Source organism: Lygodium microphyllum, chromosome 5 (assembly GCF_053477565.2).
Source record: "Lygodium microphyllum isolate KBCC chromosome 5, Lygodium_microphyllum_v1.1.10, whole genome shotgun sequence".
In the NCBI taxonomy this organism is placed as follows: domain Eukaryota; kingdom Viridiplantae; phylum Streptophyta; class Polypodiopsida; order Schizaeales; family Lygodiaceae; genus Lygodium; species Lygodium microphyllum.
In genome coordinates, this window is record NC_141139.1 from 90,498,425 (window position 1) to 90,642,603 (window position 144,179).

General features: G+C 39.2%; 1 protein-coding gene across 11 annotated transcripts; it reads right to left on the reverse strand.

Annotated features, from left to right (window-relative positions):
• Positions 1 to 23,154: 23,154 nt before the first annotated feature.
• LOC148036128 (FAD/NAD(P)-binding oxidoreductase) lies at positions 23,155 to 90,969 on the reverse strand. 11 transcript variants are annotated; one of them, XR_015690910.1, is made up of 9 exons: positions 90,272 to 90,969; positions 53,171 to 53,270; positions 52,976 to 53,071; positions 52,792 to 52,872; positions 52,604 to 52,711; positions 39,436 to 39,513; positions 39,100 to 39,212; positions 24,261 to 24,315; positions 23,155 to 23,695 (listed from the first exon to the last, which is right to left on the reverse strand). XR_015690910.1 is itself a non-coding variant. In XM_087678122.1 (6 exons), the coding sequence occupies exons 1-5, from the start codon at positions 90,868 to 90,870 to the stop codon at positions 52,649 to 52,651; spliced, it is 939 nt and encodes a 312-aa protein (XP_087534248.1). In that variant the 5' UTR covers positions 90,871 to 90,969; the 3' UTR covers positions 23,155 to 23,695; positions 52,604 to 52,648. The 11 variants fall into 11 exon arrangements, 1 of the variants encoding a protein (XP_087534248.1); XR_015690912.1 differs by lacking the exon at positions 24,261 to 24,315 and adding an exon at positions 24,316 to 24,433; XR_015690907.1 differs by having other exon boundaries at positions 24,261 to 24,433.
• Between the last annotated feature and the right edge of the window lie 53,210 nt (positions 90,970 to 144,179).

Genomic DNA, 144,179 nt, shown 5'->3' on the forward strand with positions numbered 1-144,179 from the left:
GTAAGTACTAACGCACATTGCTTAATCATGATTGCTGCTAATACTTACACAATCTGAATGTTTTCATCAGGAAATTAAAACAACTAAGTACCTTGCTTCAAGTTGTAAGGCTATGTGTACAATTATAAACACATAGACCATCATACACTAGAATTGTATTGCATATCTTGAAGTGATTTTTCCTTAAGTACATTGGTCAATGAAATTAGAGGGATGAGTGTCATTGTACTCTCCTCGGAATCATCAGCAACAAGCATTGAAATCATAGACCGTCCTTGTCCAACACAAGGGTCATCCACTAAGCCATACCACAAGGACGAGCCCGAAGTCTAGCCTAGGTTCAGATCATTGAAGCCTAAAAAGACCATTAAACCTCGAAAGAAGATTACTCATAAGAAAGGACCACCAAAGTCATATTTTGAAATATTACATATGTATGATTTTCAACCTTTCTCCTCATTACAACTTTGATATTAAGTGTTTGATTTGCTTCCGCATTTAGTGGCAAGCTTGTAAGGGACTAGACACTGCCCTTGTTCTAGCAAGTGGTAAGACCTTCCCAATCGCCACAACATATGCTGATGTCCATCCTCAAATTCAAAAATTTGATGGCAAAGATTTCCACCCATGGTAGGTACTTATCAAGTACAAGATGATGAAGAGAGGGTATTGGCCTCTCATTCAAGGCACTAGAGCTGTAAACTCTACAAATCTGGTTGATATAGAGGATGACCAATGTGCCCATGCAATCATCATGTTACACTTAGATGAGTCATTGATTCATCATGTTGATCAACTAAATACTGCTAAAGAAAAATGGGATGAGCTTGAAAAGCTCTATGGAGCCACTGGTAAAAATACTCAAATCTTACTTAAAATTGAATTCTTTAGCTTGGAATATAGATCAAGAGAAGACTTAGGAAAATTCATCTCTCACATGAAGGGACTTATGGCACAGCTTGCCTCAGTACAAGCTCCAATGCATGAAGAAGATGCTATTGCTATTCTTCTAAAAGCTGTAAAAAAGGTGTTTCCTACCCTTGTAACAACTCTTACTAACATTCCAGATCCTACATTGGCAAGTACCATCCAATCCCATTTGGATGAAGAAAAGAGGAACCACAAAGAAGGCAACACCAGTCAGGCATCTTCAACTTCCCGTGACCAAGTATTGGTACATATAGTTCTCACTAGATATTCTTTTTGTAAGAAAAATGGACATCTTGTAAACAACTGTTGGAAGAAGTATCCCGAGAAAATGAAATGTAACAAATGCAAGAAGACATGGCATATCACTAGTAAATGCCCCAACACTCCTGATGCACCCAAAGAACTGGTGGCCAATTATGCCTCCAATCCATCTGAAGATCGATTTTTTTGAGTCTTTAAACCATCTACCTAAAAACACTCTTGTAGCTTGATTTATAATGGCATCCCGGTTGTTTAAGGGGGGGGGGGGGGGGGGACATCTTACATGCCTTGTAAGCTAATGCCACCCTGGCATTGAGGGGGGGTGTTAGAAGATAGGCATAAGAACCCACTGTAAGCAAGGGTGTATGAGGGCAGATGGATGTGAATAGCCTTAGGGGCAGGGAAAACCCTAACCCTAGCTTGGAAGAGGCTATATAAACAGCCTATGGGTCATTATCATGTGTGGGAGAGTGTACCCAAGTTGTACTTGTAAGCAACTTAGTAAATAAGATATTGTTCTTGTACTTTGAGCTCTCTTCTCCCTCTTGTGCACACATTCCAATGCTGCAACTCTGCTTCTTCACAAAGGATGTGCTTGAAAAGAAGAATGCAAATATGCTACTAGAACACCAACCTCATGATTGTGCAATATATTTACAAGAAGAAGCTCAACATCCTTTTGGCCCCATTTATAAGCTATCCCAAGAGAAATTAGCAAAGCTCAAGAAATATATTGACGAGAACCTTGCCAAGGGATTCATACGTCATTCAAAATCTCCAGGGGGCACTTGAATTTTATTCATCAAGAAAAAAAATGGAGCCCTCTATATGTGTGTGGATTAAGAATTGCTACCCTCTTCCCTTGATTCTAAAACTCCTTGAAATGACTTGGGAAAGCCAAAGTCTTCACCAAGATAGATCTTCGTGTGGTGCTTACAACCTTATCGAGCTAAAGGAAGGTGATGGCTAGAAGATGGCTTTTTGCACAAGATATGGGCATTTTGAATATGTTGTCATGCCATTGGCCTCGCAAATACTCCAACAGTTTTCCAACATATGATGAATAATATCTTTTGTGAATACTTGGATAAATTTATTGTGATCTATTTGGATGATACCTTGATTATTTCCAAGAACCAAGAGAAGCATGAGCATCAAGTCAAAATAGTCTTTAAAAAATTGCGGGATGTAGCCTTGTATGCAAAGCTAGAAAAGTGTTCTTTCCATCAAATTAAAGTTGAGTTTTTAGGATATGTCATTTATGAGAAGGAAATTTCTATGGACCCTAAGAATGTACAAACTATTCTAGAATGGGAGATTTCTTCATTTATGCAAGATGTTTAATGTGTCACAGACATGTTGCCATGATCAAGTGTACAAATTATACCATGTGAATGCACCCTTAATAGGACATTCTCAAGTCAACCATGTGAACCCAGCCTCGTCATGTCATCATAGAACCTTCTAGAAGATATGGCATGTCATTGCTTACATAATCAATGATGTCACCATGGAACATTCTAGAAAATCTTTAGCCATCCTCCAACATCTATAAAAGGAGGGCCTCACCATAGAGCTCCTCAGTCTTGCCAATGCTAGTCTTGGGAGCTCAAGGAGTCGAGATCTCCAAGTAAGTAACTTCGAGTTCCAGTTCTAGTTCTTGTCTAGTCATGGTGTCTAGTCTTGTCTTGTCTTCCATTATACTCATGTTGTCTTGTCACCTTGTAATATCATAGTACGGGATCTTGTCTAGTATTATATTGTATCTTGTTCATCCCCATTGAGGGAGATCTTGTAATTCTGATAACTTGTATCCCTATCTAAGGTCCTAGGTGGTGGGATATTTCATACTCTATCGAGTCTTGTTGTCTATACCTATACGGTCCTGGATTGTGGGATTTTTCGTATCTTGTTATCATTGTACCTTGTGCCCCTACATGGGATTATCTTGTAATCAAAATTCTTGTAACAAATCTTGTATCTAGTCTAGTCTCTTGAGCACAGTTTAGCACTCCCATAACGGTTTGGCAAGACTACTTTCTAGCCCTACTGAGCACCATGAGGTGACCCTTTTGAAAGAATCGTGGCCTCCCTTCAAAATCCAACAACAAATTCAAGACTTGAATGAATAACAAGTGCAACTTCAAATATAATACCCAATGCATCTAGGCTCTGTGCTTCAAGAGATGTAAGACTAGATTTGAGACTTACAAAACAATAAATGAAGTGATTAGACGATTTTGTGTGTTTATCAACCTTTAACAAGTGAACCCAAGATCAGCATGTGCCAAAGAAGTTCAATGGTGGCCATTCAAAGTTCAGGGGATTTCTCCAACAAGTAAAGCTCTATATCTGCATGCAACCGAATAGGTATCTAGATGATGCTTTCAAGGTGGGATTTATCGGGACTTTTCTTTGTGGTCAAGCTTTATCATGGTTTGCCCCAATCTTGGAAAAGAATATGCAAATGCTTCATAACTATGAGACATTTATTTGCAAGCTCACTTCCACATTTGGAGATGTAGACACTAGTCGAGTAGCAAAAACAAAACTTTAGAAGCTATGATAAGGTATCTGCCCTACCTCTGCTTGTGCATCTGAATTCAGGCCATTAATCTACGATCTCAATTGGCATGAGGAGTATTTTATCAGCCAATTCAGATGGGGTCTTTGAGATGACATCAAGGACGTCATGCTCACTATGCCTGAAACAAAAATACTCAACAATTATATAATGCAAGCCATCCAATGTGATTATAGATTTTTTGAGAGGAAGTTAGAAAAGTGAGAAGAATTAAGGCCTCCCCAATGGAACCCAACCCCAATCAGAGACCCAACCAGAGAAGAAACCAAGCCCGAACTGATGCAAATAGATAATACCAAATTCCAGTCCCTTGACCCCACAAGAAAAGCAAAGATGAAGCGATAATCATATATGCCTATATTATGATAACCATGGACACATCACCTTAAATTACCCAAATAAGAGGTGTTGAGAGTGAAAAAAGACTGAATCTTTGATTGATTTTTGTTGTTTTTGAGGTTTGAAAGGTTAATTTTTGATGGATTTAGAGTGATGTATGGTTGTTAATGGAAGTGTTTGAGAGTGTTTTGGATAATATTGATTATGTTTTGGAAGCTCATGTTGATTTTTAGTAGAAATATAAAGCTCTGTGATGTTTTGATAGGTTCTGTTGAGGTCCTGATTGGTTATGATAACTTCTGTTTTATTTTGATTTTCTTCTGTATGAAGCATGTTTTATTTTGATTTTCTTCTGTATGAAGCATGGATTGATGATTGATGAAGGTTGAGATCTTTTGGAAGTTTATTGAATAGTTTTTGATAGTTTGGAATGGTTTTAGTATAAGCTATGAGGATTTGTTGTTCTCTGATGACCTTTTGTAACCCTTTGTAAATCCCCTGTAAACCTTCTATCTCTATTCTGTTTATGTTCTGTTTTGTTCTGTAGATCTTCTGTAAGTGTTCTGTAGAATGTATGTGTGACTTTGGAAAAATTTTCTAACTTTTGGAAAGAATGAATCTAAGTTCAAATGAGCTAAAAAAAATGGAAGAAGCAACTGCTGAAGACTGAAGAGAAGACTAGAGTGACAGAGACAAAAGCGAGATATGAAGGGTTACTGTAGTGGCTCTGGTGCCTCTTCGACACAAACATACCTCTTGGGAGGTGCATCCACGACCTAAGAAGGATTATTTAGAGTCATTATTGAGTATCTAGTGAGGAGATGATGTATTATTGAGAGAGAGAGAGAGAGAGAGAGAGAGAGAGAGAGAGAGAGAGAGAGAGAGAGAGAGAGAGAGAGAGAGAGAGAGAGAGAGAGAGAGTCAATTCTATCAAAACAATGTATCTTTCTATCGGAGATTGAGAGAGAAAAATACGAAGACATTGAAGATGAATACTATGTGATTGGTTCCCATTCAAAAATGGTGTATTCTTTTATGTTCCTTGTTTTGTTGATGGATTTTATGAAGATGTTGAAGATTATGGTTGATTCTATCAAATTCGTGGGAGATATCTACTATGATGCTGCGTGAAGAATTGCTGTTTTCTTTGTTTTGGTCATTAAAAGAATGAAATAAAAGCTTGTTGATGTTACAAGATAGATTTTCTTGCAGTAGAATCCCCTTTTCCTTGGCGTTCCCCTTGGGGCTCCAACATGGCAAGAATCCCAAGAGTTGCTACAACCATCCTCGAGTATGAAAATGTTGATGTCCGGTTGTAAATGAGACTATACAACTGGACATTGATATAGGAAAGGGTCTCTTAATCCCAGCCACACCCATGGAAACTTTTCTTGTCATGGTCCATATGATCTTGTCGAGAGAAGACCCTTTCTCTCAAAGCCATGGTCGACTCTAAGGCCTACGCATGTTTCATTGCTGATGGCTTTGTGAATAGATACCAAATTCTAGTACTCCAAAAGACTAATCCTGCAATAGCTGAAGTCGTGGATGAAATACCTCTAGCATCTAGAGATATTACCAAGGAAATCAGTGGAAACTCTTGGCGATCACAAATCTCTTGTATGCTTTAATATCATATTAGTCTCCTCCCACAAATCCAATTTATGTAGTTGCTCCTTCATAATGCAAGCCTTATCCCCCTTCTTTTTACAAAAAATTGCAAATGGATTTGTTGTTGGGTGTTCTTCCACTTTCCCCTCTAATTGTCAGAGTAGCATGAGGGGATAAGTTGTGGGCAATGGATAAGGGAGAATAGGGATACCTTTAGTAGTATATTTACCCTCTTATCTCATGAGAAGACTTTGTACCAGCCCTTGCCAGCCTAAAAGCTACAAATGGAGGAAGTAAGATGTTGCTTACTAGTCATTAAACAAAATGTCAACAATGGTGTAACGAAAGCGAATGTGCCTAAAGCATAGAAAAAAGAAGCATAAGTTTTCAAAAAGGAAATCAAGGTGATGCAAGACCACATAAAGACATAGGCATCCTCTTCAAAACCACTAAATTCCATGGTGCAACTTATTAAGGCACATGGGCTCCTTAAAATTGCATCACATGCCTAAGCTGGAGTCCTTTCGATAGGTTGGCATGAAGAAACTTGAGAAGATCTTACATATACTACATGCCAAGAGGACATGCGAAGACTCATAATCTCAACACCAAGATAAATAATGTCTTTAAGAAGTATCACTTTATGTATGTCCCAAAGCCACAGGAGATCCATAAAGGGGAACATCAAGCCACCCTCATTTCTAGTGGACTCAATAATAAGATAATTCATTAAAGACAGTGTAATAAACTCAATCATTAGATGAAGAAGAAGCCAAAAGAGATTGCCAAGGTGAAGGTGGTCCAACGAAATACAAGTGGGCAATATGTTGTCCAAGAAAATTTCTCATCTAGGGTTTTCAAGGATCCCCTAAAAAGAGGGCGTGTTTTGATAGGTTTGATAATTTTGATTGTCATGTATTTACACTCAGTTCTATGATTTTGGCCCCTTGAAGTGGATTGTATGTCATTCATTCGTGTGTGTGTGTGTGTGTGTGTGTGTGTGTGTGTGTGTGTGTGTGTGTGTGTGTGTGTGTGTGTGTGTGTGTGTGTGTGTGTGTGTGTGTGTGTGTGTGTGTGTGTGTGTGTGTGTGTGTGTGTGTGTGTGTGTGTGTGTGTGTGTGTGTGTGTGTGTGTGTGTGTGTGTGTGTGTGTGTGTGTGTGTGTGTGTGTGGTTCTGTGCTTTTAGCACCTTGAAGTGGATTCTCTCTCTCTCTATTATGGACTCTCTCAGGGGCTTGTAGAGACAGATGGATGTATTGCAAGCATTTTGTATGCATAGAGTATTGACAATGAACCTTTGGGAGACCAAGATGATACTTTGGGGTCACCTTTATAGGACCTACATTTTCATTGCAAGATGCGATAACTAAAATGACTTTGGGAGTGCTAAAGTTATTATTATTGGATTAGATTTCTGCTAGTTTGATATTTATATAGCTGTTGCTTGGCTCTACAAGACACTCAGTTTGTAGTCCATTGGTCTATTTTGAGCTTGTATAGCTGGTTTGCTATTTTTGGTGTTCAAACATACTCTTACCTTTATGGCTTCTTGATCAAGTTTAAAAAATGCATTGTTCAATATCAAAAAGCTTGATGATGTGAAATTTACATATTTTAAAAGCAAATCTACAATGTATTAGTCCAAGAAAGTAGATAAAGCCCATCAAATGCCGTTTAAGCTTAAGGGCATGGATATGGACCTTTAGGAGGGATTGGATGAGCTAGCATGCTCCATTATTATGTTGATACTCTCAAAGTTCATGTATTTTAATGTGAAAAATACGAAAGGTGCATATGATATATGAAAGTAGCTTGGTGACTTGTTTGAAAAAGAAAGCATAGACTTAGAGGTTTATTGGCTTTAAAAAATCATTGATCTCCACATGGAGGATGAGGATTCGATGACTAATCACCTCAATGAGTTTGACACCATTTTTAGCTAATAAACATCTCAAAAGATTGTCTTTCATGATTTATTAAAGGTCATATTCCTGTTACTCGCCTTGCTTGAGAGTTGGGATACTTTCAGGATAGCAATTAGTAACTCCACACATGCAAGTGGTCTTACAAGTTCTAGTATTGAGAGAAGTTTGCTCCATTGAGAAGGTAAATAGACAAACTAATGCAAGGTCAAAAAGCTCTACTACACTAATGAGAGAAAGGTTAAATGCCAAGGGAAACTCTCATGAGAAAGGCAAGTTAAGAAACAAGTCACATAACAAAAAGGATGTGGCATGTTTTTTTGTAAAAGGAAGGGATGTATAAAAAAGGAATGCTACAAGTGGAAAAATAAGAAAAATGGTAAAAGAGCAATTGAGAACGATGGCAAAAAGGAAGAGAAAAAAAAGGCAAAGATAGAAGAGATAAATATATGTCGTAGTGATGATGGTGATGTTTTTTATGTATCTTATTTGGATGATGCACTCTTGATTTCCAAGGATAATGGCATGTCTCAAAACAAACTTTTGGATTCTAGTGTATCATTTCATGTCACTTCGCATAGAGAGCGCTTTACTGCCTATGATGTTGGAAAGAGAGGATGTCTCTCTTGGGAATAATTATGCATGTAGCATTGTTGGCATTGGGGATATACAATCACTACCAAATGGTTTTTCGTTTGTCTTGCACGATGTATGACATGTTTTAGACTCAAGTAAATGTTTGAGCAGTATAGGACAACTTGATTGCGATTATATATTGATCTTATGTGTGGAAGATTTGCAAGGGATCTCATGTTGTGGACAAAGGGCCAAAGTCTGGTGCATTATATCCTTGCATGTTTTTAATGTTAAAAACCACATTGTATTGTCACTGAATAGCTGTCTATTTCTTTATGGCATTGTTGTTTAGGGCATTCATCAGTCTCATTAGAATGAAAGATTTGTGCTATTTGAATTGTCTTCATTGTCTAAAATTTTTTAATCTTTGTTTTTGTGAGCATTGTCTCTTCGGAAAGAAAACTAAAATGTTGCATAGACAAGTAGTGGGAATACAATATCAAGATGTGTTTATTTGGTTCATACTGATTTTGTGTGGGCCAATGCCCATGGTTTCACTAGGTAGAGCATCATACTTTGTCAATTTTATAGATGATGCCACAAGGAAGATTTGGGCTCATCCTCTTTGCAAGAAGAGTAATGTATTGAATACATTTCATAAGTTCTTGGCATTTACAGAGAATTAATCAAGCAAGAAGCTTAAGTGCTTGAGGGTTGATAATGATGGAATACACATTGCATGCCTTTATGAACTTTTATGCAAGTTGTGGTACCAAGAGAGAGTTGACGACTCCTAAAATCTAGCTCAAAATGGTGCGACTGAGAAGACAAACAAGACCATTCAAGAAAGGGTCTATAGTATGCTCTCTAATGTTGGTCTCACCACTAATGGATTTTAGGTTGAAGCTATAAAGACATTAGTGCATTTGATCAATATGTCTCCTCTTGCAAGCCATTGGATAGGAAAATATCAAAGGAGATATATATTGTCAAGAGACCTAGTTATGATCACTTTCATGTTTTTAGATGTGAATCATTTAGGAATTTACCTAAGGATAAGAGGAGTAAACATGAGCATAAGTCCGAGAAATGCGTTTTTCTTGGCTATGGAGAGCTTGATGAAATGGGCTATCACTTGTGGAGTCATGAATCTAGAAGGGTAATATATAGCCATGATGTCATCTTTAATGATGAGAACAAGATGCATAAACAATCTATCACAATGGTTGAGATTCACAGACTTGTATTTTAGGAGGATGGGTAGCTAGTGCATAAGCAGATTGCACCACTTGTTCCATATACTACGGAGCTTGGATAACATGTTAATGCTAAGATAGGAGTACAAGAACATGGGTGACAACCTCATGTCTTATAGGATAGACACGTGGGATAACCAGAGGCTCTTCTTGAGCTAGTGTTATGCAGGTCTACAAGGGTCTTTAAACTGCCAAGTAGATAAACTCTATCTTTAGACTATGTCATAGTCATAGATTGTGGTGAGCCTTCTTAATATGATGATGCTATGACTAGGGATGATAGTCATAAATGGCATAGGCCTACGAAGTCAAAGATGTTTCTCTGGAAAATAATTCTACATGGGAGTTGGTTTCTTTGCCTATGGGAAAACATGCACTCCATCTATGTCGATCTACAAGTTGAAGGTATCTCCATCTAATGCATTGCTTAAGTCCAATGCAAGATTGGTGGCCAAAGGATTTAAGTGGGAGAAGGGGATTAACTTTAATCAAATTTTCTCAGTAGAAGTCAAGATGTCCGCGCTTCACACAGTTCTTGCTTTGGTTGCTAAAGAGGATACGGAGTTGGTTCATATGGATGTAAAGACTACTTTCTTGCATGGGGACTTGCTTGAGGATATGTACATGTAGCAGTTTGAGGGATTTGTTGTGGAAGGCAAGGAGCAGTTAGTGTGTAACTTGTATAAGACTTTATATGGTTTGAAATAGGCTCTCATGGCATGGTATCATAAGTTTGATGCCTTTATTCATTTGCCTCAAGCATACACTAAGAGTGAGATCAATTATTACCTATATACTAGAAAGGCTAGGGGTGGTAGCCTTATGATCTTGATTCTTTATGTGGATGACATGCTGGAAGTTAATCTCATTGATGACTCTATCGAATCCCTGTGAGCACTATGTAGTGAGCAAAGTGCTCGAAAGGTGAACTCTTTAGGAGATTTATAGGGTTATCACCCATATGGATCTTGATAAGCTAATGTCCTCAAGCACTTCCTTGATGAATTGACACCTTCACCTCAATGTTCTTTGTCTCTACATGAAATGTGAGATTTTTTACCAACAAAATATCTTAACTTTCTTATTATAACCATAAATGGCCTTTAAGTGGGAGGTTGCTAGTGTAAAGGCCAATGGTCTCCTATGGCCAGTCGAGCACCAATTGTATACATACACACTATACAATCATATATAGTGAAGATAACAAAAAATAAGGGTACCATTCATTTTGTACCCACAAATTTCTAATGTATTCCTTGTTCTCAATCCTGTTGCACTCCATAACTTCTACCTTATATCCACCATTACTTCCCTCTCACAAAAGACCCTTTGAGTGTTCTAAGTATGGGTTCAATGCCTATAATTATATAATAATTTTGTTACTTCTTAGTTTTAGGATTCGTGAAACCCTGGTACTCTTGAAAAGGAGATGGAATAAAGCTTCTTACTTATGCAATCTACTATTGAGCATGTATCAATGAGAGAGGGAGTGTTAAGAGAGCACTAAGGTCACCTTCACTTATTATCTTCTACCTCTTCTTCTATTTTCCAAGCTCACTTTGAAGCTACACGTTGCATAAAAGAAAATTGAATATGATGTCAAATCAAGGATCAAGGCAACAAAGTGAGAAAGACCAAGCTTAGATGGTTTTGTAATGGAGGTACTAAGATCTCAAAGTAAGTGTTTGGGCTTGTGATGGATTGTATGCATCAATTGGTCTATTTTTCTTTTCTCTATTGATTCCATGCATCAATGGATTGAATATAAAATTGTAGAGAAGATGAAGGATTGCTTGAAAAGGAGGCTAAACATCATATTCATAGCTCTATTGGGGTGTTTTAAGAGAGATATTTGATGAAATGGAGCATTGAAATAAAAAAGCATAGATCTAACTAACAATATATGTGGAAAAAGCTTTAAAAAAGGGCAAAAGAAGAAAACCAAGAAGGTTGCCATCTAAAGTTTTGAAAAAACTTTATAAAGTGTTTTTTTTGTGGTTAACATAGCACATGCTCGAGACATTGTAATGACCATTTTTGAAAAGGGCTATTCTTTATTTTTATCTCTTGTTATCACTTTGTGAATTGTAGGCATTGTTATTATCAGTAGTGCTACAACTTAATCTTTGAAAACAATAGGGCATTGAGAATTTGTCAAGACATTCTTCAATAGCTATCCATGGTGATATGGTGGAAATGGATGGTCACTACTATCATGCACACATGCACACACGCACGCACATGCACATGCACACGCACGCACGCACACATGCACACACACACACACACACAAGAATCAACATGTGTAAACCCAAATCAATAGTGTGGTGAACCTCCGGGTCCAATACTGAAAAAAAAAGAGCGAGATTACTATCCTTCGTAACTCAATTGCTCACTTTTGTTGTGAAATGACCAATAGTTCTTGTTGTTTCCCTTCTATCAACCCTCATGCAATAACTGTTCAATGCACTAATTTGGATAGGAAGGCTACTATGCCATTGTGTCTTTATTGCAGACAACTATATATGTGGATCTTCCAGTTTTCATGGATTCACTTGATAGACTAACATAGAGATTTTGGTGTGACTGTTCCTGCACCAAAGCGTCCTGTCTATGGCATTACCAGTGCAATGGTTGTGACATTGCTATCTACTGCTCAAGTTGATATTATTGTGAAGAGATATTGAGCAAGGTAGACTTCTTAAGGACCTACAATATCACATTGTTGATTTAGATCACCATATTGGGTTGTAATGGTTGTTGTGACATTGCCACTTCTCAATCTGCTCCTATCCTAAAGGAATTTTCAAACAGTGTTGACTTCCCAAGGACCTGCATTGTTACACTCTTGATTTGGATCAATATTTTGGCTATGCCATCTCCTAAAGGATTTGTATGATGCCTTGGATCATATCAAGGCTACATTAGACCAAAAACAAGCAACAAACTTGGATGCACAGTAGTGTTTGGACATGGAAGGAATCATGTATGCTTATGCAATTATTGTAAAGTTTAAGGATCAGATAGTGATGGATGTATACACTTGTTCGACTACAGGTGGAACAATTTTGTCATGCAAGGGCATATGCATCATAACAAAAACCAATTGAATCTAAGAAGCTTATACAATGGATTCACTGGGCAAAATTGAAACTTATTTGGAGCCATAATATTTAGGGTTTGCAAAGCTTCACTTAATGTATTAGATAATATTGGAGCTTGTGGGGCTTTGTCGATAGTTCAAACCTACTTGGACATTCATGAACACCAACTTGTATCATGGAAAATTGAGCATTTAAATTTTCTATCCTTAGTTGAGTCTCTCAAGAATGTTGAAGAAATACCACAAAGGGGCCAAGCTTTTGAGCTAATCTATGCCATTGTGCCAATACAAGAGCATTCTAGCTCCCTTACCTTAAGTGGTTAATTTGCTTATTTATTGCTATTAGTTAGTTAATGTGTGTGCAACATTTATATTGTATCACACTTAAATGATTACCAGCACTAGTTTCACCCACCTCTTATTGGAAGTTGTGGAAGTCTTAAAAGTACGACAAACATGGTATGGTAGTCCTTTTACCTCCTCAATAAAATTGTTGCGACCTTTACTTGCTAGACTCTTGAAAGTCGCTGCCCTTAGTGGTAAAGGAAGTGTGAAGAGACCTTCAATTGCAAGAGATATGATTGGGTCTTGTTTCCCTCATCCATGCAAATGATGTGTCCAAAACATTTTTGCAATCCAAATAAATTGTTGTCCTCTTTTGCTAAGTACTAACAATAAATCTCCAGGGGTACTCATGAGGATGTGCCTATAGGACCATATACTTTCTTTAGCTTGGTTTATTTTGGTTTTCATAACTTCTTTGTATTTGTTTCTATCTCATCCTTTTGTTATTTAATAGATAGAACTTTTTGTTGTTTGGCAGAAGGGGTTCTGTTTTTGGGTGTGTATGTGGCACGTGTGCATGCGCATACACGCACACACTTTACTCTTGAAAAATTTTGATAGAAATTTATCAACCATTTACTTATGCAACCTTGCCTTGATCTCATATCAACTAAGATTTTGTCAAGAGAGCAAAACAAAAACCATCAAACAAATGTGGAAAAACCATATCATACTTGTTTATGATTCAAACAATCCACAAAGAGAGAGAGAGAGAGAGAGAGAGAGAGAGAGAGAGAGAGAGAGAGAGAGAGAGAGAGAGAGAGAGAGAGAGAGAGAGAGAGAGAGAGAGAGAGAGAGAGAGAGAGAGAGAGAGAGAGAGAGAGAGAGAGAGAGAGAGAGAGAGCACTGATCATTTGGGTAATCCCATCGATGTGGATGTGGCCCTTCATGCATTTCTTGATTACATGTCTAAATGCATTCACAACAAATTTATGTATTGGAAATGCCAAGGCTAGCCCCTCTACATGTGCAACTAAAAGTTGCACAAATAATGATGATAAGCCTAGTCTCCTATTTCTTGCCTTTGCTTCCTTGGACATGGCACTCGCAAGAATTGGTGCAACCCATTGGTTTTCTGTTATGGAAAAAGCAGAGAGAGTATCTAGGTGTGGCATGGGTCTCTTAGCAATATGTTACCATGCCAAAGCATTTAAGTGGCGCTACCTTTAATGTCAAGATACATATTGTATCTTCGCAAATGATGTTACAATTCTTATGCGAGCAACATCATCCTTGGACAAACATTAGTATGGATTTTATTGAGGATATTAGTGTATGAGATAATCACACTAAAATCTAGGCATCTAGATGTAAGCATGTTTTGCATTCGACTCGAATAGTCAAAACCCCTTAGTCTCTTCATCTTTCACACTTGATTACTTCTTGGAAAGAGATTCTTCACTTCAATGTGTGGTGTTTCCTAGACTCTAGAAAGGAGGCTAACTTACTGCAAGTGACATATGGCATTACTCTACTTGAGAATTATATGAGATGCACTCATTCCAAGTCAATCTTAGGTTTATTTTTCCCTTTGTATTTGTCAATACTTTCAAGTTGCTTAAGGTTACATGCTAATTTGGTCAAACTTGCAAGAATAACTTCATTGACATTTCCCTTTGTGAACATTTCAACCATTATCCCTATGGTTGGACTAGGCTTTCATACAACCAAGTGAATTTCTTAAATGATCAAGGAACCAAATTTATCATAAAATGGTTGAGGATAAGATATACGTAACTACAAAAGAAAATAAATTCAAGATAGTATAGCGAACTTGTAGGATCTATTGCTTCTTTTATGGCAAAATTTCTTTATCACGAGGATATGAAATTTTATTGCTTTACTTAGCATTTGATTAAAAGTTAATAAAATGTGCAAATGTGACTTGCACATGTGAGGTGCAAGTCCACTATTTCCTAGTGTGGCACCTAGGATCCCGAGATATCACTTTTGCTACCAAAGGCAAAAGCAATACGTTATGCTTGATAGGTAGTAGGTGGTACATTGTGTCAGATTTGGGCCTACACCAATTTATTAGTCACTAATATGAGTGGTGACATTAGAGATTATGAACTAATTAATTGATTAATTCCAATATAAGGGTTGATAACTACTTAGGGACACTTGGGAGATAAACTGACCTAGCCAATTTAATTATTATCTAGTGAAATTAATGTTTTGAGCACTAGAATAATTATTAAATTAGTTTTTAAAATTATTATTTTAGAAGTTAATTTAATGAGTTGGATAATGCTAAAAAATGGGACTAGAAGTCTGATACTTGGCAAAACTTGCATGTGCAAGTAGAAAAAACGTTTTTGGGGGCTGCTGGAAGTCTATCCCAGCCATTGTGAGAGAGATGAGAGAAGAAGGCTATGGGAGGAGGAGAGGCTGCTAAACTATTCTACAACATTGGAGACTTGCTTACAAGCTAGTAATAGCAATTTAAAGGTATACAATTGCAAGTGACAGTAGTTGGGGACTGACCACATCCATTTTTAGCTCCCAAACAAAAGATGACTGCAAATTGGGCTCTCTTAATCATGGCAACAAAAAAGTGGAGGTGGTTTTTGCAAACAAAATAAAAAATCTCGCTCTTTAGAGCATTTTCTCTCAATCTTTAGCCATTTGTAAAATCCCTTATGCATTTTCCAGCAATTTGAGTCATCAGAGAAAGAGATTTCAATCAATATCTATTGTAAATCCTTAGTTACATAAGAAATTAGAGCTTTGAAAAAGTTGCCTCTGAATGCATGCTCAAAATTGAAGGCCTAAGATTTGAATTCTAGAAACAACCGAAATTGAAGAATTTCACGGAGATTTAAGAGGCCAGCCATTCAATTTCAATTTGGGGCTAAATTTGTCTTGCAAGAAGGAGGGTGAAGGCCAATTCCCTAATCAAATCAAGGGGAAAATTGGTTTGAAGGCTTTTTGGTCATTAAAATACATCAAGTAGGACTTGGATTAGTGGAGAAGATCATTGAGTCTCAATTGTAATCCATCCATTTGCAATAAAATATTTTAAAATATAAAAAGGAGCACCAGTTTTGGGTCAATAGGTTGTCCATTGTCCAAGATTTAAGAGGTAAAGTGTGCATTTTAATGTATGTGAATAAATTACTTGCTATAATTACTATTAAATCATGTTATTACCCTAATCGAGGTGAAAGGTTGGTTTCATGATTCCATTCCCAAGACTTCAACTCGAGTCGCCTAGGTGAAAGCCAGGTATCTAAATTGGACTAGATGACAATTGAAATATTATCTTTTAAGGGTTGATATCACAATGTAGATCAATCATTAGACATTGTGCTATTTATTGACTCGATCTAAATTTTCTAAGAAACACATGAGATGGATCAACTTCTTATCTATGTTTCACATTCAGATTGTGCACATAGATGGGAAAAAAATGTGGTGGGTTGATGCATTGTCACATAAGTCTCAAATTTCAACTATCACTATGGTAAATCACATTGAGTTGGATACCGTGCAAGATTCATATATTCTTGATTCAAACTTTGCGAATGTATACGATCAGCTTTGCAATGGCCAATGGCATGAGCACTTTGTGGTTAGATATGATTTTCCTATTATAAATGAACAACAATGTGTCACAAAGAAATTAAGGCATAAAGCGATCACTGAGAGTGAGCCATGCTCCTTCTTATGCAAGACATAAGAGGGATTAATACTATAGTTAGAGCAGTGGAGCATTTCTTTTATTGCTCTTCTTTGAGACAAGAAGTTGAGCAGTTTTTCGAGATATGCATTGTATGTCAAAAAGTGAAGTATGATATGCAAAAGATGTTGAGTTTTTGTAGCCTATTCTAGAGAGGCCTTTGCAGAGCATTGCTATGGATTTTATCTTTGAGATTCTTACGATACTTATAAGGAATGATGGGATATGGACCATTATTTGCAGATTCAATAAGCAAACCCATTTCATTCCAACGAGGAAGAATATAAAGGCTAATCATATGATACACTTATTTTTATATCATGTGTTTTAAGTACTATGGCATACCAAAGTCAATCATTAGTGATCAAATCCCTCAGATTACCATTTTGTTTTGGAAGGGATTGTTTGAAAATATGGGTATGATGCTAAAATTTTATTTGTCCTTCCATCTGCACACAGATAGTCAATTAGAAGGGGTAAATTATGTAGTGCTTGATCTCTTAAGATTCTATGTATTTGAGCATAAGCAATAGTGGGAGCAATATTTCTTTGATAGAGTTTGCATACAATAATACAATGCATGGTTCTAACGACAAAGCTCCATTTGAGGTTGTGGAAGGTGGTGAGAAAGTGCCCCCTATTTTACACACAAATGACTAATTTTTTTAAAACTAATTGATATATAGAAATCATGGATGCAACCTGCAAAGGTAAAGTATACTCTTCAGAGGTCTCAAGATAAGTAAAAAAATATGGATGATTGCTATAGACATGCTTTGTAGTTTGCATAGGGTGATTATGTATTGCTGCATTTTGAAAATGTAAGGCTAAAAAAGATGAAAGGTAGAGAGATGTATCCCAAGCTAAGTATGAAATATTATAAGCCCTTTTAGGTGTTGAAGAGGATCAATAATGTTGCTAGTATGCTAAAATTGTCTCCATACAAGCAAATGCACAATGTCTTTCACGTGAGCTTGTTCAGTCTTTTCATGGTGATGTGCCTAAGGATGTATTTGTTGAAATTTATGAAGAGTTTGAGTTGGATGAAGTTTTCATATCCAAGAAAATTTTGACACATAAAGAGGAAAAGATATGAGGTAAACTTTCTAAAAAGTATTTGGCGAAGTTTCAAAACTATTCATCAATGGATGCTAAGTGGATAGAAGAGGATGACATGGCAAACTATCTTCAATTGTTATAACTATCTTAGGCTTTTCAATTAGAGCTAACTTTGGATCGAGCTCAGTCAAGTTCAACAAAGCAAAAGTATAAAGCATTGCGTCTAACGATTGCGGGAAAGCTACTATTTCCACTCTAGTGATGGAAAATTCATGTATAGTGCATCTCAAGTACATTCAACGTGCATCTAGGATACTATGCTAATAGTATGTTTGCCATCAGGTCATCATTCAATATACTAGTCATTGTCCTTTGATATGCAAATTACCATATTTTTCACTACAACTCTGAAACTATACATTTACATCAATGTGCATCAGTCTATCATCATCAAATATTAATTATCGATTGCTAGTTTTCGCTAGATGATCATCAATTTTCAATGGTGGTAATGATCTAGTTTTGTGAACATGCGCATATTTTATGAATGCCATTGATAGTTTAACCACGATTCACTTAGTATATACTTTGCTATGGTTATTTTACCAAAAAATTTGAGATATGCTATGGAGAAATGCATTCTATGGGTTCTTGACTATATTTATAGATTCTTTATAAATCTATCATTATAATTTATACTAGTTAAAAATTGTTGTCAAGTATTTGACATTAGCATGATTAATTATGAATGGCAAATGTTGTTTTTGCTATGATGTCTTTTGAAAAGTTCCAATGCAGTATGCTTTGCTTTGGCACATTGGAATGCAATAAAGAACAATTGCAAGGATTTCAAGGGGATGATCTATTGTAACAATATGAAATTTTATTATTGTGCTTAGTATTTAATTAAAAGTTATTCAAATATGAAAATGTGACTTACACATGTGAGATGCAAGTCCATTATTACAGTGCCACTAACATCAATACTAACATTAAAAATCAAGAATTAATTAATTAATTAATATCAATCTAAGGATCAATAATTACTCACAAACACTTGGGAGATCTGTTAATGTAGCCAATTTAATTGTTGGCTAGTGATATTAATCTTTTAGCATCAAAATAATTATTAAATTAATATTTTAAAACTTAATTTATAAACTTTAATAATATTTAAAAATGAGATAAAAAATACTGTCACTTCACAAAATTTACCCATACAAGTGAAAAAACGTTTTTAAGACTGTTTATATTTCAACCATTGTGAGAGAGAAAACAATTATTAGGATAGTTAAAAAAAACCTAGTAAACTGTTTTACAATGAAAACGCCAAGAAGTTGACAACATTTGTTTAAAGGTCAATAAGTGACAATCCCAAAAAGGCCAAAATAAATAGACAGCAATTGAAGATTGGCGACAACAATTGAAGATTCGTGACATCCATTTTCAACTCCCAAACTTAAGGCAACTATAAGTTAAGCTCTCTACAACATTCTCATTCTCCTGCCATTTGTTAGTTTCCCTTACCACTTTCTAACAATGAATCAATGAAAAAGAATATTCTAGTTAATCTTTATTACAAATCCTAATTTACATTAATTTTTTTATTTTGAACAATCGCCTCCAAAAGCATGCTCAACATTAAAGACATAAGATAAAATCCACCAAGTAGAATTAAAGGATTTCAAGAAGATTCGAGAGACAAATCAACCAATTGTGGGACTATATTTATCTTGCAAAAAAAAAAGTAAAAGTCAAATTCCTTAATTAAACTAAGAGGCAAATTGATTTGAAAACTTATCAATCACTAATGACGAGAAGTAACACTTGGATAGGCAAAGCTTGATGTATCTCTAATATACTCCATTGATCTGTAATAAAAAATAAAAAATACTGAAAGCAATATCGATTTTGGAACCAACAACCTATGCATTATTCAAGATTTAAAAGGTAAAGTGTGCATTTCAATTTATGTGAATTAAATTTTCTTGTAAGTAATGTTGAATCAAGTTATTACTACCTTATTTGAAGTGAAAGGCTGATTTTATCCTTACCAAGTATTTATATGAAGGCTTTTAATTCAAGACCTCTCCATTAAGAATATGGTGCATAATTAACCTTCAATTGTAGACATCTTTTTATACTTCATACAATGAGACTCTTATTCATCTTTTTATTTCATGCCCCATTGCTAAACAAGTCTAGAGTTTCATTTTCCAAGTATAAACTTCAACATTATACATAAGAGTTATCATCTAATCTTGGATTTTAGACAAGTTAGTATTTATTGCCATTCCAATTAGAGCATTCTTTTCCTTTTCATTTTTTGCATTGGTGTGATCATTCGCACCTCTGGTACACACAATGCATGTTTTTCATTTAAACTCGTATATATGTAGCCATTTGCATTGTATTCAAGGATTGTTAATTACAGTAAATTACTTCCATGGTTGTGGTTAGTGTAATCCTTATCAAGGTGGTTACTCCATAGATGAATATCATCCACAATGGCATGGTTACGCTCACTTCACAATCCCCTTTGTATTCTGGTTGCCCTGTGCTTTTTGTAGAGAGAGAAAGTGTAAAAACACGGATCTAAAACATGGCTTGAGGCAGAAGCTATGGAGGTTGGAAAAGAAAGAGTGAGTTCATGAAGACACTAACATGATTGACTATTACATAAGTGAATTAGGTTCCAAGATGGAAGCTTGTACTCATAAACACAATCTTGTGTATAGATTGGCAATGACACAAAGGCTTTACTGAAAAACAAGTACTATAACATTACATTAAAAAAGAGAGCATTAGAAAAGAGAGTAAGTACAATGCTTTATAAGAAATTGGATAGTAACACTTCTCCTACTGTGCTTATGGGATTCTACTCCTAAGCCCTCATTGCTCCTTTCAAAGAGATTGAAGCAAATATAATTACAATCGTCTCAACAGTCCTCCTCAATCATAACCAAAAGTACAAAGCGTATAGAGACTAGTATGAAAGTAACACCTGCAAAGTGTGGGCACACCATAGAGATGAAAAAACACCAAAGACTGTTGCAGAAAAGACTAAGTGTGGATACCACAAACATGGTGAACATCCAGAGGTTGTGGCAAGAACCTCACACGATAGACCTTCTAGAACCTTTTTGGCGTTGCAAAACTTCTCGATGTGTTCGGTCCTTTTACTAAAATTACAAAAAGCTGATCTTTCTTATCTTTGTACATGTTGCCAACATATAATGCTTGTTCGATATCAACAAGCTCAAGGTTTAGTATATTAATTAGAGTTATTGACACGTTATTATATTCAAGAGACAAACTTTAAGCAGAACATCAACGCAAACATCTTCCATTTTAATATTGATTCCTACAAGCTGGATTAAAAGCCCTTAAATGTAATTTAAAACGTGTGACAAGTGATGTGCTGGACTTTATTTTAAGCTTTAAAAATTCAATCAAGAGACTATACTTTGATGACTTAAGCTATACACCAAAAAAAGTATAAAGTCTATTCTATGTATCCTATGAAATATCGAGATTATCTACATGATGGATATAATTGTTATCTAGCTCTAGTTTAATGATAACCTAAGCCTTATCATCATTCTTTTACCAAGTGATTGCAAGGTCCGCATTACGAAGTTTTTTCTCTTTAACACTAGTAATGACCCAAAGACCCTTCTTCATTAGGATAAGCTTGATGCGAGATCTGCCAAGTGTAAAATCCAATCTCTTTAAAGCAAACTGTCAAAGAGTCCTTGCCCATGTTGGAGTTGAAGGATCAACAACAAATAACTTCAAAATTCTCAAATTTCAACAACAAAAGACTTAATCTTAAGTGTATTGAAAAGTGCCAAAAGATACTAGATGAATTGTATTAAGAGATACTGATGCTTGTGGCTCAAAGCTTTAGACATTTAAAATGACCTTCAAAATCTCCTCTCCTTGATTCGATGCTGAACAAATTACTTGACAACTTATGATTCAGTGGATTTAAGTGACGAAAACTTTGTTTGAATATCAAAAGAGAAAATAATAAAAAGATGAAGCTTGAGTTCTTGGCTATGACAGTCACAATTAATATTTGCAAGGCAACCTGGTCTTTCGTAGATTGCAAGAATTATAGTGATCATTTCAAAAACTTTTCTTTATACAAATAAAGCTTACTTCATGGGCTATCAATGTCCTATTATAAAGATTAACATCACATTGCGTGGAGAGAGATCAACGCGTACAATCAACACGGACGCAATTCTACACAACATAATGAAAATTCAATAATGCTAAAACATATATTAAGAATCAATGCCTTGAGCAAAGAAACAAGTTGCCAACAAGTCTCCAAAAGAGATCATGAGCTGATATGGATTGGATATGGAGATATAAAAGCTCAAAGCAAGGTTAGTACTGCTTGGCTATGGTTGCCATAGAAGGTTGATGAAGATAAAGAAAATAAACTCACTGGTTGAACTTGAGCCGCGTAGAGTTGGATAGAGGCTAGAAGGGATGTTTACTGATCTGAACTGATGTATACCATACTCACCATGGCTCTAATATCATGTAAAAGCATAGATCTAGAGCATGGCTTGAGACGAAAGTTATAGAGGTTGAAAGAGAGTTCATGAAAACATTGACATGACTAATTGTTACACAAGTGAATTAGGTTTTAAGATGAAAGCTTAGACTCATAAACACAATCTTGTGTATAGACAAACAATGACACAGACTTAACTGAAGGACAAAAGCACTATGACATTGTATTAGAAAAGAGAGCAAATACAAAGCTTTATAGGAAACTGGATGGTAGCACTTCTACTGTGCTTATGGGATTCTAGTCATGAGCCCTCACTGCTCCTTCCAATTAGACTGAAGTAGGTGTGATTGAAAACATCTCAACAAGAAGAGCATGTGCAAACGAGCACCCTACCCTCCTATCTTGCCGAGCTTCATGGAGAATGAAGACAAAGACAACCAAACATATTGAACAAGCCATTTTATACTTGTTATAGATGCTCAAACCCCCCATTATATCCTACATAATGCTCCTACTAACCCTGATCACCTCCATGTTGAGATGTTGAAGACCACATTTTCACCAGCACAAGATGAGACATCAGAGAGTAATGGCAAAGCAATATGTTTGCTTTGAAAAAAAATGCTACATCAGTTAGAATTGTTAGAGCTGCTAATCCATGAGAATGAAATATATCCCACTTGCTTCCTCAGTCATAATATTGTAATCAGTCACTGTTAAGGAGAGACTCCAAGAGGAGAAAATGTTAATCAAGCTATACTGATCTGACCTGAAAGTTCTGGCTGTTGATTGAAAACAAACCAAATAGCCAAAACAGAACTGGAAAATGTAGCCCAAACATCGGGCTCCACGATTTTTCTGCAAGCTCATGTTCAAAGCACGATGGCAACTACTGAGTTCATTCTCTACTCACTGGCAAGTACTTGCCTGCATCGGTTAGTCAAGGATCTTTCCGTGAGATTTAAGATTCAATTTATCCAGCATTACATCACAAGCAATACAAGCATACAACATGGAGTGATTCCAGAGGAATAACAATCTAAATCAACTACATAATCTACATGTGTCAGACTAATGTGCCACATGCTCTGTCCAACAAAGCCCAGAACATGGGACCCTTCTCGAGTCTTCCATTACTCCATGGCAAAATGATTGAATGAAACAAAAATATGTTCAAACTTGAATGGGCCAAATAAAACAAAATTTTTTAAAACTTAATTTGAATCTAAAATCGTCAATAGACTTCAAGAACCTCTGAAAGCAGCACATAAGCCATCGCATATAATGCATCTTCAATTCTTGTCAACTTGGCATGCATAGTCCATGTTGCACTGGCTTCATGCCAACTAATTGAGAATTCTTTTAGATTTCTGCTTGCTGTTGAAATCTGCACCTAGACAAACATAAGCTCCAACCCAAATGAATCAAGAATTTGTGCTGCTCTTTCTCCTTGGAATGCAACTTCGGACATGAAGGATTGAAGACTGTATGACATCCTGAAAGAAAAAACAAGTGTCTCATCACAATGAATTAGAAAGAACAGAGGTCTTTCAATCACATTCTACATGCAAAATCTGAGAACAACCCTTTATTGAATAGAGCTGTTCAAACTAAGATGCAACCTTAATAAAGAAATCCAACCGAAAAGTTGAAATTAAACTGATGTTAAATCTAATGTGCAAGGTAGACATGTCCCCTCTCCGCACAAAGAGAAGGTGATAAGGTTCAAGCCTGTGTGACTTTGTGGTCTCATATCAGACCTTTTTTCACACATCTTAGATATGTGGTGGATGAGACAAGAAGACAAATAAGAACCTTCCACAGGTTCCTAATCATAACCATCTCACTGAAATAATAGACTGAGGTAGCCTAAAGTCCAAACAAAATTCAATCACAATAAAAAGACATAAAGAATCAACTGGGATATCTGAGCTGAACAGGACATGAAGAATTGAATCTCAAAAATGTGGCATGAAGATGACAAAAACTTAATTGAACAATCGTACAGACTTGAATTATAAGCTAGTATGGAATTGAATTGTTTAAACATGAAACACCTACCTCCTCCTCCACTAGATCTGTTTTTCTGAAGGAAGGGGCAAAAAACAGCATGTACCTGCACAGAAGGCAGCGCGAACACTAAGATAGGCAGACATCCTCTTCACATTTCTCACTAGTTTACGAACAATGGCACAACAGCATCTGACCATCTAGACTCTGCTCAAATGGTGAACCTGGAAAGCAAAAACATTTATGACGAGTAAAAATGCCTCACAGAACAGGCAGATCCCTGTCAAATTAACAGCCTTTGTGACAATAAATGTGCAATTCACAGCACACTCTGCTGACATAGGCCAATGATCAATATGATAACTGGTCACTTGATAGTGGAATATCTTGTTGCATGCCAAATATATCACTGAATGCAGATGCTGGGGATGATTACAATGTCACTGAACAACTCAACAATGCAAGCCTAATTGCTAGTCTCTATAGTTAACTTAAGAGTCGGAAAGTCTTTGAAATCGAACATTAATATGATTGCATTATGGTCATTCAGATATGTAATTCAGATATTTAGTCCTCACTGCATAAATTGTGATACTTTGAGCCGCCTTCAGTTGTCCATTGTGCTTCTGTATAAGCCCAAGGTTTCTCTTAGCTCAACGTGGAGGATCAATGTGGGACTGGTTGGGTGGGTGCTTCAACTGTCCTACGCAGATTATCCTGACCTTTTTCATTGGGCACCCCCTCTCATAGACCTCATGTAGATAGCTATAGAGTCCTTGGACCCTATAGCACTCTCAAATCATTCTCTAACATGCATTGGTGAACTTTTGGGACCCTTACTTTAGGAAGTACTAGGGTTATCGGGAGGGAATGATTTGTGCTTCAACTCGTTACTAGCAAATGAGCTACGAGAGAATAGGGTCAAACACAAAACACAAGAGCTTAGAGAACAAATGATGCTGTAAATCAATGCAGCACAGTCGTAAGCTCAAGGAGCAAAAGGCTGTCCCAACCGCTATTGTCTTTCGGAGTGGGCTGAGGGATGCCTTGGAGAGTCATCTTTTGAATGGATCCTGAATGCAGCAAACAACCATCTCTTGATATAAAAGATGAGGGATGATGCGCCAAGGATAAGGGTGTGCAGTACGGCTGCAACAGCAGTTCTTCAAGGACAGGAGCTTGAATGCTCCTTGAGCTACAAGAGAAAAGGCTCGAGAGCAAAACACAAGAGCTTAGAGAACAAATGATGCTGTGAATCAATGCAGCACAGTCGTAAGCTCAAGGAGCAGAAGGCTGCCCCAACCGCTATTGTCTTTGGGAGTGGGCTGAGGGATGCCTGGGAGATTCATCTTTTGAATGGATCTTGAATGCAGCAAACCACCACCTCTTGATATAAAAGTTGAGGGATGATGCTCCGAGGATGACGGCGTGCAGTAAGGCTGCAACAGCAGTTCTTCAGGGACAAGAGCTTGAATGCAACACCTGCAGCAACTTACCACACATGTATCAATCACAAGAAGAAGTAGGGCTCTTAATTGCTGCGGCAAGGCAGTTGTAGGAGATGGTAGCTTGCTGGTGAAATACAGCCAAAAAGAGTGCTGCTGTCAGAAGGTGTGAATCAAGGGAAGCCAAGAGACAGTGCTGATAAATTTGCTATACACACAAAGAACCTAATAGGACAAGAATGTAATGAAGTTGCTGAAACCAGCCTTCGTCAAGGGAAATGGTGGTGATGACCAAGCCTCGAATTCTGAGCTCTCAACCATTTCATAGCTTACCTCAAAAGATCTCAACCAAATTCAGTCCTACGAGGGTGAACTTGAAGAACATCCGCTGTAAACCCTAATCTTACAAATGAAATTAGGATTTGATAGCCACGTTAGGAACTGAATAGAGAGGAAGCTGTAGAGAGAGGAAATTCAGAGATTTGTCACGAAAAATTGGTCAAATTGAGTTGTTCTCCCTATTTCCCATTCCCAAATGGATTCATCAACAGCAATAGGAGCACTAGAGGCTGTACTCTTGAGAAGAAACTGAAGCGAAAGCAAATATCCCAAGGTCAAGCATATGCACCTTCACCAAAATGGTCTCCCATGGCTGGAAAACAGCCCTAAAAGCAAGCAACAGCACTCCAACCCCTCCACCCAATAGCTCTTGATTCCCAAAACAACATCTCCATTCTCTCCTTCAGCCCCAATTCAGCCTTCCCAAACTTTGAATAGCAAGCCTTGCCAAGTGGCAGCCTTCCGTATCCATTTTCCAACGATTTTCAACCTTATTAAATTAATTTTCAAAATATCAATTTAATAATTAATTTGTGCCCAAAAATTCAATCAAACCAACCACCAATTAAATTGGCTAGGCCAATTTGTCACCCAAGCATACTTGAGCATTTATTAGACCCTAAACTAGCATTAGTTCTAGAACATCACCATTGACATGAATGGCTAATAAAGTGACCTAGACCAAAATCTATCGCCAAGTACCACCTAGTAAATATCAAGTACAACTTGTTACAACTTATGCCTTTGGCACCCATTGACTTGTAAGGGCACTTAGTCTATCGATGTGAAATAACTAGTACACAACCTTGCACATCACACGTATACTTCACATCTACATATTTGATTAATAGTTAATCAAATGCTAAGCAAAGCATCAAAATTTCACATCCCCATGACAAACCTCCTCCTTGAAATCTTTGCAATCACCCTCAATTACACTATATTGTACCAAAAGAAAGATATATTCCAATAGAAGTTCCATAAAGCATCATAACAAAAATAACAATGGCCACTGTTGCTTAACCATGCTACTGCCAAATACTTTCTGAAATTTTCAAGCTAGCATAATCAAAATATAAGTGAAACCAACCTTCCTTCAATGGATGACTGGTAAATCCCTGATTACAACTTGATTACAGCAGCAAACAATAAATACAAAACTGAAAACACAAATTTACCTACTGATCTTGGACAATGCACACCCGATTGGCCCCAAAATTAGCGCCCCTTTCGGTATTTCTTTAGCTTTATTGAAGAAGAAGTTGATTTACAATGGGATTCTCCCAATCCCCTTCACAATCCAAACTCCCCTTGCTATCCAAAGTGACCAGTGAGTCTTCAATCTGATTTGCCCCTTGATTAGGCACTTAATTGGCCTTCACTCACTTCCTAAACAATGGAAATGTCCCAAATTCAATGGATGGCTAGTCCTCCACCTAAATTTAGCTTTAGCCCTGAAAAATCCAAATCTTGGAGCTTCCAATTTCTAGCACGCTTCCTGAGACTACTGCTAGGGTTTACAATAGAGAAATTTGCAATTTCTCAACCTCCAAGGGTCCAAATGCTGAGATCTTCCCAACAAGGCTGTGAAATGGCTAGAATATGAGAGAGAAAGCTGTAGAGAGAAAATTCACAGTTTTGTCACGAAGAATGACTGAAAATCAATCAAATGTAGCTGCTGCCCTGCCACAACAACATTAAATGTTATCGCCTACAGTTGAGACATCCAAATCAATTGTCACCTTATACCTGGATGCAATCGTTCAGATGTGGAGGGTTTGAATCTACAATTGCCTCCTCAAAACTCACTCGTGGTTGGCTACAATGACTAAAAATAGACTAGCCATGGCTACTCATAGCTCTTCCAATTTGCTATAGCAAGAATGATCTCGTTTTTTCTCTTCTTCAGTCTTTTACCAACCTATATGTGCAAGTTTGCCAAGTCGCAACCTTCCCAAATGGTTTTTCCAACATTATCCATCATTAAATATTAATTTTTAGTCCTTAAATACTGAAAATTATTCTAATAATTATTGCGGTGGCTTGAAAAGTAATTTGATTGGCTAATAATTAAACTGGCTAGGCAACTTTCATTCTCGAGTGTCTGTATCATCTTTGCCCATTAGATTGGCGTTAGGCACCATTAAACGTCACATCTCTAATGTCATTAAGTGACACTTATGGCCAAATGAATAACCTAGACTAACAACTAGCATCAGATACCACCAAATACATGTGCAGCATAACTTATAGCAACTTTTACCTTTGGCATCCTGTGATTTCCTCGGATCTTGTGCTCGTAAATTTTACTCTAACGTCCTTACACCTCACGTGTGCAACATTTACTTAACCATATGATTAAAATTTAATCCACATGTTAAGTGAGGTTTCAAAAATACATGTCCTCATGACAATAAGACTCTTAAAGAATCCAAAACCACTACCAAAAGTCGTGGTTTCTAATATCACCACTGACATTAATGACCAATAACGTGATCTAGGCCAAAATCTATCACGAAGAACTAGCAAGTACCTGTCAAGTACAACTTCTTATAGCTTTTGTCTTTAGTACCCACTGAGTTCTTAGGGTCCTTAGCCCATTAACATGAAATAACTAATACACGACCTTGCACATCACATGTTTATTTTCACATTTGATCAATAGCTAATTAAATACTAAGTAAAGCATCAAATTTTTATGTCCCTGTGATAAGCCTCCTCCTTGAAATCCTTGCAATCACCCTCAATTGCACTACATTCTACAAAAGAAAAGATAAACTACACTGAAACTTCTATAAGGCATCATAGTTAAAAAAAGATTGGTCATTGCTACTTAACTATGCTATTGTTAAACACTTCTTGAAATTTTTCGCCAACATAATTAATATATAAGACTCTAACAAAATCCAAAAGTATTACAAAAAATCCACGATAGGGTGCATTCATTACTAACGTATGTTAATTGTTCTAACGAAATAAGCATAGAAAACATGGCTAAACTATCAATGACATTCATAAAATACATTGTTGTCTATAAAATCAGCTTAATGCCACTGAAAACTAATGATGATCCGTTAAAACCAACAAATTGTAATGAATCTTTGATGATCATAAACAAATGAAAATATATATTTTCTAAGCCGCAGTGAAAACTATATTCATAAGCATATCAATTGTAGTAACTACTACACTGAATAGTGACCTTATGGCAAAAATACTGCCAGTATACAATATCTTGGATGCAAACTCTCGATATCTAAGGTCCACTATATAACTAAGATATCTATCACTAGAGGAGAGGTGCTACCTTCACCTTGCGCATCAAGCAAAACTCTAGACCCTTGCTTTGCTAAACCTAACTAAGCCCAATTCAAAGTGATCTCTAATTGAAAAGCATCAAGATAAACTGCAACAACTAAGATGGTTTGTCAAGCCATCCTCTTCCATCCATTTAGGATCCATTGGTGAACAATTCTAAATTCTTACCAAGTGTCTCCTAGAAACTACACCTCTAATCTTTCTCTCTTTATGTGCCAAAATATGTTCAATTACCAATATCTCATCCAACTCCTCAATCTCTAGCAAAATTTTTGCAAATACATCTACTAGTACATTACTATGAAAAAGCTTAAATAAGCTCACATGAAGCATATTATGTATTCGCTAGTGTGGAGGCAATTCCAGTCTATATGCAACATCTCTAATCTTCTATAACACGCATACTTGACATCAAGTACAATCTCTCTCTCTCTCTCTCTCTCTCTCTCTCTCTCTCTCTCTCTCTCTCTCTCTCTCTCTCTCTCTCTCTCTCTCTCTCATCTTTTTCAACCTTGCCTTTTTAAAACACAATGAGATATAATCATCCTCTGTGAACTACAAAGCACATTTGTAGCAATCAACTACCCTTTTTTGCTTTTCCTACTATCTCATCAATGTATAATTAACCTTTTCATATGTTGCATTCATGTTTTATATATAAGGATCAATCTAAAAGATCTTATCCTTCGTGTGCAAAATAGGAGATACTTTATTGCCACTCTACATAACTTCAAATGGAGTCTTACCAATGGAACTATGCACTATATTATTATACGCGAACTCTACCAAAGGCAAGTACTGCTTCCAATGTGTCTTATACTTGGATACATAACATCTCAAGAGATCTAGAACTTCATAATTTGCATTTTTGGACTAATTGTTTGTTTGCGGATGAAAAGACAAGAAAGTTTTCAATGTGATAGACATGTTTTTAAATAGTCCCTTCCAAAATAGATTGGTCATCCAAGCATCTCAATTACTAAATAAAAACATAGATTCATAAGATTGTGAATCTTGTGCATATTTTTAAGATATGGCCATGAACGTATTGCCTCATCCTTTGCAAGATCCATTTGTACACATCAGCCAACACGATATGGCTAAAAAGGTGAATTTTGTGCAAAAAGAACCCACTTTTCTCTGTTTCCTATACTCTACCTCGTTCTTTGGAAAGATAAGACAATCATGTTGTCAAAGAATATCACCACAAATGCTCTATGTGATCTAAAGATTTGATCCATCATCCCATTAAATATAAAAGGAGCTTTTGTAAGCCCATATGGCATGACAAGAAACTCAATACAATTCAAAAGACATCCTAAAAGTTATCTTAAGTACATTCTCTAACCTAATACAGATCAAAGGATATCCACTTTTTAAATCAATATAGTTGAATATAGCTGCCCCCTGCAATCTATCCAAAATGTAATCTATCCGTGGGATTGAAAACTAATCCCTTATCTTGATTTCATTCAAAGCACAATCATTAAGGTGCATATGCTATGAACCATTCTTTTTCTACATTAAAAGCATTGGGAAGCAAAAAAGGAGATGTGATGGGCTGAATCAACTTTTTTCTATCAGCTCACTAACTTGGCTCATTATCTCCTCCTATTAGGCTGCATTCACCTGTATGCAGGCTTATTTGAGGGCTACTACCAAGGATCAAATCTATACCATGGTTCTCCAAGTTTTCAAGTGATAGCTGCCCAAGAAGTAACTGAGAAAGCAATCAGCATATATTTTCAAAAATGTTATGCAATTGTTATCTAACTTACATGCATCCCCTTCACTTATAGTGTCATCTTTATCCTTAAAAAAGACCAAGTACACTGAAAGATGATTTTTCATTACTTTTGAAACAACAAAAGAAAGTACAAATAAAATTGATTCTCCTTTAAGCTTTACATCAAGAATATGAGTCTTGCCCCTGTGCTAAATGGTGATCACTTTGTCATGGGAGTCATTGACTACATGCACATGCACACAATGACACCCAAGCATACCAAGAAATATTGATCAAAACCCTCAAGTGGTGCAATGAAGAACTCTTTGCTATCCACATAGCTCTAAATGTGTAAAAGTAGCTTCCCAATGAGTAGTGTAACAAGATCTATATGGTCTTTGCACACAATTCCAATTCCTCCCATATATTCCATCTCATCTGCTTTCATGCCTAGACGGACTACCAAGTCAATGGAGATGCAATTGGCTCTTGCTCCATTGTCAAATAATTTCAACGCATTGCATGTTGGTCCCTAGTTTTCTTCCATGCTCTACAAAGCTCAATAGCATAATCATTGGGCTAATCACTAATTACGTCAAGCACAAATCCAACTAATGGTTTGGACCTCTTATCCTTTGGATCCTCTCTATTTTTGCTCCCTTTGAAATCTATTTGCATGTTTGTCCTTTTAGGCCTCGACAATTTGCCTTGGTGACTCTTCCCCATCACCCTGAAAGCCTTAAGACTTTCCATGCAGCAAAAGCATCACCAATAGAGTTGTGGCATGCTAGTCACATTGGTTTTTATGCAAAAATCCCAATTCTCTTTCAGCAGCCCATAATTATACTTTTTAATCTACTCAAAAAGAGTAACATCACGATAAGTAAGAAACAACAACATCTCCCAAAACTTCTTAATATATTGCCCTAAATTATTGGCACTTGCATTGCAATGCATCAAAATTATGCCATGTGATCATTACATCCACTTCATAATTACTCATCAAGTAGAAGCAAACATTTGCTTTAACTGAAACCATAATGACCATGCTTTTCCTTGCATCAGGATGATAGACCACCACTGCAATGTATTCCCTTTGAAAAAAGTGATTGCCTTCCAAAATTTTGAAGACTTTGGAAGTTTCCTCCTAAACAGGCAATGTCAAAATATTGAATGAGGGTCTACGCTTTTAGTCTATCTTGTACTCCACTAAAGACTTTAAATTTCACTTCTTTTCCATGTAATCCTTTGCTTCACCCAGCGGTACCAAATTGTCAAAGGCAAGTGGCTGCAAAAAGGGTGTGCTTGTTGTCCCAACATTTTGTCCAGCATTAAATGGCGCATTTACATAACCATCCATTGTCCCATGTGTCCCGAACATACCAAATTGCATAGATGCATTACCAAACATGGTATGTTGTGCTTCAAGCATCATGCCAACATTAATATACATGGGATTATGCATTTCACTTGCCATTTCTGAAAACATGTGGCCGTAGATTCCTTGCATTGGTGGCTATGTACTATGAGGATTCGGTCTATGCATTTCCTATGGCTGAAATATTTCCAGCCATTGATGAAAAAATCAAACCACAAGAGGTATCTTTGAAGGCCTACATTGGCATGAACACCTTGCTATCCATGCCCCATTGGACTAGCACTTCCAGATTGGATGCCACTGTAAACGCCCCGAACAACGTAGTATGCTTAACAATTATGATATTCGCTTGTTTTCGAGATTTAATATAAAAGAGAATGAACACTCAAAGCTGAAAATGAAAATTACTCAAAAAATTACAGCCATGAAAATGTAAAAGTAATGGAGACAAGATTAAGGGTTGAAGATGGGCAAACCCCCCCCCCCCCCCTCCCCGCCGGAAAGGAATGTATTTCTGCTCAACCCAAGTCCCTTAGGGAAGAGCTCAGTTACAATCAACCTGAGAATGAGCAGAAGTAATTCTCACTCTCACAAGATCATGCAAAGATGTACAAACACACATGCGTTATCTATTATGCAATGATAAGAACTGATTTCTTTACAGTATGAGAGAAGAAAGAGGGAAAATCAACCTTTCTCCATCGTTGATCAGTAGTACATGGATAGGGCTTGCTTCTTGTTGCTAACATAGAAGAAAGAGCTCGAGAAGGAGGTGCTGTGATGAATTTACAAGCTTGCTGTCTTGTAAAACAGCAGTGATAGAAGAGGGAATATGGAGAAATTTGATAATGGAGAAGTGGGGGATGATGATGGGGACGGATAGGGCCGGTTTCTAGCTATCTGTGGGTGTTGTACATGAGTTTACAGCAAAGAAAAATGATGCCGAATGAAGAAAAACGAGCTCTTATTTATAGGAGAGGGAAGAGCTAGTACAAAAGCGGAAAGTGTAGCATAAGACAAGTGTCCAGCCACATGTCATGAGATGTGACAAGTGGTGGGACACTTGGAAACTTGTGTGACAAGTGTCTTGACACTTGTCTCTTCTCTATGGCCTTGCTTTTTGGACTGAATACTGTCAAGAATAAAAACAACCAAATTTAGTAAGCACAGTCAGAGTACAAAATTTACTATTTTTAGAATGGCATCCCTATTTTTTAGGACTAGCATTTTAGGCTAATTCGAGGCTCCTAAAATTTAGGGTCCTCCTAAAATTTAGGGACTCTCCAATATGGATGTCATGTGAAAGCTTTTTCCGTGTACATCGCAAAAACGGTATCAGAATCTTCATGTGACTTTCCTATGCAAAGAAATGTGCATTTCAAGCTTTCAGCCCACACATGCACATTCTACAAGCATTTCATGATCATGCCAACTTGTTGATTGTAACTGTCTGTTGTGGCGGATCTAGCCCATACTTCAAGGCATCAATCCTTTCTGTGTGCGTGTCTTAGCCCTGATATGCGTGAGTTTTGGTCACAGGCGCCCAATCGGGCCATATAGGTGGAAGTGTGGCCTATCTTTTCTCTAACCCACCGCGTGGGTTCACCATAACCTGTGACCACTCATCAGTGGCCAGCTCCAATACACTTTTCTTGATATCTAATTAGTGCAAAGGAAACAAATTTAATAAATCATTATATAGACAAATTAATGAAAAAGGATATAAATTCTGTTTCTATAGAGTTGTGACAGATTGGCCTTACATTTGCGTTGATTGCTCCGTTGGAACCGACTATTTTTGTTATTAACAACATTGGGTGCATCATGAGACGGACTTGGCATTTCCTTCAATACATCTTGATGTTCCAAAGTTTTAGAGGATGACTTTCCTCTTTTTGCCCTTCCTATCCTTCTTTAATGAGCTCAATAACTAAGCAAATTCAGGGATTTTGCTAACTAAGCAAACATATCAATTGATGTCTTCAATCAGTCTTTGAATTTGTCACCATATTCTTCACTTTCTTGATGATCATCAGCATTAAGACACCTAAAAGGGCCCACATTTTGGTCAACACCCACATTTTCAGCTTGTTGCCCATGCTACGAGCCTTATCCAAGATCAGCCAATGCATTTCCCCCTTCATTTTTTGAATTTTCAAACTAAGAAGCATCATCACTACTCAATCCCTTCTCACTATATGAAGACATTTCTTGTGGTAATGCTCAACTATAACAATTTCAACACTGAAGCAATGGTTCTGACTTCCAATCAGGTGCCACGTATCCAACAATTCAAGGGAGTTGATGGTATCCCAACAATAAAACAGTGAAACCAACTTTCCTCAAGGGAAAGGATAGTAATGACCTCATTAGACCAGAATACAGCAAGTACTAAATTCACCTAAACTGAAATTAAAATGTTACCAAATAATTCTTAGACATTTGACACCCTATTGGTCCCAAAATTGTAACTTGATTAGACTAGTTACAGCAAGTACTAAATTCACCTAAACTGAAATTAAAATGTTACCAATTAATTTTTGGACATTGGACACCCTATTGGCCCCAAAATTGTCACACCTTATGGTGTTTATTTAGCTTATATTGCAATTTGTTGGTACACTCAGATTCCTTGAATCTTCTCCACTAATCAAAATGCTACTTCTTGCCATAAATGACCAACAAGCCTTCAATCTGATTTGCCAACAAGGGATTGGCCTTCAGCTTGCTCCTTGGATGATAAATTCAGCCCCAAATTCCATGTTGGCTGGCTGACCTCTTGGAGTTCCTTGAAATTCCAAATTTCAGCTGCTGAACTCTTAAGTCCTAGGCCCTAGATTTTGCGCACACTTCCCGAGGTGCTAGTCAAACCCTAATTTTTGCTGTAAAATTGGAGTTTACAGCAAAAATCCTTCAATTGCACCCTTCTAGGACTGAATTTGGTTGAGGTCTTTTAAGGCAAGCTATAAAATGGCTGTAAGGAAGCTGTAGAGAGAGAAAATTCAGAGACTATTGCAAGAAATTGGTTTGTTGTCCATATTTTCGAACCCCAAATGGATTCACAAACAACAATAGAAGCATCAGAGGCTGTAATCTTTAGGAGAAAGAGCATCAACAACAATCACCAGCTTCCCATGGTCAATAATATGCAATGGTCTTCACCAAAATGGACTCCAATGGCTAAGAAACAGCCCCAAAAGCGAGCAACAGCCTTGCAACACCTCTCCACACCAGCCCTTGATTCCAAAATTGAGATTTCCTTTTCTCTTTTGGCCTCAATTCGGCCTTTCCAAACTTTGAATAAGAGGCCAAGTGGCAACCTTTCTTATCCATTTTCTAGCAATTCTCAACCTTATTACATTAATTTTCAGAATATTAATTCTAAAAAGTATTTTAATAATTTATACCCAAAAGAATGATCAAACCAACCAACAATTAAATTGGCTAGGCCAATTTGTCACCCAAGCACATTTGAGCATTTATTAGCCCCTGAAATAGTATTAATTAATTAACAATGCCTAGTTCCTAATGTCCACTGACATTAAAGGCTAATTAAGTGATCTAGGCCAAAATTTGTCAACAAGTACAACCTAGCACCTCACAAGTACAACCTTTACTACCCACTTCTTAGGGTCCTTTGCCCGTCAATGTGAAATAAGTAACTTACACAACCTTGCACATTATATGTACACTTCACATTTGCACATTTAATTAGTAGCTAATCAAATACTAAGCAAAGCATCAAAACTTCACATCCCATTGACAACGAGGGAGAATGGACAAGGGAAATTGGACATATGTCAAGGCTCAAGAGTGTGTATACAATGGCACGAGCTATGGGCAACCAACAAAGTACAACAATCTCCCTCTCAATGGAAGCAATGTGGTGAGTATTATAATGACTCTGTAAGAAAGGCTGCCTATAAATAGGCAATAGAAATACACCAAAAATAGTAGGTTGGCCACAAAAGCAATCAGATGACATTAAATACGCATTACAGAAAACAAAAATGCACTTTGATAGTAAAGTTTGTCACCAAGGACATATAACTTGCTAAAACTCGCTCTCAAATCATGAGTGATCAATACAATAAAACATACAATGATTAATGACTCATCATAATACAATAACAATTAGATAGGACCACATATACCCAAGTAGAGGGTGATCAAGCCACCACCAAAGTTCCTTGGAAAAAATATTATGTCAATGTCAATCATACCCACCCTTGACCACAGAGAGTGGAAACAACTCAATCTTGATATTAATCACAAACAACTTCCAAAAATCATGCCATGACAAACGAATTCCTTGCCTTCAACCATACCGCCAAACTATCCCCTCATGTGAGAATAGACTAAGAGCAAGGGCCACTCTTTGTCAAACATGAGCAAACCAACTCCAAGATTTGAATCTATCAAACTTAGTTAACACTGTGGAAAGTCGCACTTGGGACCCACCATACATGTACATAGATGAGGTATGAATGCCTCACCACCGCCATCCTTTCATACTCCCTGTAGGCTCCATGGCACCCTAAGAGTCGTGAGGGATGACAATACCACTAGGGCTAGAAAGCTATCACAAGGACACGTATTTTTTATGCTTAGTTTTGATATGTAAAGTGAAAGTCAATAAACTGGCAGTACCAACCTAAGCAACCCAAGTTAATAGTGGGTGACATTTTGACAAAAATGTCAAATTATGCTCGATTGATAGTCATGGGTGCTTGGTGTCAATTTGGGTCCAGGCCATTAATTGGACCATTAAATACCCAGTGTAACTAGGCATTACTTAATTAATTAAGGCTAGTTCTAGGCCGCTTAATGTTTGAAACAATTTAAAGTTTCAAAGGATACAGCTAGCAGATTAAATGTGAATGGATATTGGCCAATTAACAAGTAAGGTCAAATGGATAATCAATTAATTTTCAATTTTTCAATTTTAAAAATTACTTTAATTAAAGCTGAACATCGTTTTTGAAAGATTGTCAATTGGCAAACTTGCCCATGCAAGCTGACAAAAAGTTGTTTGGGCTAGTTGAGTGTGGAGACAACCATTCAGAGGCTAAGGGAGGAAGGAGGAGCTCCCCGATTAGCTTTGAGAAAGAAGAGCATAGCTCACCAATTGCATTGATATATTGCCATCAAAGCGGCCATTCAAAAGACATTGTCTTCAATTGATTTCCTTTCTCATTCTTTAACATTCTCTTGCTAATTCTCAGTATATGCTAACCCTTGATGAAAGGTAGCAATAACTTTTGTTGCTAAAACCCTAATTTATAGTAACAATTAGGGTTTCTTAATACTAGTCCTAAGCCAATTAATGTTTGGAACAACTTAAAGCTTCAAAGGGGGTTAGCACATTAAATATGGATGGGCATCGGCCCATTAAAAAATAGGATGATATGAATAATCAATTGACTTTCAAAAATTTGATTTTGAGAGCTAGTTAATTAAAGCTAAAATAGTTTTTGAAAGGCTATTACTTGGCAAGCTTGCCCATGCAAGCTAAGAGAAAGCTATTTGGGCTGGTTGAGTGTGAAGGCAATCATTCAAAGGCTGAGGCAATAAGGAAGAGTTGTGAGATTAGCTTTGAGATAAGCAACAACTAACCGCGCAGCACAATAGAAATGGCCAAGCTTCCAAGAAAGCTATTTGGGTTGGTTGAGTATGGAGGCAATCATTCACAAGATGAGGAAGGAGTAGCTGCCAAATTAGCTCTAAGACACACAATAGCTGATTGCGTAGCAAAACAAAACACAGGCAACAAGTTTCATTTTCTGCCTCTATAAACAAGGTTGCATGCTGTCTGCAAACGGATCCATATAGTACAATCCGTCCAATCCGATTATACGTATATAATCCATCCAGTTTTCATCTCTTTTTTTTGAGTTGGTGTTTTTCTATTTTTAATGGGTCTTTAGCATTACCCTTTTCCTCTTTATCCTCACTAATCTCTATCTATACCTCATTTACCACCTCCTCTTCTTCTACCACTCACTTATAAGCTCCTCTACTCTTCTCTCTTGGATCTCCTCCATCCACTTCTCTCTTACCTCTACATCCTCTTCTTCCTCTTGTATAGCTCTATTTCTATTTCCTCTTCTTTCTCTTCCCCTACCTCGACCTATATCTCTATATTCTTTACTCTTATCACAATGCCTAAGCCCCTCCATGAAGCCTCCGTATTATACACATCTCACTTTGGGTCTTAGCCTTTTGTTTTTTTCTGTATCTACTACTTTTTGTACTTGCCACTTGGCACTTGTGACTTGCTATACCATAATCCACCATTGCAATTAGCTTTTTTTTTCCTGAATCCATCGTATATGTTTTTAATCTTACAAATAAAATTGAATATTGAAAATCATTTGTGACTAGAGTCTTAGATTTACATTTTGTCTCAACCTCTCATCAAATTTATGACACATTATTGGAATCTGAAGCAAAGACATTTGCGGTTTACAAATTATATTAGCATTGGAAGAATAATGCTTTGTGATACTCTATCTCATGGATAGCCACTCTCATGTTAAAGCAAGTAATATTTACTAGCCTAACCCTTAAATTTCTATGTATTTTTTAATGACCATACAAAATAATGGATTTTACCTGACACTTTTCTATGTACATTCAGTACCATACTAAGTCCATGGATTCAATGGATTTAACAGATCATACCTGACTACCTTATCCGTGAGAAGTGGCGATAGAAGAGGATAGCTCGCAAAATGCATTGGCAAGGTTTCTACCTCCCTTTATCAACACCATCAGAATTGCCATCAAAGCTATCACTGAAAAGATACACTCTTCAATTGATTTTCTCTCTAATTCTCTCTCTCTCCCTTCACAATTCTCAATATATTCCAACCCTTGGTGAAAGCAATAGTAATTTTGACGGTTGAAATCCTAATTTACAACAGTAATTAGGGTTTCTTAATGCTAATCATAGACCAATTAATATTTGGAACAACTTAAAGTTCCAAAGGGGTTAGCGCAATAAGTTTGGATGGGCACCAGTCAATTAATACAAGGTAGTCAAGTACAATCCATCCAGCTCGTGGATAAAAAAATGTCGAATAGAATCCGTTCGCGCTGTCATTAAAAAATATACAAAAGTTTAAGGGTTAGGCTAGTAAATATTAATTGTTTTAACATAAGAATAGCTATCCATGAGATAAGAGTATCACAAGGCATTATCCATCCAATACTAATACAGTTTACAAACCACAAATATCTTTGCATTAGTTTTCAATAATCAGTTATAAACATGATAAGACTCGAGAGTTTGAGACAAAATATAAAACCAAGACTCTAGTCATAAGTAATTTCCAAGATCCAATTTCATTTATAAGATTGAAAACATGTATAATAGATTAAAAAAAAGCTAGTTGCAATGATGAATCATGATTCATGGATCATGATATGGCAAATCACAAGTGTCAAGTGACAAGTACAAAAGCCATAGATACAAAAAGAAGCTGAAGGCGAAGGCTGAAGGTGAGATGTGTCTAATGTCAAGACTTCATGAAAAGACTTGGGCATTGTGATAGGAGGTAAAGAATAGTAAGATAAGGTAGCGGTAGGGGAAGGGGAAGGGAAAGAAGAGGAGGTAAAGGAAGGGAAAATAGAAACAAAGCTACACCTAGGGAATGAAACACAAGAGAAAGAGGAGGCTGTAAAGATAGAGAGAAGTGGATGGAGGAGATCTGAGACAAAAGAATAGATAAGCTTGTAAGAGAGAGATAGAAGAAGAGGTGGTGGTAAATGAGGCACAAGTAGAGATTAGTGACAATAAAGAAAAAAGTAGTAAAGACAAATTTCAGTTTTTTAAAAACACCAACTTAAAAAATAAAAGGACAGATCATACACGTCCGATCAAACTGGATGGATTGTACTATATGGATCTGTCCACAGACGCAATGTAAGTCTGAATTAATAGGCAAGTCAAATGGATAATTAATTAATTTTTAAAAAATAATTTTAAAAACTCGTTAATTAAAGCTGAAATGTGATTTTGAAAAGGTGTCACTTGGCAAACTTATCCATGCAAGCTAAGAGAAGGCTATTTGGATTGGCTAAGTGTAGAGGCAGCAATTCAAAGGCTAAGGAAGAAAGAAACAGCTGTCAAATTAGCTTTGAGACAAGTGATGGCTGATCGCACAGCATGACACGACAAGGGTAGCAAGTTTTCTTCTCCCCCTCTATGAGAAGTGGCAATGAAGAGAATGACTCGTCAATTGCATTGGTAGGGTTTCCCCCCCCCCCCCCCCCCTTTCAAAGCATCAACGCCATCTAAATTGCCATCAGAGCTACTGTTCAAAAGATACTCTCTTCAACTGATTTTCTCTCTCCTTCTCTTTCATTCCCTTTGCAATTCTCAATATATTCCAGCCCTTGATAAAAAGCTCTAATAATTTTTACTACTAAAACCCTAATTTAGGATAGCAATTAGGATTACTCAACTGCATCAAGATCCATGCCCAATAATTGAAGACCCTGTACTCAAAGTAGCAAGTGTGAATTGAGAATTTACAACTAATATAAGGGGTAAGCCCATTCCTATTTGTTTGGCTTGCATGCAAAGAGTCCAAGAATCGAATTGTGCCTACATCTGAAGATAGTTATTGGGGCTGATGGGGTGTTAGCTATCCAAGATTGGCCAGTAAAGAGCATATTTTTAGACTTGTGAATTTATTGTCTATTACAGTTCATGTTAGATCAAGCCATCCACCAACATTGTCATAGAAAAAGAATTTACAACTAATCCAAGGGGTGAGCCCATTCTCCATTTATTATGGCTTACATGCAAGTGTTTGAAGACCCAAGTGTGCTCGAATTGAAGCTCAATCAAGGAGCAAATTGCTTTAAAGGGGCATTGATCCTTTATAACCACCTTTGTAGATCATCCCATATCTCAATGTAGTTCAATCTTAAGCAATACAAGTTAAAGAAATATTGCAAGAGGCACCAATTTTGGAGTCAATTGGGTGCCAATTGTCCAAGATTATTATGATAAAGTTTGTATTTCAAATTTGTGAATTATTTGCTTGATGTAATTTTTGTTAAATCAAATTAATACCACCCTATCCAAGAAGGAACCTGGTTTCATGGTTCAAAGCTGTAGAGGTCAGTGTGGCCTTCGTCCATTAGCTAGAGTAAGAGCCTGAGTTGAAGGATGACGACTCATTGGAGGATTATTTATACTCCTCCTCCTCCTCTTGTGATGCCACTATTGCTTTCGGAGATGCCCCTTCTTACCACAATGGTAGCACTTGCTTTTCTCCTTCTTTTTCTTGTCACCCCTCTGTAAGCAACAAAAGTATCTATCTTGACACTAGACCGAGATAGTAACCTGCCATGTAAACGTAAAGCATCCTTATGCTCAAGCAACATCGACATCATGCGATCATACTTAACAAGTATCGCCATATCTAAGCTTGCAAGGCATTAGCCACACCATAAAATGTTGGAGATAGCTTGTAGAGAACAACCCCACATGATGAGCTTTGGAAAGGATGGACTATATGTTGCAAAGCTGATCTTGGATGTGTGTCACCTTGAGAAGAAATGATTGAATCGTATCGATCTCCTCAAACCAAATAGCCTCGAAGTAGTCATAAGGGGATCACAACTCACAAATGCAATGGATCCTTGTACATAAGCTAAAGCTTCCACCACACCTTTGGAGATGTTGTGCAAGAGGCAATTGCTGGAAGGACTTCCTTTGAGATGCAACAAAGAAGAGCAGAGTATGTTTTGGCATCTTGTTGTCCCAAGTAAAAAATTACTTCCTCATAGTTTTCTTCATCTAAATTATTTAGAATAGAAGAAGGCTTTCGAGGATGCAATGCCTATCATAAAACAATGTACCAAAGCGCTTTTGCACAAACCAAGCTTTCATAAAAACACTCTAGGTGAGAGGCATATTCCTTAAGCTTGTCATGAGTGTTGCATCATCAACAAGCCAGTTAAATCAAAGATGCAAAGAAGATAAAGTGAGGGGAATAAGAGAGAGAACCACTTCTGATGAATAGCCCAACACCAAGAGTTCAGCAATTCAACCAAAATAAATATAGTTTACATAGAAAGAGGAACATATGTGAAGAGAGTGTGGCGACAAAGGTAGGAGAGCCAACACATGTGCTCCTTCCTCTTAGTGTGTACAGAGCATGCTAAAAAATGCAAATAGGCTGAAAATGAATGCTAAAGATGGTGGAGCTTGCAACAAACAAAAGGAATCCACACTACAAACAACCAAATGTCAACAATACAGCAGAAAATGGTGGCTGATCAGCAAAAATACACATTGGAACATTGAAAACACAAGTAGCGCTCCAAAGACGCAGGTACAGCACTTTAGAAACAAGCAACCTTGATGCTGAAAACTGCCACCTAGCTGAGAAAATTGTCATCCATGCTTGCTTGAATCAAAAAAAAAAAAAAAAACACACACACACAAATTTGCAGCAGCCTGCACACAATCAGATGTGAAAACAATAGTCAAACACAACAACCAACACCAAAGCCAAGAGAACTGGGCTTTGATACCATGTTAGAAAGTGTAGAGCAACGAAAGCAAAGAGACTATGCTGATAGATCTGCTTGCTGTAAACACAAAGAACACAAAAGAACAGCAAGAACACGATGAACTCAAAAGAGAATGGACTCGGGAAATGGATTCCTTAGACCAAGGCTAAAGCGTGTGTATACTAGCACAGGCTGACAACAAACAAGAGAGTGCAGTAGTATTGTAATGACTATGGAGGAGAGACTTGCTATAAACAGACAATAGAAATACGCCAAAGATACCATGTAAGAGCAGTTGTTGACCAGCATTAATTACACCTGGCACAAAGGAAAATTGCACTCTAATGGTGAGCTCTTATCACCCAGAATATGTACTCTGATAAGAGCTGCAACATCAAATAATGAGTCATGACCAGCTGAAAATGTGTTGCCTAGCTAAAATCTGATGGCAATAGGTTGACTTAGCAAGTGATAACGTCATATTTGTTGATGAAGATGATGCAAGTGCAGCAACAAAGGTTCATGTTCAGTAGTAGCATCAAAGGGGATGGCAATCATGTGGTGAAGAGATGGCATTGTCAAATTGGAGTCAAACACAAGATGTTGAAGGCTTGGGGGAATAAGAATGTTAATACAATAACTCCCTTTAAAGAGCCTTTGTTTCTACCTTTCTTTTTTTGTTTGTTTGTTTGTTTTTTTCTTTTGGTGGGGGGATGTTGTTGTTGGGGGGGGGGGGGGGGGGGGGCGCCATAGATAAAACACAAAAGTACAAGTACAACTAAAATAAAACAAATCACAAAACACAAAACGCAAAAAGAGAGAGAAGTAGAATCTTATGTATGCATGTTGTGAATGAATGAGTAAAGTAGATGATACGGATGTGGATGGTCAAGGAGCAAAGATGCCCAACAAGGACTAACTCTCGCAAAGCAGGCTGAGGGAGAGTGGTCGAGAGTAACGTCCTCCGTATACAGATCCCGAGTGTAGCAATACCACCAAATCCAAGGTAGATGCAGTAGCAGCTAAGGACCAATCAGTAAAGAGAATGACCAAAAAGCTAATGATGACTATGGGGAGTCTAACAATGATCAGCTGAAGTAGTAAATGCAGATCAGGGAATGCTGTGATCAACAGATGGAGCAGATCCTAGCCAAAACTCACAAGCTGAGATGGTCGAAGAGGATCTGCAGCAGGTCCCCAGCAAAGCTGCGGTGAACACCCAACTACTGATCAGTCAAGATGGTTGGAAAACCTCCAAATAGGCAACAGAAGCAGTCGATGTTGGGCTGGCAGAAAAAACGCAGTAGATGGAGCCACATGGGATGTCATCAGCTGATGGAGGGCCACAGACAGGTGGCAGCCTCTGGAGCAAGTGGTGATGGCTAGCAGCAAGGCAGCACCTCTGGATGGTGTAGATGACGGTAGAACAATGATCGCAGCACTTGCGGACTGACACGCATAAATAGGGGTAAATGGGGATTAAGAGTAGTGTGCACACTAAGTCTCTTTTATAGAGCATGCTGGAACCAGACGAATGCCTACAGCATTGTCAAAAATGGCTGACATGCCCTTTTGGGGCTCTTTTAACGAGCAAAAAAATGCCAACAATAATCTTAATTAAGAAGGCACATTTTGACTGCTCATCAAGGCCCAAAACACATGTAGCACATGCAAAATAGTGACTGCAGAAGTTGGCATAGCTGCATGTAACAATACAGAAACATGTGAGCTTGCATGTACTCAACAAGCAGCCTAGATCTTTGCCATGATGGCCATCAAGCAAAAGGCCGTCGATAAGAGGACCACAATTAGCAGACTCTGTTTAGGATCAACAGGTTGGCTGGGATTGTATAGTCACTGGACACACCAAGGGCTCAGGGCAGGCACGAGAAAACTGGCTTGCCCATGAGCACCAAAGAGGTGTTGCTGCAAGCTCGAGAGCCCTCTGCAAACATGAATACTATGGTCAACAACCGCATTATGGACAAGTTGGGACAGCAAGCTCATCCAAATACAATATTTGGAACGTACTATCAGAAGCCAAGATTGTGTCACAAAGACAACTAAGACTTTTGATACAATGTTAGAATAACAGAGATTAAAATGCATGAACATGATTATCACCAGGCACACATCATTTGAAGAGAAACATTGGAATGGGGAAAATAATCCAACTAACAATTATGAATGAGGTACGTCTGCCACATACCTGCAGCCATACAGTAAGGTGACATGCACAGCATGGTCTGGGCATATCCTATCCTGAAGTGTGCACTGACAATCATATGGTGGCATACAAGCACTGTGCACTACAAGAGCAAGAGGTAGGTAAAAGCATTTTTCAAAACAATTCTTGGAGAATGGCAGGGAGCCCTGATTAGAATAGAAACTCTGCAAAGTTTGGTGGGCAAAGGCTGAGTACCATGGATAAAATTTGAGTACAATGCAAGAGAAGAGATTGAATTGCAAGAGGAGATAATGTTTAACTCTTGCAAGCAATATGTTCCATTCATCCAAAGTGCTCTTTCAATAGAGCTCTGCAGACTGCATAATATATAAGATTTAGATGTTTCATTCTTCTCCCAATATCCTCTCCTCACATCAAACAGATAATAGCTACTCAAACATTGCAGGTACAAATAGGCTAGTTCCTAAACATGTGAGTAAGTATTTCTAACTCTTTGAAACTGGCCTTTTGCTGCTGTTGCTGATGTTGGCATGAGGATCTCTTGCTGCCATTGCTCCAGATTTTCAAGATGGTAGTAACTGAACATGTGAGCTGCATCGTCGCTTTTGTATTGGGTAAAAAGAGCTGATATGTGAACACATGATGTGCTTCATGTTTTCCATCTTCAGTGACTTTGGAAGGATAAAATAGCTGCTGTGTGTAGTTCTCAGACCAAATGCAGTACTCGTGTATCATTTGCACTGATTATCTAATATAAGAAATAGAGAACTTTGAAATGATGGGGTAGAGAGAGTTTTAGTATGGCAGCTGTCATGAGGACATTTTTTGAAACCTCCCTTAACATGTGGATTAATTATTAATCACATGGTTAAGTAAATGTTGCACATGTGGGGTGTAACTAGGGTTAGAGTAAAATTTACGAGAATGGAACCCGAGGAAATCACGGGATGTCAAAGGCAAAAGTGCTATAAGTTATGCCGCTCAGGTATTTGTTGGTATTCGATGCCAGTTGTTGGCCTAGGTCATTCATTTATCCATAAGTGTCACTTGGTGACACTAGAGATGTGGCGTTTAATGGTACCTAACACCAATCTAATGGTACCTAACTCCAGAATGGAAGTTGCCTGGCCAATTGAATTATTAGCCAATCAAATTACTTTTCAGGGCACCGAAATAATTATTAGAATAATTTTCAATATTTAAAGACTAAAAATTAATATTTAATTATGGATAATGTTGGAAAAACCATTTGGGAAGGCTGCCGCTTGTCAAAAATGCCCATGCAAGACTGAACATCTTTAGCGGCTGGAGAGAGGCATTTTTAGTGTTTTCAGTCTACAAGAGAGGGGAAGGAGATGCTGCTGGTCTGATTTGCAGCCATTGGAGAACCTTTTGAGGTAGCTAGGGACAAGAGAAAACCAATCAACAGCAAGTGACAACATCTACAAGCTGTTGAGACAAGGTAGCAACAGTAAATGACTGATTTTCTTCAATTCTTTGCATCTACAAGTTGTTAAGACAGTACAACAGCAATAAATGACAGATTTTCTTTAGTTCCTCGTGAAGAAAGTCTGAATTTTCTCTCTCCTCAACATTCTCTCTCATCTCCCAACCTTTCTATAGCCTTACTCCGAAGATTACAGCATTGAAATCGCCAGAGACTGAGAAATTTCAGATTTCTCTATTGTAAACCCTAATATACAACAAAAATTAAGGTTTAGCAGCAACCTCGAGAAACGTGCCAAAAATTGGAAGCTCCAAGACTTGGATTCAATAGAGTTGAAGCTGTTTTTAGACTATTCAAGTGGTGGGACCAACAAATAATTGAATTTGGGGCATTTTTCCATCTCCATCAAAGCGGATGAAGGCCAATTGATTGCCCGAATCAAGGGGCAAGTTAGATTAAAGACTTGCTAGTCATTTTGAATAGCAATGAGGGTTGGAATACCGAAAGGGATTGGGAAAATCCCATTGTACATCAACTTGTTCTTCAATTAAGTTAAATAAATACCGAAAGGGGCATCAGTTTTGGGGCCAACAGGGTGTCCAATGTCCAAGATTATATGGTAAAGTGTGCATTTCAATTTTGTGAATTTGTTAATTGATGTAAATAGTGCAGGTTATTTACCACCCTATCCGAGGAGGAAGGCTGGTTTCAACAGCCTAGCACAACAAGCATAACAGTAGCCAGCTCCAGGTGTTTGGGATTGAAGTAGAACAGTGGAGTTGAAAATAATGGGAAAGGCTACCTTTTACACGACTAGTCTGCCTGTAAACTGTACCAACTACTTGGCCGAAACCTAGACCAACTCGGCTGTCTTGGGCTTTCTTACTTGCCAAGGGTGCATGGCAGATGACATGGCATTGGCCACATCAATGATGGATAATATGACACTAGTGGTCAGCCTAGCTTGGGTACAATGGTGGGTACAATCCTCATATGGCTTGTGGTTGACTCTAGGTTTGGAGCAAACAATTGGTATGGCACTAGCGGCCAGCCGAGCTTGGGTGCCATGGAAGATACAATCCTCATACAGCTTGTGGTTAACTCTAGGTTACAAGTTCAACGAGAGTCTGTTCATTGTTTTTCTTTAATGGAGAAAACAATTGAAATAGTTGTTTCTAAGCAAACTAATTTGGTCTGCAAGCAGCACTTGCATTCCATGACTTTGGAGAAATTGCTTAAAACTGTCCACATGTACTGTAAGCAGCACTTCCTTTCAACAGTTTTGGAAATCGGTTAAACTTCTCCGGATGTACTGCAAGCAGCACTTCATCTCAACAGCTTTGGAAACTTTTCCACATGTACATTCCTTCAAACATAAAACTTTGGTGTTCAGTTCTCAAACAGCAAAGACTTAAAGATTGAACTCATTTTCTTAAGAGCCTATCAAAGGGGTGTGAGAATGTGCAAACAAACAAAAAGTGTCAAAAGAAAAAGCATAATGTTGACACAAAGAGATAAACACAACAACTCAAAATGAACAGACAATGGGATCCATGATGGGAGACATGAGATGTACAATACAATACCACCAAGGTATGAGCAGAATGACCAGCAATGCCTCTAGTCTCCCTCTCTCCAACGATGTGTGATGATGCCATGATACAACCAAGAGTGAAGAGGAAAGAGATGTATTAATAGGCCACAAAAGAGACCCAAGACAACAGCTCTGACCCATATGAGCCACATAACCACCCACACAAGCACCCAAATAAAGGCCTGAAAAAAGTGTCTAAAACCCATGAAATGTACAAAGCTAACATCTTCTCTCAAATCATGAGTAAGAAGTACAATAAAATATACAATGATAGTAGCCATGCAAGCCCCTAGGAACCCCAATCATGTCCCATACTATAGCAAAAGGTTTGCCAAAAACCTATAAGATCAAAACAATATCAAAATAACAGTTAGATAAAACCATGGATACCCAAGTTGTGGGGAAACAAGCCACTACTAAGGTGCCTCAAAAAGACATTGATTCAACGTTAATGTCGATCATACTCTAGCCCTAACCACAAAAAGTAAAAATAGAAGAATCTTGGTGCCTGTCACGAATGGCTCTACAAAAACCGTGCCATGACTATAGATTCCCTACCTTCAGCCATCCCCTTGAAGTAAGAACAAACTGGGAGCATCCCAGTGTTGTTGGGCCATGCCAATGGATCCCTGTAATATTTCCACTCAAAATATTAAATCGAACTTAAAACCCCGTGCAATAAGGCACCCCAAAGTGATCTCCCACATCGTAAAATGTTGGCAATTAAACGCCTACCCCGCACGCGCAATAATAATCCCCATCCGCGTTGTGCAAATAAGGCCAAGGTTAAAACCCGGAAGGCCGCACAAGAACACCCCTTACGGAAAAGTAAATGGATAAATGATTAAAGTAGTGCAAATTTTTTTATTAATTACCCCCTCCCCTTAGCTGATGCATGGCAGGGGAGAGGGAGTAGAGCTAAGTGGAGAGAGGGAGGAGTATGGTGTGGGGATGCATGAGGGAGGCAAGGCATGAAAGCCCTCCACGTGTGTGGATCACCCCCCCCCCTTACACACTATAAAACCTCCCCCCTGGAGCTTGGGGGGAGGCACGAGGAGAGAGAAGGAAGGACTGCTGCTGCTGACGTGCCGTGCCGCCGCTGCTCGTCGCCATTCCGCCACGCAATCCACCTGCAGCTACGTTGCTGCCGCCCACTCCATCGCTGCCATCATCATCCCCATCTCTTTCGTCGTCGTCCTCTCCTCCAATCATTACCCCCCCCCTCCACGTAATCCTGTTCAGAAGCAGAACCTTCTTGGAAGCTTCTTTAGAAGCCTCTAACAAGTCATAAGCCTTGTACACGCGTGCTTCCCCGGGATTTAAAATCCAAGCCTCCAAGGCCCCTGATCCTGCGCAAGAGAGAAAGATCGCGGACTGTGAGTCTTCAGGATGCGCGAGTAACCCAAGGGAAGCTGTTGCAACAAAAAAATACGCTGCATAAATGGCCTCAAAACAAAAGATGCAAGGCGCACGCGCGGAAGTCTCCAACCCAAGTCTACGCGTGCATATTCCTACGAGTTCTCAAGCCTAGGTTCCTAAAAGAATGATCCGCATTAAAGCAATGCATTGGACACGTTAAATTTTCATGGGAAGAATGCATTTACGCATGTTTCAAATTCACGTAGTCTAGTTAAAATACATTTGGGAAATTATCTCGTTGAACGATTTACAAGGGTTAGTGCATGTCATGCAATTGGGTTGCTTGCATTTCCAAGTTGAAATTCATAAGTGCATATTGCTTAGGTTTAAATGATGAAATTGTTTAAACGCATCTTTGATTGACCGCGGAAAAGAAAAGCGCATAAGGCATTTAGATAATTTTCTACTTGTAGATTCGAATGACATAATCGTTGTCGATGTTGTCCAAGCAGTTGCATTGCATGGAAATGAAACCATGGACTTGCATGTTGCATGCGAAGATGCTTGTCCCTTGCAGTTCGAGTGTGGACACATGCTTCAAAAACATAGATGTCATATGCTAAAAGCTCACAAGATCAGATGAAGTCTGCACTCTCAAGATATTGGCCACACCATCAAGCTCGAGAGAAAGCTTGTTAAGCACCGTCCCCATTAAATGTGCTTCAAAAAGTTGCATGTTGTGAAATGAGACTCGGCTTGTCATCACTCAGAGAATAAAGGATTAGATGGAGTCTATTGACTCGAAATTGACAATCTAGAGCTAACAAACCACAATAAGAGCCCGCATGGGTGAGGGAGTCTCATATATCTAGCCAAGCTTCACCCACACCTCAGAAGATGTTCCACACAAGGCCATTGCTGCTAGGACTTCCTTCAAGATGCATCAAAGAAGTGTTAAATATGCAGAGGCATCATTTGAGTCCCAAACAAGGACTGCTTCCAAAATTCTTCCTTTGTCCAACCAAATGGTAATGGAGACAGTTGTTGAGGACAAGGAGCCAATCCCAAGACGAGGTACCATAATCGCTTCATAACCACACCTTCATAACAAAACTCCAAGTAGAGTAGTCGAGCTTCGTAAGTTTATGATCAGAATTAGATCACACATGTGCTATAAGAATAAATAAAGTCAAAATGAGAGCGTGAGAGATACTTGGGGTCATTTTGATCAGAGAGCCCAATCAAGAGTTCAACAGTTCAAGCAATTTACACACACAAGCAGTTGAGAAAGCACAAAGACAGGCACAGTAGTGAAGTGAGTGTAGTGATAGATTATAGCAACCAACACACAACCCAATCTAAAGGCGCAAAAGCAATGCGCAAGTGTGATGAAGATCAAATATTGGTAAAAACAGAGGTTTACCAGCAGGCAGGAGCAATCTGCCCACAAACGCAACGTCTTAAGAGGAAAACAGCAGGATGCAGTAGTAGAAACCATGGTGAAAGCAGTCCCAGCCCTCACAACAGGAGCAGCACCAAATATGCAGGGTGCATCCACTTGTTGTAGCAGAAACCAGGTCACCTGCCAGATGAAAGGATACCTAGCAGGTTGACAGGCCACCCTAAGTGAAGGAAGGGCTGAGAGTGAAAACTACAAAACACAACAGATGCAGGCCTGAAAAGAGACAGTGGACAGCAGCAAACAGCACAAGAATCATAGAATCCAGCCTTTTGATACAATGTGAGAATGCACAAATGAACAGAAGCCTGGCAAGAACAAAGCATAACACTGACACAAAGAGATGAACACCAGAACAGGCAGTGGAATCAATAATGAGAAGCATGAGATGCACAATACAATACCTCAGGGGTACCAGCACTGTAACCAGCAGTGCCTCCAGTCTCCCTCTCTCCAAGGATTCATGGCGATGCAATGATACAACTGAGAGTTGAGAAGCACATAAATAGGCCACAGGACGAGCCTAGAGACAACAGGTCAAACCCATAATACACCTCCCAGCTGCCCACATAAAGGCCTAAATAAAGTGCCAAAAACAAATGAAATATACAAAGCTAACAAGGGCAATGCCCATGTGCACTATGCACACCATAGTGTATCAAGTATCTTACCACTATCATAGTTCTATTACATGTGTAGATCATTGAAGCTTTGCACATGCATGCCCTGAATTGCAAACCATCGTGTGTAACAGTTTATGTGACCTAAGATTGATGCACCGAGCAAAGTGGTTGAGTCTTGCTCAAAGTACAGAAAAGTAAAGCACTAGGAAAAAAACGTATTGAACAACAATTAAGCCTTTCATCTACAGTGCTCTATTCAGCCTTTAATGTAACAGTGCTCATATTGAGGCATCGATAAATAAAACAAAGATAAGAAGCTGCACTCTACATGCAGACTGGAGACAAGCTAAAAGACCTCTGTTTCATATGCAATAGTGTATGAATCAGCCATGACAGGATAGGTAACTACAGGCTATGGTATGTACAAAAAGTCAAGTTGTGGGTGGGATACACGCACTTCTTGTACAACAGTGTCTCTCAGTTCTAAATGCCCATATTCTACAAGTGTTCACAAGCGATTGCAACCCCATGACTTCTGCTCCAACCAACATAATGGTGAGCAAACATCACAGCTTCAAACGTGTAAACTCAGATTACTAAATTGTGCATCATCGAGACACATCAAGAACGTTTTCACATGTGAGACTTCTGATCTACTAAAACATGATTAATTAAGCCTCCATTCACCCTTTTGATTCCAGCATTGAAAATTGGGCCTTGCTTTGAATAGCAGACAGTACTACCAATGACCACATAAAAAGCACGCAGGAGTAACTAGTGATCCTAGTAATCTACATTTTTCTTCTTGAGTTTTTGTACCCATTTCTATGAACTTGTTGAAACTAGTCCTAGAGAAACAGAGGAACGAAGACTTAAAATAATGTTAATTTTAGCATAAGAGCATTGACTATCCATAACTTGTCCAGGAGCATGAATAAAGAGCCCTACCAACAAATTCACTGAGGAGAGGTCAAAACCTTTTTACCTTGCAAAAACTCCCCAGTATCTGCATATTAGCTGATGCTTGAGTTTAAAAATTTTTCAAGATTTTGTCCTCCAATACACCCTCTTCAACCAAAAGAGATGTAACATCCTGTGTTGAGAACAAATGTCAAACAGTTATTTTCTGACTGCTTACAGTTTTTCAAAGGATACTTAAGATCTTGTACTCACTTGTGCCATTTCCTTTTGCCCACACAATACTGCACCCGCTTGCAGTGGATTGATAATAGATTTGGCCTTCGCAAAAGCAGCCTGCCAGATATTAAATGAATTACAAGAAGGAATGAACATGGGAATGACAATTGTACACTACCACATGAAAATTGATGTACGCTTCCATTAACATTTCATATACCTGAACATACCCACGTTCTCCAGTCCAATCAGCATCAGGCTGAGATAAGACAGGTACAATTTTCACTCCTGAAGCTTCCCATTCTTTAAACTTCTCCTGGTAACAGCCATAAATAAAACTTTGCATGTGTTACACAAACCGCAGGTTCTGACTAACAATCAGACACAGACAAGGAAGCAAGGTAATGAGCTAGACCTGATATGCCATTCGTGCTAGATTACGAGTTCCGTAATACAATCTGACATCAGACCTTTTATGTGCATCAAACCCAGCCTCAATAAGTGAGCGGACGGGACTGCCCTGGACAGCAAGTAAAGATTAGCAAGCACTTCAAATTCTCTCCCACTTAAGGTACAGTGCCAGTATTAACAATTTCCATTTCTGGGGATCAACAAGCATGTGGAACCTTGACAGATTTTTACAGTCCTGGAAAGTCACACTGTGAATTACCTCTAAAAGCATCAAACTGTGCCCAAAATATATTGCAATCAAGACTTTCACATTACTCTATGTAAGGTCTCTCATGTACTTTTGCATCCTCCAGCTCAATTCTCCATTATAACTTATTCATCAAACTAAATTCTATAACCCAAACTTTTCTTTTAAAGAATTCCGGCTTCCTGGCTCCACTTGCAGCATGTGTCATGTTCAATCCTCACCTAAATGTCCATAACTCCCCTTTTTAAGTTTCTAGAATCCAACCACCAGCCATGGGACAACTGTCAAGCTACCAAAAAATGAGGGATTAATCTTGTTAGCATTTCATGTATTTCATGCCATTCATCTCTTGGTTGTGAGTTGTAAAGTCTCACTGAGACGTTGGAGCTTTGACAGTATGTACATTTTAATTTCCAGCCTATCAGTTTGTTTTGTTGTGTTCACAGTGCCTGCACCGTTCACGACTGAGTGCATTTTGTCTCTCAGACAGTTCACTGTGCTCACTCTGGCAGCAGCTTATTTGAGGGGGCAGCAGCATTTTGTTGCAGGTTGCCTGCATTTAACCACTGCTGGTCAACCAATTTATGGCTGTAGCAGCTATCTAGAGCTTCCCCCACTGCTGCCTGCTGATCACTCAGTCATTGTGCCAGTATTCTCTCTCCTCAAATTGCTGTTCTTCACCCATCTGCCATCATCCGGTGCCCTCATTGACATGTATCAGCTGCGTTCAGGGACTGATAAGTCCAGCCTTGTATTCAGCACTCTATTTCAAATCAGTTCAGTCCTTCCCTCCTTTTTCTGTGTTCTTCCCAATCTTTATCTTCCCTTCTCTCTCCATGCTCTTGTTTCTCTTCCATGGCGTGCGCACACAAATCTCAAGATTGGCCAATTCATTCGGTCCAAAAAGGATGTCACACTAAATTGTATTAAAACAAAACTTGAGAAGATTCAATAGGGAAAATGTCCCAAAAAGATCTATGGAAAGGGACCAAGAGTAGGACCATTCTTGATCCAGTGATCTTTGTCATCCCACTATTAGCAATCATATGTCTTGCATTGCAGCTCTTCAACACATTGTTGATGTCGGGGACTCTCCTCTCTTCTGATGCCACCATTTGTCATCAGTCTAACACAATGCCCTCACTATGCTTTGAGCCGCATGCAGGGATTGATCAATCCAGATTGTACTCAGCTTTCTTTTCAAGTTCAATGAAAATTTATAACTTACCATTCTCTTCTTTCATTGCAGTCTCTCTTCCCTTCTCTCTCCGTGTTCATGTTCTTCTATTGCGCACGCTCACATGGTATTGTCGCCAAAAGTGAGGACTTTGAGGTTCTAAGAAGAGAAGACCACACTCAGCTTGCTGCTTGGAGCAGATCTGTTGCAAAGAATGCATATTTTCTACATTGTTCAGGCCTTGTAGAACGGGCAGATCTGTTGCAAAGAATGCAAATTTTCTGCATTGTTCGGGCCTTGTACGAAGTGTGCAGGATATCTAAAACATCTCTTCACAAAGCGTAGCTGATTTCTCCTCTGTTCCAGCATCCCAACACTAGAACACAACAATTTTTTGTGTGTTTGCAGGTCTATTTGAGGATGCTGTGACTGACAACACATGGGCTGATGGAGATCGAGGTCCTCAAGGCAGAGACACACAGAGATATTTTCTCTGCACCCGTGTATATTTCTGCACTCCTATACAACACACCACACAGCAGATTTTCTACATTTCACACTCCTCTCTCTCTCTCCTCTCTATGTTCACTCTCTCTCAGTCTTTGTCCTATGCTTCTGCATCGCTGCACTCTGACATGGTATCAGAGCAATGAAATCAGACTGACTGATTGAAGAACCTACCGGAAGAGGAGATTTCAGCCCGACACAAGGCTGCGTTTTCAGCATTCAAGGACAAGCGGGAGGGCTGCGCATCAAAACAAGATTGAAGCAAGTGTGGGTGTGCGGGGAGACATGTCAAATCCCTCAGTCTTTTGACCTTTCTAGGCTCTGAGAGGGGCTGTTAGAGAGTCATTTCCTGGACAGCATAGTGCCATGTCAACAGTATGGACAGCAAGATGAGCCACATCAGCAGCGGTCAGACAGGTGCCACATGGCACAACAACAGTCCGCCAGTTTTTCTACACAATCGACTACATTAAATGCAGCCAACCTAATTCTGCCCATTTTTCACGTTATTTCCACAACTATTTACAAACAGTCCAGTTCAGCACTTTGATTATCTTGGATCTTGAGATCTGACATAGACAGCCTATTGTGACTAACGGCACGCGGACCGACGGAGATCAAGGTTTTGAAGCAGAGACACGCAAATATTTTCTCTGCATCCGTGTATATTTCTGCACTCCTATATACGGCATATTACAATGCAGACTTTCTGCATTTCATTGTCTCCCTCTCTCTCTGTCTCTTCTCTTTGTGTTCACTCTCTCTCAATCTTTGTCCTACGCTTCCGCATCGCTGCACTCTGACACTCAAATGCCAAAGTGTGCACAATGCCACCCAAATCAACACTCAGCCAGTAAATTACAGCATTATACTGTTGTACCACACCCGCCTCGAAATGTGTGCCCACAAAAGTAGAAAATACAACTTAATGCTTATTCTTACCAAAATTTATTGAATTTTTCCCAAATTCTCTGCCCAATTTGACTGTAATAGCAATTAAATGCTGTTGTATTGCTTGTTGCTTGCTTTGGAGTGCGTGTCGAGCAAAAGCCCCAAATTTCTTTCTAAAATTTCAAAGAAATTGAAAAAATTTATACCTCACATGAAATTTTTGCAAAAATATCACCTCGGGATGCGTATCAACAGTGAACAGCAGCTGAAATCTGCCTCATGATATGTGCCAAATCCAAAAAACTAAAAAGCCCCAAATTTTCTTGAGCCAATGTGGAAGAAACTGCGCAATGTCTATGAGTTTGGTAACAATTTTGTGCAAAGGGCCTCCAATCGGGCAAAAGTCCCCAAATTTTTTATCAAAATGTCCATGAAATTGAGAAATTTCCTCGAATTGGTTGTCAATTCGAACTCTAGTAGCAAAAATTAGCAAAAGCCCCAAATTTTTGGGTAACATGAGCTGAGATTTAAGAAGAGATGCCTGAAATAGACTAGAAATTCCAGAAATTTTAAGAAAACCCCAAATCTGAAAATTAGGGTTTCTGCACTTTTTAGGGTTTGCAGAAATTGGCGGGTAGGACTGAGAAAATGGCAGGTAGAGCTCAGAAAATGGCGAGCAGAGCTGAAAACAGCAGCTGCTCTTCCAAAACAGCAACTCTTTGCGCTGCGTGCAGAGCAGCATGTGGAACTGCGCATTGGACTGCGCGCAAGCTGAAAACAACAGATCTGGAGCAAATGGACAAATTGGGGGCTGATGGCCAAACTGGACAGATTTGGAGTAGACAAGAGACGGCTCAGCTACACCTCCTCCTCCACTTCAGCAACACCTCACAGCAGCTGAAAACTCTTCCTCGAGCTAAGCACCAAGCTGACAGTAGTAGGACCTTGGGCAGGATGGCACCGGCTGATGGTGGCTAAACAGAATCCGTGCGTACGAGCTGCTCCGATACCAAATGTTGGAAAATGGCAGCCAACTATGGAGAGAGAGAGAGGAGAGACAATGACAGCAAGAGAGTGAGCTAAAGTAAAAAGAGAAGAGTGTACTTGCTAGAATGAAAGATAGAGTGAAGGTACAATTTATGTTTAGGTCAAGGGTTGACCTAGCCAACCTTAATTGCTAGTATAGCACCACCACCACCTAATGCGCCACCACCGCTACTTGATGCAACAAATGATATTTCTCCTCTTTTTTCTTGAAGCCCTTGCCTCTCATGTACTCTTCACTTCTCAAAGCCCCTTGGGCTCTAATACCATGTAGAAATTACACATCACAATGGATAGAATCTTAGCAAGAAGAAGAGAACACTTAACAAATATGAGAAGAATAGAGTGTTTTAATTTCAAATAGGCTATCCTGTCTCAAGACATCAAATACCTTTCTTAAACACGCGAAATGATCATGTAATGGTTTTATATAAATGAGAATATCAACAAAGAACACTAGCATAAAATAAAAGAGGAAAGGGTGCAAAATCTTATTCATGAGACTATGAAAGGTAGCAAGGGTGTTTGTCAATTCGAGTGGCATGACTAGAAAATGGCTCACCAACTAACTAGAGTTAGGTTTATTTTACTCTAGAGCCTAGTATCACTACTTTTAAGTTTCCAAGACACTAGGTGTACACACCTTACATTGACACTTAAATAAGTGTCCACACCACACAAATTACATTGGGTGCTGCCTATAGAATCGGCAAATTCTAACAATTTAGCCTATCATCTTAGAAGTAGGTCAAAGAAGAGGGGTAATGCAACAAATAAAGGCAAAAGTAGAAGTAAAAGCAAGGGCAAACACCAAGATGTTACTTACTATCAGTGTGGACGTAAAGGGCATAAAAAGCTCGAGTATCGATATTACAAGAAAGAGCAAGAAAGAAAGAATAATTAAAAGGTGAGAAGGATCGAAGCTTGCACGCGAGCTATGGCGGGAGAGCAAGAGCAAAAAAGAGAGAGACAAGAAATGGGAACTCCAACAGTCACAATGTGTGACCGGGCCTTCCTTTATTTACTAGTCACTAAAAATGAATGTAAAGAATAAAGTGACATGACGGGCGCCCGCCACCTGCAGTGTGCAGTGGCGGGTACTGTCACTGTAGTAATACACGGGGCGGCACGGCGGAGGTGCCTTTACCCCAACAACCTCTCACTTAAAGGCGAATCTGCCCCAGTGAGAGAGAAAAGAAAAGAAAAAGACAGTACAACTGCACATAGGTACAAGGGACGAGGAAAGGCAGCATCTCATCCAACGGCCCATCAATCTCCTGAGGAAGGCAAAGCGCTCAGTAGTGAGGCTTTTCGTGAGCAGATCTGCAGATTCTCGTCAGTGAAGATCTTGACAAGGTCAACAGACTTGTCCTCCACGACACCACGTATGAAATGATACCTCACCTCAATGTGTTTCGTCTTTGCATGGAAAACCGGATTCTTAGCCAACTGAATGGCACTCATAGAATCCGAATGCAGTGTAGATATAGCATCAATCCCAAGGTCAGCAACTAGACGGCCTAGCCATATGGCCTCCTTGCAAGCCTCAGTGGCTGCAACATACTCGGCCTCAGTGGTAGACAAAGCCGTACACTTCTGAACCCTGGACATCCAAGAGATAGCACCTCCAACATAGGTAAATACATAGCCAGAAGTGGACTTCCTACTATCTGCATGTCCTGCATAATCGGAGTCAGTGTACCCCACGACCCCTGTATCCTGGCTGCCATAGCAAATACACATATCTGTTGTACCCTTCAAGTACCTCATGATACCCTTCATGGCATCCCAATGTTTCCTACCAGGTGTAGCCATATAGCGTATCACAACACCAACTGCAAAGACAATATCTGGACGAGTGGCTATCATGGCATACATCAAGCTGCCCACGGCTGAAGCATACGGGATCTGGCCATCTCGGCCCTCTGCTCATCTGTCTGCGGACAATCGGCCTGTGATATCTTCACATAAGAAGGCAATGGACAACCAATAGACTTTACGTCTTGCATGCGGAAGCGCTCAAGGACTTTATGAATATACTGTTAGCAGAGTATTTGTCAGCTCATGTGTGAGTCTGAGCTTGATCTGGGCTAGGCATTTTTATTAGGTATTTTTCTGGTGTGGCATTTTATGCCATTGGGGCATTTTATGCACCAGTCGGCTAGCATTAAATGTTGTCCGACTAGCATTATTGCTCCCCACTTTTTCAGCCTATTTATACTCGGTGGCTCCTCCTCAGTCAGTCACTTCATCTTCACCATCTGCAGACTCTGTGGAGAGAGGAGCCAGTGCCAGTGCCCACGCAGCCAGTGACTCACTGTTGTATGCGACTGTCTCGTGTTCAGATATATGGATTCCATTTCCCGTGCATACATCTGAGTTCTCATCTGTATCGTGTTCTTTCTTTTCTCTTTTTGTCTTGTGTTTCAGCAGTTTATTTCAGCACATGTTTATGCTTCCACCGCTGCTCCACTTCTGACATGGTATCAGTTTTCAGGATTTGTGTTTCTGCTGTGTTTTCTTGCTGATTTCAGGACTGTTTTGTACCCCTGCTGATCAGACGACTGCTGTCGCAGCCAGGCGACCTGTTTTGGGGCTGTTTTCAGCCTGCGTTTTTTGCAGTTTTGCCATCGCCTGCTGCCTACGCACCCTCTGCTGCCTGCGTTTTTCATCAGCAGCTGCTGGCGACAGTTTTCTACCTGCTTTTCTCCAGTTTACAGCCTGCGTTTTGCTGATTCAGCATCTCTCGTGGCTGGGTGACTGTTAATTCAGGCCGTTTTTGCTATTTTTGGCAGTTTTTGACTGATTTTTTAACTTTCTGCAGCAGATTTTGTCTTCTATTGATCAGATTTTGGGTTATATTGCATGTAAACTCTCATTTTCTACGGTCTGTGCTTGTGTTTTGGCTGTGTTTCCTCTCTCAATTCCATCTCTTCTCTACTTCTCTTCTTATCCTCTCCATATGGCTCCTCCGTGCACTTCCACTGATGATAAGTTACATGGACCTAATTATCTCTCATGGAGTGCTATCATGAAAGCTTGGTTTGTGCAGAAGCGGTTATGGTACATGGTCTGTGGAGCTATTCCTCGACCTCTCTGTCCTTTTTCTCTTCCTGAAGACTTTGATGAGGACAACCATGAGACATCCTTGAGATTACAGGGGCGGCTTCCGGCACATTATGGAGGTGAGGCTTATGTAGCTTCAGAGAGGGGTGACGGGAAGAAGAAGTCGAAGGCCCAGTGTTACCACTGTGGCAAGAAGGAACATTTGCGGAAGGACTGCAAGAAGTTAGCGGCTTCCAGGAAGAAGGAGCAGAAGACGAAGCGGGATGCTGACTCTACCGATGAGTCCTCTCCTTCATCAGACTCCGACTCCGCTCCTCCGACCAAGGTGAAGTCCAAGGTACGGAAGGGCTCCTCTTCTTCGGATCGCGGGAAGGGCTTGGTGGCCCCTTCCTCGGCTGCTTTCTAGTGATGGTGATGAGGTCATCCCTCACGACTCTCTTGTGCCAGAGAGGGAGTGTGAGCGGGTGTTCAGATGGGGCAGCCGCGCCTCATCTATACTTTTATACAGGTGCACAGGTTCCAGAGAGGGACGTCCCTGACGCATCGATTTCGGTCTGGCGGAATCAAATCCTGGAGCTGGGATTGACATCCAGGTTCATGCTGAGCTGGTTATCTGACAGAGAGCGGGAGGCTTTCGTCTGGAGCTCACATGAGGGGACACTTTGGCGGTCTGGCCAAAGGCAGGGACTCCATGGTCACCTATGTTCAGAGGCATTTTTGATAGGATGGTCTTGTATGCTACTACGAGACATTGATGATGGACACAGAGACATGCTATGATCTTCTCTATTTTCAGGTGTTTGGTACGATCGACATCGACATCAGGTTCTCTCCGAGGCACCTTGGTGGTGGCTTGATCACCCACTGCTTGGGTATCCATGGTTCTACTTGGTGGTTCTATGTTGTATAGTTTCTGATCCCTTTTCATTGTACTATTGTATTGTATCAGATCACTCATGATCTGAGAGAGGGTGTTAGCAGAGTATTTGTCAGCTCATGTGTGAGTCTGAGCTTGATCTGGGCTAGGCATTTTTATTAGGTATTTTAGGAATTTTTCTAGTGTGGCATTTTATGCCATTGGGGCATTTTATGCACCAGTCGGCCAGCATTAAATGCTGTCCGACCAGCATTATTGCTCCCCACTTTTTCAGCCTATTTATACTCGGTGGCTCCTCCTCAGTCAGTCACTTCATCTTCACCATCTGCAGACTCTGTGGAGAGAGGAGCCAGTGACAGTGCCCACGCAGCCAGTGACTCACTGTTGTATGCGACTGTCTCGTGTTCAGATATATGGATTCCATTTCCCGTGCATACATCTGAGTTCTCATCTGTATCGTGTTCTTTCTTTTCTCTTTTTGTCTTGTGTTTCAGCAGTTTATTTCAGCACATGTTTATGCTTCCACCGCTGCTCCACTTCTGACATATACTCCCTCTATGACAAGTAGAGGAGTCCCTAATGCCTGTCGCGTCTAATGTGCATACCAAGTATGTGAGAGGCCTGTCCCAAATCCTTCATCTCAAAGCTCTTCTTCAGCTGAGATTTAAGAGCATCTAACTCATCATGAGCTTTCCCTGCTATCAACATATCATCCACATAGAGTACCAAAATAAGCAATGAACCATCACGGGCTTTCTTCGTGTAAAGACACGGATCCATAGCACTCCTGATGTAGCCTTGTGACTGCATAAAGGCATCAAACTTATGATACCATTCCCTAGGTGCCTGCTTCAAGCCATAAAGACTTTTCTTCAACTTGCACACTAGGTGCTCCCTGCCAGGTTCTGCAAAGCCCTTAGGCTGCTCCATATAGATCTCATCATGCAAGTCTCCATGCAAGAAAGCCGTCTTGACATCCATCTGATATAGATCTAAGTCAAGCTGAGCAACCAAAGCCAAGACCAAGCGCAGGGTGATCATCTTAACCACAAGAGAAAAGACCTCATCAAAGTCTACACCATACTCCTGCTAAAAACCCTTTGCTACCAATCTAGCCTTATATGCTAGCTTGGGGTGTCCAGGGGTACTTTTCAGCTTGTACACCCACTTGCATGGCAAAGCCTTCTTGCCCTTAGGCAAGGCAACCAAATCCCAAGTCTCATTTTTATGCAAGGAGTAAATCTCAGACTACATAGCCCTCTCCCAGGAGTGACTGTCACCCCTACGCATAGCCTCATTATAAGTGAAAGGCGCTCATGCATCTGTAACCAAAATATAATGCATAGAGGGCTGAAATCTATCATGTGGACGTCTGTCTCTAGCAGACCTTCTCACTGCAGTCTCTGCTACCTGCCTAGCTGCCTGCTGTCCAACACCCTGACCATGAGTATCTGCTGCAGCTGTAGGCTGTCCAACTGGCTGTGCAGGAGCTCTAGACTCCTCCTGAAAGATCACTCTGCGGATCTCAACCACCTTCTCAGGCTGCCTGTACATATTGTCTTCATGAAAGACTACATCATGGCTGCGTACTATTTTCCGCGCCTGCAGATCCCATAGACGATAGCCCATCTCTCCTGAATCACCATAACCAAGAAAGATGCATTTAATGCTCTTTGGATCCAACTTACTCCTCTTGTCCTTGGGCACATGGCAGAATGCCTCACGTCCAAAGACACGGAGATGCGCATAAGAGGGTGGCTTACCAGCCCAAACTTCCTCTGCAACCTGAAAATCCAATCCACTAGAAGGCAATCGGTTTATGACGTGCACCGCCGTACTAACTGCCTCAGCCCAAAAGCTCTGTGGTAGGCCTGCATGGCTAGCCTGACTGATCCAGATACAGTAAGATAAGAGTGAAACCACTCACGGTAAGGCGTCACATGGAAGGACGCACCTGAATCCAATAACCAGCACTGTGCATACATATTAGGTGTCTCAGTCAAGTGTGAGGCATCAGAAGAACTAGCTGCAAGTATAAACTCATCACTACCATCTGAATCCTCGGTCTGCGTGACATTAATTTCTTCAATCTTGACGCTGAACTTCGCAAGTACTATGCTGCAATCAGAGGACTTCTCCTGCACTCTCTTTCCTCTTATCCTTGCGCTTCTCATTGCGCAACTCATGACACTATGGTCTGATATGGCCCTTTTTTCCACAATGATGACAAGTGACATTAGCGTTGCGTCCACGCGACTTACTACGCGACTTTCCACGAGATTTGGACCGACCCTTCTGAGAGTCACGGTCACGGCCATTCCCACGTTCATTCCTGTCATTCCTGCCTCTAACTGTCAAAGCATGTGAAACACGAGAGGCATCCAAGTTTTTGCGATTAACCTCTTCCTGCAAAAGAGCACTCTCAACATCATTCAGTTTCAGAGTAGCACTAGAGACACATAGGGCAGTGCGGAATACATCCCATGACTCATTCAGAGTCCCAAGCAAGAAAAGAGGAGTTACTTTCTCTCCAAAGGTGATATCCTGTGAAGTCAAGTTCTTCAGTATAGCATGGAATTGGCTCAAGTGAGCAGACATAGTCGCATTATTCTTCATGCGCAGATCCATAAGCTGCTTCAACCAGTACATCTTACTCGCCGGACTTTTCTTATTATAAAGATTCTTGATCTTATTCCATAGATCCCATGCACTCTGTGCTTCCTCAAATACATTATAATGTACATGTTCAGTGAGAGACAATACAATCGTGGACTTGCATAGCTCATCAAGTTCAAGCCAGTCGTCATTGTCCATAGTTTCACGCTGCTCCCCACTCAACCGAAGTGGCTTAATCAAAGATTTCTGCACCAAGACCTACCAAATTTGACTCTTCCAATAAGAGTAGTTGGTACCATCCAACTTTGTGATGTTAAATATAGCATTATCAATCGAAGAGGACGCCATAATGCAGGCTGGAAATGCACAGACAATGTAAAACTGCTGGCTGTTTTACTGCAGAAAATGTCCAAAATCCACTGAAATGAGCTCCAAATGGCGAGAAAAGTGTGCCAAAAGATGCTGTCCACTTAGTACTAGGTGCGGTACACCAAATCAGGATATTTCAGCATAAAAAATACTGCTCAGTCCACCAATAAATGCTTGCTGTAATAAATTTCAGAATTGCAATAATGAGAGCAAACTGTCCCAAAACTGAATCTAATGTCAACTAAACAATGCTAGGTCCAAAGCCGGCATAAAGAGGACAAAGCAAAGCCAAATGACAGTGAAAATACATGAGCATAACACCGAGAGATGTCAAATAGCATCTGCCAGTAAGAGGCACACCCCCAGACAATCTAGGCAAAATGTAGAACCAACTGCCAACACTTGACACAAATAGGTGTCTGCTCAAAAGAAAGCGGATCCAAAATTGAGACTCAGCTCATAAGCATCCTGTGAACCAAGACATATACTCAATGCAACATCCAATTGTCGAAGTATAATCCCAAAGTCTCAATACATCTATAACTACTCAATGACATAGACTGCTCCAATAGCATGTAATCCCTGCTCAAGGTCAAGTAAGCATGCAAGATGCTCCCACTGGCACAAAAGGCGTACAATCGAGTTAAGGGCTCAAGCAACCACTAAGCAAGACATAATCCCAATGGCAAGATCTCTGTCAAGTCAATACATCCAGTAGCAAGCCAAAGTCAATATCCCTGTGAGTCGGAAGTGCTCAAAACATCCAAATCGGAGCTCCAAAATATCTGTCAAGCATGGACGAACTAAGAGGCATCAACCACGGACCAAAGCATGTAATGCATAGAGCTTATCCGTCAAGTACAAACAATAGGCATAAGCGGCCCAAATGCCAGTCAAGTCGACCAAACTGCCAATGACAAACCAATAACAACGGAGCAAATGCGATGCTCAAAAGCATTCCGAAATCATGATCATGAGTTCGAAGTCGATCCCCAAAGTGTAATACATCATGACATAACCCATAGCATACATCCGGTATCGATAGAGAAGCAATACATGTGACAAATGAGCTTCAGCCCGCTCATGTACAGCAGCTCCAAACAGTCCAAAACTGTCAATTTCCAGCCCAAAAACAATGCCAAATCATGGGCAAATCGAATGCATACATTCCCAAGACATTAGGCATCATGTAGACCGCATACGGGCATCAAACAAGGTAACCGGAGTAGAGTATAAGCATCAAATGCCAATGCCAAGTGTGGCTGCCCTGTTTCCAACACTGTATAACAGTAAATGACGGTCCCAAATCTGAAGAAATCAGCCCCGAATGATCAAGACCAATGCCCAAAGCTTGAATGATATCAAACATGAAGTCTATATCCCTCTTGATCAAGGTAGAGAGCAAGAAGCAATGGCCAAGTGTGGAGCTGAAGTAGACGAGTGCTAACAGTCTGAAAAAAAATGGTGCAATCTGCCCTGTTGGTGCTGAACTTGCTATTGCTCCACATGGGCTGGAAGGGGGTAATGGGGGGCTCAAGAAGGGCCTATCAAAGGCCTATGACAAGCCTCTTTGAGCCTTGATAGGTGTAAGGCACAATATGAGGGGAATAAGCTTCAAGGGTTTGAAGCCATGGCTGCCCTTGCTGTTTGCAACTTGTAGACTGAAATAAAACCCTGAAAAAATGATCAAATACCTCAGTACCAATGCCTTGAAGGTGCCTCAATAGGCCGGGAAGATGCTCGGGAAGCCGGGGAGTGACCGAAGCTCGGGGAGATCGGATATGGCTGCCGAGATGGAGATCCAATGCATGAAGGGAGTCGATGCGAAGGTAGAGAAGCACCAAGTTGAGCTCGAGCAAGAGGAAGCCAAGCTCTGATACCAGTTGAAAGGTGAGAAGGATCGAAGCTTGCACGCGAGCTATGGCGGGAGAGCAAGAGCAAGAAAGAGAGAGATAAGAAATGGGAACTCCGATAGTCACAATGTGTGACCGGGCCTTCCTTTATTTACTAGTCACTAAAAATGAATGTAAAGAATAAAGTGACGTGACGGGCGCCCGCCACCTGCAGTGTGCAGTGGCGGGTACTGTCAGTGTAGTAATACACGGGGCGGCACGGCGGAGACGCCTTTACCCCAACAATAATAGGGAAAGGAAAAAAGGATGACAAGAAAGATGATGACAACTCTCCCTCAAAAGAACGTGCAAAGGCAAATGTTGCATCTACTGTGATCATTGAAGAGTTCTTTGACACCAAAGAGATACTTGTTGCAGCCTCATACAATGTAGACATTATGGCAGTAGCAGATGATATGCACATCACCAAAAAGGAAGTAATTAATGCCTTACTTTCAGCTTATGATGGGCTGTGCCAATCATAGATAGTGGACAGCGTGGACAACGTGGACAGCAGCCAATCCGATTATTTTTTAGGCATTATTTTCAATCTATTTATAGGATCTATCTCCGATAGTCTTGATTAGTCGTGTCTCAACATTTCAAGCTGCAGAACGTGGAGACTGCCCTTGAGGCTGACAGAGACCGAGATCTTCAAGGTGGAGACATACACAAATATTCTCTCTACACGCATGTATAATTTTGCATTCTTATACAACATTCTTCACTGCAAATTCTGTGTGTGTGTGTGTGTGTGTCTGTGTGTGTGTGTGTTCACTCTATCTCAGTCATTCGCTTCCACATTGCTTCACTCTTACATGGTATCAAAGCATTGAAGGACTAACCTATGGTGGGACCCATCTGAAGAGGAGATTTCAGCGCGAAACAAGGCTGCGTTTTCAACGTTAGCAGGTGGGCTGTGCATTAGAACAAGGCTGAGGCAAGTGTGGGCATGCGAGAAAAGAGGAGATTTGCTGAAGCTGTTGCTGTTTTTTGCCAATAGAGAAGGAAGAAGGCTGTGTTTTGGGCCTTCAAGTGCAGATTTTACCTTTTCATCGTCTCCGGTGGGTAAAGAAGAGAGGGACGAGCTAACCATAACCCTAGCAAGCTGTATGTTCACAGTCAGAGAAGGCTACTCTTTGTGTTTTGTGCAGGCAATGTATGTGAAGATGTCTTTTGAGGCCGAGACACAGTTTCAAGCAATTGTGGACCAAAAGGTGCCCATTCTACCGGCTCTTCCTTCAAAATCAAGATCAAAAGCTCGATGGTGAGAACTACCGCATCTGGCAAGTCATGATGCTTGCCATATTGGAGTCCTATGATTTGGCAGAGCTTGTTATGGAGGCTATCAATCGTCCTTCGCGTAATGATTCCCGACTCTCTTCCAATGAGAAGGTGGAGTTGGCAAAGGCTCGAGCACATTGGGATAAACTCAATGCTCACATTCGTTCGTTTTTATTTCTCTCATATACTACAATTGTTATCTCATATAGAGCATTTGACAATGGCTAGGGAGATATGGCTAGAGTTGGATCAAATGTATAATCGGATGACTTAAGTGCAAATGCAGACCATGAGTGTCAACAAGTCATCATCCATGCGGGAGCATATCAACAAGCTAAGGCAGCTTCAGATGCAAATTCAAAACACAGGGAAGGTGATCAATTCTGAAGACATGGTGATAACTCTCCTTTCACGGTTACTGCCTCACTTCAGTGGTTTTTATTCCGCCTTGATTGCTTAAGGGCGGTCTGAGACTCTTCGATGGAAAGAGTTGGTTCCTATGGTCTTGGACCAAGAGGAGCAACTAAAAGAAACCAATGCTTCGAAATCTGAGGCTTTGGTTAGTCAATCCTCTCAAAAGAAGGGGAAGGACCAAAAGAAAAAGAAGGAGAACAAATCTAAGAAGGACAAAGACAAAGAGTCTACTTGTCACATTTGTCGTAAAACAGATCATTGAAAGAAGGATTGCCCCGACAACAAGAAGAAGAAGAAATCTTCAAAGGATTCCCAAGCGGTGGTTGTTCCCTCATCAATAGCTTTCCTCCGTTCAGAGGTGGTTGAGGATTCAACCTTGACAGCTTCTGATGCTGCATCGACCACCCCATTTACTCGGGAGTGGATTGTTGACAATGGTGCCTCTTGGCACATAACTCCTTCCGCAGGTGTTACTCATTTGCAACCTTCTCATGGTCAGATTCTCATTAGTGATAGTTCGTCTATTCCTATTCAAAGACGGGGCAACATGCATCTTATTCCAGACGGGCGTGGTGGTGCCCATGCATTCAAATTACTTTATGTGCCGGCTTTGGATTATCATCTTCTCTCAGTACACAAGATTTGTATCCTCGGTCTTTTGGTCGAATTTGATGTGGATTCTTTTCGGATTCTTGATTGAGGATCAAGATAGGTTCTTTCTTCAAGTTATGAGGAGAATGGAGTCTACAAGTTGCGATCTTCTTCTGCCTTGACTTCTCTTCTTCTTACCTCTCAAACTCAATCCAAGCTTTGGCATACTCGATTTGGCCACCTCAATTATGATTACCTTTCGAAGGCGTCGAAGGACCAGTTTGTTCGAGGTTTGTCGAATATTGTGGTGAGCTAGCAACCTTGTGTATCCTGTATCCATGGAAAGCAAACTCTTGATGTTGTTCCCAGCCAAGCTTCGAGATGGTCTTCAGCACCCTTGGAGCTTGTTTCTACTGATCTTTGTGGATCGATGAGGACCGAATTGTCAAAAGTGGTGCAACAATGAAAGTGTAAACATAAGCTGTAATAAACTGCCGAAACACAAGACGAGAGAAAGGGAAAGCAAGAACACAATACGGATGAGAACTCAGATGTATGCTCAGGAAATGGAATCCATATATCAAGCACGAGACTGACGCATACAACAGTGAGTCACTAACTGTGTGGCGGGCACCGGCTCCTCTCTTCACGAGACCTCCAAGTGGTGAACTGAACTAACTGAGGAGGAGGAGCCCAAAATATATAGGCATAAATAATGCCATAAAATGTCAAGTCGGCCAGCATTTAATGGTGGCCGACTGAAAACAATAAATGCCATAATAGCATAAAATGCTACACAATAAAAATGCCTACAAGAACTACATAAAGTGCCCAGCCATAATACATGCTCCGACTCACACTGTACATATGAGCTAACATACTCTGCTAACACCCTCTCTCAGATCATGGGTGATCTGATACAATACAATGGTACAATGAGAATGAATCAGAAACCATACAACATAGAACCTCCAAGGAGAACCATGTATACCCAAGTAGTGGGTGATCAAGTCACCACCAAGGTGCCTCGGAGAAAACCTGATGTCGATGTCCTAACAATAGAGAAGCTCATAGTATATCTTTCTGTCTATCCCAATGTCTCTCAATAGCATACATGAACATCCTGTCAAAAATACCTTTGGAACATGCGTGACCATGGATTCCCCTCCTTTGGCCAAACCACCAAAGTATACCCTCATGTGAGCTCCAGATGAAAGCCACCCACTCTCTGTCAAAGAACCAACTTATCATGAACCTGGATGTCATCCAGAATTTGAACCTGTCATACTTCGATCGATGTATCAAGGATGTCCCTCTCTGGATCCTATGCAACTGTATAGAAATATAGAAGAGGCACGGCTATCCCATTGTAGGGCAAGGTTAGGCACGAAGATCGAGGTAGACAAACCTTACGCGCAGTGAGAGAGACAGAGAGTGTGAGTGAGCAAAGTAGAGAGTGAACACGTTTTTCGATACAATGATAAGAGTACCACTTTAGGTTTTAGATAGATATATATATATATATATATATATGAAAGTACAATGTGCTAAGGGTGTATTCACACCCATGCACATATAAAAGGCACGATGGCACTTTATTCCCAACAACCTCCCACCTAAAGGCAATGTGCCTCAAGAGGAGAAAAGAATCAGCTAAGTCTAAGTATGTACAAAGCTGAAATAAATATATCTATCCAACTTCCATCATATGTCGGCAATGAGCAAACCGCTCTGCTGGAAGACCCTTTGTGAGAAGATCTGCAAGATTATCATCTTTATACACTTTGACAAGCTCAATGCTCTTGCTTTCACGTACATCTCTAATGAAGTGATACTTCAGCTGTATGTGCTTTGTCTTTGCATGAAAGACAAGATTCTGTGCTAGCATAATAGCACTCCGACTATCACAATGGAGAGAGAGCAACTCTGCGATACCAAGCTCTCCCACCAGACGTGAAAGCCATAAAGCCTCCTTACATACCTCAGTAGCAGCTACATACTTTGCATCTATAGTAGACAATGCAACACACTTTTGTAGCCAAGAGATCCAAGAGACCGCTTCTCCTGTGAAAATAAACCGATACCCAGAAGTGGACTTCCTGCAGTCCGCATGACCAACATAGTCTGCATCCGTAAAGCCAACAACAGATGCCTTCTACTTTCCAAAGCAAATACACAACTCCTTTGTGTCTTTGAGGTATCTCATAATACATTTCACTGCATCCCAATGCTTCTTGCCAAGGATTGCTATATATCTGCTAACCACTCCCACTACAAAAGCAATATGAGGACGTGTAGCAACCATAGCATACATCAAACTGCCAACAACTGAAGCATAAGGTATCTTGGCCATTTCAACCTTCTCATCATCAGATGTAGGGTTGTCCTCTGCATTGAGTTTCACATATGGAGGCAATGGAACTCCCATTGTTTTTCCCTCCATATTGAAACACTGCAAAACTTTGGAGATATACTCCTGCTGAGATAGATAGAGTAAGTCTTTAGATCTATCTCTAAGTATTCGCATACCAAGAATGTGATTTGTATCACCCAAATCCTTCATGTCAAAGCTACCATGAAGACTTTGCTTCAATGAATCCAAGGCATGAGTATCCCTGCCACCAATCAGCATGTCATCAACATACAAAAACAAGATAATCAGGCTGTCATCTGCTGCCTTCTTGGTGTATAAGCAGTAATCCACTTGACTTCTATGAAAGCCTTGGGACTACATGAATGTATCAAACTTATGATACCATTCTCTTGGTGCTTGTTTCAGCCCATACAAACTCCTTTTGAGTTTGCATACCATTTTTTCTTTCCCTTGTTCAACAAACCCTTCAGGCTGCTGCATATATATATCTTCATGCAAATCACCATGTAAAAACACAGTCTTTACATCCATCTGTATGAGCTCCATATCCTCAACTGCAACCAAGTCCAAAATGGTTCTCAATGTAGTCATCTTGACTACAGGAGAGAAAATCTCATCAAAGTCAATTCCATGCTCCTGCTTGTATCCCTTTGCAACCAATCTTGCTTTGTACTTGGGTGAGGAACCAAAAGTGACCTTCATTTTGTAAACCCATTTGCATGGAAGGGTTTTCTGCCCTTCAGGCAACTGCACCAAGTCCCAAGTGTCATTTTTTTCAAGAGATTCCATCTCTGACAGCATGGCTTTATACCATTTATTGCTGTCCTCTCTGTCCATTGCTTCCTTGAAGCAAGACGGTTCACCATTGTCTATCAACATGACATACTCAGCCACATTAATTGCACCAGGAACAAATCTGTCAGGTTGTCTAGTAGCCCTAAACGATCTCCTAACCCAATGGTCATTGTTTGCTGGCTGTTCCTGCAAATTTCCATTTTCAGCATGCTGTCCTGGCATTTCAGCCTGCAAATCAGCATTAACAGCTTGCTGTCCTGGCTGTTCCTGCTCATGTAATGGCTCATTTTCATGGGCAATAGCTGGCTGATCATTTCAAGTATCATTTCCTGCATTTACAGGTTTATTTACAGCGGCTATTTGCTGCTGTACAGCGGGCACATTTTGCTGTCCAAAAGATATTCCTTTCCGGAATACAACCCTACGGACCTCCTCAGTCTTTTCGGGTTGTTTGTGCATGCGATCTTCCTGGAAGATAACGTCATTGCTGCGTACTATTTTCCTTTTCTCGAGATCCCACAATTTATACCCCATTTCACCCTCGTCACCATATCCTAGGAAAATGCATTTTTATAGGACTTTGGCTCAAGTTTGCTGCGCCTCGTAGCCAAACACTTTCACATGAGCATATGAAGGTGGCTTGCCCGACCACACTTCTTGGGGAACTCCCCTCCCCCAAAGACCTGTTTGGTGACCAATTAATCAAGTAAACAGCTGTCATAACAGCCTCTACCCAAAAACCATGGGATAATGCAACATGAGACAGCATCGTACGGACCTTATCCTGTATGGTCTGATTCATACGCTCTGCAACTCCATTTTGGGGTGGATTATGAGGGGCAATGAGCTCCCTCTTTATCCCTTTGCTGCCACAAAATGCCTGAAAGGCTTTGGATACATATTCCCCACCATTGTCAGAGCGAAGACACTTAAGTGTCTTATCTATCTGATTTTAAGCCAATGCCAAGAATTTTTTTAACTTTTCAAGCACTTCATCCTTGCTACAAATAGGGTAAACCCATACTTTCCGTGTAGCATCATCGACAAAGGTAACAAAATATTTCTTTCCCCCTCATCCTTGCTACAAATAGGCTAAACCCATACTTTCCGTGTAGCATCATCGACAAAGGTAACAAAATATTTCTTTCCCCCTAAAGATAATCCTGGCATTTAACATACATCCGAATGTACTAGCTCTAGAGGAGAAGATTTCAAAGAAAGAGACTTTTTGTGAGAAGTCTGTGCATGTTTGCCATAAATACAATGATCACAGTGTTCAAAATCAACATAATGAAGACAAGGCAAGTAACCCAAACGAGAAAGCACTTTCATTCCTTTTTGACTCATGTGTCCCAACCGGCCATGCCACAAAGAAACACTTGGCTGCTCGGTCACGACAACAACATGGTTACGCACACTAGATACATGAAGTGGATACAACGTATCACTCTTGCAACCTCTGGCAATAACCCTGGATCCCTTACAGATCTTTCATTTTCCATCACCAAAGGTGGTATGAAAACCATCATCATCTAGCTGCCCTGTGCTAATCAAGCTCTTCTTGAGCTGAGGTACATGCCGTACATGTTGAAGTGTAAAGACAGAGCCATGTTGAAACTGTAATTGCACACTGCCAATACTTGCAATCTCAGATGCATAGTTGTCCCCAAGATAGACAACACCATGTCAACCCCCTGTATATGCGGAAAACCACTCACGATGAGGGGTGACATGAAAGGAAGCACCTGAATCAAGAATCCAAGTATGCATGTCATCATCTATATCTACAAGTAGAGCATGTGCACCAAAATCTGAAGAGACAAAGAGTACATCACTCCCTTTGTCACTGTCATGAGTGACTACATTCACCTCTTCAATTTTTACACTGCTTTTCTTAGGCTGACTGTCCTTCTTCTCTTCCTTGCAGTCATCTGTCCTCTTGCCTTTTCCTTTCTCTTTCTTCCATTTGTAGCAGTCATGTTTAAAGTGACCCTTCTTACCACAATGATGGCATTCAACATCTTTTCCACGTGATTTAATGCGTCCCTTGCCATCATATTTGCCCTTTTGCTATGATCTGCCCCTAGTATGCAAAGCACTGGAAGACTTACTAGATGCATTGTTCTACCGATTCATCTCTTCCATAAGTAAAGCACTCTCTACATCAGCATACAAAAGGATCACATTAGAATTGCTCATAGCAGTTCTGAATGTATCCCAACTCTCTGGTAGAGTGCAAAGCAAGAAAGTACAAGTTGGCTGAAAATGGAGTTAAACTCACTCAAGTGAGTAGACATTGATGTACCTTCTTTCATACGCAAATCCATAAGCCTTTTCAGCCAATACACTTTACTTGCAGCACTCTTTTGTGCATACAGTTCTTCCAGTCTAGTCCATATAGCATATGCATAATCCAAACCTTCAATGTTGAAGAGTAAGGCATCAGAAATCGATAGCTCTATGGTTAAGCATGCAAGCTCATTCAACTAATCCCAATCGTCCTGATCCATGTCCGCAGCCTTTGCCCCTTTAGTTTTGATCGGCTTTGCCTGCTTCTTTTGTAACATGATATTGTAGCACTGTTTTTGCCACATTGCAAAGTTATGTGCACCTTCAAGCTTCTTTATATGCATCAAATTACTGCTGTCATTGCTGCCAGACATGGTTTTCAGCTCAAATGTGACCAAAAAACCAATAAATGCAGGCCCAAATTGTCACCCGAGTGACCAAGGTACAAACAAGTACCAATCAGCAATAAATGACCACTCAGAAGTACAGATTTCAGATCTGTAATTCAGTTTTCAGAAGCACCAAACCAAGTGCTACAGCATTATCCAACTGATTACAGCTGTTCCAAAGGCCATATGCATCACATTACATGAAAAATCCCAAAATTTCAGCTGCAATTTCTGTTGTACGTGTACCCACAGGCATAAAATTTGACACGAACGGTCAAAAGCCCCAAAATTTTGTGCTCAAAAGCATCAAACACACATCTGCATTTCCTCTGTCATCCATAGGACTGTCCAATTTTGCCAAAATAAAGCAATTTCAGCAAAACCCCCAAATTTCATCAAGTGTTGATGTCCAAATTGCGCGGAATTCAACCTGCATGTACATAAAATGACCAAACGCTGCACAAATTTTGCCCAAATCTCAAAAGCCCCAAATTGCACAAGGTCCAATGTGCCTCAATGTCGAGAAATTGGGTCAATTTAGGCCCAATTTATGCATGTACATGAAAGGCCCCAAATGTCGGGGACAAAATGTCACAAATTCCTGCAATTTCTGAGACAAATATCACTATTGCATCGAAAAAAACATCTCACGGATCAACGCCATCAGCCGTGCGCTCTGACACCCGTTGGACACGGCACCTGTTCACCTGTCCCTCGTGCCGCGTCAACTGGATACCCCTGTCGCCCGTCGTGCAGTCATTGTTCCTTGTAGACATCGCACCCTCTAGTCCACGCTTGCTACGCTATCGCCTGTCACCGTGCAGCTATCGCGCCCGTCACCAGTTTGCAGTCACATTCATCAGCGCCTGCTACAATTCCCTAGTCATCGTCAGCAGCTGTCGCATGGTCCCTACTGGACTTGCCGCCCAATCGTGAGCACCCGCGCTAGTCTTCTTCACGACCTGTTCGTTGGCTATTTGTATGCGACTTCTTCTTGCGACTATAGCCTTTGGTCAACAGCTTCTCGTCTATCGGGCTTGCAACCGGCGACTAATGCTTGTGGCTTGAGTGGACCATTGTGGCTCTGATACCAGTTTGTAGGGCAAGGTTAGGCACGGAGATCGAGGTAGACAAACCTTACGCGCAGTGAGAGAGACAGAGAGAGTGCGAGTGAGCAAAGTAGAGAGTGAACACGTTTTTTGGTTAAATGACAAGAGTACCACTTTAGATTTTAGATAGATATATGTATGAAAGTACAATGTGCTAAGGGTGTGTTCACACCCGTGCACATATAAAAGGCACAATGGCCCTTTATTTCCAACACCCATCTCACCACCCTCTCACACTCCCTCTCTAGCATTGCAAAGTCATGAGGGATGATCTCATCACCACCACTAGAAAGCAACTAAGGAAGGGGCCATCTTCCCACGATCCGAAAAAGAGGATCCTTTCCATGCCGTAGACTTGGCCTTGGCTGAAGGATCTGAGTCGGAATCTAAGGGAGATGATGACTCATCGAAGGAGTCCGCATCCCACTTCGTCTTCTTATCCTTTTTCTTCCCGGAAGCCGCTATGTGACATTAATGTGACATTGATGTGACATCAATGTCACATTAATGTCACATTAAATATTTGTGACCTTATCATTACATTAAATATCACTTTTAATATCACATCAATGTCACATTAATGTCACACGCTAACTCTTTGCAATCTTTCCGCAAGTGGCCCTTCTTGCCATAGCGGTAACACTAGACCTTCGACTTCTTTATCTTCAAACCGCTCTCTCAAGCTACAAGAGCCTCACCTGAACCTCCATAATGTGATGGAAGCTACCCCTGTAGCCGCAAAATCGCCTCATGCTCAAGTAGTGTTGAGGACATATGATGAAAATTGACAAGAGTTGTAGATGTCTGCGCCCGTAAAGCATTCACCACTCCATCAAACTCTTGAAGAAGCTTGTAGAGTGCCATACCAACAAGATGTGCCTCCGATAGGAAAGATTGCATAGTACAAAGGTGGTCCTAGATTTCGGTAACACGAAGTAGAAATGATTGGATCGTATCTTTGGTTTCAAACTTCAGTTGTTAGAGGGTCATAGAGAGTAATGGCCCTCATGGTGGAAGGAGCCTCGTACATCAACTGCAACTTCGACCATATGTCTGAAGTTGTCCTACAAGAGGTGACCCCCGACAAGACTTCTTTGGAAATACACCGAAGTAAGGCCGAATAAGCATAGGCATCATCCGAATCCCATGTAGGCACCGCTTCCTCATGGTTGTCTTCATCAAAATCAGTTAGAACAAGAGAAGGTTATTGAGGATGTGCAATAGCTCTGCCAACCACGTACCATAACTGCTTCTGGATAAACCAAGCCTTCATCACCGCACTCCACGTGTAACAATCAAGTCCATGGAGCTTGTCATCAGTGGATGTGCATGGAGGAGCCATCTGTAGAGGATTTAGAAGAGAAGTAGAGAAGAGAAGGTATTTGGAGAGGGAACACAGCCAAAACACGAGCACAGATTGCAAAAAACAAGAGTTCACATATAGTATAACCCAAAATCTGACCAAAAGAAGACAGGCTACTACAAAAAATCAACAAATCTGTCAAAAACTGCCAAAAACAGCAAAAACAATCTAAAAGTACAATCGCCTAGCTAGGAAGGAGTCAGAAACACCAAGACGCAGGTTGAGTACTGCCACAAATAGGCTGAATAACTGTCGCAGCAGCCTGAAAACTGAAAACACAGGTAGCAGAGGGGCTGTAGACAACAAGCGATGGCAAAACTGCAGAAAACACAAGTAAAACAGGTCGCCTATATGAAGCAGCAATCACCTAACCAGCAAGGGTGAACAGCCCTGAAATCAGCAAGAAAACACAACAAGAGCACAAATCCTGAAATTTGATACCATGTCAAAAGTGGTGCAACAATGGAAGCGTAAACATAAGCTGCAATAAACTGCTGAAACACAAGACAAGAGAGAAAGGGAAAGAAAGAACACAATATTGATGAGAACTCAAATGTAAGCTCGAGAAATGGAATCCATATATCAGACACGAGATTGTCGCATACAACAATGAGTCACTGACTGCGTGGGCACATGCACCGGCTTCTCTCTCCACAGGACCTCCAAGTGGTAAACTGAACTAATTGAGGAGGAGGAGCCCAGAATATATAGGCATAAATAATGCCATAAAATATGTCAAGTCGGCCAGCATTAAATGCCACAAATAGCATAAAATGCTACACAATAAAAATGCATAAAAGCACTACATAAAGTGCCCAGCCATTATACATGCTCAGACTCACACATGAGCTGACATACTTTGCTAGCAGGAATCCCTTCAAGCGAACTTGTATTTCATGCTCATTGTGCCGATGATTACAACAGGATGACATGGGCCTATTTCTTGAAGTTGAAGTCGAAGGCTTTCTCCAACTTTAAGGATTGGTTGCTCTTTGAGGATAACCGATCAAGGCGCAAGCTGAAGACCTTACAATCGGATAAGGGCGGAGAATTTGTTACTAATGAGTTTGCTCATTTTTGTGCAGATCGTAGCATTCACCAAGAGTTTACCAATACAAACACCCCTCAGGAGAAAGGAATCTTGGAGCCGAAGAATCGCAATGTAATCAAGATGGCCCGTACAATGATGGAGCATCATCAAACACATCAGTGTCTATGGGTTGAGGCTGTGGCTATTGCAGTTCACATCTTTAATCATTCCCCTACTTCCGCTGTTGTTGGTATGGCTCCTTGTGAGGCGTACTTTGGGTCAAAGCCAGATGTTTCTTATTTCAGGGTTTTGGGGTATGATGCCTATGTTCATATCCCGAAGACACAATGTGACAAATTTGAAGCGGCTTCCAAAAGACAAGTGTTTGTGGGCTATAGCTCGTACTCTCAAGGCTACCGATTGTTTGGTCCTGTTAAGCGGGATATCTACATGAGCCGTGATGTTTGGTTTGTGAAGGTTCCAACCCCACAAGGGGTGAGGACCACCCGTTCTTGGAGATCCCGATGATCGTTGGGCTCCAAGATTCAAGGATCAAGGGGATCCCTGAGGAGTGGCAACCACAAGATAGACCACGGAGGTTGCAGACCATGAAGGTCATAGAGACACCAAGCACATTCTATGGAGCTTGTTTGCTCTAACTACTGTTTGATGTCCTGTATTCTAAAGAATAGAAAGCCTAGCTTCGTGCAGAAAGCTTTACAGTCTGATCATTGGCGGAAAGCGATGGAAGCCAAGTTGGAGGCTATAAAGCGGAATGGCACTTGGTACCTTGTGCCTTGTCCCTCTCATAAGAAGGTCACGTGACTGATGTCAAATGGGTCTTCAAGACCAAGTACCATAGTGATGGCTCTTTGGACAAACACAAGGCTCGCCTTGTTGCTAAAGGTTTTGCTCAACGTCCAGGTGTTGATTTCCATGATACCTTTGCCCCTACTGCTTGTATGGTGCCTATTTGTGTTGTTCTTGCCTTGGCTGGTCATAGGAGAAGGCCCATTTTTCAGTTGGATGTGAAGTCGGCCTTCTTGAACGGTGATTTAAAGGAGAAGATCTATGTAGAGCAACCTCCTGGCTTTGGTTCTTCAGATGGGAAGGTTTGCAGGTTGAAGAAGACCTTGTATGGCCTAAAGCAGGCTCCACATACTTGGAACGAGAAGGTTGATTCGTTTCTCCAAGCAAAGTTGGGATATCGATGCTCTAGGGCTGATCCACAGGTTTATGTACACACTTCCGAGGGTGGTCGTGTTGTGTTTGTTTTATATGTTGATGACTTGATTGTTACAGTTGACCATGCTCAAAAGATCAAAGAAACGAAGGCAGCCTTACATCAAAAGTTCGAGATGACGGATTTAAGACTTCTCCATTTCTTTTCGAGCCACGAGATTTATCAAACTCATAGGGGGATTTTCATCTCTCAACAAAGATATGTACAGGAGCTCTCGGTGACTTTTGAGATGGAGGATTGTTGGTCCATTTCTACTCCTATGGATCCGAACTGAAAAGCCACTTCACACTCAAATTCTCCTTTGGTGGATGCTACCCACTACCGTCCTGCTGATTGGATCATGGATTTGGCTCCTCAACACACACATTTATCTATGTTTTGTTATAGGTCTCTTGGCTGGGTTCATGAGTGCACCTCAGCTGGTGCATTCGCAGGCTGCTCAAAGGATCCTACGAATTCTGAGGGGGACCTCCAACCTAGGGATTTCCTATCCAACAAGTAAAGGTGCTTATTATTTGTTCTTGCAAGTTGAGGTGATTCGAATAGGGCTCGCGATGTGGACCATAAGCGGTCTACTACAAGCTATTGTTTTACCTTGGGTATATGTGTTATCTCTTAGAGTAGCAAGAAGCAGCCCACAGTAGCCCTCTCTTCGACCGAGGCAGAGTATCAAGCCGCATCTTCTACCACATGTGAGACTGTGTGGCTTTGTGCAAACGCCCCGAGCAACATAGTATGCTTAACAATTATGATATTCGCTTGTTTTCGAGATTTAATATAAAAGAGAATGAACACTTAAAGCTGAAAATGAAAATTACTCACAAAATTACAGCCATGAAAATGTAAAAGTAATGGAGACAAGATTGAGGGTTGAAGATGGGCAAACCCCTTTCCTCCCCCCCCCCCCGCCCGCGAAGGAATGTATTTCTGCTCAACCCAAGTCCCTTAGGGAAGAGCTCAGTTACAATCAACCTGAGAGTGAGGAGAAGTAATTCTCACTCTCACAAGATCATGCAAAGATGTACAAACACAGATGCATTATCTATTATGCAATGATAAGAACTGATTTCTTTACAGTATGAGAGAAGAAAGAGGGAAAATCAGCCTTTCTCCATCGTTGATCAGCAGTACATGGATAGGGCTTGCTTCTTGTTGCTAAAATGGAAGAAAGAGCTTGAGAAGGAGGTGCTGTAATGAATTTACAGGCTTGCTGTCCTGTAAAACAGCAGTGATAAAAGACGGAATATGGGGGAATTTGATAATGGAGAAGTAGGGGATGATGATGGGGATGGATAGGGCCAGTTTCTGGCTATCTGTGGGTGTTGTACATGAGTTTACAGCAAAGAACAATGATGCTGAATGAAAAAAAACGAGCTCTTATTTATAGGAGAGGGAAGAGCTAGTACAAAAGGGGAAAGTGGAGTAGCACAAGACAAGTGTCCAGCCACATGTCATGAGATGTGACAAGTGGTGGGACACTTGGAAACTTGTGTGACAAGTGTCTTGACACTTGTCTCTTCTCTATGGCCTTCCTTTTTGGGCTGAATACTGTCAAGAATAGAAACAACCAAATTTAGTAAGCACAGTCAAAGTACAGAATTTACTATTTTTAGAATGACATCCCTATTTTTCAGGACCAGCATTTTTAGGCTAATTCGAGGCTCCTAAAATTTAGGGTCCTCCTAAAATTTAGGGACCCCCCAATATGGGTGTCATATGAAAGCTTTTTCCGTGTACATCGCAAAAACGGTATCAGAATCTTCATGTGACTTTCCTATGCAAAGAAATGTGCAGTTCAAGCTTTCAGCCCACACATGCACATTGTACAAGCATTTCATGATCATCCCATCTTGTTGATTGTAACTGTTTGTTCTGGCGGATCTAGCCCACACTTCAAGGCATCAATCCTTTCTCTCTGCGAGTCTAACCCTAATATGCGTGAGTTCTGGTCACAGGCGTCCAATTGGGCCATATAGGTGAAAGTGTAAACTGTCTTTTCTCTAACCCACCGCGTGGGTCCACCATAACCTGTGACCACTCATCAGTGGCCAGCTCCAATGCACTTTTCTTTATATCTAATTAGTGCAAAGGAAACAAATTTAATAAATCATTATATAGACAAATTAATAAAAAAGGATACAAATTCTGTTTCTATAGAGTTGTGACACTTCGACGATTGTTAAAGGAGCTTGGCTGCCCCCAAACTCGTCCTACTATTCTGCGGTGCAACAATGAGAGTTGCATTGCCTTGGCACGAAATCCCGTATTCCATGCCCGAACGAAGCACATAGGGATCTAATACCACTTCATCAGGGAGAAGCTTCTGGATGAGACCATCAATGTGGAATACTGCAAGACCAAAGTCTTGTAAATTTGTTTATAAAGGCACTTCCCCAGGCTCTACTTCGCTGACATTCCAAATCCCTCTACCTTATGCCTTGTCCAAGATCTAAGAGGGGATGTTAGGCAAGCACTACGTGGCAGGCAATCCACCACTGCCACATGATAGCAATCGGGCTGCAGCATTCGGCCGCATTAATTGCAGTCAACCTGTATTTTTTTAGGTATTATTTTCAGCCTATTTATAGGCTCTATCTCCAACAGTCTTGGTTAGTCGTGTCTCACAGATTTCAGGCTGCATACCGTGGAGACTACTCTCGAGGCTGACGGAGATCGACGAGACCCTCAAGGTGGAGACATATGCAAATATTCTCTCTGCACCCGTGTATAATTCTGCATCCTTATACAACATTCTTCACTGCAGATTTTATGTGTTTCACTGTCTCTTTCTCTCTCTCTATTCACTCTTTGTCTTGATCGTTCGCTTCTGCATTGCTTCACTCTGACACAGCGGTGCCTCTTTTCATGCCACTCCCTCCTTGAAGTCATTTTCTAAATACACTCCAAGTTGCCTAGGCAAGGTTTACTTTGGCAAAAACAATGCATGCAAGATAGAGAGTATATATACCATTCACTTGGTTCTTGAAAACGGCCAAGAGCTGATTTTACAGGATGTCAAATATGTACCTAACATAAAGAAACGTCTACTGTCAATTGGGCAACTTGATGCAAGAGGATATTTTACTACCTTTGGTGGTGGATCCTAGAAGGTCCACAAGGGCTTTATGCTGATTGTTAAAGGCAATAAAAGGGGACTTTGTACTATTTGCATAGTAAAGCATTACCTGGCAAGTTCTTGGCTGTGATTGAAGTTCATTGATAGATGGAACTTTGGCACAAAAGACTTCGCCATATGAGCCTAAAGGGCCTTCAAATTCTCTCCTCTTTAGAGAGATTTGATATAAAAGACTCTGGTTTCGAATTTTGTAATGATTACATATATGGAAAATATATGAAGTCTCCTTATTACTTTGGTGTTGTTAAGAAGCCCAATGCTCTTGATTTAGTACACTCTAATGTGTGCATTATGCTTGTTATTTCATATGGGGGTGCATGGTACTTTGTCACTTTTAGTGATGATTTCAATAGAAACTAATGGGTGTATGTGTTAAAGAGAAAAAAGGAAGTGTTGGATACCTTTAAAAGGTTTCATGCTTTTGTTACCACATAGAAAGGACTTAAGTTAAAAGCTATTAGAACGGATAATGGGGATGAGTATGTTTCTAATGAGTTCAAAAAGTTTTGTGAGATGCATGGCATTAAAAGGAAGTTGACAGCTCCTTATAAACCTACATCGAATGGCATGGCTGAAAGATATAATCGCACACTTTGTGAGAGAGTCTGATGCATGTTGTCCATAGCTAATCTCCTACAGTAGTTTTAGGAGATGCAGTTCATGTATGCAATCACCCTCCAAATCATGCATTGGAAAATGGCATTCTTCAAGAGGTTTGGTCTAGCAAACCTACTTCATATAACCATTTGCGTGTGTTTGGTTGCGATGCCTTCGTGTCTGTACCTATACACCTGAGGACCAAACTAGACATGAAATCCATTAGGGGCATCCTCATGGGATATGGAGATGAGGGAGTGATGGGTTATAGAGTTTGGCTTCCTCAGGGCAAGAAGATTATATGCAGCCAAGACATAGTATTTAATAAGGCAAACTTGTTGAAACACACTACACAAGGTAACCTTGACAAAAAGAATGTCTCAAATTTCAGCATGAACAGTCAGCCATTCAACAACCATTAGCTGAAGATTCTGTTCCTTTGATGTTGAAAATGAGCAACAGCCCATTGTGCTACAGCCAAAAGATAATGAACAACAAATAGATGCACAAGATGGAACATGACAGCAAGAAGAACATGCTGAAAACAGTTTACAACAGCAAGAAAATGCTGAAAATCAGTAACTTGGTAATGATGTGTGCGTACTTGAGGATGTAGGCCCAAGGCCTAACAATACAAATCATTGGATAAAAAGGTCTACATGTGTTGGAAGGCAGCCACAGAGGTTTCAGCTATCTTTGGATTGCATTTTGTTGATTGATGAGGGTGAGCCTCTGACATTTAGAGAGGCACAGTCATGTCAAAACAAGAGAAAGTGGGAGCTTGCTATGCAAGAAGAGATGAAGTCTCTGTATGCAAATAACACTTGGGAGCTTGTATCTTTGCCCAAGGATCGGAAAGCTATCCCTAATAAATTGGTTTACAAAGTAAAACGTGTTAATGGAAAGCCCAAGTACAAGGCACAATTGGTGCTAAGGGCTATACATAGAAGGAAGACAGAGACTTCCATGAGGTCTTTTCACCAGTGGCGAAGATGACTATCCTTTGTGTTTTGTTTGCTCTCACTATGTCCTTGGATTTAGAGTTGGATCAAATGGATGTGAAGATTTCTTTTCTTCATGGTGATCTCGATGAAGAGATGTACATGAAACACCCAAAAGGCTTTGCCATTCTAGGGAAAGGACGTTTAATTTGTAAGCTAAAACGCACCTTATATGGGTTGAAACAAGCCCCTAGACAATGATACAAAAAATTTTACGCCTTCAAGCTCAACGATGAATTTAAACGCAATCATGCAAATCACTGCTTACACACTAAAAAGGCAGATGATGAAAGTCTTATTGTGCTGGTCTTATATGTGGATGGCATATTGATTGCAATAAAGCATAAGAGTACTTTGAATACTCTTAAACGGCAGCTAAGTTCCGCCTTCTCTATGAAAGATTTGGGAGCAGCTGAACACATTTTGGGCATGCGCATTAAAAGAGATAAAGGGTTGTCACGAGGACATGTATTTTTCAAACCTCACTTAACATGTGGATTAATTTTTAATCACATGGTTAAGTAAATGTTACACATGTGAGGTGTAACTAGGGTTAGAGTAAAATTTAAGAGCCTGAGACTCCAGGAAATCACGGGATGTCAAAGGCAAAAGTTACTATAAGTTATGCCGCACAGATATTTGGTGGTATCTAGTGCTAGTTGTTGGCCTAGGTCATTCATTTGGCCATAAGTGTCACTAGGTGACACTAGAGATGTGGCGTTTAATGGTATCTAATGCCAATCTGACTGTCAAAGATAACATAGACACACTCGAGAATGGAAGTTGCCTAGCCAATTTAATTATTGGCCAATCAAATTACTTTTCAAGGCACCGAAATAATTATTAGAATAATTTTCAGTATTTAAGGACTAAAAAGTAATATTTAATTATGGATAATGTTGGAAAAACCATTTGGGAAGGCTGCCCCTTGTCAAAAAAGACCCATGCAAGACTAAAAAACGACTTTAGAGCCTGGAGAGATGCATTTTGTGTATTCAACCTGCAACAAGAGAGGGAGAGAAGATGTTAGTTTGATTTGCACAACATTTATAGGCTATAAGTGTCACTAGGTGACACTAGAGATGTGGCGTTTAATGGTACCTAACGCCAATCTTATGGTCAAAGAAGACACAAAGACACTCAAGAATGGAAGTTGCCTAGCCAATTTAATTATTGGCCAATCAAATTACTTTTCAAAGCAACGAAATAATTATCAGAATAATTTTCAGTATTCAAGGACTAAAAATTAATATTTAATTATGGATAATGTTGAAAAAACCATTTGGGAAGGCTACCCCTTGTCAAAAAAGACCCATGCAAGACTGAAAAACGTCTTTAGAGGCTCAAGAGATGCATTTTTAGTGTATTTAGCCTGCAAGAGAGGGGGAGGAGATGCTGCTAGTTTGATTTGCAGCCATTGGAGGACTTTTTAAGGCAACCAAGGATAGGAGAAGACCAATTGACAGTAGGTCACAACATCTGTAGGCTGTTGAGACAAGGCAACAGTAGTAAATGACTGATTTTCTTCAATTCTTTGCATCTACAAGTTGTTGAGACAGGGCAGCAGCAATAAATGACAGATTTTCTTCAGTTCTTCACGAAGAAAGTCTGAATTTTCACTCTCCTCGGCATTCTCTCTCATCACCCAACCATTTCACAGCCTTGCTCCGAGGATCTTAGCATTTGGACCCTTGGAGGCTGAGATAGTGCAAACTTCTCTGCTGTAAACCCTAATTTATAGCAAAAATTAGGGTTTAGCAATAGCCTCAAGAAGCGTGCCAAAAATTGAAAGCTCCAAGACTTGGATTTTTCAGGGTTGAAGGTGAATTTCAGCTATATTAATGTGGAGGACTAGCTAGCCATTGAATTTGGGATATTTCCATCATCTATAAAGTGAGTAAAGGCCAATTAAGTGCCTGAATCAAGAAGCAAATTAGATTAAAGACTTGCTGGTCACTTTGGACAACAAGGGAGTTTGGATTGCTCTTTCTAGAGAATGCATTATGGTGCATTTCTTTTTTGATTAGTACTTCACTGCGTTCCAATTGGCGGATCCAATTTCCAACCCACTGCATTTCTTTTTTCCGTGACAAGAAGCTGCATTTATATTAGTAAGATGGGGTGACTATAACCAGCCTTCCTTCCGTGGATAGGTGATAAGTCCCTAATTACAACTTAATTACAACTTAATTACAACTTAATTACAACAGCAAACAATAAATGCAAATCTGAAAATACAAATTTACCTACTGATCTTGGACAATGCACACCCGATTGGCCCCAAAATTAGCACCCCTTCCGATATTTCTTTAGCTTTATTGAAGAAAAAGTTGATTTACAATGGGATTCTCCCAATCCCTTTCGGTATTTCAACTCCCCTTGTTGTCCAAAGTGACTCGCAAGTCTTCAATCTATTTTGCCCCTTGATTCGGGCACTCAATTGGCCTTCACCCACTTCATAAACGATGGAAATGCCCCAAATTCAATGGCTGGCTAGTCCTCCACCTGAATTCAGCTGAAATTCACCTTCAACCTTGTTGAATCCAAGTTTTGGAGCTTCCAAATTCTGGCACGCTTTCCAAGGCTGCTACTAAACCCTAATTTCTGATGTAAATTAGGGTTTACAGCAAAGAAATTTGCAATTTCTCAGCCTCCAAAGATCCAAATGCTGAGATCTTCGGAGCAAGGTTGTGAAATGACTGGAAGATGAGAGGGAAAGCTATAGAGAGAGAAAATTCAGAGTTTTGTCGCGAAGGATGACTGAAAATCAGTCAAATGCAACTGCTGCCCTGCCACAACAGCTTGTAGATGCAAAGAACTGAAGAAAATCAGTCATTTACAATTGTTGCCCTGTCTCAATAGCCTGTAGATGGTGCCTCCTGCTGTTGATTGGTCTTCTCTTGCCCTTGGAGGCCTCAGAAGGTCCTCCAATGGCTGCAAATCACACCAACAACCTCCCCTCCCTCTCTCTTGCAGGCTGAATTTACAAAAATGCCTCTCCAGCATCTAAAGACGTTTTTCAGTCTTGCATGGGCATTTTTGACAAGTGGCAACCTTCCCAAATGGTTTTTCCAGCATTTTTCATAATTAAATATGAATAATAATTTTCAATCTTTAAATACTGAAAATTAATCTAATAATTATTTTGGTGCCCTGAAAAATAATCTAACTAGCCAATAATTAAATTGGCTAGATAACTTCCATTCCCAAGTGTCTCTGCATCATCTTTGACCATCAAATTGGCGATAGGCACTATTAAACACCACTTCTTTAGAGTCACCAAAACTGACATTTATGGCCAAATGGATGATCTAGGCCAACAACTGGCACCAGATACCACCAAGTACTTGTGCGACATAACTTATGGCAACTTTTGTCTTTGACATCACGTGATTTTCTCGAGTCTCAAGCTCGTAAATTTACTTTAACCCCAGTTGCATCACATGTGCATCATTTACTTAATCATGTGATTAAAAATTAATCCACATGTTAAGTGAGGTTTTTAAAATACATGTTCTCATGACAATGACCAAAAATTTTAATTGCAACTGCTAACCTTCATTGCACTTTCCAAGTTATAATATTGCTATCTTTTAACATTTATGGCTATAAACAACCTGTCTCCAATGGAGCCCTAGCGATGCTAACCCAATTACATGGCACAAGTGAGGCTAGAACATGGACCAAAACAGCATATTAACAAAAAATATTGTACTTTAAAGCAAGAGACAAAGAGAATGACAACATTGTCACAGTCAATGGTATCAATTCTAGCTTAGAGAGAGAGAGATAAAACAACATGTAAGTCTAATACAAAGCTTATAGATAGCTAGTTGTTATAACAAGTTGTGCATCCTAAAGAAAAGGTAAGAATGAGATGGCACATAAGTGTAACAAGCAAGCACCCATAACATCATACATGAAATAGTAGGAACGAAGCCAAGAATGAGGGTACAACATTTCCTAACAAACTTAGATAGAGATGACAATCCATCTTTGTCAAACATTCTTTGGCCCATCCCTAAAAGCATTCCATTTGGAAACTATTCCAACAAAGGAGAACATTGTGGGGAGCAATATGTTCCACTATTCCACCTGCTTGCTCTACCAAGTCACCATTTTTGGTCCACTTGGACCCAATTGTCTTATGTTTGCCGCATGCCATCAGCCTTCAAGCTTACAATATATCCACCAACCTGCCTCTCCCTCCGTCCCTCCCTCTAGTAATCATGTGGCTTTCCTAGTGGTAAGCCACTTTTTTGTTAACCAATTGACCGAGGTTCAAATCTCCCTTTTTATTTGTATACTAAATGATTGTACAAATGAAGGAAGTAAACTAAAGGCCATCTAGACTATGCGTTTAACTTAAACCAACTAAGCTCCCCCCCACTCACTCACTCACTCACTCACTCTCGCGTTAATTTAGCATGTATCATGGGCTTTAAACATTGTTTTAGCCTCTATTGGGTGCCACATAGAGGCAACATCCTCCTATCTCCTTGGTAAATATTTCATTGCTAGGCGACTTGCTTTGGGTGTTGGGCAACATGCTTTCCTACATGCAAAGTTATGAAACCTTGTTGGCAACCGATTATCCGAAGACTCTTTGTTTGGGCAACCTCTACTATCACATGTTATATTGAAGACTTGCCCAACTTGCCATTGTGGGATGACATCACCCAATGACTGATAAAGGTTGCATTTTTTTGGATCTAAACCTTGCACTTCTATGCTTTTGCTTATCCAACTTAAGAGAGGGTCTCATTGCATGTTCAATTTTAGAGAGGATCTTGTTTGTCAATTGTGATTCTTTACTATATTCACTTCACTACTGCTCCAATCTCGGCCTTCTATTGCATGCTTGTGTATATGACTTGTTGAATTGTCGAACTATTGTTTTTCAAAAAAAGTGTGGAGTAATGGAAGCAAAGAGGCACTGCTGATATAGCCCACAATGAGTACAAAGAACCAAAAAAAACACTCCAAGAACACAAAAACTCAACGAGAATAGACTTGAGAAATGGAATTCATATACCAAGGCTCAAGAACAGTACAATGGTACCACGCAATGAATCATCGGCAATGTGCACCGATCTCTCTCTCTCCACATGGAAGCAATTGGGCTATAGGATATGTATTTGAGTGAGTAATCAATAGTGGGAAAGGGGCAACCTATAAGTAAGCTAAAATAATGCCTATGAAATAGCCGAAGTAATCAATAGTGGGAAAGGGGCAACCTATAAGTAAGCTAAAATAATGCCTATGAAATAGCCGATTGGCTAGCCAAAAAGCTTGCATAAAAATCAAGTCAATCAACATAAAAATGCTTTGGCATAAAAGCAAAATGCATAGTAATGCATAGACTCAAATACTCATCAAATGTATTCTACTAAAATTGTTCAATTGGGCTGATTTTCACCACAAACTAACCCACGTATCTCTCTCTACCTCTTATGTTCATTCACTCTCATGACATCAAAGTCTTCTCCTACTGAAGACAACTTGAAGACACTAACTACTCACCTTAGAGTGTTATTCTAGAGCACTAGTTTTTGCAATTACCAAGAAGAGTATTGTCTCTAGCCAATACTCCAAAAAAATTTATCTTTTGAAACTCAAAGAGTGGTTGCAAGAAGAAGAAGGTGAGGTGCTTCTTAAGTTAAAGATAAGTACATATTAGCCCCGACAACAATCTCGCAAGAATACAGAGCTCTTAACTGGGAAAGACAATCCCCTATTGGAACAATTGGCATCACAAGTTCAAAAGTTCCTTCTAGTTTGTATAAATTAAAAACATTTCTCTCTTGTATGTATTGATTGTATGTCACAAAGGAGACTCTTGACTAGTACCAATACGTAAACTTTAAAAGAAGCTCTAAAAGAAAAATATCTTGACCAAGTAAATCAAAAAGTTGACATACTGTCATGGAGACCTCAACCATGCTGCATGCACGATATACCTTACTTACACTCAAATATATATAGTGCTCAGGGGTCAAGTGTTTGATCCATCTATAATACTCCTTACCATTACTATCCTGTAACCTTCACGCAAGGAATTCCCATACTACACCAAGCTGCCTCCAAAATCTTGGTGCCTAGTGGAGCCAATCCACAATAAAAATCTCCTTTGCATAATAGGCATTTTTGGACTATTCTCCAAATGTATCCTACTTATATGAGTTACATCACTTTAGTACAACTAATTCATGTTGATGTAGCCAAGAATGTGTTCCCTTTCACAATCTAGTCTAACTCAAGCAATAGACCCTTGCTTTATTGCTTAGCATGATAATCATGAAACATGTTTCACTGGCATTAAATGCAAAATGCCTGAAATGTTTCACTAAGACGTGAAATGCCCTAAGTGAAACCATCGACTGAAACATAGTTTTTAAATATAAAAAATGTTTTTTCTTGCTTTTTTTGGATTTTTGCACACTTTGTTTATAGAATACCATTCGTATTGATCTTGTGTACCCAAAAAAAAAGACATCGTCTGTTAACATTAGAGGATTTTCATGGTATAAATACGTGAGTTGAACTCATTTGGTTATCACGAAATCTATGTCACATGTGTTATTCAACTGTTTCACTTACCATTCCGCTTGGATCTTGCCCAAAAGGGAAATGAGTAAAAAGTTCAAAACAATACTTTTTAACTACTACGTCTGTGTGTGTGTGTGTGTGTGTGTGTGTGTGTGTGTGTGTGTGTGTGTGTGTGTGAAGCACCATGACAGGAAGAAAGCAGCTGTGTTCAGAATTTTCAAATCATGTTGCCAACGGTGAAAACAGCATCTGCACCTGATTCCAGAACCTGTGGCAAATAACAAGACAGTGGAAAACTCTTCAGCAGGAGTGATGCGCTCGACTGTGAATCCATTTCCCATAACCTGGCTGAGCTCAACCTTGTCGCCTTTGCCGAGACTGCACAGCAACCCCGCCGTGGCTCCCTCGACATACTTAATCAAGAACTCGAGAGATCCTGCTGCAGCGATCTTGGGAGGTGAGGCAATGGCGAGGAATGCAGGCTTGCTGCCGCCGACCTTGACTTGTACGAACTGGCCGGCTTTGGTGTGGCCGCTGCGGAGCTCGGGGATGGAGCCGATATCGAGCACGACGTGGAAGTGCTGCTCCGCGGCCGGCTCGACGGCGGCGACGGGGGCCTCAGTGAAGAGGACCTCCTGCTTCCAGACAGCGAAGGCGATGGCAGAGCGGGAATGGGGCCGGTGCGATGATGTCAGGCGGTGGGGGAGGATGCGAGACGCAAGGGCCATGGACTGGCGGTGCGGGCGAGTATGGAGACCGGCATGGAAAGGCGCGCGGGCCGGTGTTCCTTTGCAATTCAGCAGAGAGGATGGCGATGCTGCAGCAGCACACAACAGCAAACTGCCTGTCGCCATGGCCCTGGCCTGAGTGGAGTTTGAAACTTTCCTCAACCCTAAGTCACATAGGCATTGTAGACTGCTAAGGTTTTTTGGCCTGCCCAATGCCACAGTGTGCACTCGGGGGGACAATTTTCCTTACCACGTAAAATGGGAACAATCGAGTCAATTAGACAAAACATAAGTAAAATAAATATACATGCCTCTTCCGGTCATGTTTGGTTGCTTCCTCGGATCATGTTTGATTTCGAAGGATGCTTAACATGTATACATTTCTCCTATGTTGCCTTCCCCTCTCATGTATCCGATGCTCTTGCTTTCCTATCTCTTGCTCGGTATTTACCACTTGCCTACCTCCTCTTCTTATTTCACCCTTCCTCTTTCAGTGAGCACCCTCTACATTTAGCCACGCTTTGGTTGAAAATCTGTCGTTAGGATGTAAGACTTCCTCGTCTCTCTAGGATGATGGTGAGATCATACTGGAATCTACCTTATTTTCAACTTGGCAAGAGATCAATGGCTTTGTTAAAATGACAATTGGAGAAGCACAACTAATTTTAGCCACAAGCGCTGACATGTCTTTAACCCTTTTTTGTGTGCTTATGCCATCATTTGCAACATGCATGATTAGATCCACCATGGATTGTTTATAATAAATGTATGATGATTGATGATGATGAGGGTGATGCACTCTTTCTCCTACAATCCTAGATTTTTGTCTTTTCTCTCCATATTTTCTCTTTATCTTCCCCTTCCCTGCATGTTCTAAATTCTCTCTCTCTCTCTCTCTCTCTCTCTCTCTCTCTCTCTCTCTCTCTCTCTCTCTCTCTCTCTCTCTCTCTCTCTCTCTCTCTCTCTCACACACACACACACACACACACACACACATAGCACTTGAAAGGTAGAGCCCAATTCGAAGCATATAAGCGGAAGCAAAAGCAAGAGCTATGGCAAATGGGGAGAGAGAGAGAGAGAGAGAGAGAGAGAGAGATTGTATGTGGGAACTTCAACAATCACAAAGTGTGACTCGCATTCCGTTATTCAAGTCATCGAAAGGATAAAAATTAAAGTGACAATGATAGGCACCCGCTATTTTTAGTGTATAGATATGCGATCACAATATGTGTAGTAAATACAGGGCAATAAAAGCACATGTGCCTTTATCCCCAATAACCTCTCACTTAAAGATGAAGGTGTCTCGAGTGAGAAGAGAACAAGAAATTTGGCAAAGTACAAATGCACATAAAGTACAATAGGATGAGGAATAAACGTCATCTCATTCTACACCTAGCATCTTTTAAAAAAATGCAAAATGTTTGATTGAGAGACTTTTAGTGAGTACATCTATAAGATTTTCATGAATCGAAACTCAATATACTTGTCCTCTACCACCTCCCTAATGAAGTAATAGCGCACTTCAATGTGTTTTGTCTTCACATGGAAGATCGGATTCTTAGCCAACTAAATAGCACTCATAGAATCCAAATACTGTGTAAGAGTAACAGTAATACTAAGGGCTACTACTAGGCAACCTAACCATAGAGCCTCCTTGTAAGCCTCAGTAGTTAAAATATACTTTACCTTGGTAATAGATAAGGCCATACATTTTTACACCCTAGACATCCAAGAGATAAAACCTCCAAGAGACAATGCCTCCAAAAAAGGTGAAGACATACCTAGAGGTGGATTTTCTACTATATACATATCATGTATAGTTGGAGTCAATGTAACTCATGACTAGAGTATCCTGGCCACTATAGCAAATGCACATATACGTAGTGCCTTTCAGGTTCCTCTCATAATACCCTTCACAACATCCCAATGTCGACAACCAAGTATAGACATACAATGTGCCACAACTCCCATTGCAAATGCTATGTCAGGGCAAGTGGCTATCATGGCATATATCAAACTATCTACTATACAGATGCATAAAGGATATTGGCCAGCTCAACCTTTTGCTCATATGACTAGGGATAATCGGCCTGATTGACCTTCACATGGGGAGGTAAAGGACAATTAATAGGCTTAGCATCTTGCATATGAAATTGGTCATGCACCTTCTCTATATACGCCTATTATAATAGGTAAATGAGCCCTTAGAGCAATCACATGTGATGCACATACCAAGAATATGTGAGGCCTACCTCATGTTCTTCATCACTACAAGTATATCCTTGTGAATGCATAAAAGCATTAAACTTATGGTACTATTCCATAGTGCCTACTTAAGGCCCTAAAGGCTCTTTCTCAACTTGTACACTAGGTGTTCCTTATCCTTTTCCATAAAGCCCTTAGACTGTTGCATATAGATATCCTATACATAGGGTGATATTTCAAGAGGAACCTCATATTACTGCACAATCAATCCCCATTAACTTTATCAAAGTCAACACCATGCTTCTATTTAAACCCTTAACAACCAATGTGGCCTTGTATATTGGCTTGAGGCATCTAGGGTACTCTTCAACTTGTACACTCACTCGCATGGCAATACATGTTTTCCATCAGAGAAAATGAACTAAATTCCATGTATGGTTTTTTTTACAATGAATCAAACTGAAACTACATGGCCCTCTCCCAATAGTGACTAAGCTCACTAAAATCTATCATTATAAATATACTCCATGAAGGGGTGCAAATCGATTAGATTGATGTCTATCTCTAGTAGACCATCTTAAAACATGCTATGGCATTTGTACATCCTATCCAATATCATGATCATAGGTTACTGGAATATCAACTACATGCTATTTAGCTAGTTGTATGGTAATAGGAGGCTCCTCCTAAAAGATCACCCTTCATATCTTGACTACCTACTCAAGCTACTTATGCATTTTTTTCTCATAGAAAACAATATCATGGCTGTAGACAACCTTTTGAGCATGTAGATCCCATGGACAATAGCCCATCTCACATGCATCCCCATAACCAAAAAAGAGGCATTTCATTGACTTAAGATCCATCTAATTGTGTTTGTCTATAGATACACGGTAGAAAGCCTCACATCCAAATACTCTAAGATGCAAATATGAGAGAAGTTTTCCAAACCATAACTCTTATGCAGCCTAACGACCAATATCAATGCATGGGGATCTATTTATTAAATATATAATAGTAGTAACTGCCTCAGCCAAAAAATATTGTAGTAAGCCTATCCGACTAAGCATACTACAGACTCATACTCCCATTTATGTGCTTTGCAATACTATTCTAGGGTGCAATATACAAAGTGGTCAACCGATGCTTAATACCCCTCTCATCTTTAAATTGCTCAAATGCTTTAGAAACACACCGACTTCCATTGTTAGACGTTAGGCATTTCAGCCTATACGTAGATTGATTCTTAAGAAGAGCAAGCCAATGTTAAAAGCTAGATAAGACATCTGATTTCTTCTTAATAGGATATGCCTAGACCTTATGTGAATAATCATCAATGAACATAACAAGTACTTCACATCATAACCAATGATTAATAGGACATGGCACCACATACATCAGAATAAACGAGAGCTAAAGGCTTACCCATGTGTGTAATGCTAATCTTCTTATGAAAACTACAAGTCTACTTGCCATAAAGACAATGGTCCCAAGAATCAAAACTCTTAATCAAGAAGCAGTGGAAGATACTACAAACAAGTAAGCATATTCATTCCCTTTAAAGATATGTGCCCAAGGCGATGATGTCATAAAGATATATGTGGTATGTCAATCACAGCCAAAACATGATCAAAGGATCCATATACAAATAAAGAATAGAGGTTACCAATCTTGGCACCTTGAGCAAAGACAACATTCCCATGGATAATCTTCCACGTGGAATCACCAAAAGATACATAATAGCCTACATCATCCAACTATCCAGTAGATAGAAGGCTTTTGGTCAAAGCGAGTACTATACATGATGTTGTTAAATGATGCGGATCTAGGGCATGACACAAGCTATGGTGGATCAAAGATGAAGACAAAGTTCATAATGACATGGACAAGTAGACACAAACTGTTACACAAGCAAATTAGGTTCCAAGATAGATTAGCTTGGACTCATAAACACAACTTGTGTAGAATTGACAATGACAAGACACTTAACTGAAAGTACAAAGCATCATGATATATTGTCTTCATTTCATAGTCAAGTACAATGCTTTATAGACTTTGAGTTGTTCCACTCTCCTCACTGTGCATATGGGATTCAGGACAGCTCCTCTTGGAGCATACATCATTTGTCTATTTCTCAACACTCCCCCTCAAATGACGAGTCCCTACACTTGCTGGCTTTTGCCCCCCCTACATGATAACATGGCCCGGAAGACTAGCTCATAGGCAGTCTAGTCAAGTTAAAGCTTGAGACTTTACATCTTTGGCAAGGGTTTTTACAAATCAAATCCACTAAGGGAAATATAGAGATCCACTATGGGAACAAATTTCTTAAAACAATCTGTCAAAGTTATTGATGGTAGCGGAAGTATCTTTTTCTTCTTCTTCATTCATGAATTGACTCTGGTGGTGGTCATTCTGCATCTACTGTGCTCTTTTCTTGTGGAAGCATTCACTAACAATATGGCCAGTTTTACCACAATAATGACATGTCATCGGACTTCTGTTGTCAGTGTTGAATCCTCGACCTCTTTCTTTGGGTCTAGTAGCTCCTCTAGTGTATAAGAGGTTTTCCCTTGAGCTGGTTTCTTTTACATCTTTGCTTTTAAATTTGCTTTCTTCATCAAGCAGTGAGTGCTCAATATCTTTGAGTGAGAGACTCGGAACATTACTTAGAGTGGACACAAGGACACAAGGTTCTCATATGGATCCTTGTTTACACTTGCAAGCAGTACGGCTATTGCTTCATCTTCATCAATATTCTTTTTAAGAGTTGCAAGCTGGGTTTTTAAACTCTTAAACTTATTAATGTGTATGGTCATAGAAGCACTGTCTTTGATATCTAGTTTATAAAACTGCATGAGGAGTTTTACCTTTGAGTTCTTTGCTTGGGTACCAAACATTCTATCAAGTTCCTCCCAAGCAGTTCTAGCATTTCTAATGCCAGATATATGATGTAGCACATCATCACTTAGTCCCCGGGCAATTATGCCTAGTGCCTTATTATTCATCTTCTTCTATTCTTTGGTTTTGAACTGGTCTTCTTCAACGAACCCGTCTTCATCATCTTCCTTCTTGTTATCTGCATCATCTTCAAACAGGTCCCACAAGTCCTTTCGCATTAGGTGATACATGGTCTTTTCCTTCTAGGCATGGAAGCCTTCTCCATTGAACTTTGCTATTAAGCTCTGCCATGTTGAGCAGCTCCAATTAATTGAAAAAAGACCAGCAAGGGGAATTTGTGAAGTGTCACAAGGAGGTCAGTGTCAACTGACATTAGTTGAGTATCAATAGATACTATTCTTGAGCTTAGTATTGAATGTCAGTGCTTGATCTTCTTCTTGCTTGTTGATTTGAAGTGTTAATCTTGTTGGGAACTGAGTTCAGACTCAGATAAGAGTGGCAGTGTGTCCCCTAGTTGAAGGGAATGAGAAATTGAAGAAAAAATAAGCTTGGACCTTGATGGCTATGGCTTCCTGGATTAGGGTTTCCGTAGCAGCTTGGTTTTTTGCTTTGTGTGGACTACACACATGATCATTCTTAAAACTTATTACATGGCAATGAAGCTTATCTCACGGGCTACAAAAGCCCTATGGTGGCTGCGAGAATTGTGCTGTGTATTGTGAGTATAGCTGTACGAATCGTCACGCTATTGCAGACTGCACCGTTTCTGAAGATCGCGCAATGCCGCCTTCTGTAGATGGTAATGTCGCCGTCCGATGTGATAGCAGGGAGCGCTTTAAGCTAAGGAGTAACTTTGGTGAAGGAAGCAAGAGCTGACATAGCCTTTATGGTGAGATCTGACTACTCAACTGAAGGTAGGTGTAGTTTGGCTATGGCTGCCAAGCAGGGCATTGAGAAGAAGGAGTAGGATTTTGGGGTTCCAGACTTGTCTTGAGTTGATCTGAGCTCAAGTTGAGCTAGGTAAGAGTGAAATGAAGTTGGAGGATTAGTGCCATGCTAGACTGGACTCTGATACCATGTTAAATGATGCAGATCTAGGGCATGACACAAGCTATGGTGGATCAAAGATGAAGACCAAGTTCATAATGACATGGACAAGTAGAGACAAACTGTTACACAAGCGAATTAGGTTCCAAGATAGATTAGTTTGGACTCATAAACACAATCTTGTGTAGAATTGACAATGACAAGATACTTAACTGAAAGTACAAAGCATCATGATATATTGTCTTCATTTCATAGTCAAGGACAATGCTTTATAAACTTTGAGTTGTTCCACTCTCCTGACTGTGCATATGGGATTCAAGACAGCTCCTCTTGGAGCATACATCATTTGTCTATTTCTCAACAGATGTACATTATGCAGAGTAAAGGAGCTGCCTTAGAAAAACTACAGCCTTACATCCCCACTGCCAAGTCATTTCCTTAGTCGCACAAAACTTGTCATGCTGCGATAGGACTAAAACCAATTCCTATGCGAGGTAACATGAAAGGAAGCCCCAAAATTAAGCAACTAACATTGAGAATATGTAGAATAAAGTATCAATCAACTAAGACGTATGAAGAGATGAAGCTACTAAAATATACTCGTCATGGCCAGACTATATTTAGCTCTTCGATCTTTACATTGGACTTACTAGGGACAATGCTACAATCATTAGACTTTTCCTACACTATGCCCTTACCTTTCTCTTTTCGCTTATGCATCTTATGGCACTACGAGTGAATATGACACTACTTCCTATAGTAATAACATGTCAAAGAAAACTTATGACCATGGGACTTACTGCGAGTTTGCTCATGAGACTAGGATCTTTGTGAGTCTTTAGTCATTACCACTCTTACCATCATGTCTGCCCCTAATAGTTAATGTGTGAGAAGTGTGGGAGACATCTACATTCTTTCTATTTATCTCCTATGTGAGTAAAGCACCCTCAACATCCAGGAGTTTCAAAGCCATCCTTAGGCATATATAGCACACATGGTAGTATGAAAAAGTGTTCCATGACTTGGAAAATGTCATGAGTAAGAACAAGGGAGGTAAATTATATTTGAACTCAATTCCCTACTAAGTCAATTGGTTGAAAATTGCATGAAATTCATTCAAATGCATATACACACTAGTCCCTTTCTTCATGCAAAAGGTCTATAAGTTGTTTCAATGGAGTACCAAATTATAGAGTTGTCCACCAACTACAAGCAATAGACTACCAAAGTACAATGTATGCTCTCTAAGACAATATTGAAAATTGTAATTATAGTAATACTGAAATAGTAATAGCAGTATATGTCAATCCAACTATGGACAAATAGCCAAGCTACCAGGGATATCCGAGTAGCAATTAGGATACAAAGAATGCAACTAGCAATGAGTAAGCATAGACCACTGGTACCAAAGATTGTCACGACTCAAAGTGTTAGTAATTCATACATCCCATAAGCATATACATCATTGACAAATTACTAACAGAGGTAAGTGTAGGTTTCCAAAGTATTATAGAATCAAATGAGCCCACAAGCAGGAGTAACTACATCCAATAGCATATAAGAGAGCATATATATGAATTGAGTCCCATTGTTTCAAAGAACCAAGCTCTGCTAAGTAAGTACAAGCATCTCCTACTAGAAGCGAACTTGGAATGAAAAGTGAGTAAGCAAAGCTTAAGACATATATATCAAAGCATCTGGGAAGCCCAAGTGCATCACAAATATATCCGAGAGCATAAGTGTCGAATGAAGCTTCAATACCCATAAAAGTAAGTAAGCATGGAAGCTCTACGAAAACCGATCAAAGCCCAAGTACATCAAATGTAGCTCAAATCCAAGTGCCAAAGCATGTCATAACCATGTCTAGGCTCATATATCAATGTTAAACATCACCATAAAGATGTAGCATTCCCAAAATACTATGTAGGCCCAATAGGCATTCAAAGCATGAAGCTCATTGGTATATGCTTGTGGTTCAAATTGTTATGATAGTAATAAATCTCTGTAAAATTGAGCTAATCAAGCTCTAAACAATCCAAGTTGCATCCCAAAGTATAACCATACAATTTGGGTACTAAAATAACATCCTAGAAGCATTGAACATGCATTATGAAATTTACTATTTGCTATCCAAAGTATAACCATACCATCTAGGTACCAAAATAGCATCTTGGAAGTATCAAACATGCATTATGAAATTTACTCCTTGCTATCCAAACCAAAATTGTTTTATTATGTTTAAAATAGAGAACTAAAAATGGCATAGACTACTCAAATCTATAGTTCTCATCACACTCTTTGTTTCTAGCCATGGGACATTTGAATCCAAAATCGTATGCAAAAGTTATGGCCAAAATACAAAAGTGTTGTCAAGCTTCCATAGCTATCCATGACTTCTACAACATACTCTATATCCACTCAAAATGATAGAATGGCTACTTCTCAGCTCATTAAGCACTCAACAAGGCTCGGCTAAGCCTTGGGAAGCTCCTCGACAAGCTAAGAGTAAGCTGGAACAAGCTGGGAGAAGGGAAGAGACTCAATGTATACCTTGAGAGGACAAAACAATGGCTACCATGAAACCTTGAGTTGAAGCTTTGAATTTGAACTAAAGTAAAGGATGAAGAGGCTCCTCAAATATGTGTTCTAATACCAATTGAAAGGTAGAGCCCGAGTGGAAGCACATAGTCATTTGTTTGGTTTCAAGATCTTATAGGGCCCATAAAGCCTGTCAGTAAGTTTATTGCTAGAGGGATTCTTTAGAGTAGAATATTGAGACTTTGGTACTTTCAAGAGAACTAACTCTCCCTCACGGAACTCCAAAGATTGCCTCTTCTCATCAACATATATCTCCATCTGATCTTTAGCTTTTCTAAGACTTATCTTACATTGTTGAAGAAGGGCCTACATTTTTTTCAATTCCTCCTTTCCATGAGGATTAATCTTCTCATTGAAAATAACTATGGGTAAGGGTACCTTGTAGCCATACATAGCCTCAAAGGGTGAAACTCCAACGCTAGCATAAGTGGAGTTATTATAGATAAACAAAGCCAAATGTAACCATGAATCCCACACATGTTGTACATAATGGTAGAAATGGCAAAGGTAAGTCTCCAACCACTTATTTATCTAACCATTAGTCTATGGATAATAGGTTGTAGAAGGAGCCAATTCAGTTCCTATGGAGTTGAATACTAGACAGATTGGTCATAAGTTCTCACAGCAAAGACTTTAGCAGAGTTGAAATTTGGGAATGATGAGTTTTTGCTTCGTGCGGAGAGGCAATGCTTTGTGGATATGTTGAAAAAGCATGGTAGGGCATTTGCTTTTTGTCTTGAGGACATTGGGTCTGTTGATCCAGAGGTAGTAGCTCCAATGGTTAAACATGAGAGATAGACCATGAAAGTTTAAGCTAGGTATCATAATGTTCAAATATGTATGTAGTGTAAACTGTACTCCTTTACATAGCGAGGTAACTACTATGAACCTCTGGAAAGATTGTCCAGGGATAAGTAAGGGAGGCTAAAATCTTTTCATCACAAAAGACACTAAGCTCTAGAAAACTCATATATAATCAAGGAAAAATGGCCAGATAACTCTTATGTGCATACACAATTAAGTTAGAATACTCATTAGACCTAATAAACTTTATGATAAAAGTAAAATGTATTGTTATGAAAATCTATTGCAAATTTTAAGGTACTATGAAAGACTGTAAATGCTCAATGTGACCAAATGGACAATAAGCTTAGAGCCTCACATTCATCTTCTTGATTCCTTAGTTCTTAAACCATATCTTTTTTTTTTCTTGCCTTTTGCCATAGTGCTCACTTTGTTGACAAGTTTCCTTAGCACATAAGTTCAAAAAATGTGTTAAAAAAGCTTCAAATTAGTAACCTAAAAAATTTCACAACTTTCTATATCACAACCTCTAATCCTCCTACACCCCATCAATCGTCCTTCCATACGCTTCTCTCTCTCTCTCTCTCTCTCTCTCTCTCTCTCTCTCCCCCCCCCCCACTATGAGGGCTTTTGACCTCCTTGCCATGTCATGGAGTACGAGGACTAGAGATGTCTAGGGCTTTTCCTCTTAGAGCCCGAGCTCTAATGGCACCACACAACACTGCTACAAGTCAAGAGACTAACTTGCCCAAAGGGGCCCAAGCAAAAAGTAATGATGAATTTCTTCCATAGAATAGACCCCACAGGTGTTATTAGGTCAATAGATCGCGCAAATTCATCTCGTTGGACCACACTTACCCCACATCGAGTCATACCAGAAGGGCCATTGCACTATGTCAACCACGATAACCTCAATCATGCAGTCAATGGGCCCATACTATAGTTTGATCAAATCCATCATTGTGAGATATAGGAGACTCGTCCCTTGACACATTAGCAAAATGACCTATGACCACCATGGATGGGATCATGTGCTGAATTATTGAAAACATGTTTGATTTTAATACACATTTATAAGCTATGACTTTGTGTTCTTTTGAGATGTTAAAAGCCAATTGTAGAACTCATGATTATACTCTAGTGTAGCACAAGCATTAAGGAGTCACAGGAACTTTGTTAGGAAGGATAAGTATTGTTTAATGTTGAATAGTACCATTCCTTGTCCTAGTCTACTAGTGACATGTAGCTTCTCTTTTGTTATTATGTTGTCAAGCAATGAGTAGTTTAGGATGGGTCTCGCTAAGACCATACCACGAACAATAGCAAGCATGCAAAAGGAAGTACCAGCTATATAGATCAAGTCTCTTTGAGATTGCCACATAGCTCATCACTCCTCCTAGGAGATAATCATCGGTTAGCTTCTAAGATTAGCCAATTGAACCTTGATTATTAAACCAATGTTTCTTAGTTGGCTTTGTCCCTCGTCTTGTTGTTTCAACTCTTCTATCTCAAGCAAGTCATGCTAACAAAGCACTTCATTAAATAAAAGCATTAAGCAATGCTCTTCAACTTCCTCATATGATATGTCCCATAGAAGATTGTCTAAAAGTTCAGTGCAGTGTTCACCAAGATGTTCTTGCTCCTCACATGTTAGTGGATATGCTAGTTATTCCTCACGTTCTCTAGGCAATGTGCCCATCTTGGCATGGATGTAGGCGTGCGCAAGTAACTTCAACCTGGCATCCAATTTTTTGAGATCCTCTCTGGCATTTTTTTAAAGCAACCTTGCTCTCCTCCCATTTCTTCAAGGGTTCTAACTATTGCTTTGGGATTTAACATGGCAAGAGGTCTAGGGTGAGATGGGAAGATAAAATGAACATATGATTGCTTGTGCTTTTGGGATTCTCATGGATATCTTGTTCGTTATCAAATCTAACAAGCGTAATCACAACTATTGGTTGTGACTATTCTATTTTTCCATTTGATTGGGCATCATGTGCTTTATTACCCATGGATCGAGTTTGGAAGCTCTTGGTGCCTAGAATCCTTGAAACTTCCAGAAGTATCCACAGGCTTAGTACTTTTGGGAGAAGCATGAACATATATGTTTATGGATTGATTGTGTGTCAAGGCTATCAACTTCTCACTCTTCTTAATAGGCTCCCTTGTTGTGGCTTCTATAGCTATTCACTATAATTATTTTTTCTTTTTCTTCCTTTTCTTTCTCTTGGATAATGAAGGTGTGGACTTGGAATATTATGTATCATCAATTAGTTCGACAACCACATCACTAGGAAGCTTGTTTCTGACCTCATTTTCTTTCCTTTTCTTGGCAAGTGTCCCAAGGGGATGTTGAGAGAAATTGTTAGGATACAAGGGGTTAATTGCCTTTTGGTTTGAAGAGTCGAGCCTTTCAACTATCTTTTTTTCATTAGGCATATTAACTATGGATGTCAACAATTATTGTTACTCAATTTGTTATGTATGGGGCTTTATCATGTTCAATTGTGGATGGCTTGTCCTAAGGAATCTTGATGAGTGTTGCCTCCCTTGACCATTCATTTTCAGGTTTTGCTTTATGTTTAGATTTGTTTGTATCTTGTTGAGGTGGCACTTGTGTGTAGTGTGATAGAGGTGGTCTTATAGGTGGTTTGGACAACCACAACCAATGATTTCCTACATAGTACCCTTGAGTGAGCAGAAGGGATCACAAGAGACCCATCACAACATATTAACTCTCCATTGATATATCTGATTATGAGGTTTAAGCCTTTTTCATGGTGTTTTACAAGTTTTATAGGTCCATCTTGTATCATTGGCATTGCTTCCCAAGTTGTTCAATCGAAGAATGGTTGTGTTGATAGGTTTTCTTTCTTTGTGGTGCGCTTGAAGCAACTCCTCAAGAATTTCATTGCTTCTATAACTAGTTGGTATCTCTTTTGAGTTAGTGATATGTTCCTTTCCTTTCCCTTGAGGACTAGCCAAATTACCCTTGTTGAATGTTGTAATAATCCTCACATTTGGGAGCATCAAACATATCAATTGTATTGCATAATCAACCTCGCATTTTGTGACCCACTTGAAAGCTCTATCAAGGTGTATTTCCTTTCCTACATACTCATGGTTTGGGTGTACATGGAATAAGATGGACATGCTTTCAGTTTTGATAATTGTAAGAATTTTGTACTTTCCTATATACATCCTCATAGTTTGGAAGTAATGGAATAAGTTGGGTAGGCTTCTGATTTTGATAATTATGAGGATTTTGTACTTTCCTAGGAGAGAATATGGTTTTACCTCATGGGGATTGAGGATCACGTTGGTTAGCATAAGCTTTGATTGGCCTATTCCAATCCATACTTTGTAGGTCATAATATTAAAGTCTACTCCCTCATTGATAAGAGCATCAATAAAATGCTCTCTTTTTGTAGTAACTTTGACCCTGAGATAGGTAGATCTCATTATCTTTTGTGTCTAGGTTTACAAACCCAACCTTCCAACAATGTAAATGTTTGGATCGCTTTTGTTACACTATTGGATATAATTTGCATGTTAGAATCATGGCTCATCCATGCAATGCCGCTCTATCACATTCAAGGTTAGGGTTATTGAGTCGATTCACCTTCATGTTGATCTTCCGATGGTATTGCATTTTTTTTAGACTAAGTGCAATATAAATGCAATATGTAGGTGTTCTTGTGTGGACTAGTTGCCCTTGATGGTTATAGCATGGCCCTATTAATTTTTGTGGCCTCTATTTTTAATCGTTATATGTGGATTTTCTTTGTGTTAGAATCCTCTTTGACCTCTTGCATTCTTCCTTTGCTACTAGATCGATTCCAAGTTTGTTTGCTTTTTCACCATTGTCATTAGGTGTTGTCTTATCTATCTTAGTAGCGCTTTAGTCCCTCTTGTATCTATGTTGGTTCGATGTGGCTTGTTATTCCCTTGTTGTTGTTTCACAAGTACGATTCTTGTTTTTTTCTTGAGTTTTTTGGTTTAGTGTGGCCACCATTTGTTTTCTTATTCAATTTCTTGCAACTTCTTAATCATTGGTTTCCTTGGAGTTTGTGCTTCATTTTCCATACTCTTTTGGAAAATGAGAGTATGCATGAAGAGGCTTTTGCTTCAAGGTGTTCATAAGTAGGATCAATTGTCATTCATTCAATTTGTGCTCAATCATGCTTTTCCCTAGTGCATTGTGCTCATGCAAGTCTTTAATTACTGTGTAATGTGGTCATCATTCTTAGCTTTATATATACTATTATCCTCACTTGAGTGTTGTCCCCTTAGCTATGTGGTCAGGTAGTCTCTAATGGAATGTAATCTCCCTAGGAAACTTTAGAGGTCAGGAAGACTTTTGAGTTGTTTATTGCTTTGCTAGCAATTAGAGGGGTCCTAGTAGAATCATCCTTCAAAGCACAGCTTTCAAGCATGGCTCTTCAAAAGGGTTACATGTTGTGCACAGGTTTCAATTGCTAAGTAATCCTTAAGGATATGGAAATTCTCTCTTTGTCAATAATGTGGTTCCAATCTATTCCCTTGCTCCTAGGTTCTTGTTAGGTATTAGATAATCCAATGATCCAATAGCTATTGATGCTTCTAGTAGCATATGCTCTCTCAAGTTTGCCTTGGTTTGAAATGAGTTTGGAGGGATTATGATTACTTTAAAAGTTCATGTTCTAGGTGAGTGTAAGTGTTAAGTTTCCCCAATCATAGCCCCTACATTGAGGGTTCTTACTTGATGTTGGATAAGGATGGTCTCTCAAGGTCAAGATCATGCAATCTCTCAATTACTTAGGCACCCTAGAGCCTTGGTCTATAGTTAGGATCAAATGTAAAAGCAACCCAAGCTGGTATGAGTGTATTTAGCTCAATTAATCACTTGATACTTTGGAAGAATTAAGCACAGCCCTTTCCTATATCGCAGGGCTTTGGTCTTACAATGTCTTGGCCTATTGTACTTCTAGTGTTGGCAGTCCTTATCTCAAGACTCAAATTTTGATGTGTTTGGCTCTATCCAAGCTATTCACAAAATTGTAGACTAGCATGGGGATCTAAAAGAATCATGACTTAGAGATGTAGATCATTGATGCAAATGTGCTTTGTTAAGTATCATTTGTGTTATTGTAATCTCTAGGCACTTAGATTTCTTATTGTTTGAGTGTGTTTTTCTTAGGTCCCTCCTTTGCACATTGGTAGTCCTAACTACAATGCAACCTCGCTATGGTTTAAATATAGTAAGTTGAGGTGTTGACATGTGATTAAGTGCAATGGAAAATATATGAGTGTGGCCTAGGGTTTCGTGGTGTTGTGTAACTAAATGAAAAAGTGAGATAGCTCCAAATGGTTATCTCCAAAACACTAGGATTCCAAGTGAGGCTCTCTAGCAAGGTTAAGAGATTTTCTCGATGCATGCAAGTTCTTCTTTGCAATCTTGCTTGCTAAAGGATACTTGTTCCTATGATATATGCATGAATTTACGCCTTTAGGTGCAAGTGTGCCAAATGTGGTCTTCAAGTGATGGGATGGAGCTCCTATTGGAAGTTGTAAGCGTGTCTAGCTTTTCTTCTTAGAATGCAAGGGAAAATGGCTATCTCCCTTCTTTAGACGCTCACACAATGCACATTAGGGTTACCAATGTAGTTATGTCAAAGTCTCATGCAAATTGCATGGAAGTCTTGATGAGTAGAGCTCGTATAAGTCTTCCATGAATCTCACTATCAGAGTTTCAAGATTTGCTACTACAATCTTTTGTTACTTTACTCTCTATCCTTGAGGTCATTGCAGCTTCTAGGTACATGTGTTTCCTTAAAAGGCATGAGATGCAAATCTTGCCCTTGCAACTATTTAGGTATTCTTCCACAACCCATTTATTTCCATTCAATGCATTTGTTGTCTTCCCTAGCTTAAATGGATTAGGCAACACATTTTCAATCTTGCACTTGGATGTAGCTCTTTCCTTCCTTGTTAGTTCTCACTTCTTCTTATGGTTTGTACTCTCCCTAGAGTTTTGGATTAACCTTTTAGATTCTTGCTATGGCTTCAAGATTTGGTTCTTACCCTCATCTCATCTCTACAAACACTTGTCTATACCCACATGGTGTTGGTTAGTGAATCTTGTGTTCTAAGCTCCTCTCATGTGTGTGATCTTATTGCCTTTTGCATGTATTGTGCAAGACTTCAGGGTTGTGAATGAAAGGATATGTTCATCTTATCTACTAGTGCCCTTTAATGGGCATCGGGAAAGTGCCCTACCAGGTCTACAATTGATGCTTAGGCACTCCATCCATTGCATACCAATGAACTCTTCTTATGGGCTGCAATAGGTGCATTCCTTGGGATGGAAATATATGATATTCAATTACATTTTTAATGTAAAGTATGATTGGTACACACTTTTTTTAACATTAGCTCAAAGTCAGAGATTGCTTGGTCAATGATCCCCCTTTGAAATTCGTTGAAGCATCACATGTGGACTATAGAAAAGCCATGCTTTTGTCGAATTGCCAACTTACAATAAGTGCAAGGGTAGGGGACATGCTAATTGAGATGTGCCTCATGATCTTGAATGTCACAGCCATCATCATTGTCCATTTTTTCTATGTTATGGTAGACAATATGCTTTTGTTTCCCTCATTATTTATCTTCTCCCATCTCTATCTACTTCTCTCTCTCTTCTAATCTTGTTATGATCTCATATGATATACTATCCACATAACTTTTTGCTTGTATTGCACTAGCACTACTTGCAATCTTGCTAGATTGACAACTCTTGGATGGCATGAGTAATTTAGCTTGATGTTTTGGATGCATAAGGAGTAGTGTAAGCCTAATTGCCAAAAGTGTGGTTTTCTTATGGTCGTTGGGGTGTCCCATACACATGGGCCAAATGGCACATGCATCAAGTGTCTAAGTGCATGTGATGCACCTGCTTAACCATGCATGAGTGGGTGGACTATTGTGCATGGTCCTACTTGGTGGAATTCTACTTGCCTCTCTTGCATGTCCTTATTGGAACCCCTTGTTCAATGAGTCAAGTCTTCTCCAAGGGGCTCAAGGTATTCCACAGAATGAGAAAGGGACATGCACCCAAGAATGGAAGTTTTATGGCTTGAGGACATCAAGCATCTTAGGTAGCACTTATGTGAGGGTTCTGTATCAACTGCACAATCATTGATGTATGATTTATTTTGAATTTGAGAACTCAAAATGGCCTTGATAATGTGATGAGAAGGAGGCTCTTACACTTTTGAAACTAAAACTATTTGGTTCATTTAGCACCAACAATTGCTCCAAAGTTTCTTAGGGCATGAATTTATTTTGAGTTTCATGAGGAAGTGAAGTTGTAGATCTAGGTATAATGCACCATAACATCTGAGATAACCCCAAGCCATAAAACATGGTATACAACCTATAGTGGTTTGACATAAAGTCATCCTCGGTGGGTGGGTTGTGTATTTTGGGATGTGGTTTGCCCTACTAAGGTTGGTAGTCAAATTGTTTAGTGGACTAGTCCATGATTGACTTGCCTAGTGGCTTGGTCCACATGGCCAAATCCTACTTATGGTCTATTGGCCTTGACTAATTCCACATGGGCCTTGGATGGCATCTGAGAGGGGTATCTAATGCCAAGGTTGCTACCAATTTGAGAAGATGATGTTGATGATCTTGATGCGATCGAACTCAAGAAGATGACAAGCCTTGGTAAGTAGCATGGATGTAACTAAAGTGACTCGAGATGACCTTGTTGGCAGAATGCAAGGTATGGTCATAGCCTAGGGTGACAATCAAGTCGACAATAGGGTGCCAGTCAATTATGAAGTAGGGAGGTGTGGAGCACAAGAGAATGTGTTGCAGCATGTGCACGAGAAGGTGGTGGGACTATTTGATTGATTGTAAGGCCTCCCCCCATACCTTGTTAAAGACCTATTCAGTTGTTCACTAGTCGAATGCTTGCTGACTTTATTAAAAAAAAATTAAATTAGATGTTTGTCACCCCCTTAGGCCCATGACACACCATGTTGAGATTCAACAAAGGAAGGGAGTTTGTCTCCAACAAGCTAACTGGGTTTTGTGCAGAGCTTGTCATTCACTAGGAGTCTGCCATCTCCGATAAGGAAGTGAATAGCTAGGTCTAGTTAATCATCAAGCACAAGGAAATAATCTCCAACAAGATGAGGGATCGAAGCAAAGATTTCAAAGAGGGAAAGCTATGGTGGAGGAACTACCTAGCGGCAATGGAGTTAGCCTTATTGAAGCCATTTATGTCAATGGCACTGAGGCTTCTAACCTGTGAGTTGTTGCGAGAGGCCAAAAGGATAAAGAAGCTGATAGAGACAATGTAAAACCTATCGAGGGAAACCCTAAGCAAGATGATAAGGGGATGCAAGTCTTTAATCTTGATATGGAAAATGGACCTCTAAAATCTATAGATGGTAAAGCCGACCCTAAGAAGGATAAGGAGTTGCCAAAGAAGAAGGCAAAAGGTAGGAAAGAGGCACCAAAGCTGGTTCAAAGACCAAAGGAAAGAATGGTCTTGTGAGAAAAGCAAGCTCTTGCTTACTATCATGAATTTGATTTAGTGAGTTCTCTTTGCAAAGTTAAGCCAGATGTAAACCTCCCCTGTAGTGCAAAAAGGCTAATCATTTGTGTGTGTTCCCCAAAAAGATACTAGCCTACCTTTACACACAATCTGTAGTCAAACGGGCTTGTTTTGAGGAGCATTCAATGCTTCCCTCACCTTGTTTTGGGGTTGAATGGGGCGGGGGAGCTTCCTTGCCCTATTGTGTCTGCCATTAAAGGGCTCCAATAAGGATTTGTTGGTAGGTCCTCTCGATCTTCCTCCCGTTGAGTTGACTATTTTGCCCTTCTCTTCATATGTAGGTCTATGTTGTTGCTCGATCTCCTACTTCTTTTTGAACTACTGCTACTCCCTACTTGTTTGATACCATGCTTAAGGGACAATGGATTGTGAATTAGCTCCAATAGTCGAGGAAAATGTCTTTGCTACCCCAAAGGGGCTCCATAGAATCGAATTTGAAGGTACTCTCTCTATCTCTTTCCCTGTCAATTTAATCACAAAATAGTGTATGCTCTCGATTGGAAGGTGAGCTCTTTCTTTCTCTCTATGCATGATCTTGATTTGATGATAAGGCATGTAATGCATTTTGTCATTTTGATGATAAGGCTTGTGGTGCATGAAGTCCATTTGATTTGATGATCTCCCCCCCCACATGATTTTGATTTGAGGATCTAGATTGAAGTAGTGGATGATCTTTTTTCCAATCAAGCCTATTGATCACACTTGTGACCTGAAGGGAATGCCTCTTCACACATATGAATATGCATTTCACCCCCTATATGAACATTAGAAAATATTTAAGGAAAGTTTAAAGGTGATCTAGTTGGTTATCAGGAACATGTAAAGGGTGCTTTTACCCTCTGGCTGCTTGTGAAGTGTTGAATTGAGGGTCCTGCTCCTTGCCTCCCTCTTTATCTTATTGAATCTCTTTCTTTCAATGAAGCTCACAAATCAAAGCAATATTATGAGGGACATGATCAAGGATTGTAGACTAATCAAAAACTCGCCAAAGCAATGTTCAATGATGCTACCTCTGCCTCCAAGCTCTAATTTCAATGATCATTCTAATTGTAGTACTATATAGCTACAAATGGCAATCTTCATTGAAACTAGTTGGTTGCAATAGTAACCAAGATGATTATCATGTGAAATCATGGCAATGATATGATGGCCTTCATGCAATATTGACATACTACCCTGCATGCATCATTTCCCTTTCTCTCAGTCTCTCTAAATTATAGTTCATATCACAATGTTAATTATAATGTTGATGATAGGTTTTTTAATCATATTGGGAGGAGTATAGGGCCTTTGTGGACATCTGAGTGGAAGGAATATCACACAATAGGAGGAAGATTAGACACAATAGGTGTTCTCTCTCTCTCTCTCTCTCTCTCTCTCTCTCTCTCTCTCTCTCTCTCTCTCTCTCTCTCTCTCTCTCTCTCTCTCTCGCAAAAAAAATGCCTCATGTTGAGAAAAAGTTGATTCTCATTTGTTCTTTGTTTTTCAATGACAAGTGCTCTCTATATGATCAAATTTGAAATATTTCATATCTCCACAAAGTCCACGTTCTGTCCAAGCCATAAGACATGTGCTCTGTGTGTGCATGTGCACGTGCGTGTGTGCATGCATGTGTGTGTGAATGAATCTATAGGATGATAATGCAATTGGGCTCCATGGTTCATGCTTTATGTTTTATACTACTGCCTCAATTAAAATGGATTATGAAGGATGACCGAACATAGTTCATGTTAGAATTTACAAGGATTATATGTAAATTTTTTGACTATGTATGTATGCTATATCAATTATCAAATGGTATGTGCAAATGGAACTATAAGATAATTATATATTGTTTAATCGTTGAATTGAAATGTATCTAAATGAATTATGCACATGAGTTTGCATTGATTATAATTTTTTATTATTAAGAAGCATCTACATTTATTTGTGTAAGTTGGTGTAATATACATGCTACATATTCGAAAGATAGCTTAGTGGTCATCTAGTGTCTCTTCCTAGTTGCTGGTATCCATACTCCATTAGAATATTTGGACTTTGATCAGGCTAGGTGACGTAGATCCACCTTGCAGTAAAGCATTGTGTCTCATCCCACGAGGACCCACATGAAGGATTCCTAAAGACCTAACAATCTCTAACAAAAATCTAGCACCTAGTTAGGATGATCACTTTGTAATCGATCAAAACTGAGGGTAGATCAATTGATGTATTTGGTTCAAAGTAGGTGAGAGATGAGGGGGAGTAGGTCTCAACCCCTCTATCCATAGGGCAAAATCTCATCCATGGTCCCTTAAAACAATGCTTGATTAGGTTCTAAGACTAAACCCTAGAAGGTAGTCAACATAATCAACTCTAAACCTAAATAATTCCTTGTTAGGAAAGCACCCAACTCATCGGGTCCACCTAGCTACTATCAAAAGCCTTCTGTTGGGGAGAGTTGTTCACCGAGTTCCCTTAGAAAAAACATGGTTTGCATTAGTTATCTTAACAAGGCATGCTACCACACTATTGGATGTTTAAAAGCAACTTTTTAATTATTCCTTAACACGGGATTCATTACACATCTTCAATAGGCACAATATGAAAACAAAGAAAATAACCCTTTCCAAACATTTCATAAAATCATATGTATTATGAGCTGAGAGAGCTCTATACAAAGTTTGCTCTCAAAACCAAAGAAGCCATAACTAGCCCATAAATTCTAGGCTCCCGATGCTAAATTGCATCAAATATTATGGGTTTCTTTTCCATTATTAGATGGGTTATGTATTCTAGATATCTTCCAGAACCAGATCCCCTCATGGTTACACGTCATCATAGGAGGGAAACTTCTATACTAGACCATATGTCCTAGGCACTGGTCAAATGCTCATGGGCAAATCCAAAATAATTCTAGCTCGTACTCGAGCTCCAAAAGTTGACCCTAGGGGGGAGTGCAACTACTCAAGCATCCCTTTATCTAGGCATAAATAGAGAATGTTTTATTAGTGAAAGTCACAACCACAATCAGGTTTCAAGTAGAAATCAACCAATCCTTTCCAAAACAGCAAATCATTTCAATTAATTCATCCATGATAGGAATAAATAAATAAATGGATGCTAGAGTCCACTTGATAGAGTTAATTATTTGATTGACTTGAGAAAACTTGAAAAACTTAGGGCCTTCTTTTTTAGCTAGGAGTTCTCATACTCTGTCGTCTTTTTCACTAATTATATGCATAGGTTTTTCATTTTTCTTTCTAAGACCTTCTAAGTTACTTTAATTATTTCAAGTCACTTTGAGCGATAAGTTTTTGTTTTGCATCCTAGGTTTTTCTAAAATACGTTCTTGGTGGTTATGGTTTCTTTATAAAAAAAAAGTGAAATTACTATCATGATTGAATATTCTTAAGCTTTTAAATGTAATAATATGTTTTCTTTGATCAAAAAGAAAATTCCTAAACAATTGCGATTAGAATGGAAGATTCTAAGTGTCGAATTGCTAGCAATCAAGGTCAATGTTTATTAATATGTGATAATTATTTCTAATATAAATTTACGATTTTCATGTTGATTGGTACTTCATAATGCAAGTATTGCACAAAGAAATGAGAAGGAGTTTCTAAGTATTATACGCTTTAAAAATATTAATATGTCATTATTACTTACGATTCCAACTTCTGTTAGTATACTAAAATATATAATTTTTGAAGTTAAATCTAATTAGGATATGTATTAAAAAGAAAACCATAAATGGAAGTTTTCTTGATACATTTGAAATTCTTCCTAATGTATCTATGATTAAATATCTAACTAATCTATAATAATATTACTTTAATTAAAAAACCTTGGGCCTTAACTATAAAAAATATAATTATTTTATTCCCTTAAATGTATTACCATTGCTTTAAAAAAAATCTATGATCTTATTTTTGAAATGTCTCATGTATTTATTATTATTTTGACTTTTAAAGAATATAGATGGATCTACCTAGGTATTAGAATTGATGTTAACGCTACTCATCCCTATGATAGGAGTTGAAGAGGATGGGCCTGTCATGTTGGATGGACCTCCTTCACTCAATGGTCCCATCGTATTGATGCGCTTGCATGGAGGCATCATGGATAAGTAGAGGAAGATTGGTTTAAGACAATGAAATAAGGATTTGCCTTGGAGTTGGTCTAGACACTCATGCTCTCTTACACTCGCTCACTAGCTCATTGACATAGCTTTTCCTTTTGACCCACACCTCCCTACTCTCACCATGGCCCTTTGTATTTATAGGTGTGGAGGGGAGGGGAGGAATATGTTGCCTATGTCATCAAGCTTTAGGTGATGACACTAGTATAGTCTTGATTTTTTTGAGATTTATTATGTGTCATTTGGTAAAAATTCTAGATTTTTAGCTAACCATAAAATTACCATTTGGCATATAATATCTAGATATTTATAGGTTAAGTGTCACTAAGAATGGACTTTTTAAATAACATTTTTTAAAAAATTTCCATTAAAAGCTTGTGGATGTATGATGTGTCAGCTAGAGGGAACAAGAGGTGCCATGATTCTCTTCCTTCTCTCTTTTCTTTGTCTTCATTTCTCTCTCTTCTTCTCTGTTTGTGCATTTTTTCTCTCTCTTCTTATCTCTTTTTTCTTTATTTAAAAATAAAGAATGGGGGGATAATATTGTCATTTAAACTAGGGGCCATTTAATTAACTACTTAATTTTTATTTTTATTTTTTTATTGAAAATTATAAGGAGGCATCAATAGGTTGGCAGCTTGTTAGCAGGTCACCACCCCCCATTACTTTACCTCCCTCCCCTTAATCATTGCGAGGGGGGAGGGGAGGGCTCAAATGGTCAGTGGCTTGGCTACCCCCCCCCCCCCCAATTATCTCCCCTCCCCTCTCTTTTAAAAAAAAATTCTTGAAAAGGGGGGGGCGGGGGGGGGGGGGGGGGGAGGGGGTTTCTCATGAGATTATGGAGGGAAGATTTATGAGCCTAGGGGAGGAGGATTCACATGAGGACTAGGAGAGAAAACTATGCATGTGTAGAGGGAAAAATTTACAAGTGCCTGAGGGGGAGGAGGATTCACACAAGGATCGGGGAAAAGAAATAAAAAATATATACACGTGTAAAAAAGCTCTTTCAATTGTTTGTATGGAAAAAGAATGGGTGCATTACATCCTCTTCCCCCCTTAGAAAATCAAGATGTCCTCATCTCGAGAGAAACTCAAGGTGGTCTCTTGTGAGAATGGACTCTTCAATCCATGTGGCATCCTCTTCAGGGAAGTCCTTCCATTATAGAAGGTACTCACGCAGAGTGCGATTCCTAAGAGAATATTCTTTGATTTTTAGGACTCTTTCAAGAGGACTTCCAAAATTCCGTATGTTGGCATTAGAATTTGTCCATCATCTAGGACATGATCAAGGCTAGGAACATAAGGTTCAAGAGACTTACATGAAAGACATTGTGGATTTTGAGATGAGGAGGAAGTTCTAACTTGTAGGCATTTCTGCCAAGACATTTGATAATTTTGTAAGCACTACAATATCTTGGGCTGAGCTTTTTGAGCTTCCCAAGAGTCAAATAACTTTTCTTTGGTCAAACCCTCAAGAAAACCGACTCGCCTTCCTTGAAAGTTTGAAAAGTCCCCTCGATATCATCACATGCCTTCTGTTGTCTTGTGATGCCTTAATATTCTAGTGGATTACTTTGATTTGCTCCTCCATTATTTTCTTGGATGCTTTGACTCTCAAAGTTGGATTGGAAAAATTAAGAGGAGAGAAGCATTCCCACCCATGCAGTGCTCGAAAAGGAGTCATACCAATGCTTTGTTGGTACAAGGCATTATAGACAAATTCCACCAAGGAAAGATATTGGATCCATTTCTTGGGTTCCCTATTGCAGTAGGCCCTCAAACACTTGATTGACTCATTTAGTTTGCCCATCTATTTAGGGATCTCCAAAATTTGGATGTGAACAATGAATCTCTATCACTGACCATCTTTTTGGCAATTTGTGTAGTCGGAAAATTTCCTTGACAAACAATCTAGCAATGTCAGATGCTTTGAAGGTAGTCTTCATAGGAATGACATGAGCAACTTTTGTCAGCATATCCATGACTATCAAAATTGAGTCATATCCCCCCTGCACAGTTGGTAGACCAACTACAAAATCCATACTGATAGACTCCCACTTCATTTGTGGTATGTTCAATGGATGTAGGTTTCCTGGAAGTTTGATAATTTCAACCTTAATTCACTGGTAACTCAAGCATTGAGTTACATACCTTAGCATATCAAGTTTCATTCCTGGCACATGATAGCTTTTTCTGATAGCATTTACAACCTTAGTATAGCTGGGGTGACTAGCTATAGGGTTGTTATGAGCCTCCCAATGAATCTTCTTCTTGAAATTCCAACTATTTGGTACACATAACCTATGCTGATAATATAAAAGCTCACCTTCCATATGGTAATGTTTGCATTTGGTTTCCACATTTGAGCCATCACCACCTGCTTTGATGGTCCTTCTTATCTCCAAATAATCTCCATCATTAGGGATCTCAATAGTCACTACTTCCAAAATAGGATTACTTGGCATGGAAATTAGGCTTGCAAGAAATCCTATGTTGGTGGGATCTTCTAAAAATAGAAAGTTGAGAAATGACTTTGTGCTTAGAGCATCAACCACCACATTATCTTTTCCAAGGTGGAGCTTGATCTCAAAATCAAATTCTTGGAGCACTTCAATCCATCTCCTCTGCCTCATGTTTAGATTTGGCTATGTGAAGATCCATTTGAGACTATTGTGATTAGTCTCACAAGTGTGAATCTTTTACCTAGCAAATAGTGACGCCATAGTTTTAAGGTAAGGATGACAAGTAGAAGCTCAAGGTCATGTGTAGCATAATTTTTTTTCATAAGATTTGAGCTTCAGAGAAGAGTAAGCAACAGGATGTCCTTCCTGTGTAAGAATGCATCCTAATGCCATAATGCTAGCATCGGTGATGACCTCAAATTCCTTAACAAAGTCTGGTAGCTTTAACACAGGAGTAGTGGTGAGACACTCTTTTAATTTGGTAAAGCTTTTCTACTCTTGTTCTACCCATATGATCTTGGCTTGCATTTTGAGCAACTTAGTGAGAGGCAATGCTATGAAGGAATAATCCTTGATGAAGATTCTATACCACGCTATCAACCTTAGAAATCCTCTGATTTCTTTGATGTTATGGGGTGGTGGCCAATCCTAGACATCCTTGACATTGGTAGGATCCACAAAGATGCCCTCCTTTGAGAGATGAACCCTAGGTATTCAAATTTCTTCTTGAAGAATGAACACTTCTTGTTTTTGGCAAAGAGCTTGTTCTCTTCAAGAAGCTTAAGAAGAATCGGTAGATGATTTGGATGAACTTCTTTTGCTTAGAATAGGTGACAATATCATCAAATGACACGAGAACAAATTAGTCAAGATATGGCTTGAAAATATCTTGAAGTAGCCCGTTAACAGTAGTAGGAGGATTTGTTAGCCCAAAAGACATTACGATGAACTTGTAATGGAGAAACCTGGTATTAAAGGCTATCTTTGGAATGCCTTCTTCTTTTATCCAGATTTGATAATATCCAGATTTTAAATCAATTTGTGAGAAGATCTTAGCTCCTTGCAATTTGTCTAGTAATTCATCCATTCACACTACAACAGAAACGAGGCATAGACGCGCACGTTAGACGCGCAAAGTCGGGCGCATCTATCAGAGCGTCTATAAATGCGTGTAAATAGATGCAAATTTTGCGTCTATATATCCACGCAAATAGATGCGCTAGCAGACACACAATTATTTAACCACCTAAAATTAGCAATTTACATAATTGAAAAACCAAAGTTAATAATTATTTAACCACCTGAAATTGATTCTTGAGCGTGCACATGTGCGCAAGATAAAAACCATAGAATTAAAAATACACATTGAATCATTGAATTGAAAAAATAGAGTTAATAATTTCTTTTTCATTGCTCTCTAATGAATGGCAGTTCCTCCAGTTGACAAGCCTGATATAAGTAATTAGTAGCAAGCGACAGAAACCTTACAATTAGTAGCAAGCATTGCAATATGTATCTCGTAATTTCTCTATGTACTTGAAGATGATAAAAGATACTTCCTTTTTATTATGGAAAATTCAATGCTTGCTTTAAAATTGACTATTGATTCTTGAGTATGTAAGTGTGCGCATGATAAAAAGCATAGAATTAGGAATACACATATATTGAATCAATAAGCAAATTAAGTATGTTACAGTGAATGATCCATCTCATCTTCAATGAGATCAGCCCTTGCTAAACTATCTACTTCTAGATCTATGTTACCAAGAGGTAACGAAACAAATAAGTCTATCCCACTATCAGATGTGTTGCTATATTGCTCAATAACTTCATCAATATCATCGACAATCACATTATTGTCTTCTTCTGCGTTTCCTTGAACATCATCGCAAGGTTCATCTTGTACTATATCACACATATAATCCATTATGGTGTCATCATGCACATCATTATTATTTGTTGGATTGTCATCTGCTATCTTCATGTCGGTAATATTACCATATATTGGTTTTGAACGATTAGATATAGGGATGACATACCACCATCGGTTATTGTTTACCATTGGATGATACACAACCTGTATTTGAAAAACAAAAGCAAAAAACTTAAGTACTTACTATATTGTGTATATGTATCACATGTATACATATAAAAAAATTAGCCTTTGCATATATACCTGCTCGCATTGTTGAGGTAGTACTAATGTGTCATTCTTGTTTTGGTGAAATTTTGTAGAGTCAATGATTACAAAACCACTTGGATGACGTCTGATTGTGCAATGCTCACCATTTGTTACCACTTCTTTAAACCACTTCACATCCAGTACATATATAAAGAATCGTTTGAAGTCAAGCTTCAGAATATCTTGGATCAAGCCACAATAACCTTCCATGGTACCATCGACAGTCTCGAAGTGAGCAAGGACACCACAATCTTGGGCATTTCTCTTTTCATCTATACGTTGAGTTCGAAGATGTTTATCCTCACACCAAAGTGCATTGAATAATGTGCACTAGTAGTAAAAGATAAAAGATCAAACATGTCAATTATTTATATAAAATAAAACTTATAAAAACAAATTAATTGATAGTATGTCTCACCTTTGATAAGCAACCTCGTGCGTATTCCCACTCTTCTTGAGATATATTAATTTCCTCCTCTTTTTCCATTCTCTCCATTTCCTCATGTAACCAATCTATGTCAATATGACGTGGGAGCGCATTTAGATGATCTAGAAATGAGACATTACGTTCATATCTAGTGCGAAATTCTTGTCTTTCGCTTTTTCTTCTTGCCATTGCTTCATTATATAGTGTCACCCATTTGCTCATAACATCACTATTGAGCACACAAAAACTATTTAACTTACGAAGTTCTTCTTTTGTTAGCACTTTACTCATTCCTTTTCCTTGAGGTATTATAGAGGTCATCCTCAAGTCTTCATCATCTTTCCATAGTCGTGGTTGAGAGGGATCCACTTCAGCAAGATATTCAGAGATATAAACAAGGGATGATTGCACTAACCAACCCTCAGCCATGCTTCCCTCAGGCCGTGCTTTTTGCCTCACAAAATCTTTCAAGGTTTTCATGAAGCGCTCAAGAAAAAACATCCACCTTACATGAACTGCCTCCCAGAGATGTCAAGTAATGTCTTGCTTGCTCTCTCTTAGTTGGCAATTTGTTTCCTTTTGGAAGCATTTGTGATAATATCCTACATATATTTTAAAAGTGAGTTAAAAAACCACCAACATATATTTCTGTTTGATTTCAAAATAGAATTAACAATTAATATTATGATTCATATATAAGCCAAACTGAATTGATACCTACTTCAACAATGCATCCAAACTGACATTACTCCATCCATAAATTGTTTGCAAGTTAAGTATCTCGAGGGACGCACGAAGAACGGAGTACGTACAACCTTCATACAATGGAGTAGATGATGCTACATATAGTGGATCATCTGGCTTTGTAGAGTGACCTTCTCCCTCTACCGGTTGTGAAAATAGATGGTGTACCATGTTGTAAAAAATCTCATCCTCTACGACTTGATGGGGCATTTCATGAGGGCTACTATCATGGTCGTCAATCTCTACTCTTCTTGAAGACTCTGTCTCCTCGCGTCGACGTTTTGCAGTCTCTCGACGCCCGGGAGGGAGCATCTGAGGATGTGGTACCTCATCCTGCTCAACCACAAAAGGGAGTTTCATGTATGTTGATATATAATTCCTGTAACATAGACTAGCAATCTTAGTGGTAAAAAAAACAATGAATACCGGTGATTTTTCTTGGTCCCATTCTCCATACAAGCTGAGGTGTGACATTGCAATTCGACGTGCTCGAAAAATACACCCTTGACAACGATCACACATGCATTTAATTTTTCGTCGTAGCCATGCATCTTGATTATGAAGACGCAGAGGATGTGCTCATTGACTCACCAGCTTGCACCGCATTAGGTGATGACGACGTCGACATGATTAAACCTAATTCATGACAACATCAAAATATTTGTCATTCATATGTTTACATAAGATCTTAATTTTAAATACACAAAAATCATCATCTTAAAACTTATCTTAACTTATCAAAACTTAAGAAGAATTCACTATCAAAACTTATCTTAAAAACAAAAAATTATGATAAATCCCAAATGTGCGTCTACCTACGCGTCTATATTCGCGCCTATCTGAAGAATAGATGCACATATACACGCGAAAATAGATGCACACGTCAAAATTCAAACCATACTTAAATCATTTCTTTTCAAACTGCGCCTTTCCTTTCCTGCATTTTTTGCGGTTCTGAAGCTTGAGTTTAGCCGACATACAGTCTCTTCATGCCTCACCTCCTCATGACTCACCTCTTCTTTTATTTCAAACACACAAGAAGGGAAAAAGGAAAGCCAAGGAGAGGAAGAAAGAGAGAACAAGAAAGAGGAGAACAAGAAGAAGCAGCAAGCAACCAAACAAGCATCAAGGGAGGGTAACTTACCAAGGAGAGGAAGAAGGAGAAGCGCCACCACCCGCCACACCAAATACCCAAGGTGAGTCTCTCTCTCTCTCTTTGCTCTATCTGTGTATTTAGGATTTGTGATTCCATTATGTATTGCATTATGTTAATCGTCAATGGCTGTCGTCGGCCTAAAATCGACCGACCCAGCGCGTCTACCTCTCAGTGTAGATGCGGACGTAGAAGCGCAAAAATGTTTCCTCTCAGAGCGTTTGAGAGCGCATCTTAGAGCGCGTGTGCCGGCGCGTGTGCTGGCGCGTGTGCTCTGCAATGTACACGTGATGATACACGCGCTGCTCAGAAGGTTGACATGCAGTCTACACGCAATTATAGACGCGCATTGACCTTGCATGCGCGTCTGGAAGCGCGTCTGTGCTGCATGTTAGATGCGCAAATAGACGCGCTGGACAGAAGATGAACTCTGGAGCGCGTCTAACCTGCAATGTAGACGCGGGGATACACGCGCCAGGTCTCCCAGTTCTAATATTAAACAATATATTTTTGCAATGATGAATGTGACCAATCCCATGTTTGTGTTTATCAGTTTTCTTGTTTAAGAGAAACATTTGTAGGTAATATATGATTTTTTGTATGCAAATAAATTTGTTTAAGAGAAGCATTTGTAGGTAATATATGATTTCTTGTTTAAGAGAAGCATTTCTTGTTTAAGAGAAGCTCTTTGAAAATGTAGGTAATATATGATTTTTTGTATGCAAATAAATTTGTCTTTTTTCTGTGTTTTTTTTGCAGATGTCGTATCCTGGTTCATCTAGCAATGACCCAGATGTGGATCGCATGAATGATACATTGGCCTCCTTTGGCAGGGGGATCAATGCATTTTTTGGAGGTTTTCCTAGTAGGGAAGACTTCATGGGAGAGATGACCAGACACCTTGGCCGCTCTCCCACAGCGGACGAGGTGTTCAGTGTCATGTCTGGGACGCCTCTGGCATCTTTGCCTGACACTACTTCCCAGACTCCACATGTAGGTACTCCACATACAGGTACTCCATATGCAGGTACTCCATTTGCAGGTACTCCACGTGCATCGGCTGAAGCACAAGCATCTGCAGAAGCTCGTGCATCGAGCGAGGTAGAGGGCAGTCGACAGAGAGGGAGGAGGGAGAGTCGAGGGGGAGGATGAGGGTTGTGTGGGGGTTGCCTAGGAGGTGGCGAGCGATCACCCTCACTAGTAGATCATGTAGAGGAGGTTGTATGCCATTACTATAGAGTTACAGATGCCGGTGGCATCTTTCATGATGATGAGGGAAGGGATGTAATGGTGTACATGAGGAGCATCGTGCATGCGACATATAAAGATTGTTTCATTGCCTTCAAAAATCAGAAAAGCGGCTTGTGGCAGGAGGTGTTGAGGGCAGTCCATAGGAGGTACCCAAATCCTGAGGGTCAGCGATTCTCGGATGATTGGGGACGTACAAAAGTGAGGGATATGCTTCACAACAAAAGATCCCACCTCATGACACGGGCCAGGGACTCACTGCGGAGGCTGGAGGAGGGGCGTGGAGCCTACAGCCAACCATCTATGTGCCACCACGTAGAGTGGAAGAAAGCCAAGAAGAAAGCAGTTGAGAAAGTGAAGAGTCGCTAGCACGCAGAGACGCGACGGATCCAAATGGAAACAATGGGATCGTCGCATTACGGATCGCGCGGCAGAGAGTCGTGGGAGACAGAGTTTGTAAGTATATTTTGATTTTTAGTTTTTTTAAATTTATATTTCTTTAAATTCTTTATATATTTTAGTCTAATATATTGTGATGTCTAATTGTTTGTATATCTCTAAATGTTTTGCAGACTACCATCGTTGGTAGGACACCTACCCCTAGAGAGGTAGGTTACCATCGAGGCCATAACCGCGTAGCGACATGGCTTCACTTTTATGAGGAGGGTCTCATCACTGAGGACCAATACAACTGGGCCATGAGGATTCGATAGCCAGAGGAGGTATGCTTTTCTTACTTTCCTATTAAAAGTATAACTAATTATAACTTTTTCTCCACCTTGTCTATGTAAGCAACCCTGATCTTTTGTGTGTATAGGCGAACCCGGATGTGGAGCACAGCGAGGAGGGGGATAGCGACTCTAGTAGCCATGGTGGTACTAGCGAGGATGTTTCCTCTTCAGATTCGTAGAGGAGCACCATACCTCCTCATGAGGCCTTCTTTTCTTGTATATGTATGATATCTCTTTGAGCCTACTGCTTGCGGCCACGCTTTGGGTCGCAAGCACTCAAAACTTCCCTTGTAAATGCTTTGATATACATGCTCTCAAGCACTCAAAACTTCCCTTGCAACCACATGCTCTCTGGTTTTTTTTTTCTAGTTCTGTTTTGCGCGTCTAAATTGCAGGTAATTCGCGTTTATTCGCGCGTCTATAATGCAGACTACACGCGCTGCATAATTCAAATTAAAAAAGAAAATTAAATATCTTAAAAAAAGGATATTTTTTGTTTTCCGTTCGTGTCTATCAGTGCTTGTAAAAGCGCATCTAGAAGCATGTCTATATGCGCATGTATATGTGCGTCTATTGCGCGTCTATTTGTGCGTGTAAATTCGTCGATACATGCGATTATAGACGCGGAATGATAGACGCGCAAATAGACGGGCGGATAGACGCGCCCATAAGTTTTTCTCTGTATTCAAAAATCACGTCTAAATGTGCGTGTATGAGGCCTTTTTATTGTAGTGTCAAGGAATTGGATATTTATTTTTCATGGTAACCTGATTCAATCCCCTATAATCAATGCATAATCTGAGGGTTCCAACCTTTCTCTTTTAGAATAGGATAGAAGCACCCTAGGGAGAATTACTAAGATGAATGAACCCTTGTTCTAGTGGTTGCTTCAATTGCTCATTTAGTTCAATAGCCTCTAGAATTGACATTTTGCATGGTCTTCTTGCAAACAAATTCTGCTTTGAGAATAAATTTTATCTTATGGTCTACTTTCCGCTCAAGAGGTAATTCTATCAACTCCTCAAGAAAGATGTTAGCATATTCACTCATCAACAATGAGGGCTCATCTCCCTCTTTGGTATCCTCCACCTTATTTAGTTTAATTAGGTAAACTAGGAGTCCTTTCCTAATTCCTTTCAAGATCCAATTGGCTTTGGCTAGTCGAATTTTTGATTTGCTAGATTTTCCTTGTGCCAGGACAGTTTCACCTAGAAGATTTTTAAATGAGACCCATCTGTCACCACAATGAATATCTGCCTAGTTGGGACTTAACCAATCCATCCCTAATAAATAGTATTATACCCCTAGAAGCATAACTCAAAAGTTTGCTAATGTAGTTTCACCATCTAACTAGAACTACATTCTATTGATGACATGAGTTGAGATTGTTTCCCTTCCATTTGCTAATTCTACCATCAAATTCCTAGCTCTCTTTTGATTTAGCTTCAAATTTTTAGCACACCTTATGAAAATAAATGAACGAGTGGCACCACAATTGATGATGATTTTAAAAGGAATACCTTGATAATTAGTTGGGGCGTGGATGATAGAAAATTGCTACCCAATGCCATGATTATTTGCTGATGCATGGATGGACCCTCTTTTAAATTCATCTCCTAGGGATGGGTCCAATTCCTAAGTTCTAACAGTGCATGTATGAGCTCTAGATCCATGTAAATGCTCCTCCTCTAGCTCCTCGATGTACTCCTTGCCTAGCCCCTTGTCTATGTCCTCTATTGTTGAAGTTTTCATTCCTTGGAGGATTTTGCAAGATGTTGGTTTTGGCATTTGTCCCTTTGTTGAACATTTAGCGCAAAAATGACACGACTGATTGGATTTCCAACATCACAGTTCATTATCCCAATTCCTATTTGTATTGTTGTAATTGCCACGAATTTTCGGAGCATTAATGACATTTGCTTAGCCTTGATTGTACTTTTCTACTATTGGTAGCTCACTCCAGCTCTCTTTGAATAGGGAAATCTATTATTAGGCATGCTATATGTCCTGGAAGAAGAGTTGACTAAAGGTTGTCTCCTCATTAGAGCATCCTCCATTTTAGGTTTCATTCCCTCCAACTGATCATCGAGAGGTGAATTCAACCCTTGGCAGAAACATGCCACTTGTTGTTTTATTGACATGTGAGGAGTATACTTTTGTAAAGTCACAAAGTGAAAGTAGTACCCCTCAAAGTCAATCCGAGCTGCTTGAGGCCAAAAAACCCGTTCATTCTGAGCATTTGATAAGTAAGGGACAAATAATGATTTTGAACAGCCTCTTTGATTTGGTTCCATGTAACATTCAGTTCAAAGATAGCCTTGTCCAGACACCATTGTTTCCACCAAAGTCAAGCTTTCTCTATAAGCCTCAATCATGCAATCATTGCCTAGTTAGTTGCAGTTGTTCTAGTAGTAGAGAAGTAATCCTCCATCTGCTCTGACTTAATGGCAACCTTTGTTCCTTCGCCATTAAATTTTGTTGGCTTTACTTGTTTGGGTAGAAACTTCCTTTCTTTTTCCTCCGTCACCAAGTCAGTGACAGGGATAACAGTTGCTAAAGGTGTAGCAATTGAAAAACCTAGAAATCATTATTTTCTTAGTATCGACATGATTAACAATGTATGTTGTAATTAAGAGACCACAATTATTTGTACTCATAAGTATCAATATATTTTGTTAATTCAAACATGCCATCATATTGCTAGCTTATTTTATATTCACAAAACTATGTGTGCTACATGTATCCATAAGAATATAGGCAACTCTTTCATTCACAAGTACTTTGAGCCAAAATAGTATTTTCACCTCTACTACTATCCATCCATACATCATGAGAGATAATGCACAACATAGAAGAACCAACCGAGTCAAAAGGAAACCCATCCATAAGATCATAAAACTCCTCCATCTGTAGCTTTTTCATCTTCATGTGGCTCCTCTAATGAAGACATAGATGACATTTGAAACAACTCACTCTCATTTGCTTCTTCATCTGATCCATCTTCTATGAACATGCTGATTTTAGCACCCTTCGATTTGTAGTTAGCCTTATGGTCCGGGGTCCTCTTGTCTGCATACTCAAAACACAAGCCTTTGGTGTATCTTTCTTTTAGTTTGTTATTAGATACATGCTTCCCTTGTGCATTATTGGTTGTAGATTTCCCACCAAAATTTCCCCATTTAAAATTTGATTTGATTTCATTATTAGGCCTAAATTTCATTCCCTATTTTTCATCATAAACTGTAGGAAATGTTTGAACTTCATTATAGGAGTTTTGAAGCCTTCCTTCTTGTCTAAATGGCTCCCTTTGCTAGCTAAACTGCTGTCCCAACCTTGAAATTTGATTTGAAGGTTAGTTTTCCACAGGTTTATGCTAAAACGAAGACTATTCTCTTCTATTATTTTTACTATATCTTTCAACAAGCTAAATTACTTCATTATATTCTTGGATTGCATGTTACCAACCTTTGAAGAAATATGTAAATCAAGCCCATAAATATAATTATTCAACTTTGCTAAATCTATAATTCTCTCTATATACATGGAGAGATGAAGAAACATGTTAGAATACTCCCCTACAAACACTACTCTTTGCTTCAAATCATACCACCTTCTTTGTAGCTTCTCTTTTTTCATGGGGAATATAAATACATAAATCATTTTCCTCTTAAATTCTTTCTATGTACCAAACTCTTTCCCGCAAACTCTTTCCCGATCTTTTTCATGTACCTATACCAAGTATGGTTATAATCTTCAAGCTGAAGTCCTGCATAATAAATCTTGGCTTCATCACCCCTAGGGTAAAGTGTACATTACATTTCAAGCTTATTGACCCATTCTTCCCACTTTTAGGTGAAGATTTATCTCTTGTACAATTTGTAATGCTAATTGTCTCTTTATATTCCTAGGCATTGTAGGGTGGGTGTGAATGTGGATTGGGCTATCCATACGATTGTTGTCTCCATGACTCCTTGTTCTAAAATTTTGCTTATAATAGGGCTATCCATTTTGGTTACTACTAAAACCATGAGGAAATTGACTAATTCCATGATTAGAGGGTCATTCAAGTGATGGATACACTCTAGGTGTTTGATCATGGAGGGACCTTCTTCCATCATGTCTATCTTCAAGATCAACTTCTACACTCCTTGATAAGGTAGCGAACTGAGTATAGAAGGACTTATAAAAGGGATCACACCCATATTAATCTTCTTCAACTCTTGTGTTCTCTTCATGCCTTAAGTCTTTTTTTGACCGAACTATGGCCTAGACTTGCTCTTGGGATAATTTATATCTCTAAGCTTAGATGGTTCTCCCTTCCAAAAAATAGTCAAGTCAAGAAGTGGAGTTGGAAACACCCAAATGAATCATTTGGATGTGGAATAGGGTTAATAGTAGGTTGAGGTTCCTGCACTTTGCTACCCAAACCCTTAATAACAGTGATTAGCTCATCAAACCTACTATCCATCTTTACCATTTACTTATTTGGTAAGTTTATTCCCTTAAGAAATCCCACATTCATGCTATTAAGCTTCCTAGATAGTTGTTGATAATCATTGAAACCATGAGACACTTAATTTTGCATTCTCGTAATGACTATTTTGAGCATTTATTGCACCTGTCCCTTTGTTATCTTAGTGTTGGTTAAGGTCAATATTTGATGCAGTTGTCTTTGACTAATATGTCCATATATATTCATGGACAGTTTCCCAATTTTGGTCCTTCCTTCTGTTTTTAGCCATGCTTGAAAATTACTATCTACGATAACCAATAGGTAGAAAATTGTCAATATGTTTTGATATTGGTATTCATTTGAGGTGATTTATAGCTCTATACCTTCATGATGAAGTCCTCTAACCACTTATAATGTTTTTTTTTTTCATTATAACCAAGATAACATACTATTGAACCAATATCTATGTGTTGTTTAAAACTATCTAGCACCCTATTTCAGCCTTGTTTTAGTCTATAAATGCTTCTGAAAGTGTCCTCTCTTTGCCAAACCCTATAGGGTACTAAAATAGACTTGTAGGGAATCTATACTTATTGTATGATACCTCCAACAATGAAGGATATACCTACGAGTACCTGTATAAACCTATAACCCCCTATGAATGACCTATAAATGCATGTTTTTTAAATCAATAACCCCTATAAACCATGATCCAATGGTTGTAACACCTGTAATAACCTATGGATATTGAGGAAGGCCTAAATCTTCAACATTATCTATCTCTTCAATACTCCACATAGCTATACATGTGTGTGGGAAGGGGTATAATGGGATCTACATGGGCTCCAAGACTTGAAGGGTATGCAAATTTTCTCCTTAAGATGAGTTATTGCGCATCCCTTTGGAATCGTCGATGTGAGGGAGGGTCACCTCTCTTTTTCTCACATCTCACCCGATATCCACTTTTCCTTGTAGGTATCATAGAGATGGCAAGTACATGCTGTCTAATCAAACATGTATGATATGCAAGGACTGAAATGTTTCTTTGAGCTTTTCAATGAGATGCAAGAATTGACATGTACTAGAGGTTGAAATTAGATGGGAAAGGGATAGGGGATTACCCCTTAGCAATGATTCATTGCTTTACAATATTTTTCCCACTTACCCTTGTGGAATTTTCAATCTTAATGATTATTAAAAAAATGCCAAGCTAATGAAGATCAATGTTAGGTACAAGTGACATTTGTGAACCCAATTGAACATCAATTGAGCATTGAAATTTATGGCCAAGATAGGTAAATGCAAGCATGAACAAATTCAATCCTAGGGTAGGCCATATATGTTGTTTCAATTAGAATGAATACATCTTAATCCCTCTCTTCAGCAAGTGGAAAAGGCCAATCACTTGGATGGAAAGAGAGATTGAAGAGATTAAAATTAGATGTACCTCTTGAATAGCAATGAAGAGTGCTGATGGAAACCCCATTCAATTAATATTCCTTGTTAAGATGGTCCAAAATCTTTAGTGCTTGTTGAAGTATTGCTCCCTTACAAAGATTAATCCTTGTTCTGATAGATCCCCCAATTCTTCAAGTGCCTTTTAGTGTCCTTTGCTATCCACTATTGTCCATAATGAGAAAAAGGTCCAAACCTTGGTATAATGATCCAATGTTAGTGAAGTGATTACTTTTGAGCTTTAAACTAGATCCAAGAAGCATATAAATGCCAAAAGCCCCATCAATTTTGCCAAAATGGAAGAGATTCAAGCTTCACTACTATCCATGGTCTTCAAGAGAACAATAATGCTCCCATTCTTAATAGCTAGAAGCAATCTTTACTCCATAATGGATGGAGATGTTGTAGGTACTCTTCTTGAAGCTTCTTGAGTAAAAGCCCCTTTAATAGAGCAAGACTACTTGGAGATTTAACTCATAAACCATGGCAACACCGTGTTATCTCGGTTTATTAAACTCCAAATGTTGAAGCGTGTGGTACAACGGGAGTATCATGACCATCATTGATGAAAAAAGGGAGTTGCAATGGGAAGTAGCAAGTAGTAGGTAACATCTTAGAGCATCAAATCAAATATTAATTCTATCATGGTGAAGAAATAGGGCTTGTAAAATAGAGCATTTTGCACTGGCCATCTAGCAACACACATGGCCATTCTCCCCTTCTCTATCATGTTCATCTTCAAGCTGTCAATGCATAAGATCTCATGGTGAACACCTAGATGCAAGATCTTCAAAGATAAGAGAGAAATGAATGAATTTTGAGTAGCACTCCATGAAAACTTGAGAGATGGCTTGAAAGGAAAGGGAAAACCCTATTTTACAAAAAGTAGTGAAACTTTCAATAGTCTTCTTGCCATGGTAGCCTTTCTTTTATCTAGAGACCTCTAAAATGCCTTGGAAAAGGGGTCAAAACCTACCAAATTTATCAACAAATCACCATTTCTTCCAAATCTTCTTCTAAGAAGCTCTAAATGTTGAAGTCCTTAACTAGTCATGGTTTTAATAGAACCAAACCCTGTAACCAAATCTTTCACCCCAATTACCAATCTTCAATGTTAGTGACTAGATTATGCTAAGAAAATGATATTCCAACAAGATCAAAGCCATGCTCTAATACCAATGTAAGAAAGCTAATTTCTCATAACCAAAAAATACAAGAAATACTCAAGAAAATAGGAAATAGCCATGATTAAAGAAACCATACCTAATGCTTTGATTTCATATGTATGAATTGTAATAATGGAAAATGTGGCTAGTAGCACAAGGAACTCACCCCTTGCAATGATGGAGCAAGGTACTCACCCCTTATCTATGGTGGGAGGTCAAAAACAAGGAAGCCTCAAGAGCAAGCTTTGATTAATTGGCAAAAAGATCATTAGTATTGTTACATCTCAGCTTTTTATACTCTTGCATATATCTATGCTTCATTATACTTAGTGGTTCTAACAATCTATATGGCAATAGGTGATAAGTGTCATTTGGGGTTCGTGTAGTGGATGTGCTAATGGATAGTATTTCTTAATTCGACTCTCTTTGAAGAAGCCTATGCCTTTTCCATCCAATGTTTCAAGCTTGACATTGCTAGTTTTACTTATTTCATGTACTCAGAAAGGGCCCATATCTCAAAAGTTCATATTCTACTTACATCCCTTGATGGAGTAGAGCAACACAAGGCGGACATGCTAGTTAAACCAAGCCTTTTCTGGTGTTTTTTCACAAATAAATTCATGTGTTGCTAGTATTATTAGGTTTCAAATAATCATTCTAATTCTAGAATGGTTGGTCCAAGCCACTTGGCCTTCCCATCTTTCTTATATAACCATCTTTCTTATATAGCCACCCTCAAGCTAAGGACAAAGAATTCAACTAGCATGATTGTGTCGATACCATATGTCAATTTAAAGGGGGTTTGGCTAGTTGCAATCTTCTAGGCTATGCGATATACTCACTGTGTTGCCATAAGTTTATTATCTCAATTGCTTTGAGAAGTGGAGATTGTTTTGGTTAGGAAGTTTATCATGATTTTGTATGTGGCTTCAACTTGACCATTTTCTTGTGGGTAATAGTACATGATAGACTTTTAGTTTATAATCATGAATGTCGATAGCAAGTGTTCAATCACCCTGGTCACTCACAATCTCAAGGGGACATTCGAATTGTGAGATCACTTGCTCCCACAAGAAATTTGATGTTGTTTGTGTGTCATTTCTTTGTGTGGATCTACCCTCAGCCCATTTGCTCAAGTAATCAATAGCAATGATAATATACCTAGTCGATAAATATTAAGCTATAAGACTAATCTATCCCTCACTTTTCAAATGTTTGTAGTAAAATTGCCAACATTAGCTCCATCTTGTCCTTTTTTACTAGAACTTTCATACACTAGCATTCATCATAGTGCCTGATGAACATTGTAGCATTATAGCATAATATTGGCCACCACAGTTGAGACTGCAAGATCTTCCAAGCCATGGAGTCACCATCAAAATGACCCCCCACAATTCCTACATGCAACTCAGTCAAAAAATTCATGCATCTCATGCTCACAAAGACAACATCTCAACTTGCCGTCTTGGCCTAACCAATACAATTGTCTAACGACAGAGCTAATCCAGATGCATTTTGATTATGGATCAATAAAGTCAAGCCTTTTCTATGTTGGTTAGATATTTCATTTTCCAAGATCTCAACAACATCATCAACCCAATAGAGAGTGAGGTCAACTTTAAAGAGATCCTCTAGAGATTTTGAATAAATATGCATCAAGAAGTCATCTATGATGTCCTTTTCTGATGGCTCTCCATTGGGTATTTGAGACAAATGATCGCCCATGTGATGTTACTTTCCTTTCCCTACTACTACTAATAAGTCAAACTCGAGAGGAAGTAGCAATTATCGGGCTATATGATAGTAGCATATGGTTTATTGATAAGATACACAATAGAGCCTAGTGGTCCACAAAGAAAGTGAATGGTATTTCTAGTAAATAATGATTAAAATTCTTCACTGCAAACACCATCAACAATTCTTCTCTCTTAGTAGTAGAATAGTTTATTTGAGTTTGTCGATGAGCTTACAACTAGCACAACTCATTGGGTAGTCCAATTTGTGCTCAGAAGGTTGGCACAACATTGCTCCCTAGAAAACTTCAAGGTGTTAATATGGACATGGGAGGTTATGTTCCAATCTAGGGATCATAGAATTGGTGCTATGGTTAGAGTTTTTTTAGTGTCTCATAGGCATGTTGCTATTCTTTGGTCCACTCAAAAACTATCAATAGCTTGTATAGATCGAGTGATTAATGTGTAGTCTAGCACAAACTTCCAATAATATTTGTTGTGGTCAAGGAAGCATTGAACTACCTTATAGTTCATCATGGCGGCAATTTAATAATGAGCATGACTTTTAAGATATCTATTGCAATGTCATTCTTTGATACCATGTGCCCTAGAATGCATCTGTGTTTACCTAGAGATGGCACTATAAGGGATTCAAAGAGAGACCATATTGTTTATATATTCTAAAAATTGCTCAAAGCTTCTTGATATATTATTCCTAGTTGGTATGTATGCATAGGTCCTCCCCAAATATTTCCAACCATTTGATGCAAAGCATGCCTTTGAAAATTGTACACATTAGCCATTTAAAAGTGGCAAGACCATTGGTTAGACTAATGAACATCATTACAATGTATGTGAATATGCCACATTTGGTGGCAAAAGCTATTTTGCACTATTGCTTGGATAAAATTACAGTTGGTTGTTACCTGAAAATCCATCAAGGAAGTTATAGGCTTTCTTTTCTATGACTCTTTCCAATATATGCATGGTATAAGCCAGTGGATAATTGTCGATTTTTGTTGTAAGATTGACTTTAATTACGATGAGGGAAACCCAGTCCATGTGCTTGATCTTGTAAATAAATCCAACATTTAAGAGCTTGTCAAATTCCTCTTCGACTATGTTAGTATATTTAAGATTCATTGCATAAGGATATTGCCTAGTTGGCACCGAATCTGGCACAATGGAAATTGTCATGGGTGATGATACTAGGGTCTAGTCCCTTAAGTTCCTCGAGTGATAAGGCAAACACATCCTTGAACTCTCACAAGAGGCATGTAAGATTAGTTTCCTTATCATCAATAAGGTCATCATCAATGAAAATGGATCTATGCTTATTGCTCTCTATAGCCAAATTGATATCTTTGACTTTGGCTAGACCTTTGATAGGCTTTCTAGTTTGTCCTTCTCATTTAGCCACAAGCAACACCACTTTTTAATCTCCTTCTTTAAACTTGGTAAAGCATTAGGGAGATCTTGAGATTTCTTTTATTTCTCAGCATTGGTGTTTTTGCAGTCTTTCTCCACTCCTCTATCAATCTCTTGCATTGCAAGTGGACCATAAGTTCTCCCTTTATGCATTAGGTCTTAGGTAGTAGAGGGATTTTAGGCCAAGTCCAAGATGACTTTCAACTTGGAGTCAAAGTTCCAACTTTCATTGGACAAGGGTGTTTCTCCTAGTTGGTAGTCATAGCTCAAAAGTAGTCTCAATTTCATATAAGATTATTGGATTTGCTTAACTAAGTTTTGCTTGCTCATAATCTAGTACTTACAAGTACTCTAGCTAAGTTCTATTACAATCCATCTTGACTACCCTATCAATAAGAAATGCATGCATTTCCTTAGGTTTTGAGCTGACAATGATTTGTTCAATTGTGTATATATCATAAATGTCATAGTCAATAGTCTTGAGTCCTATGGTTGAGGCATCCTCCCCTAATCCACAATCAGTGTGTGCACTTTCGGTGTCTTCTACGTAAAAGAACTCATCATCCATCATTACCTCCTCTTCCAACTTGGTGTTTTTCTCGAGGAGGGCCTAGTTGTAGAGGAGGTTTAGATCATATACTTTGGTTCACTCCTAGCTTCTAAGAGCTCTTCGAGTGGTTTTAGGTTTGCATTAGGATTTTCATGCATGTCTCTTTTAAAAAAATTCTACGATCTTAATTAGCTCCAACTTGTTTGAGGTACTTGATAGGTCATGCTAGGAGCTATTTTGGCTCTTTTTGCCATTATGCACATCAAAATTGATAGTATGCATTGGTCTATTTAGGCACTTCTTTGCTCTTTGATGTGTCTGACTATGGTGGTTGCTTGCTTATAATCATCTTCATTATCTAAGAAAGGAAAGTCAATGGTAGCAAGGATATGCATCCAATCTTGCTCATTGTTAGGACAGGGGATGTATTTTGTGAGCAAACCATAGTTTGATGTAGTCTTGTTGTTTCCCTTCAACAAGGAAGAGATGGCATCTAGTGAGGTCTTCCAAGTATCCATCTCAATATTAATAGCATATGTGTGGTTTTCAAAAGACATTAAGCTATTACTCTAATCTTTGATTGCTCGTGCACTTCTCATCCAAGGTTAACCAAAAACAAGATGTCATAGTAGACACCCTTCATAACAATAAAGTCCACTAAGAATATGATACTTGCAATTTTAATAGGCTAGTCTTTCAATATGCCAAATGGTTTGACCTTTGTACCATTGGCCAACATGACATTAAATCATACAACTTTCATGGGTAGGTTGCCCCAAGCTTGCAACATTGTATGTCTAAGGATGCTAAACCCTACTCATATATCTACAATCCCCTTTCTAGTGAAATCTCCCAATGCAACAAGAGGAAGGGTTGCATGCATCTCCATTACTTCCCAGAAGGCATTTACTTGCAGGTTTCGAGTCGTGGGATTTAGGGTTAAACTAGGCATGTGCATGTCAGTGATGCGATCTTATAGGCTTGGTATCTCTGGCTACATTGGTCCTTTGATCCAAATTTTCAATGCATTCTACAGTGAAAAGCTTTGCTTCAATAAGTTGGCAGGGAGATTGGCATTAAGGTCAAAGTAGCTAGCAAGCTAGTAGTTGATTTCTCCTACACATATCCATCAATATTCTATTTCTAGTGATCATGTTGTGGCTTATCTTGAGCTATAGCTCTACTTTTCTCTAAAGGAGATGCATCATGCATGTGGTTTTCCTTTAGCTCCAAGGAGGCTCCAAGTAGTTAGGAGAAGCAAGTGGACTCACTATATAGACAAGTCATGCAACTTCTCTTCCACTATGGGTTCAACGTCCTAAAGATACACCTAAGACTTCTTTTACCCAACTTCTCACTTATCAATTATGTTTAATAATTGCTTAGGATCAGGATATTCTCCAACCATGTCACTTCCCTTCTCATTCATTTTCAAAGTTGATGTTTTTGCTTCTGCATTAGGGACTTGTTTTCCTTTAGTTAACATTGTGGCACTATCAATCTTAAGCGTTAGTTTTACTTTGGCTCTCTTCTTCCTTTTCTTTTAGTTCTTCTTACTTATGAATGAGACATCCAAGTTGCTAGGTCCAGGAACTGAAATGTCGGCATGTTTTACATGAGCCTTGATCAGGAAAGTCAAAGAAATTCATGTGGCATCCTCATCAGGTGTTTCCATGCTAAAGAGTTTGAGTGGCACCAATGGTAGGATTATTGATACCACATTCTAGACATCTCAAATTCGCTTTGTCTCTACTTTCTTGCTCTTTTTCCATGCATTTAGATGATATATGTCCTGGGTTCCTGCATGTCCAACATGTTAGAGGTTCTTGTGGCGAGTTTCTCCCCATGCCTTGTCCATGTTCCTTGCCTAAGACCAAGACTAGAACCAATTGAAAACCCATCAAGATCAGGTATCCTCTTCATCGCAAATGATGTAAGGATTCATGTATAATTTCTCTTGGAGTGGTTCTTCCACTGATGCCAGGAGGCATATGCCACGGTGGATTCCGTGAGGTTTTACGGTGGATTCCGTAAACTTAGATGACCGGGGCTCATACACAAAGAGGATTCTTTGTGCGAGAAGTTGATGGGGACGCCTGTCCTTTTCGGGCGTTTCATTAATTTAGTGTGTACATGGGTGATTCCATAGCGGGTGATTCCGCAAAATGCATATTAAATTAATAAATGTTTATGAGTTTAGAGTGCGCACTCGTAATAAATTAAGGTTAGGATTTATTTCTAACCAGATGATTTATTTATGTAGCTGAAGACTGCTAGGTATTCACTTTTGTCGGTTTAATTGTATTATTTTACTAACGATTGTGAATGCTTCAGTTGATGTGTAGAGATAGCAGCAGTGGCGGAGGAAAGCATTGGAGTCTAGCGAGTATTCGACCTTTGGATTATATTTTGATAGGCGCCACGCCTATATTTTGTTATGACTATTGAGACATTGATTATTGATTATTATTTTGTATGCGCCTATGCGCACGGATATGTTATTTCTATTTGGACATTGAGATTGGGCGTGCCAGACTCTATGGGCACCGTCCATTAGCTTTATTTCCTATTTTTGTAGAAAGCAAACTCAAAAGCTAAAAGCTTGTCATATTTTTGTAAATTGGGCTATTATTGAGCATGAAGATGGAAATATACATAAAATACATGCTTTGTGAAGCGCTCACACAAGGCATGGGGGGAGATTGAACCCAATTGGTCTCTTGCCTCTTGTCGTTCATGCTTTTACATTGTTTTTTGTGCAAAAAGGTAGAGTTCATTGTTCTTGGGGACCTTCCGGGATTCACTACATGAGCATACTGCAACCGATCTGTGCACCATCCACAAAGTATATGGGATCATCACTTGACAAATGGGTGACTATAGGTTTAGGTGGTCTAGGTATTTTTATCAGATTGATGTCTACCCTAGGTGCTATAGATCATTGCTTGTTAGGTGTCGATAGAGAAAATGGAGCCCCTCATCCATAATTAAATTGTTTATTTATGGGGTAGTGAGGTTGTGGATATGGTAGTCTCCTTGGCAATTGGCAATGTGTGGCCTCGTGGTCAATCCTTTTGCAGTTTGTACAAGTGTATGGTTGCAGATTTAGACATTTTGATAGAAAATGGTTGCCCCCACAGTGGACACACTAAACATGCAATCTTGTGGGTCATCGTAGCGCATCGTAAGATTTTACATCCTAAGATTTTACATGCTCCAACTTAAGTCGTAGCATTTCTTGCATGATATCTATACTTTTTTTCTTATCTTGAATATCTGTGGGAGCTTGGTTAGTACCAATTGTAATTCTCTCACTATGGATGGTAAGGTTGTTAGTGGGGTAAAGTGCTTTGGTGTTTCTCTCCTTTAACATCTCATCCACATGGATTGCTTCTTCGAAGACCCTAGTTAGCATGTTCCCTTTATAAACTTCACTTACTACCTCGTGCTTTATAGAGTTTCTTGCCCTTAATCCCATTAATGAACATAATAGAGATTACTTTCTGAGTGGGCTGCTTAGTTATCAAAATCCTCTTATTGAGACTCTAGATATGGGTAATGTAATCATAGATCTTCTCTTAACCCTTTTGACATTTATTCATCAGTTTTTCAATTAGATTATTTGCATCTCCCACTTTGGAGAATCTCTTAAAAACAAAGAGGTTCTTTAGTATATCAAAATCATTGCATTTTGCAAGTCTAGTGAACCAAGTGCACCCCTTTCCCCCCCAAGTATAAGTCAAAGACTTGTACACGTTTGGCAACCTCTTAGAGGTTGTTGGCCTCACAAACTTGCTCAAATTTCTACACAAAGCTATAAGGGTCATCCCCTATCTTGTACTTTTCAATTTGTTTTGTGACTATTAGAATTCTTTTTTTTTTGGGCACAATTTCTAATCCAACTAGGATTAAGGTAGCTAATGCTATACTACTTCACTCTTTGACTAAATTATCCAACAATCACTTAGTCAAGTGTTCAACCAGAGTAATATCGGCTTCATCTCTCTTTCTATGTCTACATTGGCTCCTCATCTAGTATGCTTGGCAAACACTAAGATATAGTAAAGATGGTTAAGCCTAGACTCCTTTCATAGCCTATTGACCCTTTATGCTTGTGCAAACCTAGCAAACTACTACAACATGCCTGTTCTCAGTGCTGTTTGAAAGTAGTACTAAAAGAGAGGAGGTGTGAAAAGGGTCTCATTTAACCATGGTAAAGTAAGGTTATTAGGACTTAGAGAAAGAAGAGGATAAGAGAAGTAGTTGATTGGCAAATGTGGCTATTCTAGGATGGCGTCGAATCCACCATGTCTCTTACATAGATTTGTTGCACTAGTTGACAGGAGTACATGCCAAGTTACCAATCAATGCTAAGCTAAAGCTATAAATCTTCACAGGCCTTGGCTAAACTTCTCTCTCCTCTCTCTATTTGCCTACCACAAGCAGGGCCTGAGCTTGGTGAAACAAGCTACTCCTAGTTTACTTTGAAGAAGTAGAACTTGTCCTTAGTACAAGTAGCCCCTTTAAGCCATTCCCTTAGAAATGATAAACAAACACAAGAATCCAACAAGTAGATCATGTACAACCACACAATGGAAAGCTATCCCTCAATGGATGATGGCCTTCTTGTCTTCCTAATGAGCTTAGCCCCTCCAACCTTCAATCTTTGCTCTAATAGCTTCTTGAATAGCGTCACATCAAATGCTCAAGCTTTTAAACTTTGAGTGGCATTTATGGTAGCTCCCAAAACCTCACAACCTCCAGGAAAGAGTCTTGCCGCAAAACGTGGTTTAGGCAAGAAGATAAGAGTAGATTATGGGAGAAAGAAGGAGAACAAGTAGGAAATCATGTTGGCATGAAAAAGACTTGATTGATTTTGATGGTTGCAATTACATCGATTTATAGCTTTTCAACTTGATACACACACCTCTCTGTGCTTATGCGATTCATTACATGTGCCTCTAGCACCATACATTTTAACAATATTTTGTATTCAAGCCCTACATCCTCCCCTCATAATCCGCAAGAAGGCATGCATTCGAAGCCTTGAAGAACCCTAACTTGTGCAAAGATCCACCTAGTAATAAGATCCTCTCTTTCATAACCAGGGCCATCATCTAATCTAGCCACACCATTCCTTTAGCATTTGTCCTTTTGTCACCTAGTAAGCTTGGATTTGGGGGTGCTTGAAGTTTCAAGATTGACAAAAGCTTAAAGGGAGCAGGATGAGTAACATAATGGTAGAGTTGGTGTGCTCAAAATGGCCATATATGGCCTAAAATGATGGAAGGTGGGAGCACAACAATAAGTAGCACACATGAGCAACATCCTTGTAACATTGAGTCAAGATCGTGACCTATTTTATGCTTGTAATGTAATTTTTATGCAATGAATTGAATGATATGTGTTGAATAATAGGGAATGGGATAGGGTTTACCAATTAGCAATGAGTCACTACTTTTTACAACTTTTCCTTAGCCTCTTTGATAGATTTTTTCAGTCAAGATTTCAAGAATGACACTCAAATAGGTCAATGTCAAGATTAGGCACTCAAATGATGAAAATGGAATGTTTAATGCATAAAGAGAGGAGTGAAATGAATGGAATCAAGTATCTCTATTTAACAACAATAGGATAATTCCATTAAATACATTAAGACTAAACGAAAAAGGAGACATAGAAGTACCTCATTCAGTAGGGAAATAGAGCATTGATGTAGAGATAATCCATCAAAATCTCCAACAATTCTCCACTAGGCAAGCTCAATATTGATGCCAAATGCTTCAATCTTGCTTGAATCAAGCTCCCAAATGCTTTCCCCCAATTCGACAATTCTATTATTCAAGCTTGCATCGTGAACCATAGAACTTGAAATCTTGATCAATTCCGTTTGAATGCACAATGTTATAGCATCCTCTTGCCAAGATTAAATGCTAATCTTGGTAAATCTTCAGTCTCCAAGTAGCCTAAAATGAATATTACTATCCAACATGAATTAGAGAAGATAAAAGCTTCAAATAATGGAAAAATGGCTCAATGTTTGGCCTTAAGATCACTCCTTGAAGCATGAAGAAGAAAAGACCTTGCTATCGCAAATTTCCATAGTTAGGTTAAGAGGAAGATGGGAACTGGCTTAAGAAGTGTATGCCTTCAAGGCTTGCGAGAACCGTCAAATGCTCAAAGTCTCTTGTTAGAATAAATATAGAGCTAGAATCATGATAAAAATTATGAATAACTACTACTGCCCCTATTGAAATGGTTGAAAGGAAGAAGCATAATGCTCATGAAGTGAATAGAACCTATAAATGGTCTTCAATGTTGATAGTAGAAGCTTCCAATGCCTATTATTAAAGTATAGAATCAATCCATAGCTCATATCATGGCCAAATCAAAAGTCATGTACTACTATTATTGTCCTGAACTCAACACAAATTACACTGATGTCCTATTATGCACTAAGCCATTAAAGGTCAACAAGATGGTTATCAACATGCTCCTCACATGAAGAGTATTAGCAAGATAAAATGATGGATAAATCCTTAGAGGTTCAAGGACAATTTTTTTTGTCAAATTCACCATGGAAGCTTTGCAACAAGCTTGAAGAAGAAAAGGAAAAACTTTGCATCTAAAAAGTAGAGGAAAAGATAGTCTTCACTATGTTGAGTGGGCCCTTATTTATCCACCACTCTTCGAATTCCTTCAAATGTACTTGTGTTGAGACCAGAATCGAGGATCTTGCCAATCGCTTCACACAATTTGAGTCCATTTTTGTAGCATTGGTTTACATTACGAGCACTTTGAGAAAAGTGGAATGTCAAATCATGACCAATGTTGAGCAATAGTGCACCATTAAGACATCAAAATATGGTTCTACTTCTGTTGCCTCTACTTTGTTTTGGGAGCTTGCTTTGACCCATAACCACCCATTAGAAGATCATGTGATGATATATCCATACATGGAATGAATCCTTACCAAGAAAGAGCTTCATATTGCTACCCAAATATGTTCATGTGCCCTCCTCATCAACATCTTGACCTATATTACCCATGTCGGTATTTGACCACAAGATAATTGTGCCACCACAAAATACAATCCTACTTCTACAATTGGTTGTTACAAAGGTAGTTAGGCATTTTTAAATATATAAACAAGTGCGCATGCACCTCTAAGGCTAATCAAAACACATTTACTCCATCTTTTCCAAAAACTTATTTGCATAATCCTGGAAGTATTACAATCCATTGGATGGGGGAGGGGCTTCAAACAAAACTTTGAAAATTTACTTTTTCCTAGATTAAGCAAATTTCTATTTTAAGTGTAAATTTTTTAAGTATATTAAGTCAAATATTCTTGATAAGGTGTAAATATATACTTTTTTGCTCATATATTTGTCTTAACAAATTCTTCTCAAAATCTCACCACAAAGTGCTATGAAATTATTTTGGATAAGGCAAGACAAAGAGAAAAAGCTGCATGAGAGAAGGCAACCAAGTTAGTTACACCATTTTTTGAGAAGAACAAGTGGACTACAAGCTGAGCATGGAGGTCAAGGGGTATGACTGCTTGCAATATAGACAAATCCATAACCTAAAAGAAGTGGCAATCAAAATCCAGATGCTAGGAGCTACTTGACCAGTGCAGATTGAATGAGTACATGGAAATATTTGAGGAGAAGTAAAATATGAGATATGCATGGAATTTCTCATGACCTATGACCTCGATAGATATAATGGGTTAGTCATAGTGATGAGTGATGACAATAAAAAAAGATAGGTGAAGATCCTTCTCAATCAAGAAGTGGTCCATAAAGCCCTAGGCCTATTGGATAAGAAGGTAAAGTAGCTAAAAAGAGATGTGTATCTAATGCTTGGGATGGATAAATGAAAACTATTCACTAATAATGGAATTAGAGGACATTCTAGATTCCAAAATAGAAATTCAAGCTAAATTGTTATATGCTCTGTTCTTTGGAAATAAATAAAATTCCATGTTGAGCAAGATCCCAGTAGAAATATTTCATGTGACAATCCATTATTCACAACTTCTTGATCAATCATCCAAGTCCTAAAGATAAGCTATTAGGAAAAAAAATAATATTAAATTTTCATTGAACTATTTACCATGGCTATGGCTCCTCTTTCCATAGTTGTTCAATTTATTTTAGTACTAACCTTGGTGTCTAGCAAATAATGCCTCAAAGTTAAGTTCTCACTTATCCAATTGCCCTAAAGATGATGTAACTAGGAAATTCACCTAAATTTTAAGTCTATGCTTATCTAGTTGATGTCGAGTAGTATTTTGATGCATCCATATAGCATAAAATATGACCTTCTATTTTTGACAATGATAGAGCATTGCAAACCATCTAGTGCCTTCTTGAGCCTCTATTAAGCTTGTCAACACCTCTTTCCAATAATGAAAGCAACTTATAAGTGAGTCATGATGTTTATACCCCCCTGTGGCCCATAACATTGAGAATTTCACTAAGGTTTTGGGGTTCATGAAGTTTCAAAAAAAATTGTGAGTGATATATTATGAACAAAGAGAGATATTTATATTGCCAACTAAGATACATCTCAAGTAAAACCTTAAGCCTTAGTTAGAGCATTTTAAAAGACTTCATAGGCATTATCAAAGACTCTAGAACCCTTCAAAACAATAATCACTTTCCTCTAACTTTGAGTTGCTTATCCATTGAAACTAGAGGATATTTGACTCTTCAAAACACTCTTTTCTTAACTTCCAAAATTCTACCAAATTAACTGCCCTCACAATATTCCAAGCTTCATGATCACTTGATCCTTGGTATCTTTGTCCCAAAAAAAAATCAACTTGTGATCAAATCTTCAAAGAATCTTGCACATCTCATCCACTCTTGGACATGCCTCCAGACTTTATTTATTTCTCTATATAGGTGTCGAACAATTTCTTCTTCCCTTTTACAAATAAGCAGAGGGGCAAGATCTTTGTAAGCTTACTCACCCTTTCTTTTGTCCATAACTTGTTCATCATTACCATGTTAGTACTCAAGTTTGTTATACATTGTTATCTCCAACACGTGACTATTCAAAGAAAGGCCAATGGCCAATAGGTAGGTAGGCACCCCTTGTATATGTACACATTATATACATATATATAAGTAAATTAGATGATAAAGAATAATGATGCAATTTATTTTGTACCCACATAACTCTCTAGTATTCTTCTCTCTGTCTCTCTTAATCCTATTGCACTCCATAGATTCTACCTCACATCCCACCATTGCTTCTCTCTCAAAATTGGTATCAAAGTGACATTCGATGTTCATGGGAGCTTATGCTTGGAGTAAAGAGTGTGGATAGTGAAGCTTCGCTCAAAGCTTGAGAGTTCAAGCTCCTTCTTTGACATTGATGCTTGATGTGGCATCTTGTAGAGGTATGATTCTCATTGTTTAGATCTAGTGTTATCACTTTCACAAGCTACGTGTGCCACTAGACTTAACATAACGCCTATTGTTTCAAGTGTTTCTTACCAATTTACCTTCTCATTGTAGTCTATCCCAAAAAGGGTTGTCGACGGCTCCATGATTCTTGCAGTGTGCCTTAAGTAAGCTCTAGCTCCTTTGCCTCAATTGCCACCCAAGCTCCACAAAGAAGTAGTAGAAGAAGAAGGATAAGAAGAAGAAGAGGAAGAAAGAGCTTCTCCACACTAGTCCCTCACTCTACCTCACACTCTACCTCTACCTTTCTCTCTCAATCTCAATCTCTTCCTCTCTCACACAAGTAAGAAGCACCCAAGAAGTAAGAAGAGAGCTCCCAATATTATACACCACAAGAATGATCTTATCCATTCACTTCTAGTTTTTTATACATGGCCTCAATTTTCATGGCCATCCGCCCATTACATTGGCTTAGAATGGCCTTCTCTCATCTTGCACGTACTATTTTACATTTTATGACTATTTTCCAACTTTCAAGGGCGAAATCCTTTGAGCCTAAACCTCAATTTGATTTTGCAATTTGCTAGGGAGCAAACCCAGCTCTCTCTTACAAAAATAATTCCGAGTAATTTTCTTGTCCAAGAATTTTATGCTCTAATTATTGCTCTATTTTCACTTCTCTTATCCTTTTGTATTTTTATAATTTTTACATTCTTTTACATGCTTCTTTTGTTGTGCCTTCCTAGAAGGGGTTAACATTATCCCACCTAGAGTTGTTTCAATCCCATGGCACTCTATAGCTTGGTTGGGGTCTATGGGTGGTTGGTGTTGGTTGGAGGAATAGAGGGTAACCACTAGGATTGTTTTAATTTTAGGCCACTATTTGTGGGAATGGGACTAGCTTTAGGTTAGTCTTTAGAGATTGGCTTGCTAACGAGGCAAAGAAGAGAGACAACAAGATGATGTGGATCATCAATGTTACTGGTTTAGTCAAAGTTGAATTCTCACCATAGAAGAATGTGTACACTTCTTAAGGGAGTTTCTATCTTTGTATGTTATGACTACTATACGTGCATGAATGCAACTAGGAGATGGGTTGAACCGCAAGCAATCTTGGGTGTTGTCCACACTTGATGACCTAGTTCTTGCTAGGGGAGGTGTGGTGCAAAGCTCAAGGTGATAGGTCTATTGATGTTCTTGGGAAATCTTGCCCTTCAGATACCTTGGCTCTGTGAGGTGGGAAAGGGCTAAGAGTTAGGGCCCCCCTAGGTGTTGTGTGATTGTATGTGGGGCTTTCTTTCTTTTTCCTTTTTTGTGTTTTTTCTTTTTCTCTCTTTTTTTCTTTTTTTTTGGGTGAAAAAAATGTACAAATAAATGACGAGGACTTCATTGTGGCTCTCTTTGATTTCTCGATGTTGATTGAGTGAGTGGTTGCAATGATCTTTACAAGCAAGCTCTATTCATGTAGGTTTGTAGTGGGGAGCTTGCTATCAAGGGATTTGATGGGAGGAAGGAGTGGTTGCAATTAGTAAATTGGCTTACATTCATGTCCTCTAGCAATTCAAAGTAGTAGGCCCTAGCAATGTAGCACAAAGGAGCAACCTTATCATGGCATATGCCTATCTATCCCTACACTTATATTAAAGAAGTGTGGATATAGACCCTCTTCTTCTACCACCTTCTTTTGGTTGAGTAGTTGGAGAAGCAACCTTATACACGTGGTAATGAAAGTAGGATTTGGGATAGTCAAAAAATCCTCCACGAACCATTTGAAAGAAGGAATCGAGTCCTTCTCTCAAACTTGAGGTTGTCTTCTAGCTTGTTTCCATTGATATTGAATATTCAAGGGAAATCATACTTGCCATGTTTTGAAAGTCATAGTCAACATCATGCCTTCTAAGCTAGGGCATATAGGTGGGATTCCTTCATTCAAAAGGTAGTGAGCTGTAGAAGGGTATCTATGCTTCTATATGTCATCCAAGTTATTCCCTCTCAAAGTTG

What these genes read in the sequence shown, in the direction of transcription:
- LOC148036128 (XM_087678122.1), bottom strand. Translation starts at nt 90,870, where the DNA reads ATGGCGACAGGCAGTTTGCTGTTGTGTGCTGCTGCAGCATCGCCATCC. An exon ending in GCCACAGGTTCTGGAATCAG is followed by an intron (nt 53,271 to 90,271) that starts GTGCAGATGCTG and finishes TGTCCAGGGCAG; the next exon opens with TCCCGTCCGCTCACTTATTG. An exon ending in TAGCACGAATGGCATATCAG is followed by an intron (nt 53,072 to 53,170) that starts GTCTAGCTCATT and finishes GGCTGTTACCAG; the next exon opens with GAGAAGTTTAAAGAATGGGA.